The sequence below is a fragment of the Schistocerca americana genome, chromosome 2 (assembly GCF_021461395.2).
Source record: "Schistocerca americana isolate TAMUIC-IGC-003095 chromosome 2, iqSchAmer2.1, whole genome shotgun sequence".
Classification (NCBI taxonomy): domain Eukaryota; kingdom Metazoa; phylum Arthropoda; class Insecta; order Orthoptera; family Acrididae; genus Schistocerca; species Schistocerca americana.
Genome location: NC_060120.1, coordinates 206,043,094 through 206,187,272, shown reverse-complemented (window position 1 = coordinate 206,187,272; position 144,179 = coordinate 206,043,094). Strand labels below are relative to the sequence as shown.

Sequence of the window (144,179 nt, the reverse complement as noted above, 5' to 3'; positions counted from 1 at the left end):
CGGCCTTGTTAAAACGCACGGCAACAGGGTTAAAGGAATATAAGCGTTGTAACTTGCGTTGTGAAATTTGTTTACAATGAAATCAAGCCAGATTATCGTTTAAAACAAGTAAAAATATGTGTACTGAGCTTTCACAGCTGATACGCACAGACGTTTGGGCCCATGGAAAAAGGAATCTATCAGATCACTTGTTGTTTCCTTACCTTGATTGGTAACTTTTCGAGATATACCCACGTTTATTTCCCTGGAACCAAGGACAAAGTGAGCGAGATATTTGCCACTTTCGCGTCATGGCTGAAAGAAGGAGTGGTAAGAATATAAAAGTTATCAGGTAAGAAAATAGTACCGAATGCGTCAATTAACAGTTTAGACAACGACTGAGTGAACTTGGAATCAGAAATCAAACTGCAGCTTGCTTTAGTTCTGACCATAACGCAGTAGCAAAACAGGCTAACAGAAAAATTCTATAAAAACAAGGAGCATGTTTAAAGGATCCAGAATTACTCATATGTTATTGGGCAGATGCAGAATCAAGTGCAGAGTATCTGAATTGTAAATCGCCTACTAAAGATTTACCAAACACGACCACATAAGAAATTTGGACTGGAAAGAAGCCACATCTAGACCATCTAAGAATATTTAAATGTAAATGTAAATGGTACAAGTTCCCAAACCACTTAGAAGAAAATGGGGCTCTAAATCTGAAAATCATATTTATTGGAAATTGAGAAGATTTCCAAGGTTACTAAATCGTAAAGCCTGAATCAAAAACGGGACTAACTAGCAGAGAGGTAATATTTTTATAATTGGTGAGAATGAAACGTATAGTGAAAAAGTATGTGCACATATTAATCTGAATAAGATGTCCAAGAGCGTTCAAAAGCACCAGAATATTTTGGATTTAAAATACATGAAAGAGCAGTTTATTGGAGGAAAGCTGCAGAAAAGGAATTAGAGTTTTTTTCTACTCCGGCCGGCGTGGCCGAGCGGATCCAGGCGCGTCAGTCTAGAACAGCGCGACCACTACGGTGGCAGGTTCGAATCCTTCCTCGGGCATGGATGTGTGTGATGCCCTTAGGTTAGTTAGGTTTAAGTTGTTCTAAGTTCTAGGGGACTGATGACCTCAGATGTTAAGTCCTATAGTGCTCAGAGCCATTTGAACCATTTTCTTTTTCTACGAATGATACTTACGAGTGCACCACAAGGAAAGAAACCATACGAGTGAGATGGGGATTGTACACTCCGTAATTAAGGAGCACGTGATCCGATTGCGTAACGGCGATGAAACAATGGACGCGTGAACAGACAAAACCGATAACCGTCTTCCCACCCACTGTGCGCCGTGTACTTTGTGGTCGCGACGTAACGATACGCGTGGTGCTGTATAAAAGATCCAGATCGCGCTGTGGGGAACTCAGTTTAAGCTCGACACTTTGGTCCACAGCTCGACGCTTTCGTTTGCGGCAAACAGAATTATACACATGGATACACGTCTATATTGGTCCGTTGCTCAGCACACAATGGTCTCCACTTTGTCTTGTGCGAGCCCCTGCACTTCGCACCATTCCCAAAATTTGCCCAAATGGTAAATCTGCGGGTGTGGTGTCGGCGGCCACCGCTAGTTTGGGCCGGCACTAGCTACAGCTCGCGCATTTCTCGGCACGGCTGCCACAAAGCTGTTAGTAGAAAACGAAGGTAGAATGTGAAAAAGCAATTCCCTTATTTGCAGGCAGTCGCCATTCTTTTATAATCAGCTCAAATTCCACGCCAAATAGTGCCTTCACTACTAATATTGTGAACAAAATTTGATAAGAGCCTAGAATTAAACGTTGGATTGTAGTTAAAAGAAAATTTTTATATTTAAAAGGTACCGTTGTTTACCAATTAAATAATTGTTAGACAGTGAACTAGAACCTGGAAAGTTATATTGATGCGGACTGGGGAAAAGAACTGCGTAACAGACATTCTATTACAGGCAGCTGTTTCAAGTTGTTGGGGGGATTAGTATCTTGGTCTTGCAAGAAATAACCAACAGTGCTTTTGATTACTGTTGAGGCTGACTATATGGCATTGTCTTTCACCATACCGGAAGTGTTATGATTAAGAGCTCTAATAGGTGAAACTGAGCCACATACGATTATTGAGTCTACCAAAGTGTTTTCCGACAACAAGGGAACTGTCAAGCTGGCTCAGAACCAAATAACAAGTGTACGTTTCAAGCACATTGATATTGGGTACCATTTTACTAGGTATCGCCTAAAACAGAAGGATTCGGCTATAAACTGTTTGTGTACGGAGGAAGCAGGTCTGATTTATTGACCAAGGCTCTCAGTAAAGACAAATTTCAGGTATTTGAAAAAGTGTATGGTTTAACAACATAGAGTACAATGCGTAGTGCTCCAAAACGATGTAGTGTTCATGATTATTGTGACCACATAAAAGATTTGTTCAACAGGAAGTGTTGAATGTTCGTGCTCGAAATATGTGCTATGTGTGTCAGCATTGAGTTGACATGTATAGACCTCCTGGCCCAATGTATGTAGTCTTGGTATATACGCTAGATGTTATGTGTTCCATTCTTGTTGTAGTATGTCTTTGTAAATAACGGGGAATACATCAAATATAATAAATAATATGTTCCTAAATAGCGTTTCTCCATCAATATTATTTTACTGTGTAAATGTGTAATGCAACAATTAAGTACTTTGTGAGACTGGAAACCACTAAATATTCGTAATAATAAATGTCCGTTCCTCTATTTCGAACCCATTTCCATTTCACAACACATCAAAATGCACAAAATAAACACAGTAGCAGACTGCTCTGACAGGCATTCAATATTAGCCAGCGCCATTACCATGAGACATTTTACTTAGAATCTTATTTCAGTACATCCGTCAGTATGCCGTATAATATATTACACAACTTTCAATCTTACCTACAGACAGCCAATACCATTGGGCAATATGAAATATTGAGTCATTCTCTGACATTTAGTTCCTACAAGTATACCGTGAAAATGTTGTTGAATAATATGTATGCGTGCACCCAGAAATGTACTCATTTACGTGAAATACACTAATATGCACAACCCTTAAATTTAACATAATGTTGTAAATTAACTAACCTCAAACACATGTACACCAGCTGTCAGATTTGAATATAGCGAGGGCTACAGTTCTCGACCGGTCAGAACAAAGCACACTTATAATAGGTGTGTCAGCACACAGTGTAATGGATTTGTAAATATCTTCATTTCATAAAGTTATTTATGTATTACTTCAGGAACATGACGCTATACAACTTGGTTAATCCACTGAATGAATGAGAGCAAGTAGGGCTATTAATTTACTAAATAGTAAAAAAATTATAGGATGCGGAATGGAGCGAACAGTACATTTATGTGTTCGTACCGTTCCAATGACAACATTGTCTTAAAAATTAGATGAAATCAGTCCTGATCGCGTTTTCAGATTTTTCATTTTTTAGCAACAGGTTTCGGCTCGTTCTTCGAACCATATTTAGGTTCTTTCTGCCGTTATGGCTGCTGGTAACCGCAGACGGAGCATTTTATACCGATCGCTATGCTCCATCTACAAAATGCTTTCTAAAATTTTGAAAACATTGTCGTAGATTGACCAAATATTATGACTGGAGCAAATTTTGTTTTAACGGGAAACCTGATTGACAAAATATCATGACCGGAGCAAAATCTGTTTTAAAGAGAAACCAGATACCGTACTATATTGAAACTTCCTGGCAGTTTAAAACTGTGAGCCGGACCGAGACTCGAACTCGGGACCTTTGCCTTTGGAAGGTAGGAGGAGAGGTACTGGCAGAAGTAAAGGTGTGAAGACGGGGCGTGAGTCGTGTTTGGGTAGCTCATTGGTAGAGCACTTGCCCGCGAAAGGCAAAGGTCCCGAGTTCGAGTCTTGGTCCGGCACACAGTTTTTATGTGCCAGGAAGTTTCATATCAGGGCACACTCCGCTGCAGAGTGAAAATCTCATTCTGGAAACATCCCCCAGGCTGTGGCTAAGCCATGTCTCCGCTATATCCTTTCTTTCAGGAGTGTTAGTTCTGCAGGGTTCGCAGGAGACCTTCTGTAAAGTTTGGAAGGTGGGAGGCGAGGTACTGGCAGAAGTAAAGCTGTGAGGAGGGGTCGTGAGTCGTGCTTGGGTACCTCGGTTGGTAGAGCACTTGCCCGCGAAAGGCAAAAGTCCCGAGTTCGAGTCTCGGTCCGCTACACAGTTTTAATCTGCCAGGAAGTTTCATATCAGCGCATACACCGCTGCAGAGTGAAAATCTCATACCGTACTACATTATTTATCCACCTAAGAGCCATATTAACGTAGCAGCCTTTTTCAAAAATTCTCGCTGTGACTGCAGCTCACACGGCTGCAGTGTTCCAAGATAGTATGACGAGTCTGGTATTGGACGATAATATGCTGAAAATATTTCTAGGTCCGTTATACATCTGAGGTAGAGACAGGACTCCGATACTGGCGCAGCTGTCGGCGTGAGCTTGATGTCGTGGAATTGCAGGTCCAGAGTGTGCATAATTTGATACATGCGAATATATGTTCGTATATTGTTCTGCTCAGTGGAACTTGCGATACAATTTCAATTCAGTGATTTATACGACACAGTTTTAGATTTACTCACATAAAAGTTCAGCCTTCGAAACACTCAAACGATGTACCATGCACACACATTGTTCCACCAGTGACCTACCGATTTGTGCCAAAAAACTGTCTCAGTTTATTCAAGAATAAAAGTGCAACACACAGTTCACATAATATTACTCGCTCTCTTTCGGCAGTTCCCATGAATACGCGCACGTATTAATTTAAATGATTTATCCATGACTTAACGCATGAAAACCAACGCACCAGCCATGCCACAGGTCTGCAGTCCGCGTCCTCATGTTACTCACGGTCCTACAACTCGATTGTTCCGTCTCTACAGAGTGATTTTTTTTCACCATCTACTGAGAGTACACTGAAAAAATGTCTAATGAAATACGTCCGAAAGTGCATGGTTTCCACGCTAGAGATCATTTATTCAAACATACTTTGACACAGAGACTGCGGTCTAATACGCGCTGCAATACCATGCAGCCACACTTACAGTATGCATGGTTTTCTTCTAGAGGGTGGTACAGTTCCTCAGATGTCATGCCCTAGAGCCCTCTCCTGCCATAGTAATTGGTAACGTTGTATACGATTCACTTCTCTATGTGATTCATGTTGAAGTGGGTGTGATACAGTGTTGTACACAATGGTTCCGACATAGTGTGCACTTGCGGAAAGGCAAATGGCAAAGGGTGGGGGGGGGGGGGGGGGAGCAGCAAGATTGTATCAGGAGAGCTGTCCTAACCGACAGTAGCCACAGCATTCAATATTTGCAACAGTGTATCGCCATTTGTCTGAGACAGTGTTGTCTCAGGAAACAGGAAACCATGAAGAACGTACCCGAAGTGTTCGAACACCAGACTTGGAAGAAAATATGATTAACACATCAGGAAGGCGACCGCTGTGTCAGTACCATTCGGTTTGCCCGCCAGTTAGGGGTAAGCCAGACGACCGTGAGGAACTTTCTCTATATCAGTTGTTACTACCCTCATCACTTCAGACGTGCGCAGGGCGTTCTAGAGACAGACTTTCCACATCTGGAGCAGTTTCGTCACTGGTTTCTTCACCAGGCAACCACGATTCTGGGATTTGTGTCGTCTGTCCTATTCACAGCTGAGACCACCTTTACGAGAATTGGTATGTTCAACTTTCTTATCACTGATCTGTGCTATAATATGCAGAACCCCCATGGTATGGTGACAGCGAATTATCAGCATCAGAGCAGCCGGAATGTGTGGGCCGGGATAATTGGCGATCGTCTGTTGACACCAGTCTTCCTTCAGCGTCGCCTAACGGGCCGGAACTATCGGCGTTTCTTGCGGGTGACTTTGCCTCCCTTACTGGAAGAAGTGCCATTGATGATTCGAAGGGTTACGTGGCGGCTACATGATGGTTCTCCAGCCTACTGGACGCATCCTAATCGTGTCTTGCCAGGTCGGTGAACCGGACGAGGGTGTCCAGTTGCATGGCCTCACGTTCACCGGATCTCAACCGGTGTGGTTTCTGGTTATTGGGCCATCTCAAAAGTATCCTGTACACAGAATCATTCCAGATATGCAGACAAGGAAGGAGGATATTCATGCTGCCTTTGACACTGTTCGGATGCAGCCTGGCCCACGTGAACGTGTGAGACAGAGCATGCTACAGCGCGTACATACATGCCTTGAGGCACTCGAAAATCATTTTTAAGACATACTGTAGCTATGGCTGCATGGTGCAGCGTGCATTAGACCGCAGTCTGTATAACAGTGTGTGATCGAATACCCGGAAATCATGAATTTCCGGACATAAGTTCATTAGATCTTTCCTGTTCCGTATCTTCTCATCGATCAATCCATAGACTTTGTACATGAGGGAAAAAAATCACCCTGTGTTGTCGAAAACAGGCACTTTTATAGCATGGATATAAACAGAAACAATGAAAAATTAATGTTCAGGTAGAACTACTATCTGAACGTCTTGATGTTTACTACTAAACACAATGAATAAAACAAAACAATAAAGGGAAAATTAATTATGTAGGCTCCCTAGAGCTATACCTTCAATTTTTTTAAAAATTGTTTTGTTTTTCTACTAAGATGACATGTCTGACACAGTCTGTAAATGCTCTATGGATGAATGAACAACTGATAAACAGTGCCTCGTTAGATAAAGTCTGAAGCATTGAACATCCTTCTTTCGCGAACTTTATCTTGATAAAATGGTGCTTTCGATATCTTAAACTAATATTCAAATATAATATTTGTATGCTTTGTGATTTTTCATCGTAATCTAATATTTGCCTTTTTATTTTTTTAGATTTTCTGAAGTCAGTATGTCCATTCCTGGACCGAGTTCCGGAAAACCAGAAGGATAATTTCTTAGATGATTGGCTACAGCGTATGGAGAAAATGAATGGATTATCAAAGGACGTTGGAAGCAGTGAAGAGCCGAAATACTACACCCACTTTAACATGATGGTGGCTATGGCCAGAAAACTGTAATTGGGAGTTTTGCACCACCGCTTGAACAATAAACAATATTTAATAACGGAAATGACAAACAACACAGAGCACAAACAGAATTCCCCGGCTAGTCTGTTGTTAACAGAGAATTAAACTGTAGACATTTATATGTAATTATCTTCCGGTAAACTATCTGTTTGGATAAGCCTCTCAGGTGTAAATGGCACTATGAGAGTATCCTGATCTATACAGTTTTGACGATACTCCTGCCAAAGATATTCCAACTGTGCTAGTGTTCCGTTTTTAATTACCAGGATGTCAACATGACGCTCCTTTGCTCCCTTAATTCGTTGGCTTCTCTCTCACTTTAACATCAGGGGCATAAATGATTCGTTTCGCACCTCTGTCGAAATGAAGAACTACTAAAGGTTTGCTGCTTTAGTATAAACACCAACAGAAGTGTAAGCAGGAAGCTTACCAATCGAACGGAGTGAAGTAACCGAACAGAGAGACTACTAAAGGTATGCACCTTTAGTCGTTCTTCATGTCGACAACGGTGGCGAAAGGAAATATATTGTTAAGAAGAGTTGTAATTTATACCTTCAATGGTATTCACTTAGAGATGCAGCTCAGATTATTACGAAAGGAGTTACTATTGCATAATTTATTCTCATGGCAAATTTTGTGAACCCTGCAATACCAACAATGCCACAAGCAGAAAGTTTACCCCGCAAATAGTGTGAACTAATAGGGCGTGCTGAAAAGTAATGTCTCCGATTTCCATGTGAATACTCTTACAACTTTTTAAATAATCCATCCTCATGAAGATAATGCATCTTCATTGTTCATGCCTAGGCACCCTGGCGAAGAACACATTTCTTCCAGCGAGGGACATGTTTGTTAATATAGTCACTGCAGAATGTTTGACAAATTTGACGGAGCCACGCCCTCACCTCTGGTGGCACCGCTTCAACCCTATCAAATTGAAGTTCTCAAAGCTGTTCTTTAAGGTTTTGAAACAGCTGAAAATTAGATGGAGTCAAGTCGACATTGTATTGAGGATGGTCGATGACGGTGAACCAAAGACGTCGGATTGTAGCAGATGTCGCAGCGCTCGTGTGTGGTCTGGCATTATCGTGCTGAAGGACAGGGTGATCAATATGCGGACAAACTCTTGGAATTCGCGCTTTCAGGTTTCTGAGTATCTCGCAGTACACTGACACTGTTACGATACACATCGCCATGCTGCATACTATAGTTTGGAGCCCTCTAGCGGCAGAGGGTTGGAACTTACGTCAGCGATGCGGAAAAGTCTACCGGCTAATATCAGTGCCATGTAACAGCCGATATTGAAAACAAAATAAAAAAAAATTCGGAGGCATTACTTTTCAACGCGCCCTCGTAATCGGACAGTGTGGTATTTGAAGTTAAGGGCCGATCAGAAAAGCAATCTTCAGCGAAGCTCTTTGTTGCCCAATATTTGATATCTATGCATATCTAAATGTTTTCAGAGTAGGCAGTAGTGGTATGAATTAATTTAGGTTTGTGAAGAAAGTGCCTCTAGAAAACTTAAAGTGTTTACATTTCTGAGCAGAATAAGCTGGAGAAGTGTCACAAAGGAAAATGACGTGAAACCTGTGCATTTCATCATCATCATCAGTTATCTGCTATATTAGCAGGTCCTTTGCCTCTCCATTTTCTGCGATCCATTGCTTCCTTCTTAAGGCTGCTGTATGTTGTACCGCCCATCATGTCATCCAGTATCTGGAATCTCTTCCTTCCTCGCTTCCCTTTCCCTTCTACATAACCTTCTAAAACTGTTTTTATCAGTCCGTCATTCTTTCTTAATATATAACCAATCCGATTTCTTTTTCTTCTCTTTATTACATCTAGTAACTGTCTTTTCTCTCCCACTCTTCTCAGTACCTCTTCATTTTTTACTCTGTCCGTCCAACTTATTCTTTCCATCTTCCGCCATGTCCAGATCTCAAAAGCCTCCAGCCTTTCTCTGTCTCTTTTCCTCATAGTCCATGTTTCAGCGCCATATAGAAGAACACTCCATACAAGACATTTTATGAGTCTCTTTCTGAGTTCTCTGTCCAGACCGCTGCAGAAGATTCTCCTTTCCTTATAAAACGCCTCTTTTGCCATTGCTATCCTTGTTTTAATTTCTGCGGTGCACTTCCAGTCGGTGTCCATCCTGCTTCCAAGTTACTTAAACTTTTGCACCTGTTCTAGTGTCTCTCCATTCAGCACAATTTTTATTTCCTTATTTCCTCCTATTGCCAATACCTTTGTTTTATTTGCGTTAATTTTCATTCCATATTTTTTCCGTTAGTTGCAATGGTGTCCACCAAATCCTGTAATTCTTTTTCCCCTGTGGCTAGAAGGACCACGTCATCAGCAAATCTCAAGCACCCTACTCTTCTGCCTCCAATTTCTACTCCTTTGTCATCTAATGAGCATTGGTCAATCATATTTTCCAAGTACAGGTTGAAAAGAGTAGGTGATAAACAGCATCCTTGTCTTGCTACTTTCCCTAGTCTGATCCAGTTTGTACTTTCTCCTCTCACTTTAACTGAAACTTTTTGATTAAGGTATAATGAGTTTATAAGTCTTCTGGTTTTCCAGTCCACTCTCTTTTCCCTCATAATAGTCACCAGCTTGTCCCAAACCACATTGTCAAACGCCTTTTCTAAATCGATGAAGCACATACATAGGTCTCTTCCAGTTTCAATAAACCTTTCTCCCAAGATTCGTAGGAGCCCTATTCCATCTCTGGTGCCCGTATTCCGTCTAAAGCCAAACTGCTCCTCGCCGAGATTCTCCTCTATTACTTTTTCAAGTCTTTTATTAATTATTCTTAACATCACTTTGGCTGCACGTGAAATGAGGCTGATTGTCCTCTACTCGCTGCATTTCTTGGTTCCTTGTATTTTCGGTAATGGAATCATTACTGTTGTCAAAAAGTCCTCAGGCCATTCACCACTGTCATATATTTTATTACATAACCTCAATTTTTCTCTTATCCCATTGTGGTTCAAGCATTTTAGTATTTCTCCCGGTATTGTATCTGTACCTACTGCTTTGCCATTTTTCATTGCAGCAATGGCAGACTTTACTTCTTCCATTATGATGGTCGGTCCTTTCTCTTCATCACTTACACTGTTGTGTGATTCAAGTTCCAGAGTTTCTGGTTTGCTATTTGTGTCATATAGCTCTTTTATATATTCTTCCCATCTCTGGATGACATCGTCACGATCTTTGTACACTACCTCCTCGTCTTTACTCAAAATTTCCATAGTAGCACTTCCTGCACTGTTTTGTTCCCATGTCATAGTCTTTACTCTGTTGTATAGTAAGTCGTATCTTACCTTCCTGTCCAGTTCTTCAATTTCATCACATTCCTCTTTTAGCCATTTTTTCCAAGCCTGCTCTGTTTATCTTCGCAGTTCGTTATTTAACCTTCGGTATATCTTTCTTGCATCTTCAGTGTTCTTGTTTTTCAATTTTCTTCTCTCCTCCATCTTGGAAATCATTTATTGTGTGACCCATGGTTTTTCTGACCTTTTCCCTTTTACATATCCTATATTTTTCTGTCCTGCTTTAATGATTCCTTCTTTCAGCATATTCCAGTACTCGTTGGCAATATCAGGTGCTTCTTTGTCTCGTGATGTGTTTAGAAAGTCCCGAGACAGCATTTCTGTAATTTGTTCTTTGTTGAACCTTATCTTCTCTAGATCCCACTTCTTCACCATTGTCGCGTTTTGCAGTTTTTTCATTCTTATTTCTATTTCTGCCATACGTAAGTTGTGGTCACTATTAATATCTGCACCTGGTAATGTGTGCACCTTCTTGTTTCCATTCCTGTATCTTTCTTCTACCAGTATAAAATCGACTTGGTTTCTGTATTCATCCCCTGGTGATTTCCAAGTGTAGAGCCTCCTCTTATGGTTCTTGAACCATGTGCTTGCCGCTATCAGCTGCCTTTCCCTGCAGAAGTCAATTAACCATTCACCTCTGTCATTTCTCTTTCCAAGACCATGACTGCCTGCTATGTTTCACTCTTTCCCTTCTCCCACAATGGCGTTCCAGTCTCCCATTACTATTTTGCAGCATTTTTTATTTTCGTCCATTATTCTCTCTATTACATTGTACGTTTCCTCTACAATTGGGTCATCATGTTCTGAAGTTGGCATATACACCTGGACAATTAGTAAATCTTTTTGTGCTCCTTTCAGCCTTACACCAATAACCCGGTCATTTGCATAGTCTACATATTCCACACATTTAGCCAATTCCTTTGTCATAATCATTCCTACTCCATTAATTCCTTTTACTTCTCCTCCTCAGTAGTAGAATACATATTCATCTGACTGCAACTCTCCATGTCCATTCCATTGACATTCCAGGTACCAATTCTCGTTTTGACTTTTTGTCTCCTTTCAAGTTGTCCCCCAAGGAGATCTCCGAATGGGGGACTATTTTACCTCCGGACACTGATTTAACATGAGAGGAAGCCCTTATTTGTGCACAAAATGGAGACTGCATTATGCAGGGAAGATAATCTGCGGTGGTATTCCGTTGCCTGCCGCAGTTCTGGAGGCGGCCCCTAACATGGGATACAGACGCCTTTTGCAGCCGCCTGCTCCTGGTCAGACGCTGCATGAGAAGTATAGGTTGGAAAATGAAAGACCCCTAGCCCTCGAAACCTAATAGCGTCAGGGTCGGAAAAGAACGAGAGCTGGCCGAGGGTGGCCAGATAGGATAGATAAAAGTGAGGAGCCTGGCATAAGTAAGTGGAAACAATGCCAGGACTCAGCTCGGGGCCCCGTGGTCGCCAGCCACGTATCACTAGGTGTGACTCTCTGTGCATTTACATTATCGCAAATAATATAAGGTACGAGGGTGAAAGAAATACTTTACTGAAACTTACTGGCAGATTAGATATGTGTGCCAGACCGAGAATCGAACTTGGCGCCTTTGCCTTTCGCGGGCAAGTGCTCTACCAACTGGGCCACCCAAGCACGACTGACGACCCGTCCTCACAGCTTCAGTTCTGCCAGTACCTCGTATCTTACCTTCCATACTTCACAGAAGCTCTTCTGTGAACCTTTCAGAACTAGCACTCCCGGTGGTGGTGGTGGTTAGTGTTTAACGTCCCGTCGACAACGAGGTCATTAGAGACAGAGCGCAAGCTCGGGTTAGGGAAGGATTGGGAAGGAAATCGGCCGTGCCCTTTCAAAGGAACCATCCCGGCATTTGTCTGAAACGATTTAGGGAAATCGCGGAAAATCCAAATCAGGATGGCTGGAGACGGGATTGAACCGTCGGCCTCCCGAATGCGAGTCCAGTGTGCTAACCACTGCGCCACCTCGCTCGTTAGCACTCCTGGAAGAAAGGATACTGCGGAGACATGTCTTAGCAACAGCCTAGGGAATGTTTCCAGAATGATATTTTAAATCTGCAGAAACAAGTTTTTATAAAATGTATTAATGTGTTTAAATGACCTTTATCAAACCCCGAATGTCTTCCTGAACGTGGAGAGTCACTACATCTACATCTACATCTACAAGAATATTCTGCAAATCACATTTAAGTGTCTGGCAGAGGGTTCATCGAACCACTGTCACAATTCTCTATTATTCCTATCTCGTACAGCGCGTGGCAAGAACGAACATCTATATCTTTCCATACGAGTTCTGATTTTCCTTATTTTATCATGGTGTTCGTTTCTCCCTATCTAGGTCGGCGTCAACAAAATATTTTCGCTTTCAGAAAAGAAAGTTGGTGACTGGAATTTCGTGAGAAGATTGCTATGCGACGAAGACCCCTTTGTTTTAATGATGTCCATCCTAAATCCTGTATCATTTCAGTGACGTTCTCTCCCCTATTTCGCGTTAGTACAAAAAATGCTGCTCTTCTTTGAACTTTTTTATGTACTCCGTCAGTCCTATCTGGTAAGGATCCCACACCTCACAGCAGTAGTCTAAAAGAGGATGGACAAGCGTAGTGTAGGCACATCTGTTACATTTTCTTAAGTGTCCTGCCAATAAAACGCAGTCTTTGGTTAGCCTTCCCCAGAACGTTTTCTATGTGTTCTTTCCAATTTAAGTTGTTTGTAATTGTAATTCCTAGGAACTTAGTTGAAGTTAGTGCCTTTAGATTTGACTGATTTATCGTGTGACCGAAGTTTAACGAATTCCTTTTAGCACTCATCTGCATGACCTCACACTTTTCGTTATTTAGGGTGAACTGTCAATTTATGCACCATTCAGATATCTTTTCTAAATCGTTTTGCAATTTGTTTTGACCCTCTGATGACTTTGCTAGTCGATAAACGACAGCGTCATCTGCAGTGTTCATTTAAGATATCTGCCACCGATTTTGTATCGCGTAGCCGTGGTTTTCCTCTTTGGTCGCTTTTCGGCTATTTAAGCACACCACACAGTGGGGATAGGGGTCATCTCCTCCAGTTGGCTGATGACACCACCTTCCTAGCCCTTTATCCTAACCTTCAACGGTCCCAACGTACCCTCCAAATTAACCAATTCACTGCTTGGTGCAACCAGTGGTTCCTCCGTATCAACCCCTCCAAGACACAGGCAATCATCATAGGTCGAACCACCCGCCATTTCCATCTCCATGATCTCTACCTCACAATTTATGGCCATCCTATCCACCTCACTCCTACCCTCAAATACCTTGGCCTCACCCTCGACCGCCACCTCACCTGGACTCCCCATCTCCTTACCATCCAACACAAAGCTCGCAACAGACTCCGCCTCCTGAAACTGCTGTCCGGCTGGCCATGGGGTCTGCATCCTTCCACCATCCTTCACACGTACAAATCCTTGATCCACCCCATCCTCTGTTTCGCCAGCGTGGCTCGGATTTCCGCCCCTCCCAGGTTCTATAAATCCTTCCTAATCCTCGAACATCGTGCGCTCCACCTTGCCTTCTGCATCGGCGTTCCGTCCCCCATGCACATCCTCTACGACCTCATCCCCTTCCCTCACATTCTCCTTTTCCTTGAACACATCTGCACACTATATATTGTCAACCACATTGATCCCCCTCACCCCCTCATGTCTCCCTTCCGCTCAAACCCTAGCCTGTTGCTGTGACTTTACCGCTGTGTCCCACCCTAGGTCCATCACCACACCCTCTGCCTCCTTTCCCAACACAACTTCAACCATCTACACCTCCCGGATTATGAGCTTCGCCCTGACATGTACCCTTCCTACCAACTCTAACCCCATCTTCCTTCTGCCTCCTCCTCAGGGCTTCCTCTTCTCCCCCTCGCTTCTCATGTCTTTCCCCTCCTACTCCCCCTCCATCTCTTGTACTCCCCTTCAGTGTCTCTGCACTCCCTCCTGCCTTGTCTTCCCTCTTCATCTCCTGCCCCACCAGTTTCCTGCCTCTTGGTGTAGCCGCTGACACCCCTACTCTTTTCATCCTGCCGCCTCCCCTGCTGCCCGTTGCTCTCCCCTCCTTTTCCATCCTCTCTGGCCTCTCCCTCGGCAGATCCCACCTGTCAGTTTTATTCTTTATCGTATGTGCTCCAAGTGGGTTTAAAGTGTGTTGTTCCGGAATGCTTTTAACACTGTGGCTGACATTTAACCTGTGCATTAGCCTTCAGTGTCTTCTTAGTGTTTTGAGAATTGCCAACTGTGTTTTTTAACTTTATGTCGATTTTTATAATTGTCTCTCCATGAACGTCTCCATGTCAGAGTATTTTTACCTCCATTATCTCCCCTTACTCTGTCTTACGTCTCCCTATTTTATCGAATTTTATGTAACATTTTATTCTCGTATTATTGTCATGTCACTCGGCTGAAAAGCGTCGGATTGTGCCGCTGACAGCCATCCCCTGCCCATATGGTGCAGGGGAATGAAATCACAATAAAGAAAAAAAATGGGGAGAGGGCTGGTTTTGGTCGGTTGGTTGGCGCTCCAGTGTGCAGTCTGGTTGTCGACGGTCGCTCTTCGCGCGTTCTCTGCCTGTTTCTGTCACGTGGGCAGTGGCGCTGCGGACAGAGACTTGCGTGCGGTTGGTGTGTGTGTATTGCGTCTTGTGAGAGGGCGATGTTCTCGTCTGTGCTGCTAAACGATGTGAACATGTGAAAGTGCCTTTCATATACATCAGCCTGCAACCAGATACGCTAAAGAATCAAACGGTGGGATTTATTCAGGTTCTTAGAGTTCTGCTGTATACATGTTTATTGAGTTTCGTGCTGTTTGCAGTTAAGGGATCTTACGAATATAGTGTTTGGACTCCCATGTAGTCTGTTTCGTATTGACCACTGGTGCACAACGTATTGAACAGTGGTTACCTGTCTGAATGAGGTTTGCCTGTTTTGGTTTTATGTTGGTGTTTCCGTGGTATAATAAGCGGTGCGCGTCGTCTGTTGTAGCTGATCGTTTAACTGGGGGACGACGCCTTGACGGCGGCCAGTTTGAACTGTAACCGATAGCGCGGTCGCCTTGTTTGGCAGTAGACACCAGTTGTTCGCTGAATCTAAGTTGAGTATTTCATTATTTGTTCCTGGTGACGCCGAGGCGTCCGTCTTTCCTTCTTCACTGTTACTTTCAGCTTTCATTCAGGCTCGATCTGAGTTGTAGTTTTCGCAAACCCCAGATATGGTACTACTTGTCACTGAAATCTTGTAATATCTGAAAGATGCCTTTCATTCTACTGTGTTTTTAATATCTTACTGCTGTTATATCTTAGAAAGGTGTCTTGCTTCTGTGGGAGTGTTTGTCAGTAAACCATTTATTGTTTGTATAGTTCTTAAGATTTATCTAAAGAGGGTTCTGAAATTATTTGCTTGGGATGGGCTTTGATGCCCATAGACATTTTGTCTGTTTAGTAATGTTTCAATTTCTAGGGTAATTATGTATATTATTCTGGGGTAACAGCAGTCTGCTGTTGCCATGCAATTGTTAAATAAAATATGTTGGAAATTATAAGCCAGCCTGTGTGTTTCATTGATAATTAATGCCTTGTCTTTGTTGGGTTGAAGTATCCTTGAGCGTGTGTCCCACGTCACAATGACACTGATGGTAGAATCAAAACTTTAAGATGGCGTTGGTGGAAAACTAAAAATTAGAATATGCGAAACTAACCCAGTTGTGCTATTGGGCAATTAAAAACAATTAAATTAGAAAAATTAAAAAATCCAAAAACGTTGGAAGTACACCAGTTATACCTTGCAAGACTGCTGACTCTACAGTCCAGGACGACGCTATGTTCAAAAGTATCTGAACGATTTGGATTTTGTGCCGCATTTAAAGGCACTCGATTATACAACCCAATATAATTTTTGATTCTGTGAAATTTTGACTGTTCTTGGAGAACTTTTTCGTACTCATTTCGGATGTGTTATTAATTTTTTTTTTTTGTATCGTGTATAGCTTTTTCACAAGCGAAGTAAACTCATTTTTCATTTAGATTTATGTTTGACCAGGAGAAATTTTGTTGCAAGTAAGGAAAATTGTATCTTAATAACATGGAGTAGCTGGCTACACTTGTGACAACCATCTGACTGTTAGGGGGAAGCATTAATTGATTGTGGAGATGTTACAGTGTCGTGAGACTACATTTGTATTGTTAGATGCACTTTTCCAGTTTCTTAGAAATGAGTTTCAACAAGTGTTTGAATAACACAAGTGTATTCTATTATGTTTGTGTTAACTATGTAATTGGTAAGAAAAGACTGGTCATTAATAGTTTTGTGAAAAATGTCTGCTAAGCAAACTTTTTTCGTATAAGGCTTGGCAATCAAGACAAAAGCTGAGCACAACACAAGTTACGCAGTACATATGTTTAGGGACTGAGATCGTGGAATAATGTGAAGAGGAAATTGTTGCTTTTTGCAATTCGCATAGTGCAGAGGGAGCTGCAAAAACATATATATCGTTGTTGTTGTTGTTGGACACAAAAAGAAAGAAGGATATAAAATATCCTAATATTTCTTCGCCCTTACGACCAGTTATGCATTGTGAATCTCTCCCTATTCCAAACCCACATACGGTTCTTAAGAATTTGCGAGAGGAGAGCAGCCCCAAAAATGAATGCGATGATGGTGATGATTACAAGCTAGAAAAAGATTATGTACCACAATTATTTAGTTAAAATGATCTAAGTGATTTAACTCGTGACTTGACTCTGACAAGAGATCCTGCCAAACTGTACGGGCTTAGACTGGAAGCCAAACACCTATTACCTGGAGAATCATTCTCTTTGTACGGGAACAGAGAAACAGAATAAGTAAAATTATTTATAAAAGAACATATGGCTGTTTGTTGTGACACTGAACGTTTATGATCCAAATCAGTGGAGGTTATTTATATTCTTGTCAAAACATAGCTGAAAGATGTACTTCTACGTAATGGAAATCTGTTTGGCTCAATACCAGTTGCACACTCAATGCACCTCAAGGAGATGTACTGTGCTGTATGCGGCACTATTGCCTAGGTTTGCATTAGCAGCCCCAGGCCATTGGTTGGCTATACTGCCTAGTAGTTTGTGCTCTTCCCTCTCTGTTGGCAGAAGTGGTTATTGGCAGTAGTCAAGACACAGACGAGATCAGTGAGTTGGTCGTTGGTCGGATCAGTAAGAAAGGCAGTCGCTTGTTCGCTCAAGAGGAGCTTTTCCACCAACTCTCAATGTGGATTGTAATGTGAGTTCTGGGAATCGAGCAGCCTGAATTTAACGGCAGTGATTATAGCGCGTTTACTCAAGTTCGCAGTACGGAAGGAATCCATGTATGCTTCTGTTTGAAACAGGTACTTTGTCTTGGAGTGGCCATATCGCCGGATTGTGCACCGATAGAGTTTGAAAGTTGGACGTACATATCTTCGTTTGGGAAGTTGGCTGTTGATTCTGCTGCTGCGTGCATGCAGCAACTCTGAGTCTGAGGTATTATTATTGCGAGTGGTAGCGAGCGAACAGTTAGCTGTTGGTAGCAGTGGGTCGCGGCCTGGCCTGGGGAGAAGCCACGTGTCAGGAGAGGTTGCAGCCCCCTTGACCGTGATGGTGGCGCCGGACGAGAGCTCTGTATTAATCGAAGATTTTCGGTAATTTGCCTTTTGGCCGCTCCTTGTTGTTGCTTGCTTGTCCACTGCATGGATGTTGTCATATTTGTGTGCGCATACATTGAATGTAATATTCGTATCTTCGTTGTGACCAGATACGTCATGAAAGAAATTGTGGAATAATTAAAGTTTTTGGTAGTAAAACTGTTAAAGGAAAAGAAGGTTTGAGTAAAGTATGCAGGATGTGAATCGTCAGTTTTCGGAATATAGCGAACTAAAAGTTTTTATTGATTCTTTTAATTTTTTACACCGCTTAACGCTTGTGACTAAACCACATCTGTACATTTAATTTCTATAAAAAAAAAGGGGAGTGGTTGCATCATTAGTGGTGACCATGAGTTGCACTCTGCATGGATCGCAGTATTTCTTTTGAATTATTTTAGCATGTTGCTGGATGCAGAATATTCAAGCAGTTGCAGCGGAAAGACGAGGTACGTTGTCTGTTGCGTGCAGGACCATAACAATATAACTGAATATTTTAAAAATTGCGGTCACATACAAAAGACTTAATTTTTCCTGGTGTAGCGCTAGCATCATCGGTCCCGAGTTCGAAAACTGCCACAGCTTAAATTTTGATTGATAATGACCGTTGACAGCTGAAGATTTCAGGCATAGGAAGTCACCCTCATTCTTCAAGCAGCAATTTTGAAACGTCCCCTTGGAAAAATTATAAATGACTGTGCTTAAACTGACACACAATATTTTTAGCGCAACGCAATCTGACTTTCAATAATCCCTACAAAAGAATGGCCCTGACTAACATTAACCTATACCTTTCACAAATCACTTACCTCACAAAAATCTTCGTTACTCGAACTACTGCAATACAGCGAGCACCACTACTGCCAGCTAAATAAAAGATTCAAACTACTGAAGGCACTAACTACTGATAGGCATAGTTAGCAAATGAAAGATTTTGATAGAGAACAAACAATGTATTTACTTTAATAGTGTTCAAAAGTCATAATATATATAGCAGTTCATGACATCCAGTCTTACAAATGTACTGTCTCTGATGGACACACGTCCAGATCATCCGCTCTCAAGACTCCGCCATTTCTCTCCCCACATCCATCACTGCTGGTGGCTCACCTCCAACTGCACAACGCTACGTGCTGTTAACAGCCAACTGCTCAACGCTACAATGGCGAGTATTACAACAATGCCAAGCAGCCACAGACTGTACAAAGCACAGCCAGTGATTTTCATACAGACCGCTATATGGCGGCGGCGTTATCAATACAAAAACCTAAACAGCCTACTTACATAGCCCCCATGCTCCCCACAAAAAATTTTACAAATTGCTTTGGGCAGTGGCCAATAATGATTTGATAAAAAGTTTCATAATACAATAACACTTATTGATACAATGTTGGTCAAAAGCTAAAATTTTCTCACAGTCCATGAAGACAGTCCTAATCATTCATCACAGTAAAATTGCAGGGTTTTTTTTTTCTCAAAATCTGAGCAGTAAAAGAGAATGCACACGGAAGTAGTGGATTTCCACGCAGTCTTGAAGTAGTGTTGTCCTTCCAACAGAAAGACAGTGCTGACTCTTGACATGTAGACAGGTAATGGGCCACAACAGAGCAAACCCACAGCAGAGTCAGTCGAAGTTTTGAAGAATATTGGTAGGTAGGTCATCACAGAGCAGACCCACTGTAGTCGTGGTAGATATTATGTTATTGGTGGGCCACCAGAGGTGCAGACCCACTGCAGTCCTTGTAGAAATAATGGTACTGGTTAGTCATCAAAGGTGAAGACCCACTGTAGTCCTTGTAGAAATAATGGTATTGGTGGGTCATCAAAGATGCAGACCCACTGTAGTCCTTGTAGAGATTGCCAGCAGCCATCTGTTGTGACTGTGCGGGTGCACAATCACCATTGAAGAGAATTGCGGATAATATAGCAAGTCCATAACCACCACTTGTGCACTCACAAAGTTTTTGGAATTGTCCTTAGAACCAATTATGCTGTTATCCAGTCCTTTGCTGAATTATTAACACCTGTGCAAACACTAACACTCCCTACTTCTCACATATTGTCCATATACTATGACCAACAGAAACGTGTGCAGTGAAACGTAACTTACAAGTTACTTAATTTGATGAACTGGTGTCAATTACAATTTTATAACATAAGAATACAATAACAAAGGTACAAAATACATCATTAAAGAACATAAAAAAATAGATATTATTTGTAGTAACACAGGCTTTACAAAAGAATAGAAATAAACATATACATCAGTGTTACAGGAATTATGACATAAGTAAATATATAAAATAATGAGAATAGTTTTCGAAACATTAATTTCGCACATGGGCATTGAAACAAAACAGAATTAATAATGTCTAAACATCTTTACGAAGTAAATAACGTATTATTAATGCAAATTATATTTGAGGATAACAGTATTCCTCATCATAGTGGATGTAGCTTAGTACTAGAAAAATTCTACAACATAAATGTTATTAGCTAAACACATAAAGACAGGAAAAACACAAATACACAAGGGTACACAAACACATAGGGGATAACACAATGGAAACACAGGGTTCGTTTTCAGTGTAACATTTGGAACTGCAGTATTTTGCAAACAAAACCTTTTTTGTTCTTGGAGATCTCCCTTCGTTCATCATTATTCCCAAAAAGTCCCATCTATACCTCCTTTCTGCATTCTAACCATATTTCTTTCAAAATAATTATTGCTCATTGTACAATACTCATTTTGACCTAAATCTTTTTCATATAACTTCTCTATACATTCTTTCCCTATTCTCCATAGTTAGGTTCTTATATAGTCTACCCCCTCTTAAGCTAACTTAAATCTACTGAGCTCATATATATATACTAGGGACGAGGCAATGCAGCAGCACAAAACAATTAACACAAACAGCAATGACAAAAAAACGCAAATTGGCAAAGCTAGCAGCAGTAAATCTAAATTTGTAGAGCAAATGCAACATTATCACTAATAGGAGCCAATGTGCAGCAAAAAGAAAAATAATTTAGTAGTAAAACTGGCTTCACAGAGTAATACAAAGTGAAATTTAGTAGCACTATGCCTGGCAAGCAGCAGCAGCAAATACAATAACTTATACCTAAACATGACAAAGCTCAAGCAGAAAAAATAATACAATAAAGACAACAATGCAGGTAAGGGAAATGTCTGTTCACATCTTAATATCTGTGTCATTAAAGTGGTGCACCACAAGAAGTTATTCTACCAAAAAAATTACCAAGTAGTAGAAAAGAAAATTCTGTATGCAATTCCTGTAAAGGGAAATGTCTTTTTGTGTTCCTTTGTTTTTTTGAAGTAGATCATAAAGTTATTATTTACTGGATCTGTAGGCATAAAATATTTATATTAGTACATCTATAAAATTTTATGTTAACCAATGCTGCAGTGGAGCTAGATACTAGATATTAAACAAAATGAGCAATCTCTCAACTACAAAGACAATAGATATAAAATGTTTCTCATCATTTCATTAGGCATTTTAGTAAATATCATAAATTACTAGCTCCACAGTGTAATCATATGTTATCAAGTTTGAGTGTGTCATATTTGCAATGCTTTCTACAAAGAGGTGTCAACAGCAAGGATAATGGCCTCCTTTATTCTCCACCTGTGCCTCTGAAAGGCACACACTAATGGCTTTTTTCCAGGCGGCTGTCGGGCAGCTGGGTGCCCACGATGCATTACGTGAAGGTAGTCACTTAACTTTCTTACCGAAATATTTACGACACCAGTTTGCACTACAGTGACAGTCTCATATAAAATTTCACAGGTCGAGAATTTGCATTACAAATTTGAAGAAACAAAATCCTTTAAATATAATAGTGTCCAAAAAATTTTCGTCGGCATTGTGATACATTCACGCATTTACACACATTTAACAACTCTTTAAAGTACGATTCTTGGTTTCCATCATCCTTTTTCACAAGTTGGAGTCCCTAACCACTACTCCTTATTCCTTACCTTATTACACATATACATATTCATCAACACGTCTTCAATATTTCATCATAATAAATACATAGCATAATCAGATTCCTCATATAGCATCATCTCATTGATTATAAACATACCTCAACAGCATAATACACATCCTCGTCGTAGTAATAACATCATAACAGGTCAATCACATCTCAAAATCGTCGTAGCTTTCTGAATATTTTAAAACCTAAAAAAAATTCTCTGCTCATTTCAAAAGTGTCATCTACCTCAAACATACTTTAAAAATCATGATCCCATACCAAATACGACTTTCTCATAGTATCACAATGGTTCCAAAATAATATGAACAGTTCACAAATTACAGACAAATACAATTTCATAAGTGTGAAGTTATCCAACGGTGTAATTACGTAAACATCTGTCACTGATGTAACAAAATAAATGTTTGCCTCTCTCAGTTAAATAATCAGATAGCTGTGTAATTCCGTGTTAGAGAAACATGGTACCGATGTGTAAAGTTGTATAAGCAAATACCATATTATCTAGGGCTCCTTATGCTTGCCAAACACATGATACACAAAATAAGCGTGTACCCCCCGACAATTAATGTAATTATAGCCTCAGGTGTTACAGATTACAGAAATGGAATGAAATGTATCACGTAACACTTTCTTTGTAATTCAAAAATCTTTAAAAATAAATGTTTTAAGTACAAAATTAATCACTCAGATGCGTGTCCTATAGCGCTAAATTGTGCATCTTGTTGTAACATAATCTCTGTCATTACTAAAGGGTAAAAAATGTGTCAAGTGTCGTAATTATCGTCGTCCGTAAGCAAAGTTCTGTGGAAGTCGATGTACTTACCTCGTAATAAACAAAAGCGAAATGCTATGCGTATAGATATCGTAGTTATTACGTACAGTACCGTGATCAAGAAAGTACTACACTGTAACGTATTGTTGTGCTACAAAGAAGGCTGTCTTATTGTAGCTATACCACAAAGTTACTATTAAAACATGTTTTGCTTCCCAGAAGAATTCAGAAAAACTGTGCAGATATAAAGCAGATACAGCACAAAAGGAACAATATAAATTGTGTCACACATTAGTAGCGTCGTCATATAATTGCGTAGCTGTCAAAGAAACCAAATGCTAAGCCATCGTTAATCCCACAGAAAGTACTTCAAATAAAGAATGTCTTTTCAAGTAAACCAAAATGTTGAATGAAAATCTCATTAGCAGTGCCGGTATATGTTCTAAGTATGTGAGCCTTATAGTCGTTACGTGATCGTGCAACTTACAAGCAAGAATGCACAATTAACAACACTGTGTCGTCTGTTCACTATAACAATGCATTCGTAATTTCTGTTCAAATGAGTTCTCTTGGTTCTTGACTTGATATTTAAATTCTAACATTGCAGATTATCTTTCAATAAACGGTTTTACATGTGAAATGTAGTGTAAACCTTAACTCTTCCTTGTACACAGAGTTTCAACTTCAACGCAATTATCATGTGGTATACGTCGGATTCTGTAAGGTCCATTGTAAACTAGAAAGAATTTGTGACTCAAGTGTTTCTTCTTATGTGACAATGAATGACCTTTAATGAGAACTTTCTGACGAATATACTGTTTATTTGCATTTGCTTTACCGTGTAGTTTTCTCCTTTTGTCTGCAGCAGAATTTATATTTTTAATAGCCAAATCAATTATGTCTCTGTGTCGAAGTTTACGTGTATTCGTAAAAGGTACAAGCTCTCTGATTCTGTTCCGTGGTTCTTTATTCTTCAGTACAAGAATAGGTGGTAAAGCAGTGGAGTCATGAGGCATTTCATTCAGCACGTTTTGGAATAAGTGTAAATATCTGTCCCAATGCTGATGCTTTCTGTGACAATAAAGTCTGCAAAGCTTATTGATTTCTTTTATAATCCGTTCAGATGGGTTACAATGTGGTGAGTACAATGAAATAAAAACATGTTTGATTTTATGTTTCCGAAGCATGCGTGACCAAACAGCAGATCTGAATTGTGGTCCGTTATCTGAAATGTCTTTACTAACGTGTCCAACTTCACGTAAGAAAATTTTAACAAAGGCATTGGATACAGACTGTCCAGTGGCTTTATGTAACGGAGTGAAATAAACAAATTTTGAAGTAAGTTCAACAGCGACTAAAAAGTTCGAAAATCCATTCGATGTTCTGACAAGGGGTCCCAAGAGATCAACAGCAGCAAATTCTTTTAATTTAGATCGAATGATACGAAACAACGGAGCACGATGTGAGATAGTAGATGGTTTCGCCTTTTGACAAAGTTTACAAATAGACAAGACTCTTTGAATTCTCTTTTCCATATTGTTAAAATAACAAGTCGTCCGAAGAATATAATAACATTTTCGTGGACCAAAATGAATGTACCAAATGAGATTATTAACAAAATCGTCTGGAATGCAAAGCACTCATAGCTTGTCATCAACAGTGCAGCGTCTGAAGAGTATGTTGTTTCTAACCAGATAACAATGCCGAATCTGAGTGTGTGGCTTTTCATGCCATTTACTTTTGATGTCTTTCCAAATTGAATGTTTATCTTGTTCATGAGCAATGTCCCTTACCGATGTGGTAATGAAGTTTTCAAAGGCAACTTTCTGAATGTAAAGAATACTGAAATTTTTCTCGAGGTTGCCTTTTGTGTTACTTTTCTCAAGCCCAGCCGGTGCGCATGACAGTGCGTTCGCAACAATGTTCTCCTTGTCGGGAATGTAGACTATTGTGAAGAGGAATTCTTGCAGAAACAATGCCCAACGTTTTAACCTGTCATGATTTAATTTTGAAGACATAAGAAATTGTAATGCACGATGATCACTGTTTACTTTTACGTGCTTACCAGAAAGAAAGAAACGGAATTTGTTAAATTCCCAAACGATAGCTAATGCTTCTAATTCAGTAACGAAATAATTTTTTTCGGATTTTGTTAGAACTCGGCTAGTAAAAGCAATGGTTTTCTGAACAATAGTGTCATTTCCTTGGCTTCTTGAAATAAATGGGCAGCAAGACGGACTTAAGAAGAATCCGTGCTAAGGCAGAAATCTTGTGAGAGATCTGGATGAGCTAGTACTGGCGCGTTAGGTAACGATTCTTTCAAAGAATTGACTTCCAACTGTGCTTGTTCGTCCCAGTTCCAAATAGTATTTTTTCCAGAGAGAGAACAAAGTTTTGGTGTCACTAGAATTTGCATATTCAGAAAACGACGGAAAAAATTTACGAGACCTAGAAAACTTTGATTGCTTCTAAATTTTCAGGATCCGGCTGACTGTCTTCAGAAGAAATAATATGTCCCAAAAACCTCACCTTTGACCTACCGAATTCAGACATTTCCAAGTTAACTGTAATTCCAGATTCTGCAAAAATACGTATCAAACTGTTGAGGATGCGATTATGTTGTTCCCACGAGGCTTCTGCTATTAGAATATCATCCACATATAAGGTGACGTGACGTTTTAAGAACTCAGGTAATACGGAATTTAGCCCGCGAATGAACGCTGCCGAAGAAATGTTCAAACCAAAAGGAAGCTTCCCAAATTGATAACAAACGCCGAAACAAAGGAAAGCTGTGTATTTTCTACATTCTGGATGAAGTTCGATCTCATAAAAGCTGGATCTCAGATCAATAGAAGACAACAATTTTACATCATTAAAATTTTGAAGAAGTTCTTCCATCGTTTGCGGCCTGTCTGTTTCAGGAATGGTGATAGTGTTGTTTGTCTCGAATCTAAGGCAAGACTGATCGACCCATTTTTCTTCTCAACAACATGTAATGGATTGTTGTATGAGCTTACTGCAGGCACAATAATGCCCTCGTCAAGCATAGATTGTATTTCTGTTCTAACACGGTCCCTATAATGTGCCGGAATTACGTATGGTCTAACACAAAATTTAGTATGCTCTCGAACACGAAAGTGGTATTGAAATCCCTTGATTGTTCCTGTTTTGTGAGTAAAAACTGTGGAATGTGCTTGTAAAATCTCAAAAAGGTCCTGCCTGTCAATGTCATTACAGTTCTCAATTGTTTGAATTTTATTCTGAATTAACTCATCAGTGTCAAATACGCCGTCGATATCATCCTTGTCAGTACTTGCAGAGTGATTGTTAGTGTCAAGTTTCGTCGAAAACTCCGAACTGTTGTCTAACAGAAGGTAAAGCCGATTAATTTTTTCATCATTGTTTGAGAGCCAATCTTCAAATTTCAAAGCTATTGACTTACCTTCTTTCTCTAAACTTATTTCAGCATTGTGAAAGTTTAAGATAGCTTTGTATTCATTCGAAAAGTCTACTCCCAATATAATTTCCGTCGGCAATAATGGAACAATAAGAAAGTTCATAGAGAAGCTGTGACTGACAAAAGAATTCTAAGTTGGTTTGTTGGCGTACATCTACACTTTTTCCAAAAATTGCACCTTGTAATTTAATCTTACGTAAAGGAAGTGTGGGTCAATCGTTCGATTTGTTGCATTTGCTAAAAGCTGTTTCATTACTTACTGAAATGGGACTGCCAGAGTCAAGTACTGCCGTAAATTTTACGTCATTTACTGTAATGTGAATTACAGGATATGCAATGTTGTTATGTTTTACGTAGTGTTCCTGTAGTAAGATGTCCCTAATGTCTTCCATTTTTACCTAATTACTAGCCACGGCAGCTACGTCGTCAGCTTCATAAGTACGTTTTGTGGCTGCCAGCGGTGTAAGTCATTGCCTATTGTCTCTTTGTTGGCGCGCGTCGTTATTGGGATTTGGAGATCTAACTTTTACCAATTCACCTTGTCGAGAGGGCTCTGCTCTGTTTGAATCCCGCCAGTTCTGATGGAATTCAGGTCTGTCGTTTTGTCGGTAGTTTACAAAGTTTCTTGTTTGTCAGTCATGTGGTGGAGAATTCCTCCCGGAATCATAACTGCGTGGTGGACCGTTGCGTCTGAAGTTATTCTGTCTCCCTTGATAATAATTATTTTGGTTCCCATATTGTCTGTTTCTCTGATTGTCTCTGTGATAGTCATTACTGCGGAGAGGTGAGCTTTCCCTGTAATTATTACTACTCTGCCAACGGTTGTCATATGGGTGGTGTCTGTTTTGGTCACGATTTACGTTTTAAGAATAGCCTTGTCGTGTCGAGTTATTATTTCTGTCGTCGCGGAATTGTTACGGATGTGACCTATAATTGTAGTGTTCCTGTTTTCACGTCCCGCGATTGTCAGTGTCAATTTCCAATTCATGTAAGAGTCCCTGAAAAACTTCAATGTCGTCTTTGCAACGTCCTGCCAAAATAATTTGTCGTAAATGTTCAGGCAATTTGATTAAGCAAATGCGGATGAGTTCTGAGGGGCTGTAAGGGTTTGACAGGTACTGATTCTTGTGCAACATGTCTTCAAAATATTTCACAAGACTGGAAAATTCAGATTGTTCGAAATGTTTCATCATTATGATGCTGTGTTTTACTCGGTCTTGTGTAGCTTGAGACCAATATGCTGAGAGGAAGGCATGATAAAATTCTCTATCACTGTGACAAACGTGAATGACCGATTCTTTCAGCTGGTTCATTCTCTAAGTAGCCACACATAAATTCTAATCTGTGCTTGAATGTCGTTGCCAGAATTATTAAATGTTTTGAATTTATGTGTAGTAATAAACAGCTTATAGTCAAAATCATCGTGTCGGCGAGTCTCATATCGGTCATTGTTACGTCGTGTCGGCGGTTCCATCTCAAAATTCGGTGCACCTTGCCAATTTCTTTCATAATTTCCGAAATGCCCTGTGTTATTATTTTGCGGCTTTTCCGTATTTCTAAGTCACTCTTCCCATGTTGCCGCGAGAGTGTCCTCTGAAATATGTAATTTTTGTATTACTTGTGCCAACTGATCTTACACTTCTCGGACTTCTCTTTTGTGTTGCGTATTAATTTGATTCTGAGTTTGCAAGGCCTCATGATTTTCATGAACAATAGTTTGCAGTTCTTTTATGGCTGCTTCATGATTCTGTAATGTATTTTCATGCCTCGAAAAAATAGGTTGGAAATGCTTCACGCGTTTGTTCAAGCGTGGTGTGAAGATTTTGTTCCATTGCGTCTAACTGTTGAAGATTTTGTCCCATTTGTTTCTGATTTTGTTCAAGTGTTGTGTCTAACTTTTGTAGCCTTTGTCCCATTTGTTGCATTAACTGTAATAACAATGCACTGGTGTCTGAAACATGTTCCTCAGTGCTATTCGGCAGTGCATTTGAACCGGCAATATTCGCATTTTGAAAAGCAGAAAATGTGTCTTGACTTATTTGAGAAAACAGTGAGGACGCAAAACCTGAATCTACAGTATTTGCAAGATTTTGTCCTGTCATTTCGGATTCCTGAGGCGAGCTGTTGCCTACCGATCGATCGATAATGCTTCCCTGTTCACTTTTTGTTTCACTGTCTACGCCATTATTTGCCGCCCGCTCCATTTCCCTATGCACAATTACCAAATTACTACTTTGAATGTCTGTTAATTCATTACACGGCGGTGCCGATAAGCTACGCTCGTCGTCACTATTATTTTTCAGTTTACTTTGTAGCCTAGTGTTACGTTTTTCACACGCCATAATTATCACGTATTTCACACGATAACACAGAAAAGCACAATTTGAAGAGCAAAATAAGGAAACACATTAACATAGCACTGAAAATAATATCTAGTTAATCGCAAGCGCAGCTTAGAAATACTTGGTGCAAATCTACATGCATGCCACAACTGTTTTACTGTACAACAATGAAAAACTACAACTATAAAGGAAATTCTCTCTATAATTACGCAATAGCTACACCAATTACACAAACTACAAGAAAAAATCAGAAGATTCCAGTGAGGTATCCTCGGCTAAGGGTCGACATATGAAACGTCCCCTTGGAAAAATTATAAATGACTGTACTTAAACTGACACACAATATTTTTAGCGCAACGCAATCTGACTTTCAATAATCCCTACAAAAGAATTGCCATGACTAACAATAACCTATACCTTTCACAAATCACTTACCTCACAAAAATCTTCGTTACTCGAACTACTGCAATACAGCGAGCGCCACTACTGCCAGCTAAATAAAAGATTCAAACTACTGAAGGCACTAACTACTGATAGGCATAGTTAGCTAACGAAAGATTTTGATAGAGAACAAACAATTTATTTACCGTAATAGTGTTCAAAAGTCATAATATATATAGCAGTTCATGACATCCAGTCTTACAAATGTGTCTAATGTGTCTAATGGACACACGTCCAGATCATCCGCTCTCAAAACTCCGCCATTTCTCTCCCCACATCCATCACTGCTGGCGGCTCACCTCCAACTGCACAACGCTACGCGCTGTTAACAGCCAACTGCCCAACGCTGCAATGGCGAGTATTACAACAATGCCAACCAGCCACAGACTGCACACAGCACAGCCAGTGATTTTCATACAGAGCGCTACGTGGCGGCGGCGTTACCAGTATAAGAACCTAAACAGCCTACTTACAATTTCAAAGAAGACAAAGGAACGGACAGAGATTCATGGCACTCTCTTGTCCTTGGGATGGGAAACTGCACCTAAGGGCGGAAGTATCAGCAATGATCAACGGCATGAGAATACAGAAGGCAATGGAAACAATGCGTTAAAGTCACATAACGTGTATCCACAGGACATCTGACCTGTAATTGAAAAGGTGTCATGATGATCTCGCTATTGGCAAAATATTCCGGAATAGTCTCGATTCCGGAATAGTCTCGTATCTCTAGGAGCGGACTGCCAAAGAGGACGCGACAACGAGAAAAAGATTGAATAATCAACGAAAGGATAACGTTCACGAGTTGGGGCGTGGAAAGTCCAAAGGTTGAATGTGGAAGGGAAGCTAGAACATCTGAAAAGGGAAATGTAAATGCTCAATCTAGATATAGTAGGGGTCAGTAAAGAGAAGTGGAAAGAAGACAAGAATTTCTGGTCAGATGAGCGTAGGGTAACATAAACAGCAGCAGAAAATGGTATAACGAGAGTAGGATTCGTTCTGCTTAGCAAGGTAGGGAAGAGAGTGTGTTACTGTGAACATTTCAGTGATAGGTTTGTCATCATCACAATCGACGGCAAACCAACACCGATATTCAGGTATACATGCCGATGTCGCAGACTGAAGACTAAGAGACAGAAAAAGTATATGACGATATTGAACGGGTAATACAATTCCTAAAAGGAAATGGAAATCTAATAGCCATTGGGGAGCGGAATGCAGCTGTAGGGGAAGGAGTAGGAGAAAAGGTTGCAGGAGAATATGGGCTTAGGACAAGAAAAGAGAGAGGAGAAAGACTAATTTAGTTTTGTCACAAATTTCTGCTAGTAATAGCGAATACTCTGTACAAGAATCACAAGAGTAGGAGGTATACTTGGAAAAGGCTGGGTGATATGGGGAGGTTTCAGTTAGATTACTTCATAGTGAGACAGAGATTCCGAAATCAGATACTGGATTGTAAGACGTAACCAGGAGCAGATATAGACTCAGATCACAATATAGCGGTGATGGAATACATATATATGCCTTCATAATGTTCCAAATATGAGTTGTAAACACACAACATGCCCACACCACCAGAGGCATTGGTGGAACGAACTTCCACATGGAGGTGAAAATTTGCTATCTTGAAAACACGATCTTTGACCAAACTAAAAGTACTCATCAAATGCCTAATGATATCTAGTACATAACACACACACAGGTTGCTTATTACAGTACGATCTTTGGACCAAAATAAAATTAATTATCAAAATACGTAATATTTCGAGTACAAAATACACATAGCATTCCCACCTAGCCTGATTGTTCTGTAACGTTAGAAAAATAGACATGGCGCACTCATAGCACTATTAATTTAGCCTACAGGTTAAGTGACACTTGTCGATGAGCTTAGTTCGATCTTGGTACCAAACTTCAATAATACCAAAACAGTGTGTATTATTTATCTAAATACATAAAAGTTTGTTCTATACACGACAAAACACTTACAGTTGTTACTACTGATTTAACTTATAGCTTAAAGTGCACCTGTCGACAAAGATAAGTTTGACCTTTGTACAAAAGTAATCAATGTTATGAAACTTCCTGGCAGATTAAAACTGTGTGCCCGACCGAGACTCGAACTCGGGACCTTTGCCTTTCGCGGGCAAGTGCTCTACCATCTGAGCTACCGAAGCACGACTCACGCCCGGTACTCACAGCTTTACTTCTGCCAGTATCTCGTCTCCTACCTTCCAAACTTTACAGAAGCTCTTCTGCGAAACTTGCAGAACTAGCACCCCTGAAAGAAAGGATATAGCGGAGACATGGCTTAGCCACAGCCTGGGGGATGTTTCCAGAATGAGATTTTCACTCTGCAGCGGAGTGTGCGCTGATATGAAACTTCCTGGCAGATTAAAACTGTGTGCCCGACCGAGACTCGAACTCGGGACCTTTGCCTTTCGCGGGCAAGTGCTCTACCATCTGAGCTACCGAAGCACGACTCACGCCCGGTACTCACAGCTTTACTTCTGCCAGTATCTCGTCTCCTACCTTCCAAACTTTACAGAAGCTCTTCTGCGAAACTTGCAGAACTAGCACTCCTGAAAGAAAGGATATAGCGGAGACATGGCTTAGCCACAGCCTGGGGGATGTTTCCAGAATGAGATTTTCACTCTCCAGCGGAGTGTGCGCTGATATGAAACTTCCTGGCAGATTAAAACTGTGTGCCCGACCGAGACTCGAACTCGGGACCTTTGCCTTTCGCGGGCAAGTGCTCTACCATCTGAGCTACCGAAGCACGGCTCACGCCCGGTACTCACAGCTTTACTTCTGCCAGTATCTCGTCTCCTACCTTCCAAACTTTACAGAAGCTCTTCTGCGAAACTTGCAGAACTAGCACTCCTGAAAGAAAGGATATAGCGGAGACATGGCTTAGCCACAGCCTGGGGGATGTTTCCAGAAAGAGATTTTCACTCTCCAGCGGAGTGTGCGCTGATATGAAACTTCCTGGCAGATTAAAACTGTGTGCCCGACCGAGACTCGAACTCGGGACCTTTGCCTTTCGCGGGCAAGTGCTCTACCATCTGAGCTACCGAAGCACGGCTCACGCCCGGTACTCACAGCTTTACTTCTGCCAGTATCTCGTCTCCTACCTTCCAAACTTTACAGAAGCTCTTCTGCGAAACTTGCAGAACTAGCACCCCTGAAAGAAAGGATATAGCGGAGACATGGCTTAGCCACAGCCTGCGGGATGTTTCGAGAATGAGATTTTCACTCTGCAGCGGAGTGTGCGCTGATATGAAACTTCCTGGCAGATTAAAACTGTGTGCCCGACCGAGACTCGAACTCGGGACCTTTGCCTTTCGCGGGCAAGTGCTCTACCATCTGAGCTACCGAAGCACGACTCACGCCCGGTACTCACAGCTTTACTTCTGCCAGTATCTCGTCTCCTACCTTCCAAACTTTACAGAAGCTCTTCTGCGAAACTTGCAGAACTAGCACTCCTGAAAGAAAGGATATAGCGGAGACATGGCTTAGCCACAGCCTGGGGGATGTTTCCAGAATGAGATTTTCACTCTGCAGCGGAGTGTGCGCTGATATGAAACTTCCTGGCAGATTAAAACTGTGTGCCCGACCGAGACTCGAACTCGGGACCTTTGCCTTTCGCGGGCAAGTGCTCTTCCATCTGAGCTACCGAAGCACGACTCACGCCCGGTACTCACAGCTTTACCTCTGCCAGTATCTCGTCTCCTACCTTCCAAACTTTACAGAAGCTCTTCTGCGAAACTTGCAGAACTAGCACTCCTGAAAGAAAGGATATAGCGGAGACATGGCTTAGCCACAGCCTGGGGGATGTTTCCAGAATGAGATTTTCACTCTGCAGCGGAGTGTGCGCTGATATGAAACTTCCTGGCAGATTAAAACAGTGTGCCCGCCCGAGACTCGAACTCGGGACCTTTGCCTTTCGTGGGCAAGTGCTCTACCATCTGAGCCACCGAAGCACGACTCACACCCGGTACTCACAGCTTTACTTCTGCCAGTATCTCGTCTCCTACCTTCCAAACTTTACAGAAGCTCTTCTGCGAAACTTGCAGAACTAGCACTCCTGAAAGAAAGGATATAGCGGAGACATGGCTTAGCCACAGCCTGGGGGATGTTTCCAGGATGAAATTTTCACTCTGCAGCGGAGTGTGCGCTGATATGAAACTTCCTGGCAGATTAAAACTGTGTGCCCGCCCGAGACTCGAACTCGGGACCTTTGCCTTTCGTGGGCAAGTGCTCTACCATCTGAGCCACCGAAGCACGACTCACGCCCGGTACTCACAGCTTTACTTCTGCCAGTATCTCGTCTCCTACCTTCCAAACTTTACAGAAGCTCTTCTGCGAAACTTGCAAAACTAGCACTCCTGAAAGAAAGGATATAGCGGAGACATGGCTTAGCCACAGCCTGGGGGATGTTTCCAGAATGAAATTTTCACTCTGCAGCGGAGTGTGCGCTGATATGAAACTTCCTGGCAGATTAAAACTGTGTGCCCGACCGAGACTCGAATTCGGGACCTTTGCCTTTCGCGGGCGAAAACTCTACCATCTGAGCTACCGAAGCACGACTCACGCCCGGAACTCACAGCTTTACTTCTGCCAGTATCTCGTCTCCTACCTTCCAAACTTTACAGAAGCTCTTCTGCGAAACTTGCAGAACTAGCACTCCTGAAAGAAAGGATATAGCGGAGACATGGCTCAGCCACAGCCTGGGGGATGTTTCCAGAATGAGATTTTCACTCTGCAGCGGAGTGTGCGTTGATATGAAACTTCCTGGCAGATTAAAACTGTGTGCCCGACCGAGACTCGGACTCGGGACCTTTGCCTTACGCGGGCAAGTGCTCTACCATCTGAGCTACCGAAGCACGACTCACGCCCGGTACTCACAGCTTTACTTCTGCCAGTATCTCGTCTCCTACCTTCCAAACTTTACAGAAGCTCTTCTGCGAAACTTGCAGAACTAGCACTCCTGAAAGAAAGGATATAGCGGAGACATGGCTTAGCCACAGCCTGGGGTATGTTTCCAGAATGAGATTTTCACTCTGCAGCGGAGTGTGCGCTGATATGAAACTTCCTGGCAGATTAAAACTGTGTGCCCGACCGAGACTCGAACTCGGGACCTTTGCCTTTCACGGGCAAGTGCTCTTCCATCTGAGCTACCGAAGCACGACTCACGCCCGGTACTCACAGCTTTACTTCTGCCAGTATCTCGTCTCCTACCTTCCAAACTTTACAGAAGCTCTTCTGCGAAACTTGCAGAACTAGCACTCCTGAAAGAAAGGATATAGCGGAGACATGGCTTAGCCACAGCCTGGGGGATGTTTCCAGAATGAGATTTTCACTCTGCAGCGGAGTGTGCGCTGATATGAAACTTCCTGGCAGATTAAAACTGTGTGCCCGACCGAGACTCGAACTCGGGACCTTTGCCTTTCGCGGGCAAGTGCTCTTCCATCTGAGCTACCGAAGCACGACTCACGCCCGGTACTCACAGCTTTACTTCTGCCAGTATCTCGTCTCCTACCTTCCAAACTTTACAGAAGCTCTTCTGCGAAACTTGCAGAACTAGCACTCCTGAAAGAAAGGATATAGCGGAGACATGGCTTAGCCACAGCCTGGGGGATGTTTCCAGAATGAGATTTTCACTCTGCAGCGGAGTGTGCGCTGATATGAAACTTCCTGGCAGATTAAAACTGTGTGCCCGCCCGAGACTCGAACTCGGGACCTTTGCCTTTCGTGGGCAAGTGCTCTACCATCTGAGCCACCGAAGCACGACTCACGCCCGGTACTCACAGCTTTACTTCTGCCAGTATCTCGTCTCCTACCTTCCAAACTTTACAGAAGCTCTTCTGCGAAATTTGCAGAACTAGCACTCCTGAAAGAAAGGATATAGCGGAGACATGGCTTAGCCACAGCCTGGGGGATGTTTCCAGAATGAGATTTTCACTCTGTAGCGGAGTGTGCGCTGATATGAAACTTCCTGGCAGATTAAAACTGTGTGCCCGACCGAGACTCGAACTCGTGACCTTTGCCTTTCGCGGGCAAATGCTCTACCATCTGAGCTACCGAAGCACACAGTTTTAATCTGCCAGGAAGTTTCATATCAGCGCACACTCCACTGCAGAGTGAAAATCTCATTCTGGAAACATCCCCCAGGCTGTGGCTAAGCCATGTCTCCGCTATATCCTTTCTTTCAGGAGTGCTAGTTCTGCAAGTTTCGCAGAAGAGCTTCTGTAAAGTTTGGAAGGTGGGAGACGAGATACTGGCAGAAGTAAAGCTGTGAGTACCGGGCGTGAGTCGTGCTTCGGTAGCTCAGATGGTAGAGCACTTGCCCGCGAAAGGCAAAGGTCCCGAGTTCGAGTCTCCGTCAGGCACACAGTTTTAATCTGCCAGGAAGTTTCATATCAGCGCACACTCCGCTGCAGAGTGAAAATCTCATTCTGGAAACATCCCCCAGGCTGTGGCTAAGCCATGTCTCCGCTATATCCTTTCTTTCAGGAGCGCTAGTTCTGCAAGTTTCGCAGAAGAGCTTCTGTAAAGTTTGGAAGGTAGGAGACGAGATACTGGCAGAAGTAAAGCTGTGAGTACCGGGCGTGAGTCGTGCTTCGGTAGCTCAGATGGTAGAGCACTTGCCCGCGAAAGGCAAAGGTCCCGAGTTCGAGTCTCGGTCGGGCACACAGTTTTAATCTGCCAGGAAGTTTCATATCAGCGCACACTCCGCTGCAGAGTGAAAATCTCATTCTGGAAACATCCCCCAGGCTGTGGCTAAGCCATGTCTCCGCTATATCCTTTCTTTCAGGAGTGCTAGTTCTACAAGTTTCGCGGAAGAGCTTCTGTAAAGTTTGGAAGGTAGGAGACGAGATACTGGCAGAAGTAAAGCTGTGAGTAGCGGGCGTGAGTCGTGCTTCGGTAGCTCAGATGGTAGAGCATTTGCCCACGAAAGGCAGAAGTCCCGAGTTCGAGTCTCGGTCCGGCACACAGTTTTAATCTGCCAGGAAGTTTCATATCAGCGCACACTCCGCTGCAGAGTGAAAATCTCATTCTGGAAACATCCCCCAGGCTGTGGCTAAGCCATGTCTCCGCTATATCCTTTCTTTCAGGAGTGCTAGTTCTGCAAGTTTCGCAGAAGAGCTTCTGTAAAGTTTGGAAGGTAGGAGACGAGATACTGGCAGAAGTAAAGCTGTGAGTACCGGGCGTGAGTCGTGCTTCGGTAGCTCAGATGGTAGAGCACTTGCCCGCGAAAGGCAAAGGTCCCGAGTTCGAGTCTCGGTCGGGCACACAGTTTTAATCTGCCAGGAAGTTTCATATCAGCGCACACTCCGCTGCAGAGTGAAAATCTCATTCTGGAAACATCCCCCAGGCTGTGGCTAAGCCATGTCTCCGCTATATCCTTTCTTTCAGGAGTGCTAGTTCTGCAAGTTTCGCAGAAGAGCTTCTGTAAAGTTTGGAAGGTAGGAGACGAGATACTGGCAGAAGTAAAGCTGTGAGTACCGGGCGTGAGCCGTGCTTCGGTACCTCAGATGGTAGAGCACTTGCCCGCGAAAGGCAAAGGTCCCGAGTTCGAGTCTCGGGCGGGCACACAGTTTTAATCTGCCAGGAAGTTTCATATCAGCGCACACTCCGCTGCAGAGTGAAAATCTCATTCTGGAAACATCCCCCAGGCTGTGGCTAAGCCATGTCTCCGCTATATCCTTTCTTTTAGCAGTGCTAGTTCTGCAAGTTTCGCAGAAGAGCTTCTGTAAAGTTTGGAAGGTGGGAGACGAGATACTGGCAGAAGTAAAGCTGTGAGTACCGGGCGTGAGTCGTGCTTCGGTAGCTCAGATGGTAGAGCACTTGCCCGCGAAAGGCAAAGGTCCCGAGTTCGCGTCTCGGTCGGGCACACAGTTTTAATCTGCCAGGAAGTTTCATATCAGCGCACACTCCGCTGCAGAGTGAAAATCTCATTCTGGAAACATCCCGCAGGCTGTGGCTAAGCCATGTCTCCGCTATATCCTTTCTTTCAGGAGTGCTAGTTCTGTAAGTTTCGCAGAAGAGCTTCTGTAAAGTTAGGAATGTAGGAGACGAGATACTGGCAGAAGTAAAGCTGTGAGTACCGGGCGTGAGTCGTGCTTCGGTAGCTCAGATGGTAGAGCACTTGCCCGCGAAAGGCAAAGGTCCCGAGTTCGAGTCTCGGTCGGGCACACAGTTTTAATCTGCCAGGAAGTTTCATATCAGCGCACACTCCGCTGCAGACTGAAAATCTCATTCTGGAAACATCCCCCAGGCTGTGGCTAAGCCATGTCTCCGCTATATCCTTTCTTTTAGCAGTGCTAGTTCTGCAAGTTTCGCAGAAGAGCTTCTGTAAAGTTTGGAAGGTAGGAGACGAGATTCTGGCAGAAGTAAAGCTGTGAGTACCGGGCGTGAGTCGTGCTTCGGTAGCTCAGATGGTAGAGCACTTGCCCGCGAAAGGCAAAGGTCCCGAGTTCGAGTCTCGGGCGGGTACACAGTTTTAATCTGCCAGGAAGTTTCATATCAGCGCACACTCCGCTGCAGAGTGAAAATCTCATTCTGGAAACATCCCCCAGGCTGTGGCTAAGCCATGTCTCCGCTATATCCTTTCTTTCAGGAGTGCTAGTTCTGCAAGTTTCGCAGAAGAGCTTCTGTAAAGTTTGGAAGGTAGGAGACGAGATACTGGCAGAAGTAAAGCTGTGAGTACCGGCCGTGAGTCGTGCTTCGGTAGCTCAGATGGTAGAGCACTTGCCCGCGAAAGGCAAAGGTCCCGAGTTCGAGTCTCGGTCGGGCACACAGTTTTAATCTGCCAGGAAGTTTCATATCAGCGCACACTCCGCTGCAGAGTGAAAATCTCATTCTGGAAACATCCCCCAGGCTGTGGCTAAGCCATGTCTCCGCTATATCCTTTCTTTCAGGAGTGCTAGTTCTGTAATTTTCGCAGAAGAGCTTCTGTAAAGTTTGGAAGGTAGGAGACGAGATACTGGCAGAAGTAAAGCTGTGAGTACCGGGCGTGAGTCGTGCTTCGGTAGCAATGATGGTAGAGCACGTGCCCGCGAAAGGCAAAGGTCCCGAGTTCGAGTCTCGGTCGGGCACACAGTTTTAATCTGCCAGGAAGTTTCATATCAGCGCACACTCCGCTGCAGAGTGAAAATCTCATTCTGGAAACATCCCCCAGGCTGTGGCTAAGCCATGTCTCCGCTATATCCTTTCTTTCAGGAGTGCTAGTTCTGCAAGTTTCGCAGAAGAGCTTCTGTAAAGTTTGGAAGGTAGGAGACGAGATACTGGCAGAAGTAAAGCTGTGAGTAGCGGGCGTGAGTCGTGCTTCGGTAGCTCAGATGGTAGAGCACTTGCCCGCGAAAGGCAAAGGTCCCGAGTTCGAGTCTCGGTCGGGCACACAGTTTTAATCTGCCAGGAAGTTTCATATCAGCGCACACTCCGCTGCAGAGTGAAAATCTCATTCTGGAAACATCCCCCAGGCTGTGGCTAAGCCATGTCTCCGCTATATCCTTTCTTTCAGGAGTGCTAGTTCTGCAAGTTTCGCAGAAGAGCTTCTGTAAAGTTTGGAAGGTAGGAGACGAGATACTGGCAGAAGTAAAGCTGTGAGTACCGGGCGTGAGCCGTGCTTCGGTAGCTCAGATGGTAGAGCACTTGCCCGCGAAAGGCAAAGGTCCCGAGTTCGAGTCTCGGTCGGGCACACAGTTTTAATCTGCCAGGAAGTTTCATATCAGCGCACACTCCGCTGCAGAGTGAAAATCTCATTCTGGAAACATCCCCCAGGCTGTGGCTAAGCCATGTCTCCGCTATATCCTTTCTTTTAGGAGTGCTAGTTCTGCAAGTTTCGCAGAAGAGCTTCTGTAAAGTTTGGAAGGTGGGAGACGAGATACTGGCAGAAGTAAAGCTGTGAGTACCGGGCGTGAGTCGTGCTTCGGTAGCTCAGATGGTAGAGCACTTGCCCGCGAAAGGCAAAGGTCCCGAGTTCGAGTCTCGGTCGGGCACACAGTTTTAATCTGCCAGGAAGTTTCATATCAGCGCACACTCCGCTGCAGAGTGAAAATCTCATTCTGGAAACATCCCCCAGGCTGTGGCTAAGCCATGTCTCCGCTATATCCTTTCTTTCAGGAGTGCTAGTTCTGCAAGTTTCGCAGAAGAGCTTCTGTAAAGTTTGGAAGGTAGGAGACGAGATACGGGCAGAAGTACAGCTGTGAGTACCGGGCGTGAGTCGTGCTTCGGTAGCTCAGATGGTAGAGCACTTGCCCGCGAAAGGCAAAGGTCCCGAGTTCGAGTCTCGGGCGGGTACACAGTTTTAATCTGCCAGGAAGTTTCATATCAGCGCACACTCCGCTGCAGAGTGAAAATCTCATTCTGGAAACATCCCCCAGGCTGTGGCTAAGCCATGTCTCCGCTATATCCTTTCTTTCAGGAGTGCTAGTTCTGCAAGTTTCGCAGAAGAGCTTCTGTAAAGTTTGGAAGGTAGGAGACGAGATACTGGCAGAAGTAAAGCTGTGAGTACCGGGCGTGAGTCGTGCTTCGGTAGCTCAGATGGTAGAGCACTTGCCCGCGAAAGGCAAAGGTCCCGAGTTCGAGTCTCGGTCGGGCACACAGTTTTAATCTGCCAGGAAGTTTCATATCAGCGCACACTCCGCTGCAGAGTGAAAATCTCATTCTGGAAACATCCCCCAGGCTGTGGCTAAGCCATGTCTCCGCTATATCCTTTCTTTCAGGAGTGCTAGTTCTGCAAGTTTCGCAGAAGAGCTTCTGTAAAGTTTGGAAGGTAGGAGACGAGATACTGGCAGAAGTAAAGCTGTGAGTACCGGGCGTGAGTCGTGCTTCGGTAGCTCAGATGGTAGAGCACTTGCCCGCGAAAGGCAAAGGTCCCGAGTTCGAGGCTCGGGCGGGCACACAGTTTTAATCTGCCAGGAAGTTTCATGTCAGCGCACACTCCGCTGCAGAGTGAAAATCTCATTCTGGAAACATCCCCCAGGCTGTGGCTAAGCCATGTCTCCGCTATATCCTTTCTTTCAGGAGTGCTAGTTCTGCAAGTTTCGCAGAAGAGCTTCTGTAAAGTTTGGAAGGTAGGAGACGAGATACTGGCAGAAGTAAAGCTGTGAGTACCGGGCGTGAGTCGTGCTTCGGTAGCTCAGATGGTAGAGCACTTGCCCGCGAAAGGCAAAGGTCCCGAGTTCGAGTCTCGGTCGGGCACACAGTTTTAATCTGCCAGGAGGTTTCATATCAGCGCACACTCCGCTGCAGAGTGAAAATCTCATTCTGGAAACATCCCCCAGGCTGTGGCTAAGCCATGTCTCCGCTATATCCTTTCTTTCAGGAGTGCTAGTACTGCAAGTTTCGCAGAAGAGCTTCTGTAAAGTTTGGAAGGTAGGAGACGAGATACTGGCAGAAGTAAAGCTGTGAGTACCGGGCGTGAGTCGTGCTTCGGTAGCTCAGATGGTAGAGCACTTGCCCGCGAAAGGCAAAGGTCCCGAGTTCGAGTCTCGGTCGGGCACACAGTTTTAATTTGCCAGGAAGTTTCATATCAGCGCACACTCCGCTGCAGAGTGAAAATCTCATTCTGGAAACATCCCCCAGGCTGTGGCTAAGCCATGTCTCCGCTATATCCTTTCTTTCAGGAGTGCTAGTTCTGCAAGTTTCGCAGAAGAGCTTCTGTAAAGTTTGGAAGGTAGGAGACGAGATACTGGCAGAAGTAAAGCTGTGAGTACCGGGCGTGAGTCGTGCTTCGGTAGCTCAGATGGTAGAGCACTTGCCCGCGAAAGGCAAAGGTCCCGAGTTCGAGTCTCGGTCGGGCACACAGTTTTAATCTGCCAGGAAGTTTCATATCAGCGCACACTCCGCTGCAGAGTGAAAATCTCATTCTGGAAACATCCCCTAGGCTGTGGCTAAGCCATGTCTCCGCTATATCCTTTCTTTTAGGAGTGCTAGTTCTGCAAGTTTCGCAGAAGAGCTTCTGTAAAGTTTGGAAGGTGGGAGACGAGATACTGGCAGAAGTAAAGCTGTGAGTACCGGGCGTGAGTCGTGCTTCGGTAGCTCAGATGGTAGAGCACTTGCCCGCGAAAGGCAAAGGTCCCGAGTTCGCGTCTCGGTCGGGCACACAGTTTTAATCTGCCAGGAAGTTTCATATCAGCGCACACTCCGCTGCAGAGTGAAAATCTCATTCTGGAAACATCCCGCAGGCTGTGGCTAAGCCATGTCTCCGCTATATCCTTTCTTTCAGGAGTGCTAGTTCTGTAAGTTTCGCAGAAGAGCTTCTGTAAAGTTAGGAATGTAGGAGACGAGATACTGGCAGAAGTAAAGCTGTGAGTACCGGGCGTGAGTCGTGCTTCGGTAGCTCAGATGGTAGAGCACTTGCCCGCGAAAGGCAAAGGTCCCGAGTTCGAGTCTCGGTCGGGCACACAGTTTTAATCTGCCAGGAAGTTTCATATCAGCGCACACTCCGCTGCAGACTGAAAATCTCATTCTGGAAACATCCCCCAGGCTGTGGCTAAGCCATGTCTCCGCTATATCCTTTCTTTTAGCAGTGCTAGTTCTGCAAGTTTCGCAGAAGAGCTTCTGTAAAGTTTGGAAGGTAGGAGACGAGATTCTGGCAGAAGTAAAGCTGTGAGTACCGGGCGTGAGTCGTGCTTCGGTAGCTCAGATGGTAGAGCACTTGCCCGCGAAAGGCAAAGGTCCCGAGTTCGAGTCTCGGGCGGGTACACAGTTTTAATCTGCCAGGAAGTTTCATATCAGCGCACACTCCGCTGCAGAGTGAAAATCTCATTCTGGAAACATCCCCCAGGCTGTGGCTAAGCCATGTCTCCGCTATATCCTTTCTTTCAGGAGTGCTAGTTCTGCAAGTTTCGCAGAAGAGCTTCTGTAAAGTTTGGAAGGTAGGAGACGAGATACTGGCAGAAGTAAAGCTGTGAGTACCGGCCGTGAGTCGTGCTTCGGTAGCTCAGATGGTAGAGCACTTGCCCGCGAAAGGCAAAGGTCCCGAGTTCGAGTCTCGGTCGGGCACACAGTTTTAATCTGCCAGGAAGTTTCATATCAGCGCACACTCCGCTGCAGAGTGAAAATCTCATTCTGGAAACATCCCCCAGGCTGTGGCTAAGCCATGTCTCCGCTATATCCTTTCTTTCAGGAGTGCTAGTTCTGTAATTTTCGCAGAAGAGCTTCTGTAAAGTTTGGAAGGTAGGAGACGAGATACTGGCAGAAGTAAAGCTGTGAGTACCGGGCGTGAGTCGTGCTTCGGTAGCAATGATGGTAGAGCACGTGCCCGCGAAAGGCAAAGGTCCCGAGTTCGAGTCTCGGTCGGGCACACAGTTTTAATCTGCCAGGAAGTTTCATATCAGCGCACACTCCGCTGCAGAGTGAAAATCTCATTCTGGAAACATCCCCCAGGCTGTGGCTAAGCCATGTCTCCGCTATATCCTTTCTTTCAGGAGTGCTAGTTCTGCAAGTTTCGCAGAAGAGCTTCTGTAAAGTTTGGAAGGTAGGAGACGAGATACTGGCAGAAGTAAAGCTGTGAGTAGCGGGCGTGAGTCGTGCTTCGGTAGCTCAGATGGTAGAGCACTTGCCCGCGAAAGGCAAAGGTCCCGAGTTCGAGTCTCGGTCGGGCACACAGTTTTAATCTGCCAGGAAGTTTCATATCAGCGCACACTCCGCTGCAGAGTGAAAATCTCATTCTGGAAACATCCCCCAGGCTGTGGCTAAGCCATGTCTCCGCTATATCCTTTCTTTCAGGAGTGCTAGTTCTGCAAGTTTCGCAGAAGAGCTTCTGTAAAGTTTGGAAGGTAGGAGACGAGATACTGGCAGAAGTAAAGCTGTGAGTACCGGGCGTGAGCCGTGCTTCGGTAGCTCAGATGGTAGAGCACTTGCCCGCGAAAGGCAAAGGTCCCGAGTTCGAGTCTCGGTCGGGCACACAGTTTTAATCTGCCAGGAAGTTTCATATCAGCGCACACTCCGCTGCAGAGTGAAAATCTCATTCTGGAAACATCCCCCAGGCTGTGGCTAAGCCATGTCTCCGCTATATCCTTTCTTTTAGGAGTGCTAGTTCTGCAAGTTTCGCAGAAGAGCTTCTGTAAAGTTTGGAAGGTGGGAGACGAGATACTGGCAGAAGTAAAGCTGTGAGTACCGGGCGTGAGTCGTGCTTCGGTAGCTCAGATGGTAGAGCACTTGCCCGCGAAAGGCAAAGGTCCCGAGTTCGAGTCTCGGTCGGGCACACAGTTTTAATCTGCCAGGAAGTTTCATATCAGCGCACACTCCGCTGCAGAGTGAAAATCTCATTCTGGAAACATCCCCCAGGCTGTGGCTAAGCCATGTCTCCGCTATATCCTTTCTTTCAGGAGTGCTAGTTCTGCAAGTTTCGCAGAAGAGCTTCTGTAAAGTTTGGAAGGTAGGAGACGAGATACGGGCAGAAGTACAGCTGTGAGTACCGGGCGTGAGTCGTGCTTCGGTAGCTCAGATGGTAGAGCACTTGCCCGCGAAAGGCAAAGGTCCCGAGTTCGAGTCTCGGGCGGGTACACAGTTTTAATCTGCCAGGAAGTTTCATATCAGCGCACACTCCGCTGCAGAGTGAAAATCTCATTCTGGAAACATCCCCCAGGCTGTGGCTAAGCCATGTCTCCGCTATATCCTTTCTTTCAGGAGTGCTAGTTCTGCAAGTTTCGCAGAAGAGCTTCTGTAAAGTTTGGAAGGTAGGAGACGAGATACTGGCAGAAGTAAAGCTGTGAGTACCGGGCGTGAGTCGTGCTTCGGTAGCTCAGATGGTAGAGCACTTGCCCGCGAAAGGCAAAGGTCCCGAGTTCGAGTCTCGGTCGGGCACACAGTTTTAATCTGCCAGGAAGTTTCATATCAGCGCACACTCCGCTGCAGAGTGAAAATCTCATTCTGGAAACATCCCCCAGGCTGTGGCTAAGCCATGTCTCCGCTATATCCTTTCTTTCAGGAGTGCTAGTACTGCAAGTTTCGCAGAAGAGCTTCTGTAAAGTTTGGAAGGTAGGAGACGAGATACTGGCAGAAGTAAAGCTGTGAGTACCGGCCGTGAGTCGTGCTTCGGTAGCTCAGATGGTAGAGCACTTGCCCGCGAAAGGCAAAGGTCCCGAGTTCGAGTCTCGGTCGGGCACACAGTTTTAATTTGCCAGGAAGTTTCATATCAGCGCACACTCCGCTGCAGAGTGAAAATCTCATTCTGGAAACATCCCCCAGGCTGTGGCTAAGCCATGTCTCCGCTATATCCTTTCTTTCAGGAGTGCTAGTTCTGCAAGTTTCGCAGAAGAGCTTCTGTAAAGTTTGGAAGGTAGGAGACGAGATACTGGCAGAAGTAAAGCTGTGAGTACCGGGCGTGAGTCGTGCTTCGGTAGCTCAGATGGTAGAGCACTTGCCCGCGAAAGGCAAAGGTCCCGAGTTCGAGTCTCGGTCGGGCACACAGTTTTAATCTGCCAGGAAGTTTCATATCAGCGCACACTCCGCTGCAGAGTGAAAATCTCATTCTGGAAACATCCCCCAGGCTGTGGCTAAGCCATGTCTCCGCTATATCCTTTCTTTCAGGAGTGCTAGTTCTGCAAGTTTCGCAGAAGAGCTTCTGTAAAGTTTGGAAGGTAGGAGACGAGATACTGGCAGAAGTAAAGCTGTGAGTACCGGGCGTGAGTCGTGCTTCGGTAGCTCAGATGGTAGAGCACTTGCCCGCGAAAGGCAAAGGTCCCGAGTTCGAGTCTCGGTCGGGCACACAGTTTTAATCTGCCAGGAAGTTTCATATCAGCGCACACTCCGCTGCAGAGTGAAAATCTCATTCTGGAAACATCCCCCAGGCTGTGGCTAAGCCATGTCTCCGCTATATCCTTTCTTTCAGGAGTGCTAGTTCTGTAATTTTCGCAGAAGAGCTTCTGTAAAGTTTGGAAGGTAGGAGACGAGATACTGGCAGAAGTAAAGCTGTGAGTACCGGGCGTGAGTCGTGCTTCGGTAGCAATGATGGTAGAGCACGTGCCCGCGAAAGGCAAAGGTCCCGAGTTCGAGTCTCGGTCGGGCACACAGTTTTAATCTGCCAGGAAGTTTCATATCAGCGCACACTCCGCTGCAGAGTGAAAATCTCATTCTGGAAACATCCCCCAGGCTGTGGCTAAGCCATGTCTCCGCTATATCCTTTCTTTCAGGAGTGCTAGTTCTGCAAGTTTCGCAGAAGAGCTTCTGTAAAGTTTGGAAGGTAGGAGACGAGATACTGGCAGAAGTAAAGCTGTGAGTACCGGGCGTGAGTCGTGCTTCGGTAGCTCAGATGGTAGAGCACTTGCCCGCGAAAGGCAAAGGTCCCGAGTTCGAGTCTCGGTCGGGCACACTGTTTTAATCTGCCAGGAAGTTTCATATCAGCGCACACTCCGCTGCAGAGTGAAAATCTCATTCTGGAAACATCCCCCAGGCTGTGGCTAAGCCATGTCTCCGCTATATCCTTTCTTTCAGGAGTACTAGATCTGGAAGTTTCGCAGAAGAGCTTCTGTAAAGTTTGGAAGGTAGGAGACGAGATACTGGCAGAAGTAAAGCTGTGAGTACCGGGCGTGAGTCGTGCTTCGGTAGCTCAGATGGTATAGCACTTGCCCGCGAATGGCAAAGGTCCCGAGTTCGAGTCTCGGTCGGGCACACAGTTTTAATCTGCCAGGAAGTTTCATATCAGCGCACACTCCGCTGGAGCGTGAAAATCTCATTCTGTAAACAATGTTAGTTCAAGTATAAACTGCCTGTATTATTTTGTCAAACACATATCTTAGTTCGATTAAAATCGAAAAGTTACTCAAAGATATAGTGATTGCAATGCATAATCATCAACTTTATCTTGCAGTACAAAACATTTGTCATCTTCTGCTGTTAATGCTAACATACGTTATCATACAGTGGAGACTACAAGGCGCTTCAGTGAAACAATGGAACGAACCAGAGTGATCTGACAATGGTAAGCCACATTTTCATATAGTTATCTAGACCTCGTCATTTTTTAGTCTTACCAACAGATTGTAGTGAGTTTTGCCTACATTATGGTTGTCATTACATTGTCAGTCCCCTGATATGTGGCTCTGCTGTTAAGTCACTTTTTATAACAATATTTATTACCTTTAACATCCTGAGTGTCAGGTGATAACAATAATTATTAACACGTACCTCTTTCTTTTTTCTTCCCTGTGCAATGATGAGCCTGTTGACTACATCTACATCTACATTTATACTCCGCAAGCCACCCAACGGTGTGTGGCGGAGGGCACTTTACGTGCTACTGTCATTACCTCCCTTTCCTGTTCCAGTCGCGTATGGTTCGCGGGAAAAACGACTGTCTGAAAGCCTCCGTGCGCGCTCTAATCTCTCTAATTTTACATTCGTGATCTCCTCGGGAGGTATAAGTAGGGGGAAGCAATATATTCGATACCTCATCCAGAAACGCACCCTCTCGAAACCTGACGAGCAAGCTACACCGTGATGCAGAGCGCCTCTCTTGCAGAGTCTGCCACTTGAGTATATTAAACATCTCCGTAACGCTATCACGGTTACCAAATAACCTTGTGACGAAACGCGCCGCTCTTCTTTGGATCTTCTCTATCTCCTCCGTCAACCCGATCTGGTACGGATCCCACACTGATGAGCAATACTCAAGTATAGGTCGAACGAGTGTTTTGTAAGCCACCTCCTTTGTTGATGGACTACATTTTCTAAGTACTCTCGCAATGAATCTCAACCTGGTACCCGCCTTACCAACAATTAATTTTATATGATCATTCCACTTCAAATCGTTCCGCATGCATACTCCCAGATATTTTACAGAAGTAACTGCTACCACTGTTTGTTCCGCTATCATATAATCATACAATAAAGGATCCTTCTTTCTATGTATTCGCAATACATTACATTTGTCTATGTTAAGGGACAGTTGCCACTCCCTGCACCAAGTGCCTATCCGATGCTGATCTTCCTGCATTACGCTACAATTTTCTAATGCTGCAACTTCTCTGTATTCTACAGCATCATCCGCGAAAAGCCGCATGGAAATTTCCGACACTATCTACTAGGTCATTTATATATATTGTGAAAAGCAATGGTCCCATAACACTCCCCTGTGGCACGCCAGAGGTTACTTTAACGTCTGTAGACGTCTCTCCATTGATAACAACATGCTGTGTTCTGTTTGCTAAAAACTCTTCAATCCAGCCACACAGCTGATCTGATATTCCGTAGGCTCTTACTTTGTTTATCAGGCGACAGTTCGGAACTGTATCGAACGCCTTCCGGAAGTCAAGAAAAATAGCATCTACCTGGGAGCCTGTATCTAATATTTTCTGGATCTCATGAACAAATAAAGCGAGTTGGGTCTCATACGATCGCTGTTTCCGGAATCCATGTTGATTCCTACATAGTAGATTCTGGGTTTCCAAAAACGACATGATACTCGAGCAAAAAACATGTTCTAAAATTCTACAACAGATCGACGTCAGAGATATAGGTCTATAGTTTTGCGCATCTGCTCGACGACCCTTCTTGAAGACTGGGACTACCTGTGCTCTTTTCCAATCATTTGGAACCCTCCGTTCCTCTAGAGACTTGCGGTACACGGCTGTTAGAAGGGGGGCAAGTCCTTTCGCGTACTCTGTGTAGAACCGAATTGGTATCCCGTCAGGTCCAGTGGACATTCCTCTGTTGAGTGATTCCAGTTGCTTTTCTATTCCTTGGACACTTATTTCGATGTCAGCCATTTTTTCTTTAGTTCGAGGATTTAGAGAAGGAACTGCAGTGCGGTCTTCCTCTGTGAAGCAGCTTTGGAAAAAGGTGTTTAGTATTTCAGCTTTACGCGTGTCATCCTCTGTTTCAATGCCATCATCATCCTGGAGTGTCTGGATATGCTGTTTCGAGCCACTTACTGATTTAACGTAAGACCAGACCTTCCTAGGATTTTCTGTCAAATCGGTACATAGAATTTTACTTTCGAATTCACTGAACGCTTCACGCATAGCCCTCCTTACGCTAACTTTGACATCGTTTAGCTTCTGTTTGTCTGAGAGGTTTTGGCTGCGTTTAAACTTGGAGTGTAGCTCTCTTTGCTTTCGCAAAGGTTTCCTAACTTTGTTGCTGTATCACGGTGAGTTCTTCCCGTCCCTCACAGTTTTACTCGGCACGTACCTGTCTAAAACGCATTTTACGATTGCCTTGAACTTTTTCCATAAACACTCAACACTGTCAGTGTCGGAACAGAAATTTTCGTTTTGATCTGTTAGGTAGTCTGAAATCTGCCTTCTATTACTCTTGCTAAACAGATAAACCTTCCTCCCTTTTTTTATATTCCTATTAACTTCCATATTCAGGGATGCTGCAACGGCCTTATGATCACTGATTCCCTGTTCTGCACATACAGAGTCGAAAAGTTCGGGTCTGTTTGTTATCAGTAGGTCCAAGATGTTATCTCCACGAGTCGGTTCTCTGTTTAATTGCTCGAGGTAATTTTCGGATAGTGCACTCAGTATAATGTCACTCGATGCTCTGTCCCTACCACCCGTCCTAAACATCTGAGTGTCCCAGTCTATATCTGGTAAATTGAAATCTCCACCTAAGACTATAACATGCTGAGAAAATTTATGTGAAATGTATTCCAAATTTTCTCTCAGTTGCTCTGCCACTAATGCTGCTGAGTCGGGAGGTCGGTAAAAGGAGCCAATTATTAACCTAGCTCGGTTGTTGAGTGTAACCTCCACCCATCATAATTCACAGGAACTTATAACACTACTGTCTGCTACTGCTATACCATAACCTTAAAACTGGAACAGGTTGTGAAATAAAACTATTTTGTTAAAGCAATTATGGTATATAGCAACAGAGCAGTGTTACCCTCTGAGAGGAATTTTGTTATGTTGACCGTGTTGTACCTAACGGAGGTGGCTTATCGGAAATGAAAGTCAGAATTACGTAAATGTTTGAACAGTAACAAACAAAATTTTGCCTATCTGCACTGTTTAACTGATAATGGAAAACGGTCGCCAGCCTAATTAGGCAAGAGAAAGATTCACGCTCTCGTTTAAGAAAGTAGGTATGCGTAACTTTAACGGACAAACACATCCTAGACTTGGCCACACGCGAGTGCAATGAACTCTGACACCTGCATATGTTAACGTTAAGGTTGGAACAAACAGCTAGAGCAGCACAAACTATTTGTAAAATTATAATAGATGACGAAACATAGTATTACTGTCAGGGCTTGTTCAAACTGAATGGTCTTTATAACATTACTATTAACATTCACTGCGGAATCATTAAGTGGATATAGGTTAAGTCTCTCTCAGTTAAATACTTTACTATTTAAAATGAAAGTTAATATGTTAACGTTAAGGTTGGAACAAACAGCTAGAGCAGCACAAACTATTTGTAAAATTATAATAGATGACGAAACATAGTATTACTGTCAGGGCTTGTTCAAACTGAATGATCTTTGTAACATTACTATTAACATTCACTGCAGTATCATTAAGTGGATATAGGTTAACTCTCTCTCAGTTAAATACTTTACTATTTAAAATGAAAGTTAATTGGAATCCACTGAAAGGTTGCTTCTCACTATCATTTGAATAAAGAAATTATGGTTTTTATAATCAGTGGTCTTCCCATTACTTGTTACCCAGCATTAATACAATAGACAAACTGTGGATCCTGTTATATTATTAATATGCACTTCCTATACACAAGAGCGACATACACTTAACAAACATGAGTATATAAAGTTTCAAAACTGCAGTTTTCCGCTTTTACTACAGTGAAACACAATGTTGGCAAAATTGCAAGAAACTAACTCACCTTTTAGAATTTACTACTGACAGCAATGTGATCATTTACTAAGCAAAACTTTATAAGCCTCAGTCTTGAGAAATTTTAATTTGTAGTTGGCAACAACACATTAATAAGCAATTTTACTTGGAAAATTATTTTCAGCAAGCCACTTTAACTTTAACTCACTCTCTTGCCACGTTAACTTTAACTTTCTCTTTACTGTGTTCAAGAGGAACCAATTAGCAAAACACTGGGATGTAATGTACTTTCAGTAAGGACACTCGGAAATCACTTTAGTTCAAACGGAGAGGAACCTGAGAGGTGTTATGATAAGGAGGAAAATCAAGGTAGGTACATAAATTCAGATATAAATTACTTTATATTTGAGCACACTAACACATCCATTAAGCTGATCCTTCACTGTACATCATTATAGTATTACGTTACAGTGATTGCGCAGCGTGGTGGCAACTGCATGTTGATAGGTGGATTCGCAGACAGAATTGCTGGACTCTCTCATTTCTTGGTGGCGACGACAGATACAAATTCCAGAATAGTTCCAGCTATTTATCCATCCATCCGAGGCATTGGAAAGCGGCAGGAAAAGCCTCTCTCGGATCCAGCACGATATGCAACATTTACTTGACAGTGCACAGTTTTGTAGCTCATCCCCGACTCGTTGCTCGTCCCCGACTGGTAGCTCGTCCCCGACTGACTATCAGTTCCACCTTTCCTACCTAGGCCAACCACAATTTTCGCGCGCTACACAGTTCCGTTCCCGAGGGGAACCGCAACAACTTTTACATACAGAATAACTAAGAATCCTAAGTGAGGATCAGCAGTTTACATAACAGCAACCAAATACATTAAATAAAACAGAAAATTTGCACATATTGACATTTCTACCAAAAATTATTCACACAAAATTACAATCATGCACAATACGTTTTTTTCCCTCCAAATGGGACAAAGCATTTAAACGACAGATCAAATCATGACATCAAAGTTTTAACAAAGGAAAGAGTATACAATTTTGTGTCATCTATTCAATCAAACACATTTACAGAAGCACAGCAATGTAACATTAAATGAAACAAAAGCAAAATAAATCAGTACAGCATTAGAGCTATGGTGTTACAAACTATCCACTTCTACTTCACTACAGGATAAACTACTACTAACAGCGACGAACACTCCACCACCGGTTGCATGCAATCTATCATTTCTAAACACAGTCTGTACCTTTGTAAAAGTTTCGGCAGAATTTATCTCTGGCTTCGCTGCTTTCTATCAGCGCTTGAAGTTGTGGTACTTTACCAACGCAGCTTCGACAGTTGACAATTACAATACCGATTGCTGCTTGGTCCCCGCATGTCCGGACTTTGCCCCGCACTCGTTGAGGCTGTTGCCCTTTCTGTACTTGCCCAAGGCCATCTAACCTAAAAAAACCGCCCAACCCACGGCACTCAACCCCTGCTACCCGTGTAGCCGCTTGTTGCGTGTAGTCACTAGACAGTATCATCATCAGTTCAAGAGCTGCCAATATATGGGTCTGGCATCACCATGAAAAGAATATCTTACATCACAGAATAATTTTGTTAATTGGAATATAAATGTGTTTTGCATTGAAATCAATATACAGTGAAGGCTGTAGTTACCATAATCATTGTAATTATGTGGGTTCCGTCGTGTTAATCAATTACTGGTCTTCTTCCGCTAAATATTTTGTCTTGAGACTGATGGATATTGCCATTTTTCAGAATTTGTTGCAAAGAGGTAATCTGCATTAGACATCCATCAAGATTTTATGATTGATTACTTAAAGTACCAACCAATTAATTATTTATGTTAGGAATTTGTTTAGGAAGGGAACTGTTTTAGGCGTTCTGTGCGATGCCTAGTATTTTTACATAACTGGAAATGCGGTATATGATACCTAACTTTTGCATCAATAAGAAAAGGATACACAAGCATAGGGTTCTTTCTCGTCTGAAATAGATAAACAAGTTTTAACGGTATTTAATTTATTCTGAGTGAAAATAATTCAGAAATTAGTTGTATTTATTACTTTTATTATCACACGGCCTGTTTCAGGCTCTTATAAGCACATTTTCAGGTGTCGTAACTTAGTGGTGTGTCCCCCGAGCGCTGTGGCGAACGTGTACCACCACGGCGCTCGAGGATCACAGCAACCAGTTACGCCACCTGAAGAAGATGGGCCTACAAGAGCCTGAAACCGGTCGTGTGATAATAAAAGAACTTTACAACTGTAGCGGGATTTTCAAGCTCTGGCATAACACTCAGTTGGGAATATTCCTCCAACAGAATTGTTTATAATTATTTCCTTGTAATGGATATGGAGCCTCGGAATTGCTTTTGCATCAGATGCAAGTAAAAGATCGTATGATCACTAACCATGACCAAATTACCAGAGGAATATTTCATACTAGTGTAACATGTCGTCTAGAGCTCTGCTGGCATACGAAGTGTTCATTCACTAACATGATTTGCAGTCTGCGTAGTAACAATCGAACTACGACGTATGTCCATATGAAGTTTTTGGTTTCAAATGAGAATTCCTATTCCTCCTAGGACACCCCGTACTAGGTTGTGAATAAGGTGCTAGAATTCCTATTCCGTAATTTAAGACAAAGGTGTTCAAAATCGCTAAAGGTTTTTCGTTTATGCGGCACAAATACACAGTTTCGTCAATAGCTTGGAAAATAAAGGAAATAACTGAACAAGGTTATCAGGAGAACATTTCCTTTCTAAAATCATAAAAAACTTCAGGTTTGTGGCTTTTGTATTTTGGTGGAACTCAACATTACAAAACTACTACATTTCTTAGTACCCCATTATGTATGTTGGCTTCAGACTTTACTTTTGTACACATTCCATTGCTTTTCGTGTATGTTAAATGGCAACCATTGTAATGATGTGATATTGCGCAATTGTTGGTCGCTAAGCATGAGCTCCATTCATACACAGGCTCCAGGAAGAGCAAAATGGTACAAATGGCTCTGAGCACTATGGGACTTAACTTCTAAGGTCATCAGTCCCCTAGAACTTAGAACTACTTAAACCTAACTAACCTAAGGACATCACACACATCCATGCCCGAGGCAGGATTCGAACCTGCGACCATAGCGGTCGCGCGGTTCCAGACTGTAGCGCCTATAACCGCTCGGCCACACCGGCCGGCCAGGAAGAGCAAATAGTATCCGAAAGACACTATACTGATGCAAATTAAAATCTGTAGCAAATCGGTAGATGATATACAGACTGAATAATATTCAGATGCTCACTTTGTATCTTCTCCTTATATTTTTGTAAACTTACAATCTCGATTGAGTGAACCCACTACTAGCTCAAAAAGATTTCTCATACTTATGGGTGATTTTTTTTTTTTAGTGCTGAACATAGCTGAAAAGTTAAATGAAGTTAATGTTAAGTCAAGGTTTGGGAACGTGACTGACGTTGTCCTCACATACTTACTTGTTATTGGTAGATGATGTGCCTACAATTAAACACACGTCAGTAGCCGTTTCTGAACTTATTTGGATGTAATTAGATGGATATGCACCTAGTGTTGCCTAAAATCAATTCAGCTACGATCCTGCATTTGTATAATTGCTAATTACAGCTGAGGTAGCTGTAGATAATAAATTTCAGATAATCAAAAATCGAAACTTTTCAATAAAAATATTTTCTTGCATTATTCATTTATAATTCATTGCGCTCCAAGTGCCAAGTATGATGGTCTCCTTAGCAGAAATTAATTGTTTCCCTAAACTGCTGAAGTCTGGCCCTTAGGCATAATCTGAATGGAATGGGGCAACCATCATGATTGCGATTTTCCCTGCAACATGCAACACAAACTTGGTTAGATGATTCGGTAGTGTCCTGGATGCATGCATTTTGGGAGGCGTGTGCAATTGGCATTACCAGCGTCCAGGAGATCGTGCATATGTGACAGAGCCCAGTTTGTGTTTCTCGAGCATGCAGGGAGCAATGAGCTATGTCCATTGAAAAAATTATCGCACTGGTACAATGAAGACCAGGAGTTTGGCAGTCTAGTCACTGTCAGTATAAAAATAGGTCGATTGTAAGTATTTAAGATTAATATTAACAGTAAGTAAATATTTTTATTGTGTCATTCTGTTTTGACAAAAGTAATTCACAAACATGTCTCACACATTTCTTGCTACTAGTGACAAACTATTATTTCGTCTACTGAGATCTCTATGTTGAACATTACGAGACTGATAGATTATCCCAACCCACAACTCACCTATTAGCTTCTACAAAAAGGAAGCAATAAGACATGCTGGCATTCCAAAAACAGAAATTTTTACTAATGGAGAAAAGTTCAAGTGAAAATGAACCAAATGAGAAATTAAAACAAGATGAGGGTCATTTGTTTTGATGAGTATTTTGTCTTCTGTGAAGAAGTTGTCTACAATACAGAAATTGTACATTCAGGAAAAAATCAGTGAGTGGTTGACTGAAGCTGCGAGTGAGAACCAGACTGGTTATTCTTCTCTTCGCAGACTATGTCAGTATCAAATAAATTATTCTTGATAATTTACACATCACTAATTACTCAAATTACCTCTGTTGTGCTTGACTTTACGCTATTAGATGTTATTGGTAATTTACATAAACGTTTTCTGGGTATGGTGCCGCGTCATAAAGTATAAAACTACTGCTGCTGTTGGAGAAAAACCATCGTTTCGGCCACGGTTGCTGCGGCCTTCTTCTGGGTCTACTGGTGCGTTCTAGCTATGCAGTGTCTCTTATATTGTATTGTTACTGTTCAATGGGCATGCCATTACGTCATAATTTTAAAAATATAGTTCGTTACGTTGGTCACTTAAGGAAGAAGGAGAGGAAATTTTATTTTAATAGGTTATTGCGGTGGAGGGAGAGCGTAACCTCTTTTGTGTATTGGCTCTTGTGTTATGTACCATGATTGGTGGTCACCGTCCAATGAGATTGGCTGCTGTTTACCAAATGCTGGAAGTCGGTCGCGCGGCGGTAGTTGCTCGCCGGTAATGCTCATGCCTCGTGTTGACAGTGCGGTCTGTTGGGCTCCGATTGCTGGCAGCCAAGATGTGGCAAGCCTGAGTCCATCCTCTCTATTCATGTTCTTAGGGTTTTATGTATTTCGATGGCCTATTTGATTTTGCGTTTCGTCATAACCAGCTGCTTGAGCGAAGATTGTGTGTTGGCCAATCAGCCGGTTGTGACGAAACGCAAAATCAGAGAGGCCATAGAAATGGTTCAAATGGCTCTGAGCACTATGGAACTTAACATCTATGATCATTAGTCCCCTAGAACTTAGAACTACTTAAACCTAACTAACCTAAGGACATCACGCAACACCCAGTCATCACGAGGCAGGGAAGCCACAGAAATACTTAAACACGCAACACAAAAAGTTTCCTTTCCTTCTGCCTTAAGTGACCTATGAAACGAACTATCTTTTTAAAATCATGACGTAATGGCATGCGCAGTGAACAGTAACAACAAAATATAGGGACACTGCATAGCTAGGACGCATCTGTAGACCCAGAAGATGGCCGCTGCAACCGTGGCCAAAACGTTGGTTTTTCTCCAGCGGCAGTAGTTTTATACATTATGACGCGGTGCCACACCCACAAAACTCTTATGTCGACTGATTCTGGCCGCGGAAGCCTACGGAATTATATTATAAGCAATTGTTTAAACTATTTTCGTTAAAAATAAAGTTGTGAAAAACCAACAAAAATTGTTGATTTCAGATCTACTTATCTCAAGGTAACTATAAGCTTTTCCTCTGGCTATGTAGTTGAATGGAAATTTGTGCAGGGTACTCCCAAATGAGCATCGAGCTTTTTCTAAAGATAATCAAACGTAGGCACAGACTTTCCCATGTATTCGTGGAATTTATTGGGAACTGATTGTAAACTCACGTACAATGTATTAAACTCTCCAGACAATTCTCCACCATACGGGTGGTGCAGTGTGCAACAGCTCCTTATAAATAGGCCAACCACCGCCTGCAGGGGGAGAACAGATCGGTAGTTGTCTGGGGCACTACCTCTGTGTCGCTCGGGGTCAAGGGTTGTACTTGTATTATTTGGAATAGGCAGTATTTAGAAAGATTCTCGAGACATAGCCGCAGTAGGACTTGTATTTGAAGGGCTTATTGCAATAGTGGTACAAGTCCATTTTTGTTAAAGTATATATACTTGAATATTTCTGGTATCTCAACTCAGATTTTTCAGCGCTCATTTAACTTTAGGACTCTGTATCTCAGAATGAACAAAAATGGACTTGTACCACTATTGAAATAAACCCTTCATTTGAAGACAAGAGCAGTACAGTCTAATATGACCACTTCTGCATTCTTGTAAATAGTAACTTGTAAATAGGGGATGTGCCAGGGGATACTTCCAGGGAATGTATTCCTTCCTACCAATATTTGATTTACATCCCGTTCCCGACCGAATCCTACCGAGTTCCGTGCTCTGCACCACGCAACACCCTGCATAGGGAGTTAAAAAGGAATGGGCTAAAATGCTCTCGCAGATCCTCATGAGCCACAAATTCATGTAGTCAGTCCTGAGCACCTCTTGAGATCGATGGACAGCGGTTTACACTGACTAGGAGCAATGAGTCACGCTATGTCCTGTGGCAGTCGGATGGAAAGGTTTGGGTTCGGAAACGCCTAGAGAAAATTGCCTGCCATCATGTGTAGTGCGAATATTTAAATTTGGAGGAAGTATTGTGATCGCATGGGGATGTTTCTCGTGGTTAGGGAGTGTTCCGCTAATTGCACTTAAGTCAATGGTAAATGCGGAAAATTATGAACGAATTTTACAGCTCGTTTGACAGCACTACGTGTTCGATCAGCGGGACAATGCAACCAGTAATAAAGTAGCATCTATCATGCAGTGGTCTGTGGACAGTAACATTCCTGACAATTGCCTGGTCTCCCGTGGGTCCTGACCTGAGCACAATGGAACGTCTTTGGGTTGAGTTTGTACATCGGCTTCGTCCCACACGCCAGCCTCTAATTACCTTCTTCAGTTTCCCGATCTTGAGGAACAATTGACTCTCATTTCTCGCTAGACATCAAGACACCTCAGTGAAAATGTCTCCAGTACAGTTCAAGCCGTCATAAGGGCGTTCAATGGATACAGCTCATATCAGTGTCCACTAACAACTGTCTGGATACGTTTGATCAGACTGTGCAAAGGTATATAATTTGGAGTGCAACGACTAGTCATTACGGAAAGTACAGCTCGCGGCTATATGACACCGACCAGAGGCTGCAGTGGAACACTACTACTTGGGGACATTTAACTGTTTATGGATAACACGAACACACAAACATGACAAACACTGGTGAATCCCTGCAGCACATCAAAATTAAATGGCACCGCCAGGTGTAAACTAGTCGACCAAGAGGCAACGCAGGGAAGCGGAACTGCACACTAAAAGCAGATAAACCCAACCACAGCTCTTATACCGTAATCGATTTACGACCAATCGACCACTTAAATGACACTCTTGGCCTGTCACAGACGCTGCAGCTGGCCCAGGATACCTCGCAGGTGCCCAGTCCCAGCGGTACCCCTTCTCGAAAACTCTTTATGTCGACCTAAGCTATGACAACAGTACCGGGCATTGCACGATACCCAAAACTAACAACCACCCTATCTTCGCAAGCTCTGTCACTGACAGCAAGCAATTCGCTACTGCTCTTACTACCCTTCCAAACAATCGCAGAAGTATTTTGCCCTTGGCGCTTTCCTTGACACATTTTCACCTCTGCCCTTGAAACCGCTGCCCTTCGCTCGCTTTTCGTCCACTATCTATCTCCTTGATGCGACCGTATTAGTGGGTAATCTTGCCCAGATATACGGATAACATCACAAGTCCACATTCCATGAAGTCCTCGTGTAGTAATTAACAAATATGGGGGTGACAGTAGTTTTTATGAGATGGTCACCACGTCATTGTGGGCGTGGACGGGCTCTACCCTTTACGTGATCAAAAAAAAAAAAAATGCAGTGGAACTTTCAGAGTTTGGGACCACGAACTTGGCAGGATCCATGTCGGTTCGCGTGTCACTCAGCAGCACATTCCCGGCTGACACACTGTTTTACATGTGTGTGCTCTCAGCGCTTGTAAATTTTTCAGTGACCTAGTTCAGTCTCCGATAATATTTAACGAGTTTTACTTTCCTCCCTCCGGTTATGAGAACTTGCGCTGTTATTCAATAGTAATTGCTGGTTAGAATCTTGCAGCTTTTCATGAGTCGCACCACTCGGGAAATGGATTTATTAGTGGTTTAACGAACAGACAGCACTTTTTATTGTCGTGAATGAACGACACTCGAAAGATGCGATTAATTTGAAATTTAACTTTGATTGATTATGAGCTTTATCACCCCTAATGTGACAGTGATGAGTACATTGTATAGGGACTCTCGAGTCCGTCTACGGACTTTAACTGTTATGAAACACCCAGGGTGCTGAGCTGACAGTTTGGACTCACTACATGTGCCAGTAGCATGCTGTAGCGTATGGACATTTAAATGAAAAAATTAAAAAAGAGTTCAATAGTGTAAGCGTAGGCTGCTGCAGCCGCTGTCACTCTCAATAAAATTCTTTAGCGCTGTCGACAGCACTATCAATACATAAAACTGTCCGACGTTTCAGTCACTACTGCAAAAGATCTTCCTCGGGACTTTGTATTAAGCTAGACTGTTGAATGTGAGAGACTTTAGATCTTATATAGCAGCGGAGGAAGCTGTTTTACGTAATTTGATGGGGCGCTTGACGGTAGAAGGGGTGTTAGGCGTTCGTTATTGGTGGGTCGTTGTCATTGGTGGGTAGAGACGTGTCTCACTGGTGTTTAGATCACTTCTTGCCATTGGTGGAAGCAAACGAATCAGAAACGGACGGTAGTTGTGACGTAGCACTGCGTACTCGTTATCAGGTGTGGGCAGCGGCGTGCCCGCGCTCAGTGTGTGTACGACCACCGCGGTGCCCCGCTCGCACGTGTAAGTCGCTTTGCGCGCTGTCCGCTATCTAATGTCTCTCTCTCATTAGGCAGTGTAGCCCAGCACAAAGCTCTGAGGAAGGCCGTCTACAATACTGGCCGAAACATCGGTCTCTTTATGTATTAACAATGCGGCCAACAACCCCAGTACAGTTTGTTTGACAAAGTTCAATAGTATTAACAGAAATGGATTCGTCTTGGATACATAGATTTGTAGTCGCTTGCATTTCTGTCACCAGCCTAATGATATAGCGTTCTCTTACAGCTATTGTACTGCGTCATAACTCCCCAAGTTGCGATAAAACACCTTCCGTTAGGTTTCGTGCTTTTATGTAGCGTTTAATCTTCATATTTGCTTGTCTGGTATCCTTCACCATCGATTAGAAGCTCGTGTGAGCGCCACATGAAAAAAAGTGAGAGGCAGAGGTTAATTTTCTTCTGGTGGACGCAATGCTAACGTGCCATCGTGTTTCTGTAACAAATTTGCCAAAGTAAATGGTGGGTCTCAGTACACGTTGGCGTGAACTGCGCTGTTCATTTAACCCGTCGAGTTATTTTAAATTTCCGTTGAGGAAACAACCAAAAGATATCTTCCGACAGTCACAAGGAACGACCACAAATGATACTAGTCTACGTAGGAGCAACTTACATGCCACTTAGAACTGACACTTACGGATGCAGGTTCTCTCCCCCCCCCGCCCCCTCCCCCCATCATCGCCACCAGATAACGAATGGCCAGACACTTGGTGACATTTAGACTAGAACCCTCGAAGGGACGTTAACTACATTTCTATGAAACCTGACACGATCAATGTTTCTGGAGTACTTTATCTTGATTTTTAATATAAAATTTGTCTTGGATCGCACATTCATAAAAAGATGCTCTGTCTCGATTGCTAACTCATGACTTTCATATTTAAAATAGACAGAAAAAATATTGTTCGCAAATACTTCTACGTACTTACAATATTTACCCTATAAAAAGAAAAGAAAATGAATGAGCATAGCATCAGAGTTTCGTTACACTGAGTAACTCGTCAGATGTAATACAAACATGTACAGTGTCATAAAAATTACTGTGCGGTCTATGATGCTACTATTTAACATAGAGACAAATGCACATCTGCTAGAGAGCACAACGGCGTGCACGGTAGCATGATTAAAGTTATCGTATAAAAAATCATACAAAAACACAGGAAAAAACTGCTGGAAGTTAAATTATGTGCATTTAAGGATTACATCTTAACATGATTTTCTATGGTATCCGCATTTTGTAACCAGTTGGAAACATACCACGCCATTAGTTTAACTGTTTTTGAACGCTAAAACCGGCTTCATCCACCAGGGACGTTTTGCAAATCATTGTGAACCCAGCGCCGTTGAGATACACAGAAAAAAGGAAACAGCAACTCGTATTCTAATCTGTATGCTATTAGTAACCAACTTGTCACGAAACATGTAAACGTACTCGTACGGTACACTGTGGTGTATATTATAATTTTCAGGCTGTTCTAACCGTGCATCACAAAAGACAAAATCGGTTCACAATACCTAGTTATACTGATCACATTACGGGGCTGGAGATGTACAGAAGTCTTATTTTACGAAAAGCTCGTGTTATTTGATGTTATTAATATATACAAAGTGTCCATCAAACGGTTCTAGTAAGAAATTGAGGAATGAAATAGAAGGAGTGGGTCACCAATATATCCCTTAGGATCTTCTTAAACTGAACTTTACTACTAGCTAAAGTCGTTATGACTGCTGGAAATATATTGTTAATGTGTGCTTCTGAATAATGGACACCTTTCTGGACAGGAGTAGGTGACCTTAAACTTTTGTAAAGATACTTAAAAATTGTTCCCATGGAGCGAACTGTTGGTTTGAAAAATGAGGTATATTATTTACGATAAATTTCATTAATGCGTAAATAACTGGGAAGCCATAGTCAGTTTATTTCGGCCTTGGTTTAAAGACCTCTTCCATAAACTGACTAGTATTTCGTCTCTAATGACAAAGGGTTAACGTCCACCTTCCCATTAAACTGTATCCGATGTGGAGGGGGATTTCTCTAAAAACTTTTTTCTTCCAGGCATCAGCATCTTGTTCCTGGCTGTGAGGGGGATAGACTTGTAACCAGCTTGGAAGAACAAGAAGTGTACATTAGCATGGATAAACCGGAATTGTACAACCTCGGGTGTGCTACCATCACGCTGCTGTCCGCCAAACTGGTTGACGAGCTGTGGCCGGTCCTCACGTGGCCGAGGCAGCCGCTGCCGGTGCTGGACATTGGCTGCGGGCCCGGTGACGTCGCCAGGAAGGTGGGTTCTTCACTATCAGTCACGTTACTACTCCATCAGAGCAATCGACGACTAAGCAACTCTCTTTTGTAAAGTATCGTCGCTCCTGGATACCTAGGACCACCGAGAAAAGGAGGTATACAGAGTGTTCATTTTCATAGAAGACACTGAAGTATCTCGAAACTACACTTCGGACCAAAAAACAGTTCAAATTCCAATTTGCTTGTCTCGGAGGGGGACATTTCGTAACTTTTAATTGGAACCCTATTCGCAACGTTGTAATCCTCGAACAGGGGAGTACTTGACGCGCCACTGTGGCCATGGCTCGCGACGAACTCTACTCTCCTTTTCCATTTCGAGTAAGTGTTCAAACGTAGTATCGCCAACTTCAATACACTTAGTGAGCCACTTTCCAAATGAACGTACACAGGACAGAAGCATAGATGCGGCAATAGCAGCATCGCCGTTTCCGATGCTGTCGCCCATATCTTCACGGCCTGTTGGCACTTGCTGCTGCACTTCATCTTTCACATATCCCCAAAGGAAGAAATCCAGTGACATCAAATCCGGCGACCTAGCAGAATAATTAACAGGGCCACTTCTCCCGATCAACCTACGAGTGTATAAACGGTTTAATAGCTCTGGTACTTCAATTGCGTAATGCAATGTGCAACCGTCATGCTAAAGCCACATTCGTTGTCGAACGTCAGGGGCAATATCTTACAGTTGTACCGGTAGTTCCCGTTTGTGCCCCTTCTACGTGCCGTCGATAAGATACAGACTAATGAGTTTGTTTCTTATGATGCCACAACATATGCAAACCGGCCAAGGACACTGATGGGCAACTTGCTGCAACCAGTGGGGATTGTCTTCACTCCAGTAATGCATATTATCCCGGTTAACGCAACCATAGTTTGTGATTGTAAACTCACGGGAAAATTGTTCCTCGGCAAATAACGTAGAGGTCGATTGCATTTGTTGACGTGTCCATTTACAAACTGAAACGTCCCCTTTGAACAATTGTACAAGACTGTCCTTAAACTGACACACAATATTTTTAGCGCAACGCAATCTGACTTTCAAAAAATCCCTACAAAAGAATGGCCCTGACTAACATTAACCTATACCTTTTACAAATCACTTACCTCATAAAAATCTTCATTACTCAAGCTACAGCAATACAGCGAGCGCCACTACTGCCAGCTAAATAAAAGATTCAAACTACCGAAGGCACTAACTACTGATATGCATAGTTAGCAAATGAAAGATTTAGATAGAGAACAAACAATGTATTTACCTTGCTAGTGTTCAAAGGTCATAATATATACAGCAGTTCATGACAACCAGTGTTACAAATTTCAGAATTCCGCCATCTCTCTCCCCACATCCACCACTGCTGGCGGCTCACCTCCAACTGCGCAACGCTACGCGCGGCTAACAGCCAACTGAGCGTGCCCAACACTACAATGGCAGACAACAATGCAAACTAGACACAGACTGCACACAGCAATTTTCATACAGAGCGCTACGTAACGTTGCCAATAAGACAACATAAACAGCCTACTTACAAAGTCCCTATGCTCCCCACAAAAAATTTTACAAATTGTTTTGGGCAGTGGCCAATAATGATTTGATGAAATTTTTCATAATTACAATAACAAAGGTATCAAATGCACACACTTATTGATACAATGTTGGTCAAAGGCTAAAATTTTCTCACAGTGCATAAAGACAGTCCTGATGTTCATCACAGTAAAATTTCAGTGTTTTTCTCAAAGTCTCAGCAGTAAAAGAGAATGCACACGGAAGTAGTGGATTTCCATGCTGTCTTGGAGATGTAGCGTTGTCCTTCCAACGGAAAGACAGTGCTGACTCTTGACATGCAGACAGGTAATGGGCCACAACAGAGCAAACCCACCGCAGAGTCAGTCGAAATTTTGAAGAATATTGGTAGGTAGGTCATCACAGAGTAGACCCACTGTAGTCCTGGTAGAGATTACGGTATTGGTGGGCCACCAGAGGTGCAGACCCACTGCAGTCCTTGTAGAAACAGTGGTATTGGTTTGCCATCAAAGATGCAGACCCACTGCAGTCCTTGTAGAAATAATGGTATTGGTGGGTGATCAAAGGTGCAGACCCACTGCAGTCCTTGTAGAAATTGGTGTTGGTGAGTCATCAAAGGTGTAGACCCACTGTAGTCCTTGTAGAGACGGCCAGCAACCATCTGTTGGGACTGTGCAGGTGTACAATCACCATCGAAGAGTCTTAAGGACAATATAGCAAATCCATAAACCACCACTTGTGCACTCACAAAAATTTTTTTTGAAATGTCTTTAGAACCAGCGATGCTGTTATCCAGTCCCTTGCTGAATTATTAACACACGTGCAAATACTAACAGTCCCTACTTCTCACATATTGTCCATATACTATGACCAACAGAAACGTGTGCAGTGAAATGTAACTTACAAGTTAATAATATGATGAACTGGTGACAATTACAATTGTATAACATGAGAATACAATTACAAAGATACAGAAAACACCATTAAAAACATAATAATACAGATAACATTTGTAGTAATACAGGCTTTACAAAAGAATAGAAATAAACATGCACATCAGTGTTACAAGAATTATGACATAAGTACATACATAAAATAATGAAAATAGTTTTTGTAACATTAATTTCACACATGAGCATTAAAACAAATCAGAATAAATAATGTCTAAACATCTTTACAAAGTAAATAACATATTATCAGGAAAATTCTACAATGTAACTCTCATCAGATAAACACATAAAGACAGGAAGAACACAAATACCCAAGGGTACTCAAACACATAGCAGAATAACACAGGAGGAAAGGACAGGGTTTGTTTTCAGTGTAACATTTGGTACTGCAGTCCAACCCAAAACATTTGTTTCCACCAAAAAAATCCTATCCAAGCAAGCTTTCTGTATTCTGTTCACATTCTCTTTCTAAAATAGTTTTTCTCCACTGTACACTACTTTTTTGGCCAAACCATTTTCTTATAGCTTCTCAATGCATTTCTTCCAATCAATCACAGCTAGTTTCTTATATAGTCTACCCCCTCTTAAGCTAACTTAAATCTACTGAGCTCAGATGCTAAACTAAGGGACGAGGCAATGCAGCAGCACAAAACAATTAACACAAACAGCAATGATCAAAAATGCAAATGGCAAAGCAAGCAGCATAAATTAGCAAAGCAAATGAAATATTACAACTAATATAAGGCAATGCGCAGCAAACAAGAAAAATAAATCAGTAGTAAAACTGGCTTAACAGAGTAATACAAAGTGAAATTCAGTAACACTATGCCTGGCAAGCAGCAGCAGCAAATGCTATAACTTATACCTAAACATGACAAAGCTCAAGCAGAAAAAATAGTACACTAAAGACAATAACGCAGATAAGGGAAATGTCTGTTCACATCTTAATATCTATGACATTAAAGTGGTGCACCACAAAAACTAATTCTACAAAATAAATTACCAAGTTCTTGAAAATAAAATTATGTATGCAGTTCCTGTGAAGGTAAATGTCTTTTTGTGCTCCTTCATTTTTTCGAAAGAAATTATTATTTACTCGATCTGTAGACAGAAAATATTTATATTAGTACATCTATAAAATTTTGTTTTAACCAATTCTGCAGTGCAGCTAGAAACTAGATATTAAACAAAATGGGTGAAGCAAGGCGTGAAACGTCATTCACTAGCCATATGGCATTTCATAATGCAGTAAACAATCTTTCAACTAGCAAGACAATAGACATAAAATGTTTCTCATCATTTCATTTCAGTAAATATCATAAATGAAGTGTAATCATGTTTTCAAGTTTGAGCGTCTCGTATTTACGATGCTTTCTACAAAGGAATGTCAATAGCAAGGATAATGGCCTCCCTTTTTTTTTTCTCCACCTGAGCCTCTGAAACGCTCACACTAATGGCTTTTTTTTCCAGGCGTCTGTCGCGCAGCTGGGTGCTTACAGAGACCTACCTTTCTTCCCGAAATATTTACGACAGCAGTTTCCACTACAGTGACAGTCTCATATAAAAATATTTCACAGGGCAAGAATTTGCGTTACAAATCTGTAGAAACAAAATCCTATTGATATAACAGTGACCAAAAAATTTTCGTCAGCATTGTAATACATTCACGCATTTACATGCATTTCATCACTCTTAAAGTACGATTCTTGGTTTCCAACAACCTTTTTCACAAACCAGAATCCCTAACCACTACTCATTATTCCTTACCTTATTCGTCGACACTTCTTCAATATTTCATCATAACAGATACGTAGCATAATCAAGTAACTCATATAGCATCAGCTTACTGATCACAAACATACCGCAACAGCATAATACACATAGTCATCGTAATAATAACATCATAACACCTCAGTCAACTCTCAAAATCGTCGTAGCTTCCTCCAATAATGTCAAAACCTAAAAAAAATTCTCTGCTCATTTCAAAAGTTTCATCTACCTCAAACGTACTTTAAAAATCATGATCCCATACCAAATACCTCATTCAAAGCTCTCATAGTATCACAATGGTTCTGAAAAATATGAACAGTTCACAAAGTACAGACAAACTACTATTTCATAAGTGTGAAGTTACCCAACTGTGTAATTGCGTAAACATGTGTCACTGATGTAGTAAAAAAAAATGTTTATCTCTCAGTTAAATGATCAGATAGCTATGTAATTTGTGTGTTAGAAAAATATGGTACCGATGTGTAAAGTTGTATAAGCAAATACCATATTAGCTAGGGCTCCTTGTGCTTGCCAAACACATGGTACACAAAGTAAGCGTGTACCCCCCTGAGGATTAATGTAATTATACCCTCAGGCGTTACAGATTACAGCAATGGAATGAAATGTATCACGGAAAACCTTTGTATCATTGTACTTCAAATATCTTTAAAAAATAAATGTTTTAAGTACAAAATTAATCACTCAAATTCGTGTACTGTAGCGCTAAACTGTGCGTCTTGTTGTAAGATAATCTCTGTGGAAGTGTCGTAGTTATCGTCCTCCGAAAGCTAAGTTCTGCAGAAGTCAATGTACTTACCTCATGATACACAAAAGTGAAATGCTTTGCGTATAGATATCTTAGTTATTACGCTTATTGCTGTGATGAAGAAAGTACTGTGCTGTAACGTTTTGTTGTCCTACGGAAAAGGCTGTCTCCTTGTAGCCATACCACAAAAGTTACCACTACAACATGTTTTACTTTACAGAAGAATTCAGAAAAACTGTGCAGATATAAAACTGATACACCGCAAAAGCATTATTGTAAATTGTCACTCATTACTAGCGTCGTGATAAAATCGTGTAGCTGTCACATAAATTAACCACTGTGTCATCTGGTATTTCACAGAAAGTACTTTAAATCCAGAATGTATTTTCAGGTAAACCAAAATGTTGCATTAAAATCTCATTAGCAGTACTGGTAAATGTTCTATGTATGTGAGCCTTATAGTCGTTACGTAATTGTGCAACTAACGAGCAAGAATATACACACACAATAACACTGTGTCATCTGTTCACTATAACAATGCACTCGTAACTACTGTCTAAATATGTATCCTAGGTTCTAGATTGGATAGTTAACTTCAAACACTGTCGCATGTTAACAGTTTCAAAGTCTAACAAAGCATACTAGTAATGTAAAGTGAAAAATTTTATTGCAAAGACTAAGTTAGAAAGCAGATTATCTCTCAATAAGCGGTTTTAGATGTGAAATGTGGTGCAATCTTTTACTCTTCATAGTACTCAGAGTTTCAACTTGAACGCAATTATCATGCGGTATACGTCGGTAAAGAATACTGGAATTTTTCTCAAGGTTAGCGTCTATGTTATTTTTCTCTGGGCCAGCCGGCGCACGCGGCTGCCTACGGTGCGAGTCATTGTCTGTCTCTTTGTTGGCGCGCGTCGTTATTGGGATTAGGAGACCTAACTTCTACAAATTCACCTTGACGAGAGGGCCCTGCCCTGTTCAAATCCCGCCAGTTCTGATGCAATTCAGGTCTATCGTTACGAATATATCGTCTGTCGTCATGTCGGTAGATTCCGTAGTTTCTTCCTTGTCCGTCACGTGGTGGAGAATTTCTCCCTGAATCGTAACTGTGCGCCGAACTGTTGCGTCTGAAGTTATTCTGCCTCCCTTGATAATAATTGTTTTGGTTCCCATATTGTCTGTTTCCATGGTTATCTCTATCATATTCATTACTGCGGAAATGCGATCTTTCTCTGTAACTATTATTAATCTGCCAGTGGTTGTCATATGGGTGGTGTCTGTTCTGGTCACGATTTGCGTTGTAAGAATAGACTTGTCGTGTCCAGTTTCTGTCGTCACGGAATTGTGACGGATGTGACCTGTAGTGATTGTTTTCCTGTTTTCGCATCCCGCGACTGTCTGTGTCAATTTCTAATTCTTGTAAGAGTCCCTGAAAAGCTTCAATGTCGTCTTTGCAACGTCCTGCCAAAATAATATTTCTTAAATGTTCAGGAAATTTCATTAAGCAAATGCGGATGAGTTCTGAAGGGCTGTATGGGTTTGACAGGTACCGATTCTTGTGCAACATGTCTTCAAAATATTTCACAAGACTGGAAAATTCAGATTGTTCGAAATGTTTCATCATTATGATGCTACATTTTACTCGGTCTTGTGTGGCTTGAGACCAATATGCTGAGAGGAAGGCATGATAAAAATCTCCTTCACTGTGACAATCGTGGATGACTGATCGCATTCTTACAGCTGGTTCATTCTCCAAGTTGTTGTTGTTGTTGTGGTCTTCAGTCCTGAGACTGGTTTGATGCAGCTCTCCATGCTACCCTATCCTGTTCAAGCTTCTTCATCTCCCAGTACCTACTGCAACCTACATCCTTCTGAATCTGCTTAGTGTATTCATCTCTTGGTCTCCCTCTACGATTTTTACCCTCCACGCTGCCCTCCAATACTAAATTGGTGATCCCTTGATGCCTCAGAACATGTCCTACCAACCGATCCCTTCTTCTGGTCAAGTTGTGCCACAAACTTCTCTTCTCCCCAATCCTATTCGATACTTCCTCATTAGTTATGTGATCTACCCATCTGATCTTCAGCATTCTTCTGTAGCACCATATTTCGAAAGCTTCTATTCTCTTCTTGTTCAAACTATTTATCGTTCATGTTTCACTTCCATACAAGGCTACACTCCATACAAATACTTTCAGAAATGACTTCCAGACACTTAAATCTATACTCGATGTTAACAAATTTCTCTTCTTCAGAAACGCTTTCCTTGACATTGCCAGTCTACGTTTTACGAGTATATCCTCTGTACTTCGACCATCATCAGTTATTTTGCTCCCCAAATAGCAAAACTCCATTCTCCAAGTAGCCACACATAAATTCTAACCTGTGCTCCAATGACCAGTTGGGAGGAAAACAATGAGAGAATTGATGGAGCCACGCTTGTGGATGAATGTCGTTGCCAGAATTCTTAAATGTTTTGAATTTACGTGTAGTAATGAACAGCTTATAGTCAAAATCATCGTGTCGGCGAGTAGCATATCGGTCACTGTTACGTCGTGTCGGCGGTTCCATCTCAAAATTCGGTGCACCTTGCCAATTTCTTTCATAATTTCCGAAGTGTCCTGTGTTATTATTTTGTGGGTGTTCCGTATTTCTAAGTCCCTCTTCCTGTGTTGGAGCGCGAGTGTCCTCTGAAATATGAAATTTTTGTATTACTTGTGCCAACTGATCTTGTACTTCCCGGATTTCTCTTTTGTATTGCGTATTAATTTGATTCTGATTTTGTTTGAATTTCTTAATTTGTTCATATTCTTCTGTGTCAGTGATGGCTACAGGTCTTGTGTCATTCACATCATCTTCTACCTTTGCAGATAAGATAGTGAACTGATCCGAAAGTTCGGCTACTTTATACGATAGTGTACTTATTTCCTCAGTGTGTTTTTCTGAACCAAGTTTCAGAGTATCTACTGTGTCCTTTAGGTTTTCCTGAGTTTTTGCAAGTTGCGTAACCGAATCGGTAGATGCAACTGAGTCAAATTTAGCTTGCATGGGTGTCGTGATTTTCATGAACAGTGGTTTGCAGTTCTTTTATGGCTGCTTCGTGATTCTGTAATGCATTTTCATGCCGCGAAAAAATAGGTTGAAAATGCTCACAAATTTGTGTTTTTACGTCATTACAGACTTTTTGACATTTCGATTCAATGTTATGTAACTCAGTAGTTAAATCCTCACGTGTTTGTTCAAGAGTTTGTTCCAATGAGTCTAACTTTTGACGCTGTTGCTGTGTTTGTCTCTGATTTAGTTCCATTGTGTCTAACTTTTGAAGCTTTTGCTGTGTTTGTCCCATTTGTTGCATTAATTGTAATAACAATGCATTGGTGTGTGAAACATGTTCCTCAGTGATTTTCGGCAGTGAATTTGCACCGGCAACATTCACATTTTGACAAGCAGAAAATGTGTCTTGACTTATTTGAGAAAATGGTGAGGACCCAAAACCTGAATCTATAGTATTTGCAAGATTGTGTCCTGTCATTTCGGATTCCTGAGGCAAGCTGTGGCCGACCGATCGATCGATAATGCTTCCCTGTTCACTAATTGTTTCACTGTCCACACCATTGTTTGCAGCCCACTCCATTTCCCTATGCACAGTTACCAAATTACTACTTTGAATGCCTGTTAATTCATTACACAGTGGTGCTGGTAAATTACGCTCGTCGTCACTATTATTTCTCAGATTACTTTGGAGCCTAGTGTTAAGTTTTTCACACGCCATTATTGTCACAATATTTCACACGATTACACAGAAAAGCACAATTTGAAGAGCAAAAATAAGGGAACACATTAACATACCACTGAAAATAACATGGAGTTAATTGCAAGCACAGCTGCGAAATACTTGGTGCAAATCTACATGCATGCCACAACTGTTTTACTGTACAACAATGAAAGACTGCAACTACAAAGGAGATTCTCTCTACAATTACGCGCTAGCAATAAACAATAGCTACACTAATTACACAAACTACAAGAAAAAAATCAGAAGATTCCAGTGAGGTATCCTCGGCTAAGGGTCGACATATGAAACGTCCCCTTTGAACAATTGTACAAGACTGTCCTTAAACTGACATACAATATTTTTAGCGCAACGCAATCTGACTTTAAAAAAATCCCTACAAAAGAATGGCCCTGACTAACCTTAACCTATACCTTTCACAAATCACTTACCTCACAAAAATCTTCGTTACTCAAGCTACAGCAATACAGCGAGCGCCACTACTGCCAGCTAAATAAAAGATTCAGACTACCGAAGGCACTAACTACTGATATGCATAGTTTGCAAATGAAAGATTTAGATAGAGAACAAACAATGTATTTACCTTACTAGTGTTCAAAGGTCATAATATATACAGCAGTTCATGACAAACAATGTATTTACCTTACTAGTGTTCAAAGGTCATAATACATACAGCAGTTCATGACAAGCAGTGTTACAAATTTCAGAACTCCGCCATCTCTCTCCCCACATCCACCACTGCTGGCGGCTCACCTCCAACTGCGCAACGCTACGCGCTGTTAACAGCCAACTGCCGCTCCCCAACACTACAATGGCAGACAATAATGCAAACTAGCCACAGACTGCACACAGCAATTTTCATACAGAGCGCTACGTAGCGTTGCCAATAAGACAACATAAACAGCCTACTTACAAAACCACTACCAGGTTATGGAAATCGGCGCTATGCAATTCTTGATGCAACTACTTGTGGTGTGGATAATCCCTATGACAATGCAATATTGTACAATACTACCTACGAACATATTCGAATCGCGGTGTAATTGCTTATCCGTGGGCTGTGGTGCACTGCCACTGTTACAGCTACTTCACTATCTTCTTCTTCAACAACAATTTGATATGCCAGACTACCAGTAAATGGTAGCTTTAATGCGTCGCTGCACATATTGAGTAAATGAGATAATGTCACTGTCCATCCCACTCACAGGGAACTCATCACCAGTAGCAACAAGGGCTTTACATTTATCACACCCTTTCATGAATTTTAATAAAGAAAGCTATACATAACATCCTATGTACGACAATAGATTTGAGACATGCTGTGGGATTTCTATGCTACTTGCATATTCCTTCTTCATCTCCAGATTTACACAACAGGTGCACCAAATTTCAGGCACCTGTAATAATTAACAAGAAAAGGATAGTTGCTACTCACCATATAGCGGAGATGGTGAGTCGCCGACAGTCACAACAAAAAGATTATCAGAAAGTGAGCTTTTTTGCTACCAAGGCCTTCGTCTAAAATAGGCAACGTATACACACACACACACACACACACACACACACACACACACACACACACACACACGCACACACTCGCAATCGCAACTCACACATACATGATCATAATCTCCGACTATTTTCGATGAAGGCCCTGTTGGCCGAAAGCTCATTTTCTGACAGTATTTTTGTTGTGCCTATCTTCGACTCGGTACCTCCGTAATATAGCGAGTATCAACTATCTTTTTCGTAGTACTGTTACTTTCTGTCTTGAATTTTCCATTGCGTAATAAGTAACAGATCGATATATCCTTTTCGAAAGCAAGAAAAAACATGGTGCTCACGATTAAACAGGGATTATTTATGCAAGATGTCACAAAATTATCCCATAATTTGAGAGGCGATGCCAACGGCCTTGCCGCAGTGGTAACACCGGTTTCGTCAGATCACCAAAGTCGGGCTGTGCTAGCACTTGGATGAGTGACGATCCGGTCTGCCGAGCGCTGTTGGCAAGCGGGGTGCAATCAGCCCTTGTGAGGCTAAGTGAGGAGCTACTTGATTGAGGAGTAGCGGCGCCGGTCTCGTAAACCGACTTACGGCCGGGAGAGCGGTGTGCTGACCACGTGCCCTTCTATATCCACATTCAGTGACGCCTGTGGGCGGACGATGACACGGTGGCCAGTCGGTACCGTTGGGTCTTTCAGGGCCTGTTCGGACGGAGTTTTTATTTTTGAGAGGCGATGGTGTGGTCCAAACCAAGACAAAAATATCCAGTAAACATGGCTTCTAAAACGTATATATTAAGAGCTGTGACCATTTGTTCAGTATTAGAAATTTGTTTCACACGAGCATATATGAACAAATGCTCATAGCACTTAAGGTATACATTTTATAGCCCATGTATACTGGAGTTTTTTTTCTTGGTTTAGTCCATATTGCCACCTTTCAATATACGGTATGATTTTTTTAACTTCCAGTATAACGAAACATTGGCCTTTGCGTTTAGGTCTCACGCTGTGAGGGTTCGATACAATCTTAATTACGTTCATCTGTACCGGATACCGAGAATATCGACAACGTTTGCCTGTTATCAACATTGATACTGGCAAAATATTGGTCTCAGGAATTGCAAGGCTTTCGAGAATGTTTTAATTTCAAGTTTGAAGTCGGATATCAAATGACAAAAAGATATTTTTTTTTAGTGATACAATTACAAATTTACTTAAACTGTGCAATTTTGCTTCTTGCCTAAATTCATGATTCTAGGTGAACTGGAAGTAACTATAGTTTTGATGAGTGAGCTTGCAAATGTCAAAATGTGTCATAAATGGCTGTACCTTGTGATTTCACTGTCTTGGAGGCTTCACTTTTTTACTCCGTCAAGGGACCGTAGATCTTACCATGTGACATAAATTTTCACAGTAAGGCAGACATACAGACAGAAAAGTAATCCAATAGAGGTTCGATTTTTACCGGCTGAAGTAAGGAACCCTAAAAAGAAACTAATTGTACGTACATTGTGTTTTCACCAGTTTATGAGCAGTGTTCTGACACAAAGAGACACCAATCTGGAAACGAATCCAGCTCCAATAAATCCCAAACGCAGCCGATATTTCTCACATAAGAGTTCAACGCTCACCGAAGGCGTGGACCCGACAAGCACACCCTGTGTACATAAGCCGGCCACCGATGCAGTTTCCAAGATACCGGCAGGTTTTCAAATAGACTTCGGTTGATGACTCGCCACCTGAACTATCTGTCAGTTGTCGCAGGGTTGACAGAAACAGTCTGAAAAGCTTGTAGGGGGGTTGCAGGGTAGGCTGTACTGAGAAATTACTGTTGAGAACAAAATTCATACGTTGCGGCAAGTCCGATTTAATTAGCAATTCAAGCATTTGTACGGGCAAAAGTGCGGCAATGCACAGACATCTGTTAGTCCGTGAGTTATCACTTCTTCAAATGCTTATTACCAGTTACAATGTGCCTTTTCCGGAAGTTATAAGTTTAAGATAGGTGAGGAGAAGCTACGTTTGTGCTGGTGGTGGTGGTGGTTAGTGTTTAACGTCCCGTCGACAACGAGGTCACTAGAGACGGAGTGCAAGTTCGGGTTAGGGAAGGATTGGGAAGGAAATCGGCCGTGCCCTTTCAAAGGAACCATCCCGACATTTGCCTGAAACGATTTAGGGAAATCACGGAAAACCTAAATCGGGATGGCTGGAGACGGGATTGAACCGTCGTGCTCCCGAATGCGAGTCCAGTGTGCTAACCACTGCGCCACCTCGCTCGGTTTACGTTTGTGCTGTCTGAGGAAACGAGCGAAGAACACATTTGGCAACAGCTTCTCCGGTACCCTGCTTGAATTCACGCGTTCAACGACTTGTTTAGCTAACTTCAACAAAAACAGAATCGGGAACGATTTATAATCAGTTGCCAGTGCAACCTACCCTGCAACACCCTTGCAAGCTTTTCAGACCGTTCCCGACCGCCCTATACAACTCTCAGGCTTTAGCTGGCCCGGTGAGCTATGTTCCGCGGACAACGCGGCGACCAACCCCCATGTACCAGGCCACGACACACGGACTGGACGCTCTGTAATCTGCACCGTGCTCAACATTCGACAACTGTGGCCTCTTTCATCACCCTCCTCTTTTCTCAATATTCGACATGTCTGGAAATTGCACAGCACGGTTGTATCAATGATCTGCAATACCTGTGGATCGCTTTGCCTCTTCAAAGAAACGGAAGCACTGATTAACTTTATATGCTGTATAGCTTAGAAGAGCAAATCAGAAAGTATATTTCTGCACTGGCAGGTTTTAGCCCCGCGGCTGCCACCAGGTACGAAGCTGGTGGCCTGCGACATCAGCACAAAGATGCTGGAGTTCTGCAGGCAGCACAACGCGCTGCCAGGCACCATCACGTACGAGCAGCTGGACGTGGTTGAGCCCGACCTGGAGAACTCCGCCGTGTGGCAGTACGCGCCCTTCGGCAAGGTGTTCTGTTTGCTGCTGCTGCATTGGGTACCCGACAACAGGTGTGTGCTCATTTTGTCGCCTGACCAACTACTGTGCAACAACTGGCCTGTCTTAATTCTCCGATTGTAGTTCAAGAGGGGTTAAACTTGAACACTCCAATTATTGCTATTGTGGTACTTCCAAGAGTAAGAAATGCCGTAACAATCAGTCATACAATTTCTCCAATAACATTTTTAGTTTATCGATATTTATATCTTATGTTACTGATAAAACTAGATTATGTAAGGCTTGTTGCCAGACTGGCAGAAGAATGTATCAGCCGCCCTTTGTGGCCGAGCGGTTCTAGGCGCTTCAGTCTGGAACCGCGCTGCTGCTACGGTCGCAGGTTCGAATCCTGCCTCGGGCATGGATGTGTGTGATGTCCTTAGGTTAGTTAGGTTTAAGTAGTTCTAAGTTCTAGGGGACTGATGACCTCAGATGTTAAGTCCCATAGTGCTGTCTTTCTCGTGGGCCTCATATGGACAGTGTGACATCATGTACTCATGACTAGGAGCGCTGGGTCTATCTATACACACGAGAATAATACAGAATTTTATTACGTTCTTAAACGAAATCATACAAACAATCAAAATTCGCCAGAATGATGTGGTGCTTTAATTCCAATTGGTTATTCAACGTGAATTGAGCGTTTTCGTTTTTATAGCTAAAAATTTCTACTCTCTAACATATTCAAAATGTGGCTTTTTGCTTTCTTATGGAATATTTTTAAATTTTCTGAAGGGCTTGTGATGCTGTGTCACTCTTCGCTAAGTGCGCTGTTAATTTAGCTCGTGGGTTATTTAAGATAAGGTGTTCCTGAAATATTTGAAATGACCTACCGGTTTGTCCTATATATTTCTTACGGCAATCACTGCATGTAAAACAGTATCCAGCCGCTTCATTATATTTGTTCACAAGAGCTTTTTGCCTGGGTTTACTGCTTATATCCGAAAATGTAAAACACGCTGAAGTAATGTTTTACATCTCGTATGACTGCATTTTTTTCGCGTAATTCACCCAGATATGGTATTCTAAAATAAAATAGAGCGTTGCTTTGCCTTCTAGGCTGGTGTTTTGCTTTGCCCTTCACCGAGCTGCCCTAACTCACACCGGAAAGACACTGCCACCTTATACTTTCCACATAGTAACTTGCGTACTGCAGCGACGTAGTAAAAGTGACAATATTTTATTGCCAATCCAGCCCCTTTTTGAAGCCTTTTAGCGTCCGCTCACTATAAAATGTTTCCTTTTTTCTCTTTAGATGAAGACAAATTTTAAAGGATGGAGCACACCTCTGGTCTCCCGTTAGAACCGACATTTTTTTTTTATCAGGAGAGGACATGGCACATGTTCGACAAGTCAACTGGAAGAAAAATAAAAGCTGCAAAGGCGTACTGTTTACTGAATATGTTCTTTCTCGATATGCATAAAAAACCACGAAAGTTCATGATTCGCTACATGTTGTTCTGGAAGGCATCTTTGTACGAGAGACTACGGGGAGAGTAGTATAGATCTAGAAGCTGTAAAACTACTTTGGAGGAAATAAGCCCCTCTAATCTCCATGAGACATGAAAAAAAATTCTCATTCACGCTTTGAACTCAACGGAAAAAGAAGGAAAGGAAACTAGCGATTGGTACAGGGGAGAAGCTGCTGCTGGTCACAGTAAAAATAAAACGGCATATGCCGACGTTGTTATTTCTCTCACCCCCTCCCCCACCCCCCAACCCCCCACCCCCGGTCCACGGTATCGGCATTTATTCATCTATTCGAGTTGTGTGATACATACAGCAGAAGAAAAGTTGGTCGTGAAAACGTGTCCCTTCCATCGTGTCAGAATGAGAATTTCTAAGAAATCAAAATGGGATGCAGTGACGAGAAAAAATGCCGTCATTAGCGCATTAGCTGCAACATTCAACAGCAGGGTCGTTCCCTGTCCCTAAGAGTCCATTAGAAGAACTCGTCGCTGCCTTTAATACCAGGCTATGTACAACGATGTTATGTTCTTATGATAAATTTAAAAACTCTTTCATTGATCGGTTGGAGGATGAACTAGTCAAACATCTTAAATTTTTAGAAAAACTGTTCTTTGCCCCTAAAAATGTAGCTAGAAGCTGTAAAACTACTTTGGAGGAAATAAACCCCTCTAATCTCCACGAGACATGAAAAAAAATTCTCATTCACGCTTTGAACTCAACGGAAAAAGAAGGAAAGGAAACTAGCGATTGGTACAGGGGAGAAGCTGCTGCTGGTCACAGTAAAAATAAAACGGCACAGGAGCAAAAAAGTTGAAGTCAGTAATTTTTTATGGGATTAATGAAATGCCATTCTGAATTTTCAGCAAGGTGTGTGCAGTCTGATAGCTTTCAAATAGCACAAGATATCAACAGAGAACAAGGAATGATTAGACTGAAGACCTATAACGACACTGAAGTTACCGTCACATTTAATTTCATTTTTGTGCTCACATTTACAATGTTTTTGTTCTCATAATGTGTTCGGTGCAGGGAACAGCAAGTTGAAGCTCATTAATTTAACCACTTTTGCATAACTTACTTAATGGAATTAAAAACATCTTATTTTTTGGGTTTTCAGTATTGTTATTGTATATTTTCACCACAAAATAGTTTTGTTGTAATTCGTTCATACGATTCTTAGAAAAATTCAACAAGTCTTGCGTATTTTCCACTGGGGCAAAGCCCCCTAATTAATTAATATTTTCACAGGCGTGCTGTCCAGAACATTCACAAGCTGTTGGTTTCTGGCGGAGAGGCTGTCTTCAGCGTAATGGCTAACATGACTCATTACACAGCGTTTGAAGAAATGGCGAAAGACTCGCGTTGGGCCCAGTACATGCAGGTAAAACTTAGGTCTAGTTGACGTCCTGCTAAATCTCAGAAATACTTGGCAAATGATGATTAATAATACTAAAAATGCCCTACCTCAGGAGTAGTCAACTTGTTTTGCTACGGTAAAATTTCTAACTTCTGAGCGCTGATGGGCCTAGTAAGTCACTGTTCGGCAGATACGAGGGCGTGCTAAAAAGTAATTCCTCCGAATTTTTAATTCTGTTCTCTATACAGTTCGAGGCATTATAGATCTTGCACATTACTCGGTCGATATGGTTTCGAGCTGTTGCGTGTAAAAGAGAGGTGTCTAACGTTAACTAAGTAGGTGCCTAACAAACGAAATGCTGTAATCGAGTTTCTAACCGCAGACAACATGCCTCTAATTGAAATCTGTAGATGAATGAAAACTGTGTACAGTGATGATTGTATCGACATCAGTAATGTGCGATGCTGGGTTGTTCGTGCTCGTAATGAAGCTGGTAAAAGTCGTCGAGGGAGACCAAGAGATGAGTACAATAAGCAGATTCAGAAGGATGTAGGTTGCAGTACTTATTTCGGGATGAAGAGATTTGCGCAGGATAGAGTAGCATGGAGAGCCGCATCAAAGCAGTCTTCGGGCTGAAGACCACAACAACAACAACCTCATTGTATGTGGCAGAGCGTCATCTCTTTCCAAAACCTAAGAAACACTTCCGAGGACTTCATTTTGATAGTGATGAATTAGTGCAATTAGAGGTAAGGTTTTAGCTCAGTCAACAAAGTCAGACATTCTACAGTGACTCTGTCAACAAACTGATCTCTCATTGGGGGCACGTGTTCGACACCAAGGTAACTTTGTTGAGCAGCAAATATGTAGACATGAAGAATAATGAAGTAGAATGTTAATAAAGTTTGGTTTACTTAAATAGCGTTACGAGATTTCAAATTAAAAAATTAGGAGCAACTATATTTCAGTACACCCCCTTAATTACGATTCTCTACTGAACTCGACCCACAAACCTGATTGGGGGGGGGGGCAGTCCCGGGAGGAATGGTCAGTATTCAGGAGTAGGAGAGGAAGAAAATGTGTCAGGTAAACATGGACTATAAAACTGGCATTTTGTGAGCTATTAGCTCTTCTTCATTTTCAATACTGTGAAACCAGTCGGACATCGACAACTCCCACGTACTCTGCCAGTTACGCAGAATCGTCATTGGAGAGTGGATCAATTTGGACCAGGGCTGGCTGGATAGTCTCATCGATGGTACACAGAGGGCGGTTTCAACTGTGCATCCGAGCAACGAAACATTCCACCATGTATTAACTTTGGCTCAGGAGTGCTGTGAAAAACCTCTTATGGGAAACAGAGGATTTTGCCGTTACACAAATGCCTGTGTTTCTGATTTGGTGCTCTAGACACATCACAAATAAAAATACACGCTTGCCTCAGAGCCAATTTTTGGTTTGTGTGCCGTGGATTTCCAAATAAAGGGGCAATGCAAAACTTCTATTGTTCAGTGGATTTTGCAGAGTAACTAAATGTAGATGTTTCGAAGTGTTTGGGTAACACTTAAGCTATTTTTTCATTGCTCTAGAGTGTGGAGAATTCAGCATACACCCTTTGTTCAGAACATCCTTTATGAACTTCGTCTTGTTCATTAACAGACCTGATTTCCATTGCTGTTTCTTACACCTGATACTATATGTAGATTTTATTTTAGTAAAAAGGGATGTTCCTGATAGCCTCATTTTCACCAAACAAGAAACAAACTGCTGAGCAGACAGCTCTCACAAGGAAGCAATTTTGGCGCTGATGTGTCAAAAAGAGCAACAACTCACGACAGACGAGACTCGCTACAGGAATAAAATGGCAGGGCGCTGCAGTAGAATCACTTGCCGCGAGTAGTCAAAGGAGGCCACAAAATCGTTCATGTAAAAGGGGCTTCCGACGTCCACTTGTGGGAAATTCCATAATAAATAGTTTTTAGGCGCATACTCTGCACCAGTATATAAGTATGACTTTTACAGGAAGACAATTATTGAACTATTTGAATACAACGTAAATTTCTTACAAACTACGGCGTGTACACAATTTATTCAACATCGTCTCCACGGATATTCAGATTTAGATTATGACATGTTCGATATATCTGCCACATTGACGATGATGAGAGACAGACGAAGAGCAAAATTCTGCATGATCCACTGAAGTGGTGGAACGTCGATGCTGTCCATGACTTCCTAAATGGCTGTTTTCAGCCCCACAAGAAGGAGTCGCATACGTTCAGACCCGGAGAATATGGCGGCCAGTCGAGGCCCATGCCAGTGGCCTCTGGGTACTCCAGAGCCAGAATGTGTGCCCCAAAGTGCTCCTCCAGGACATCAAACACTCTCCTGCTTCGATAGGGCCGAGCTCATTTTTCCATGACCACACCTTGCCGAAATCTGGGATGGGGATGAAATCATCTTCCAAAACCCTCACGTATCGTTCGTTAGTCTACGCGCTATAAAGGAACATCGCACTGATTGTTCCGTGACTGCACATTGCACACCACGCAGTCTCCCGTTGAGGGGGAAGAGACATATCGACTGTGAAATGCGGATTCTCAGTCCCGAAATGCGCCAATTTTGCTTATTGCCGAACCCATCCAAGTGAAGTTGGGCCTCGTCACTGAACAAAACAACAATGGGCATACTAATTCCCATTGTGCCACACGGCCAACAGTACTGTTTGAATGTCCTAACGCAATCCGTTCAGAAGTTATGACGATTTTATTTCATATATTTCAGTAATTGCCACCCTGTATATCCTTAAGGCCAGATAAGTTCTAACACAGAGGAAGATGCACGCTTTTGCGCTGATTCATTCTAGTTGTTACAATAAAGTGTTCCTCACTCGGGATGTTTCCACAATATCACAAGTAAACATAATTAAACTTTATTTATTTGAATAGGTAAACCTCGAACAGAAACAGTTACTGTTTCTGATAGAGTACAACAGAAGAAAACAAACATTCTCCAGAAATTCTTCTTAGTTCTGTGTAGGAAAGTTTCGTCACAAACAACTGTTCTTCAAAGAAGCCAGAATAGATTCTTGAGAGTTTAGATTACGTTCTCGTGAACAACGAAAAGTCTGTCTTCAAAACAAAATACGTATGCAAAGTTGTATCTCACGCGCAGTGCTACTAGTCCACGGCGCGGAACACAGAGTCTCGGAGTGCAGGTCGCGGGCGTCGTCCCATCTGAGGCTGTATCCAAGCAGTGGTGGTACTTCAGTCGCTGGCTGGCAAAGACGGAATTGTCTCTAGTCGGATCCGTGCTGGGAGAAAACTCGCGCGGCGGAAGGTTATAATTTTTCTACTCGCTAGCGAAGCTGCAGCGGATGCAACAAGGGGTGCATGTCTGGAGTGATTCCTGTTCTGCGCCCTCTAGCTGCTTACCGGGAGACCCTCTGTTGGTTGAGTAAGATACCGCGGGAACCAGCATGACCGCAGGTGTTGGACTGACGATAACCCGCTGAACAGAGATACGTTGCGGGTTGGCGGCGTCGCAGGCGAAGCCGAGATAGACACCAGTTTACAAGAAAGTTCACCCATAAATGATAACAAATATAACTAGAGTGACTGCACAGCATCACTAAATTATTGAAACTGCCTAAAATTACTACTAGGAAACAAAGAGTCGTATCATTCCAATGGCAAATTACGTCCTTTTCTGCTAGCACAGACTTCTTGTATTTAATACATCTGATTCCTTGAGTGTTTCGTTAAAAAGCTTTCCAAGATTTATGCGTTACCATTTTCTTCGCCTCAACGAACCTCTGTTAATTTTATTTGCTACTGATACAATTATAATGAAATAGTCAGCGTTTCGAGCACTTTAAGGGGATATATTATGCTTCTCTGACCTTTTATGGTGCAGCAACACAAACACAAAAGTAAATCGTTTCGAATACAAGCAACTCATGTAATCAGGTGACCAGTACATGGACGCACCAGCCACGCGTAAGTCTGACATTTCCGCGTCTTTACCCATACCTGTCCATCGCGAGGTGAGTCTTCTCTGCAGTGACAGCTTTAAGCGACTGTGCCACGCCCCCTCTACTACCAAGGGCGCCATGTTCGTTTCAGTCAGACGTTGCCGACTCATCGCTACTCGGGACAGCTTTTCGTGTGGCAGAGAACCCCTAATGTGTGCTACAACACTACCTATCCTTTGTCATGCTTTGTGCAGTTTCTTGCAAAGTATGTGTGTATATGTCATGTAATCTGACAATTTCGCTTATTATCGAAAATACTATCACTTAGGATATAATGTGATATTTGACATGACATCAGAATTCAAATGGCGATCCAAGATAGTGGGCCTGGGAATGCGAACACACTTCCTAGGTCACTTTTCTTAACTTGAAAGTGGCGGGAAGTGAAAAAAATCATTCCTTGCAAATGAGAAAAGTAAAAATAATTTAAATGTACGCAACGAGGGTACAGAGATTGAAATAAATATTGTCCGCAGCTCGTGGTTGTGCGGTAGCCTTCTCGCTTCCCGCGCCCCGGTTCCCGGGTTCGATTCCCAGTGGGGTCAGGGATTTTCTAGGCCTCGTGATCACTGGGTGTTGTGTGATGTCCTTACGTTAGTTAGGTTTAAGTAGATCTAAGTTCTTGGGGACTGATGACCATAAATGTTAAGTCCCATAGTGCTCAGAGCCATTTGAACCATTTTGAAATAAATATTGATGACTTCATCCAAACTACGCATAATTTTTGGTAAACTTACGAAGTGTTATAGCTAATCCAAATGAATCAGAGTCGTGTTATCCAACGTATGATTGAAAATCCAATAATAATGTGACAAAACTTTTTCATTTTGTGACTGTAAAAGAAAGAAATAACATTTTATCTAGAATCGCACATTCTTTGATATTTACTATTAAAAACAGTCTTGATCACGATTTATTTATCAAGGTTACCGATTTCGACCACTACTGTGGTCATCTTCAGACTTACAGGTTGTATACAAAGCTTTAATTAGAGGGCTACATACATTAAAGCTATAAAAAGATGAATTACCATTGAGTAGGAACCTCTTTCCGTTGGAGAATCAATACCGGAGAAACCAGTGCACGTCTTACTATACATAATGGAGGCTCCACCTACTTCAGACTGCATGATTTCATTACTATCCAATGAGTTATAAGTCGAATTACAATTTAAAATTTCTTAGTTAAAAGAACGTTGTCAAGAATTAAAAATAAATGCACACTAAACTTAGCTTATTAAACAGCTATTGTCAATTAAGAGGCGATAAAAATTTTTAGCGATGTAGGAAAAATGAACTTCGGTTTGGCTGTACATGGGTTGCCCTCTCAAGGCCTGTTTGTGAACCATTTGGAACCACTGGTTGCCATGGTGAGGTCGATTGTCGAACTTTTGTGAAGTTGGAGAGAAGCCTGCTGCCACATCTTTGCACTGGCGTTTGTCCTCACCATGGCAACCACTAGTTCGACAATCGACTTTACAACAACTATCAGTGGAAAGAAGCCTGCTGCCTCATCTTTGCAACGGCGTCCAACTTCACCATGGCAACCACTGGTACCAAATGGTTCATTAACAGGCCTTGAGAGGGCAACCCATGTACTGCCAAACCGAAGTTCGTTTTTCCTACATAGTTAAATATTTTTAACGCTTCGTAATTGACAATAGCTGTTTAATAAGCTAAGTATAGTGTGTATTTATTTTTAATTCTTGACAATGTTCTTTTAAGTAAGAAATTTTAAATTGTAATTCGACTTATAACTCATTGGTTAGTAATGACATCATGCAGTCTGAAGCGGGTGGAGCCTCCATTATATACAGTGAGATGTGCACTGGTTTCTCTGGATACGGATCCTGTACACCTCCCAAAATCATGATCCTACTCACCCGTTTTTCTCCCTCATCCTCTCCCACCCCCGCCTGCTGCTGCGCCTGTATTCCCATGTCCCACCCGGTCTCGATCTCTCCACCCTCCTTACCCTCTCCCAAGGTGGCTTCCGCCAGATTCCCTTCCTTGATGATGTCCTCCTCCCCTCCATCTACCCCTCCTATCAACTTTGATCCTCCCCTCCCACTTCCTGTGTCTTTTCCTTTGGGCACCCATCCTCCCTTCTCTCTCCTTTTCCCCCCATCCGCGCTTCCTCCACCCCTCTTCCCCTGGGCTTCCCCTCCCCCTTCCTCCCTTCGTCCCTCCCCCCTCTCTCTCCCCTGCCTGTGGCATCTCTGCTCTCCCTTCTCCCTCTCCCACTCCCCATTCTCCTCTCTTGGCTGGTCCCCGGACTCGTACACGCTCAGTGGTCATTTGCGCGCCGGAGATCATCGCCATCAGTGTCTCGTGTGTGTGCCTTCGTTTGTGTTTAGTGTTCTTTCGCCGTCACGCCACCATCTGTGCCGTCGCAGTCGCCCGTGTATTGTACGCCGTGTCAACGAGTTTTAGTGTTTTTTCTCGTACAGCGTGAACTGCTTCGTGTTTATTGTTTTTCGTGTCTAGAGTTTTTGCCTGCCATTTTTATTGTATTATCTGTACCACCTTTTATGTCATATTTCTTGTACCACTCGCGGCTGAAGAGCAGCGTAATATGCTGCTGACAGCCCACCTTTCTATAAGGTGATTAAAATAACATTAAAGAAGAAAAACTGGTTTCTCCAGTATTGATTCTCCAACAGAAGGAGGTTCCTACTCAATGGTAATTCACCTTTTTATAGTTTTATAACTTTATGTGTCTTCTTTAATGTATGTAGACCTCTAATTAAAGCTTTGTATACAACCTGTCGGTCTGAAGACGACCACAGTAGTGGTCGAAACCGGTCACCTTGATAAATAAATCGTGACCAAGACTGTTTTTACTAGTAAATATTTGTAAGACATTGATCACTGCCTTTCCCACAATGTATTCAAAAGTAGCACATTCTTTGATTTCTTCAACAGCTTTGTTGTATTTGACTTCATCTGTTACTGATAAAATAAGCTTAGAATTACATATTCTAGATCACAGAAAAATAAACAGTAAGAAAAATAAAGTACCTTATCTATTATCAATTCTTGGTGGATTTTTTGAACGTTATAAAGAAATTACGTGCGATAACGCAATTTTTACTAGGTCTTCTAGTTCTGGAGAGGCAATTCTTAGATGGCCTGATTATAATGTTGCTGGAATGAAATTATAGATAGACTTCCTAGGAAAAGTTGTAATAGAATTGATGGAAATTCGTGTACTAACTATTAAATATGAACCAACTTACGAGTTAGAACAACGAGAAAATATTCTGAAAAAATCGAAAGTTAAGATATCTTTTTATGAAGTACATCTGTAGAAGTAGCAGGATTGAGTAGTAAGAAAAATTTCAAACTACATGTCACATAACTCTGCAGAATTTGATATGCCATATTTCGAATTTATTACATTTCAGACAAATCGTAAAAATAATCAGTTACTTCACTCTTCGTTATTCGACCACATTAAATGGAACAAATGAAATTTTCCCACAGGAAATCTGGAATATTAACCCACCAAATAATATTCTCAAAGCATACAATCCATTTCTCAATTTTAAATGAGTTACACTACTCATATCAGATGCTGACATAATTCCATGTAATTTCATAACGAACTATCCTATCTATGTGATTAACGTGACATGTAGAAATAATATTGTAAGTTCACAGGAAAGGACTAGGAATCTTTGTGTGGAACTTTTAATGAACAAATTCCTTCAGATATTTCAACGTATGTAGGAATGTATAGTAAGAAAAATGTAACTTACAATGCTTGGCACAGAATATTTACTGAACGTTTTTAACGATATAAATGAATAAAAAATCAGAAATAGTTAAAGAAACTTTAACATCATGTTTTCATTTCATTTTAAAATATTTTCAGGAAGATAAAGAAAACAAAACTGAAAAATTTAGATGTTAATTAGAAAATGATTACTCGTTGTATTTGTTGTGTATAGCTCATTTTATGTAGATTATATTAGCATTTTGAATTTTCAAAATCAATTAAGATTTGCGTGAGATCGATGCTAAGCGCTGGCTGCAGGACAAGGACAAGTCTGATTCAGCAGAACTAGGAGTTTGCAACTCGTATTTTATCCGGTGGCAGGTGGCCTCTAGATAAAGATAATACTGACCTAGAGCAACAATTTCCGTCAGTGAAAGAAAGGTTGCGCACTGAGTGAACTTACGTAAACATTCTTTTGCTCTATTTGTAGTATGACTTACGTGAAACATTCTCTCGCGCCAATCTAAGGCAGTTCAAAACTTCTTTCAGAGATGGCGCTGATGGACGATCCATTGAAAATAATAGCGGTACATGTTTTACTTTAAACATAAATTAATTGTTTTTAAAGTTGTCTTCAGTATTCATACTATCATTTACATGTTATTCACATTTCTTCACTTTAAATAAAACATGAAAATGTGAAGAAAATAACTTATTTACATCCAAAATGAACTGATGGAGTAGTGCTTGTAGAATGTACTTTGTCACTCGAATACCTAATATATATAACAATTTTAGAGGATATTTACTGTGTGAAAGCTCTGAACCAAGTATGAAGACTGAAGTATTTTGACCATTATCTCATGAAATCATCAAAGCGTCAGTGGTTAGAGAAGAACTAGCTATTTGACAAAACTTTTCTATTCTCGCTTCTGTACGATCTATCACCATGTAAAGGGCAAGTTTAAGACCCATCCTAAAGGGCGGGTGGTGTGTTTCATCCCGAAATAATGGAGCCCTCTTTTATCTCAGAAGCAAGATGCACTGACGTACGGGAGGTCAGAGCCCGGAAGCTCTGTTTATAGGACTAGCACAGTGGAAGGTGTTCGCTAGCGAACGTTTTGCACTTTTTAGGAATGAAGTTAATTTTGTCCTATTAAATTTCATAATCTTTAAATGGACAATATCAAACAGCTAAAGCAGTGTGGTGACTGTCTAGAAAAAAGAATATTAATGAATTTCATAAAGATAAGTAACGAAAAGATGGATTTGTAAAGAAAGTGTATCGAGACATCAGAAAATTAAAGTTACATGTGAATGTGGTAGAACTGTTGGTAAAAGAAGAACACTCAAAAATCAAGTACAATCGACAGTTCATAAAAACCGTATGGCTGCTCAAGAAGAAATAATTAGGAAAATTTTGAGCAAAGAATAGATTTCTTATATTCACCATAATTCATTACGTTTTATTTTCTTACGTTTCCTTTTTATAAAGAAATATTAAATTTTATTTTCTTACATTTACGTTTTATATGAAATATTAAATTTTATTTCCTTGCATTCACCTTTTGTATGAAAAAAATAATAATTTGAAAATTGGTGAACGTGATACGAAAAAATGTTCAGATTTAATAACTTTTCTAAGTAATTTAAAAGAAATTAAGTGATTTAGACCTGAAAAGTAGTTGTTTTGTTAAGTTCTGTGTAAGTTCTAGTGAGCTAGCTCACGAGGAACAAATCAGCTAGTGAGCTAGAACTGAGATATAATCTACCAAAACGTCCTACTCTCATTGTCGATAGAAAATCTGACACCCACGCACATTGAACCACATGTGGAATATTTTTAAGCTACACTGAAGCGCCAAAGAAACTGGGAGAGGTATGAGTATTCAAATACAGAGAGATGTAAACAGGCAAAATACGGCGCAGCGGCCGGGAACGCCTACATAAGACAAAGAGTGTTTGGTGCAGTTGTTAGATCGGTTACTGCTACTACAAAGGCAGGTTACAAAGATTTAAGTGAGTTTGAATGTGGTGTTATAGTCAGCCCAGGAGCGATGGGACGCAGCATCTTCGCGGTGGCGATAAAGTGGGGATTTTCTCCTATGGCCATTTCACGTGTGTACCGCGAACATCAGGAATCCAGTAAAACAGTAAATCTCCGACATCGCCGCGGCCAGAAAAAGATCCTGCAAGAATGGGATCAATGACGACTGAAGATAATCGTTCAGCATGACAGTCTTCCAAGAAATTTCTGCAGATTTCAATGCTGGGCCATCAGCAAGTGTCAGTATACGAACCATTTAACGAAACTTCATCGATATGTGCTTTCAGAGCAGAAGGCTTTCTCGTGTACCGTTGATGACGGCACAACACAAAGCATTACGCCTTGCCTTGGCCCGAAAACACCGAAATTGTGCTCTTGATTATTGGTAACATATTGCCTGGTCGGACGAGTCTCGTTTCAAATTGTGTCAAGCGGATAGACGTGTACGGCTATGGAGACAACCTCATGAATCCATGGACCCTGTAGGTTAGCTGGGGACTGTTCAAACCCGTGGAGGCTCTGTAGTGGTGTGGGGCGTCTGCAGTTGGAATGATACGGGACCCCTGATACGTCTAGATACGACACTGGCGGGTGACACGTACATAAGCATTCTGTCTGATAACTTGCATCCATTCATGTCCATTGTGCATTCCGACGGACTTCGGCAACTCCAGCAGGGCAGTTCCACACCCCACACGTCCAGAATTGCTACAGAGTGGCTCCAGGAACACTCTTCTGAATTTAAACACTGACGCTGGCCACCAAACTCCCCAGACATGAACGTTTTGATCATAACTGAGACGCCTTGGAACGTGCTCAGAAGAGATCTCCAACCCCTCGCACTCATACGGAATTATGGACAGCCCTGCAGGAATCATGGTGTCATTTCCCTCTATTATGGGAATCGATGATGATGCTGACTAGTTGTTTCTGTTATCGACATTGATATTGGCAAGATATCGGCCACAGGGATTCCAAGACTTTCGATAATGTTTTACCTTCAAATTTGAAGTCGATAACATATGACAAAAGAAATATATTTCTTCGTGTTATATATTTAAAGATTAATAATTTCGGATTTTTGCTTTACTTCTACTGTGAAACCTTGATTCTTGCCAAATTTCTTGGTTCTAAGTCAATGGGAAGTACCCCATAGGTTTTGGTGAGTGAGGTTTCGAGTATCAAAATTTGTCATAATCGGCCATTTCTTTTGATAGTATTGACTTAGAAGATTAAATTTTTACACTGCGAAGGGGCCATAGACCTTGGATATGATACGCCAACCTCTTACAGAGAAAGTTTGTCTTAAGGGACGGACAGACAAACAGACGGATGAAAAATGACCAAAAACTATTTTTTCGTGTTATAGTTTTACAAATTAAGCATTTTCGATTTTTTTTTTTTTTGCTTTAGAATTGTACTGTGAAACCTTGTTACTAGCCAAATTTCATGATTGTAGGTCAACGGAAGTATCCTATAGGTCTTGATGAATGAATTTTGCGAATATAGAAATATGTGACATACATAGCTGTATCTTTTGACTGCATCGACTTAGAACCTTACAATTTTTACACTGCTTAGAGACCACAGCCCTCTCTGGCTGCTGAGGCAACACTGGGATCAGCTGCACATAATGGGAGACGGGACTCTGTGGTGTGAGTAATGAGAAGCCTTGGGGCGGGGGGAGGGGAAGGGGGAGGGATAGCAGTGTGGACTGGGGGACGCTAAAGTGCTACCTGTGGGAGCTTACAGGGACCATGGAGAGCGAGTAGGGCAGCTAGGTGCAGATGGAGGGTGGGGTGGGGGGTTAACGGGAAAGGAGACTAATAAAAAGTCAGTGGGTACATTGGTGAATAGAGGTCTGTGTAGTGCTGGAACAGAAACAGGCAAGGGGCTAAAGATTAGGACAAAGACTAACGACAGTTGAGGCCAGGAGGGTTACAGGAACGTAGAATATACTGCAGGGAGAGTTCCCACCTAAGCAGTTCAGAAAAGCTGTTGCTGGTGGGAAGGATCGAGGTGGTGCAGGCTGTGAAGCAACCATTGACATGAAGAAAGTTGTGCTGGCAGCATGCTTAGCAATGTGGTGTCCAGCTGTTTCTTGGCCACCGTTTGTCAGTGGCCGTTCATGCAGACAGACAGCTTGTTAGCAGTCACACACACATAAATGCAGCACAGTAATTGCAGCTTAGCTTTTGGATCACTGGTTTCACAGGTAGCCCTGCCTTTGATGGACTGGAGTAGGTGATGGTGGAAGTGTGACGCTACAACGCAGTCCTTGCTATGAATTTTTTCGCTTACTTAACACATGAAACGGTTTTTATACGATGTATTGTCTAGTGTAAATATGTATTGTAAGTACTACGTTTAAATTATGTACTATTTAACACTGGCAAGTCAGAGCATATGTAGGTAACGTTGAAGTCAGAGAGATTGTTTTGCCGTGCCGCTGGACGCGGTAGCGCGCCACCGGGCACTAGTAGCAGTGACGCCGTGCTCGGAGTAAGACGTACAGTCGAGTGCTGCTAGTCCTAGCTGTGTTACATCTAACGGCTAGTGTGTGGACCTAAGTACGACGGGAAAGTAATGGTCGGCATATCTGGAAGCATGGCAGGGCAAGTCATTACGGATTAATGGGCACAGTGCTGAAGAAACGAGGGCTTAAATGTGAAGCGCACTGTGGGCCCAAGTCGCAACAGTAAAAGCCCACTGCCACATTGTGTCGCCGCCGTGGACTTCCGTCGATCCACCGACAACGAGGGAAGTAAGACCTACGTAATTTTCGTAGGATAAAATTGTAGAAGGCTTGCCAGTGACTGCTTTTCTCTGAAGTTGAACAATTAATAACAAGTATAGTATAATCGAAGTGTTGCATTCCACCCGACAATATCACCAAGTAGGTTCCTTCCGATCCTTACTTATCTTATCGAACCGAGCGTGTCACGCCATAATCAAGAGAAAATATGTTAATTATCAAATTATTAGCATAGACGGTGAAGAGTAAATTTCAGACTATTTTGAACGATTGGTTATCATAGTTAATTGTTGCACTTAATAAGCTTATGCCAACCGTAGTAACTTAACAATAGACTGAAGTAATAAAATTGATTATTAAGATTTATTTCAATGCATATTCAGCTGAAGTGGCTGGCCGGTGTGGCCGAGCGGTTCTAGGCGTTTCAGTCTGGAACCGCGCGACCGCTACGGTCGCAGGTTCGAATCCTGCCTCGGGCATCTGTGTGTGTGATGTCCTTAGGTTAGTTAGATTTAAGTAGTTCATAAGTTCTAGGGGACTAATGACCTCAGATGTTAACTCCCATAGTGCTCAGAGCCATTTGAACCATTTTTTTCAGCGGAAGTTAGTTCAAGGATATTTCATGAAATTATAAAGCTTATTCCACCTGACAATCGCCCAATTAATGAATTATTATCATTCAAAACATAGTTAATCAATTATTGACAATATACTTCATTATCAGTAGATTAAACTGTGCAAAGTACGTAATTTTAAAAACAGAATGTCAGTCCATTATTCAAAATCTAGATAGATAATTATCTGTGTTGTCAGCATTGCACTTAGCTGACAAATTATGAACAAAATAACTATCAAAATACTTATTGAAAGTTAACCACTAATGTTTAAGTGTAGTTAGATTATTATGATATTATTTTATATGACTACTGAGCCTGACACAGCACTCACGTAAAAGTTCAGATTCCACCTGCTGCGCTACAAACAGGTAAACTTTATCTTTGACACAATTATTCGCGTACTTAACAGTACTGTTGCTCATCAGTTGAGCTGACTACCGATTTTTTAATTGCTTTTACAACTTAATCATTTCTTTTGGAAAAATTTCCACTGGCAAAATTTATTTCCAAATTATTTCCATTGTTTCCATTACTTCATTTACCGATCGTTATTCAATGAAATTACTCATTCAATAACGATCAAGTTATAACGTCTCCTTTTTCCCGCGGAATAATCATTATTTACTTCGGATTCGGATGCCCTATCCCGACACGGGTCAAAATTCATAATTCACGGTCATTGTTAACTTGTAATTTCGCAAATCCCGGGAAGTAGGGGGGTGTTATAGAGGGACGTATGGGACAGTTGTTGCATCTAGGTCTGTTACGGGGATATGTGCCATGAGGCATGGGGTTGGGAGGAGAATGTGATGTATTCTTTTCTGAAGACAAATCGTTTGCAAGCGTTGTAGTGGAGTGTCGATGTTCACGGATTTTGCCGTTCCTCTCAGGACGTGGAGAAGTTCGTTTCTCCGTACCAGCACAGTGAGGACCCAGTGAGCGACTTCCGCCAGCTGCTGCAGAGCGAGGGCTACCAGGTGCTGCGCTGCGACGTGGCGCCACAGGTGGTCTTCTTCCCGAGTGAGATGCAGCGCAGAGGTGAGCAGCTCCTTTACCTCTAGTGTCAGCCAGTGTCTCAGAAACAACGCTTTACATGTGCCTGGGTGCAGCTAACGCCAAAACCTCCAGCTGTCCGACACTCAGACCTGTACCAATCGTTGTATGTCGATAGTGTGTCAACCAAAGCTCCGATTTAGTTTGTGCTATGTGCTGTCGTCCAGTAGAACGACGTAAACGTTAATTAAAAGCAACATGAGAACTATGGAGCGCACATAAAGCATTACGATCAGTAACTATCAGGTATAGTTTCCGTGGAGAAGTTGGTAGAACGTTAGATTGTTGTACTAAGCATACTGGGTTTAAAACCCAATGACTGCAATTTTTCTTTACTATATTACGAATGAAAGTGTTATATGGAACTACGTCATGTTTATAGAACTGTGCACTTGGCAGTCTGTTTTCGCTTCTTTTCATTGAAAGCACGTGGTAAACCTACAGAGTACATTTGCAATTTCACATAATATACAACCAGAACAGAAAGGAAGAAACAGTTGCATCACATGTGCAGAAGTAATAATAATAATAATAATGGACACAATAATAAAAGTAATAGCCGTAATAATAAAGAGCGTGATCCATTCAGGAATTAAGGGTCACACTACTGGCTGCTTAAAAAGAAGCGTATGAAGAAAATTACTTTTGTTCACCAAGCACATTTGATAAAGCTTGCCGGCCAGTGTGGCCACGCGGTTCTAGGCGCTTCAGTCTGGAACCGCGCGACCGCTACGGTCGCAGGTTCGAATCCTGCCTCGGACATGGATGTGTGTGATGTCCTTAGGTTAGTTAGGTTTAAGTAGTTCTAAGTTCTAGGGGACTGATGACCTCAGATGTTAAGTCCCATAGTGCTCAGAGCCATTTGAACCACTTGATAAAGCTTACCTTTGTGCATCCACCCTGAAGATTGCCGAATGAAAGATTGTGCCTGAAACAGAACTTTGTCGAAGTTTTAAAGGCATTATCCACCGATGACGGTGAGAATTATGCAAATGTGGAGAACCAAACTGACTGTATGTGACGGGCTGCCGCTTAAGAAAATTTTTCCGTTTTTGCTGACAATCTCTTCCGAAGAATCTAGAGCACCATCAGACATTTTACGCTTCATATGCTTGTACACTCTGAAGAAATGAAGATCGGACGGTTGATAAATGAAGGTTGTGTTTGCTGGAATTACGTGAATTGCGATTTTGTTTCCTGGTAGGTTATTTTGTGTGTGCTTGTCACGAAGAACACTAATGTCTTCGTGGGGTCCATACGAAGCCACTATTAGCAGAAGTTTCTCTCATATAAATTTCACGCCTAAACACTTAAAAGGATTTTTAATCAGAGGGGTGCGAACCCGGGACCTATGGTACGACGACCTCACACTCTACCAACTAACACACCCCGAGATCTACAAAACAATCGGTCACAGATACGCTTTTCCAATGCTCCGTAGTGTTACCTTTAATTACCGTTTACGCATCTTCTACCAGATGACAGCACGTAGCTCGAACTAAATCGGTGTTTTGGTTGATGCTCTATCGACATACAATACGTGGTACCGATCTGAGTGTGTGACATCTTGGAGGTTTGAGTGAAAGCAGCAAAAGTGGGCCCAAACTGTAAATCAAATGCTTTTATAGACCCCCTGTCTCTCTAGTCGCTAATTGCTTATCTAGTGTGCATTCCTTGCTCAGTATGTGTGCAGGTTAAATATTAGAATGTTACTCCTGATGAACCCCTCGATGTGATGTTATAACTACCCGGACTCTGGTAGACTGGCCTCAGGGAATATGAAGTTACTTTCCCTCCAGCTGCTGTGGAGAAATTTTCTCTCGCAGAAAGATTGTCCTCATCTGAGGTGGAGATGAGGTGTCCTCAGGCTTCTGTGGAGAAAATTATTCTCGCATCAGTTCCGGACAATGTCTCGTCAGCCCGGCAGTGTTGTTGGTGGCCCAGTTCCGGGACGAGCTGGTTGCAGGTTTGACCCAACTTCTCGTAGAACGAGCCATAGGAGCAGATGTGCAGAGTGTTTCATAGTGTCGTTGTTGGTTGGTTTTCTTGTCGTAGGGAGAGACTCCAATTTAAATTAGATATTGAGTGCCAATTATTCTCCCTCCATTAGGGATGAACAACACAACTAACAGAGAGGAATGGTGTGTGTGTGTGTGTGTGTGGGAGGGGGGGGGGGGGAGGGCTGTACTACTTTACACTCACGTCGAACATTTCATTACATATTTATTTGAGAATACAAAAACATTCACCCGAAGACAATCTTCATTAGTAAATTTTTGCTCTGTTTAAATATCACAATGCAATCATTCAACTGGTAAACAACACTCATAGGATTTAATGTCTGCAGAATTAAAGTCTGCTGCAAGTCAAGACACAGTTATCAAAACACAAGCTCATTTAAACATTGTTGTCGGCATCGTGTTGTCGTTGTGCCTTCTCGGGGATTCTGACCTACGCGTACTGTAGCTTATAGCAGACTGACTGCCTTACCTATTTCATTTTTGGATATGCTGGTTCTTGTACTTCTCTTCGCATAGGTCATCTTGTTGCATCTCTTGCTTGTTTTTCTTGCTGTTGTTGCGTGTGGTGCTCGTAACTAATGAAGCAGAAGGTCCGACCACCTCGTAGTCGTTCGCCGGTGCACCTTGTTGCTCAGGCTACTGACGAGACAATTTTCCGAGTTACGCGCTGACGCGCAAAATTTTCTCGCAAATTGCCCGAACCGATCTCTTAGCATCGGAATTCAGGCAATCCTGTGAAGCTGTCCGTCAATATTTATTAGTTCAGACATTTAGGACAATATTCAACAATTCTGTAAAACATCTTGTTCAGTACAATTACTAAAATCTTTAAATAAATTCTTGTAGCACATCGAGTCACTCCAAAATTGTGAGACATGCTCCCACAACTCCACTATGGCCTCCAATTAAACAAATGTGAGCAAATTCTGACCGCCGTTATATATGGTGTACTGCAAAGACGCAGATTGAACCTTCAATAGCATTCAGTTCCCTTGCTCTAATGCGGTAAGTATTCCATCAGCAACAAAAGGAGGGCAGGTTAACATTTAGATGGGCACTCTGAAAACGAACATGTATTAATTCCACGGAAAGTAGGGAACTACTGCAACCTACATCCTTATGAATCTGCTTAGGGTATTCATCTCTTGGTCTCCCTATGATTTTAATCCTCCTAGGACTATTGGATGGAGGAGGTGGACAGAGAGAGGTGGAGAGGAGACAGACAGAGAATAAGGAAGATGAAAAGGACAGAGAGATGAGGAAGGCAGAGATGAATCAGTAGAGGAATGGAACAAATACATACTAAGGGATTGCTGGGTACTCATCATTTAAACATAAGTACAGTTGCTGTTATTAGTCAATTAATCGTTTGCTGACACACAAGACAACAACACTTCGTCATGCAATTACAGTGTCACAACTCTGGGTCTGTGAGGGTGGCAGTAGTCTCGAAAATAGAACAGTCGACACGAAGTGTTCGAATGGTGACAACTTCTAACGATCAGAATGTTTTTCTTTTTTAGCGGGGGGGAGGGGTGGGGGTAGGGCGGCATCCAACTCATCATGCCCTTTCTACAGCTAGTCTATTGTAGGTGTGTAACGTGTAGGTTACTGATTAATAATAATATCAGTACATAGGAGGCCCCACGTGCCACCTGTGAAGGAAACGATTCCTGGAGATTGACTATGACCGTGAATCTGTAATCAGAAAAGGTTTAAAGAAAAACTACATGAAGTAAATTAATATTGTGTAAACCCCACGAACCCGTTTTACTTCCGGAAACTTCAAAAGCATACTACCTCTATATGAGAAGTTTCCCAACCCTGTTAAAATTCTGATAATAAAATCCTTTGATATTGGAAAACAGTAAAACAATCTGAAGTTAATTTGATAAATAATGACACAATGTACTGTAGCTATCCTTACCAGTAATAGTTAAATCCAGACAAATATGCATCTAAACATGAATGAATGGAAATATTACAGTAAGATCACATACAATAACAGTTGTCAGATTCAAAGTTTCCTCTGTAACAGTTAAACCCAGATCAATATGCATCTAAACATGAATGAATGGAAATATTACATTAAGATCGCGTACTATCACAGTTGTCAGATGCAAAGTTTCTTCTAATACGCTAACTTGAACCAATGGCGAATAAGCTACATCTTTGTAATTGGTCGGTGTAAATAACTTCAATGGCTGATGCCTCAACTTACACATCTGGCCGCATTTCGCACAGTGCAGCACATAAATTCTCCTGTCTAAATTACTGTATATACACATCGAAGCACACCCTTCCAAAAGACACATACAACGTATGCAACGACTAGTACAAATACACTGAAAAGCAAAACCAAACAGATGATGGGAGTAACTGCTGTTAGTGATCGCGTCAACAATCACTGAAGGTGAACAATCTTTACAATACACTACTTTTATTTACAGACATTAGTCTGTTACAGAGCATGAAGCAATTAAATTGCTTACAATTGTGTTTCTCTAGAGGGGAATGTTTTTTGAGTCTTATCTGTTCTGGGTCGGCGTGCTGTGGCGACGGCGGTGTAAGCAGTGTGAAGTTGCTGATATGACTATTGTAAGTTCATCCAGTCATGTCCCTGGCATTAAAATATCCTCGTTCTTTTCATGCTGTTTTGGCTGGCAGTGGTAATAAGTGACGTAGCATCCATTTGCCGTAGGCTGGAACAAAGTAACTGCTGATGTAGCACCTGAAGGTCGTATTAGTTCACCTGCAACTTTCACAGGGGATAGTTTGGCACAGTCCACATCGTGTTTAAATCAACCTTCCACTTGCTATACTTTGCCAATTGCGAAGCTAGACAGTCCATCTACCGTTAATATTCATGGTTAATAATAACACTTTTCTCACGAAAACAGTCACTAATATAGCAAAACAGTTCACAGTTTCCACATTGGCAGTTAGTATTTTAGCACATGTCATATTTCGTAGTCAAGAAAATGCGAAATATTAAATTCACAATTTATGTAATGCTGCTCAATTCTAAACCGACAACTATACTGTCTCTACACGAGTGCATTGTCACTGCCACAGGCATCGTTTTGGAAAACCAACAGCGTTTGCATAATACAACGTCCGTTGAGAACATCCACCATAAAGTCTGATTTCAAACCGGTCTAACACAAGAATGTCCGGTATAGGCACACACACTTCATGTGCTACACTATATAACCAAATGAAAAATATTATACGTCATAAGAAACATATCTATGGAGTACAAGGTAGTAAAAGAAAAAAATTCTATATCGTTATTAGTCATGGCATCACACACCCCACAATGCCAGTATTGGCTCTTCTACAGAAAAGTATGACGACCACTAAATCAGAATTAGCTACCGCCCAACAATGTAAGTATTGGCTCTTAAACAGGAATGTTTGCGACCACTCATCTAGAATTAAGTAAAGGAAAAATCTTTAGGAAATGTAATTCATTCACGAAGCGAGTACCTTACAAAACACTCTTAAGGCTTACTCGTGAGTTCTGCTCATCAGTCTAAGATCCTTACCAAGTTGGGTTAACAGACGAGATAGAGCCAGTAAGGAGCAGCGCGTTAAGTAGACGCGAGAGCATTGCAGAAATGCTAAACAAACGCCAGTGGCAGACATTGCAGGAAAGCCGTTGTTCATTTATTCCATGGTGCTAAAATTCCAAAATGAAACGCATCTGCCCTTTGAATATTCCGTGGAATTTGTATTTAAGACTTCATTGTTGTTACTCTTTGAACATGGTGATGGTCTCGTTAAAATAAGTGTACCTTTCCAATTATATGGCCGTGTTTGGTTCAGTTGATAGCGCATACATGTAATATAAACCGGTCCGTTCTGGCAAAGGCCTCGCTACTCTTGTTGTTATTGTTGTGATCTTCAATCTGATGGTAGGTTTGATGAAGTTCCCCACACTACTCAATGTTGTGCAAGCCTTTTCATCTCTGCGTGATTACTACAATCTATGACCCTGCATTCTCTACTGAATACTTGGGCTCTGAAAATGTTACTCTCCCATAAGTAATTACCAGACTAACTATTCACTAATAGTGCAGGACGTCTCATATTAGCTGATCCGCTCTTTTGGCCGAGTTGCGCCATTAACTTTTTTTTTCCTCAGGTGTATTCAATACCTCTCCTTTAGTTATACCTATCAAACCTGCAGCATTGTTCTGTAGCACCACATATCAAATGCTCTTATTCTCTTGCTGCCTCTACTCTTTATCGTCTAAGTTTCATTTCCATACGGGGCTACACTCCATAAGAAGTTCTTCAGGAGGAACTTCGTGACATATAAATTTATGGTATGTTAAAAAATTTCTCCTTCTGAAAACCGCTTATCTTGCTAATGCCATTCTGCATTTTATATTGTCTCTGCTTCGGCCACCATCAGTTATTTTGCTGCCTGAGTAACAAAACTACTGATCAGTTTCTTGAGAGTCTCATTTTATAATCTGATTCTATCAACAACTTATGTCTGGCTAGGCTTATCAAGAGCAAAAGACAAAACAACTCCATTAACATCTATCTGAAGCATTGTATTCACCAAAGTATTCACATTTTCCCATTTCTCATCGAGCAAAAGTTACTCCACATCTTCAAATTCAACATGTCTACCTGTTCGTAGCTATTCTCTGTCATTTTTCCAGCATCGAAATCGGCTACTTTTGGAAGTGTCAGTCCCGTGTTGGTGGGCTCTCCACATGCACTTTATTCCGTGGATCAGCTGACTGCAGCTCTGCAGTGCTCAGACCTTAGTTCCTATCACTCCAGTGGCCATCCCTGGTATATCCCCCGCTACCTCTATTGTTAATAAAGCGTCTACCATTCCAACCGTCTCTACCTGTCCTATCAACATGATTCTCGATGCTACCACTTCCCATTACCACGTTTATTTCGTCGTCAATATATTGCTCGCGGTCGTAATTTCTAATCCCTTGTAGACTTCAATCAAGATACACAGACTGATTATTACTCCTTCCAGGAGCATTCTCATCACTATTATCATATTCCAACATCTGCAATAAACTCTGACAACCTAAGTCATCTTTTACTCAAGCAGCTAGAATAATTTGATGTAAAGGTGACAAAAGTTTCATTACACAGATACGAATCGACGTTGCAAGACTATAAGGACTGTATAAGAATTGATTTTTCAATAACATATGTTCAAATAATCAAGCAGGATTGTATAAACCACAATTGCAAAAATTTTACATCATTACAAGACCGTGTTTAAGTCAGTGTTTTGCTGCCTCAGACCAATAAGCAGGCAGGCACATAGGCCTAAACACCTCATAGGATTCACAATTTCTAGTAAATATATGTATCTGCACAGCATATTCACTTTCCAAGTAACCGTACACAAAATCAGTCTTGCGGGCAGCAGGGAGACTAGGCAGAAGTTTAAAATCAAATTGCTCCAACAAACATGAGGGTGAATGACAATTGCTGTATTCCTGACAGGTAAGGAATTACCATAAGCAAATTCAGACACACCCTCAGAAATGTCATTCTCTTGATCAAGATCTCTATGACTACTCTGGGTTCTCCAACTCCGTAATAGCACAAAGGATCTGGTTCGTCTTCATGACTTGAATCCATATAACTGTGCAGTACGTGATCACTACTGTAACAGTGACATGCACTAACTTCACTTAACCTTTCTTCAGTCATACACAATTTTGTCCTAATTCCCTTCTCCTCCTGATCATTTCCATCTTCGTTATCTTAAAACTCCACTTCTGTCTTATTTTTTTAACACTCTGAACCATAACAGTAATAACCTAATTCATGAACTTTCTTATCCATTTTAGTAATCTCTTCCTTACCCTCTGACATTTATTTGTTTGAACTAAGCCTTAACTTTTCAGAATTATCTTCTAACATCGGTTTTAATGTAGCATGACTTGAAATCTGTTCTTCAATGTGAGTAACTACTGCTTGATTTGGTTCCACTTCTGTCTTATTCTTTTAACACTCTTCCGTAAAACTTTGAAAATTATTTTGCAACTGCTTATTTGTTCATTAACATCCGCCAGAGATTAACCAATTCTGTCCAACAATGGAAAGTTTAGTCTCAACATTAGAAATTCTTACATCAAATTTTGTGTGGAAATCCCACCTCTACTGAAAGCTAAATACATTGAATTTCGTGGTAACCTCTCCATTAACAGATTCACATTTCTGTAACTGTCCCTGCACGGTAGCAACACTATTTTCTATATTCTCAGCTAAATTTCTTGCTCAGTTCTAGATTACTGGTTTTTATTTTCTTAACAAGTCCGTTGAAACGAATTCCCCTCGCCCTTTCTGTTCTCTTCGTAACGTTTCATAAAATGATGATTAATTTACGTAATACAGCGTTACATTGTTACCTTTACAGCAACTTGCCTATAAAATGTGAATTGTGTCAAGCCTAAAGCTATAGTACATAAAAAGTAGAAGCCATTACTGAGTCACACACTACACTAATGATGAAAGGGAATGATTATCAAAACGATTGTAACAGTAAACATCTATCTGCCTGAAGTAGTCTTTACTTTGTTTCAGTGATTCCAGATTATCAGTGAGTGCTGTGGAGCACCCAAACTGGAAATTCTGTTTTTTTTTACAACATCATCACTATCTAAATTAATATTTTCAAAGCACAGTATATAGTAATTAGTTACCCACAAAACAACACATGCATTGGGAAACACAACAAGTCAAGCTAAAATGCTGGGTCTCTTACTAATGAGTACTACAACATTCACATCTACATCTACAGGATTGCTCTGCAATTCACAATTACGTGCCTAGCAGAGGATTCATCGAAACACCTTGAAGCTACTTTTCTACAGTTCCACTCAAACAGCGCGCGGGAAAAACGAACACTTAATTCTTTCTGTGCGAGCTCTGATTTCTCTTATTTTATTATGGTAATCATTTCTCCCTATGTAGGTGTTCGCCAACTAAATATTTTCACACTCTGAGGAGAAATAGGAGACTGAAATTTCATGAGAAGGTCCTGCCGCAGGTAAAATTGCCTTTGTTTTAATAACTGCCAGCACAACTCGTTTATCATATCCCTGGCACTTTCCGCGTTATTTCGTGATAATACAAAACGAAGTGTCCTTCTTTGAACTTTTTAGATGTCCTTCATGAATCCTGTCTCATGCGGAATAAATCGCAAGAACATTATCTGTGAACTCATTCCAATTTAAGTTATTTGTGTTGTAATCCCTAAGTATTTAGCTGGTTTACAGCCTGTTGAACTTTGTGATTTACCTGGTTTACAGCCTGTTGAACTTTGTGATTTATCCTGGATCTAAAGTTCAGCGGGTTCTTTTTAGTGATCATATGGATGATTTAGATTCAACTGCCACTTTTTCACAATACAGATAGCTTGTCTAAATCATTCTGCAACTCGATATGATCATCTGATGACTTTATGTGACTGTAAATGACAGCATTATCTGCAAAAAATCTGAGATGGCTGCTCTGATATCTCCTAAATCGTTTATGCATATTAGGAACAACAGAGAGCCTAATACATTTCCTTGGGGTACGCCGAACGTTACTTCTGTTTTACTCGAAGACATTCCGTCAGTTATTACGAACAGTGACCTTCCCGACAAAATATTACGAATCCAGTCACACAACTGAGACCATACTCCATAGGGATGCAATTTAATTAGAGGTCACTTGTGGGGAAACGGTGTCAAAAGCCTTTTGGATATCTAAAAATATGGAATCAATTTGACGTCTCCTGTCGATAGCAGTTATTGCTTCTTGAGAATAAAGAACTAATTGTGTTTCACAAGAATGATATTCCTTAATCATTGTTGACTGTTTGTCAATAAATCGTTGTTTTCGAGGTGATTCATAATGTCCAAGCACTGTTTATGTTCCAGAATTCTTCTGCATGTTGCCTTAAGGATATTAGTCTGTAATTTAGCGGATTACTCCTACTTCCTTTGTTGGGTATTGGTATGACATGTGCAACTTTCCAGTCTTTGCGGACGGATCTTTCCACGAGAGCGCGACTGTATATGATTGTTAAGTACAGAGCCATTGTGTCAACGTATTCTGAATGGAATCTGATTGGTACACAATCTGGAGCGGAAGATTTGTCTTTCTTAAGTGTTTTAGGTGCTTCGCTAAACCGATGATATCCCCTTGTAAGTTACTCATGTTGGCAGTTGTTCTAGACTGCCATTTTGGAATATTTACGTTGTCTCCGTTGGTATGCTAGTTTCGGAAAACTTTGTTTAGTAACTCTACTTTAGTGGTACTGTCGTCAGTGACGTCAGAATTGTTATCGTACTATAAATGTATGGATTACGTGTTGCCACTGGTGTACCTCACATACGATCAGACTCTCGTTGGATTTTCTCCCAGGTTTCGAGACATAGTTTCGTTCGGGAAACTATGAAGAGCTGAAAATAGGTTAAGGAAAATGCTTGTAAAATTGAAATAACTAACAACATTCTGAAAGGTGTTTATATGAAGTGCTGCCAGATTGTACACAATAACTCAAATACTCTACACGATCCATCACTATCCTTAACATCACACGAGACCCTAAATGCTATGCAAAGCTTGTTAAGTTCTAGATGGCTCCAACCAAAAATTAAATGAGATAAATTTAATGAAATGAGATGAATTTAAAGTAACCAATGAATAGGTATGCTTTAAATTATTTGAAAATTCCTCTTCCATCAGTCTTCTACACTGAAGAGCCAATGAAACTATTACACCTGCCGAATATCGTGTAGGGACCCCGCAAGCATGCCGTAACACGACGTGGCATGGATTCGACTAATATCGGAAGTAGTGCTGGAGGGAACGGACACCACGGAATTGCCCAAGTCCGTCAAAGTGCACAATGGACACGAAAGATGCAGGTGATCAGACAGGATGCTTCTATACGTGTCACCTGTCACAGTCGTATCTGGACGTATCAGGCGTCCCATATCACTCCAACTTCACACGACCCACACCATTACAGAGCCTCCACCAGCTTGAAGAGTCCCCTGCTGACATGCAGGGTCCATGAATTCATGAGGTTGTATCCACGCCCGTACACGCACATTCGCTCGATACAATTTGAAACGAGACTCGTCTGACCAGGCAACACGTTTCCAGTCATCAACACCCCAATGTCAATGTTGATGGGACCAGGCGACGCGTAAAGCTTTGTGTTGTGCAGTCATCAAGGATACAAGAATGGGCCTTCTGCTCTGAAAGCCCATATCGATGATGTTTCGTTGAATGGTTTGCACGCTGACATTTGTTGATAGCCAAGCGTTGAAATCTGCAGCAATTTGCGAAAGGGTTGCACTTCTTTCAATCTGAACGATTCTCTTCAGTCGTTGGTCCCGTTCTTGCAGGTTTTTCTTCCGGCTGCAGAGATGTTGGGGATTTGATGTTTTACCGGATTCCTGATATTCACGGTATGCTAGTCAAATGGTCGTACGCGAAAATCCCTACTTCATCGCTACCTCGGAGATGCTGTGTCCCATCGCTCGTGCGCCTACTATAACGCGACGTTCAAACTCACTTAAATCTTGATAACGTGTCACTGTAGCATCAGCAAGCGATCTAACAACTGCGCCAGATACTTGCTGTCTTACATAGCCACTGCCGACCGCAGCGCCGTATGCTGCCTGTTTACGTTTCTCTTTATTTGAATAAGCATGCCTATACCAGTTTGTTTGGCACTTCCGTGCAGAACAACTGCGATAAAGGGTACCTGGGGGGGAGGATGCCCTCGAAATCGACACCACAGTCACTAAAAACTGAATCAACCATTTGTAGCACTGTCTATGCTATCATAGAATCAACTGCTGAAACACATCACAGAAGTTCCAGATTTGCTTCTATTTATGAGCAGACGACTTTGAAAATGGTTCAAATGGCTCTGAGCACTATGGGACTGAACGTCTGAGGTCATCAGTCCCCTAGAACATAGAACTACTTAAACCTAACTAACCTAAAAACATAACAAACATCCATGTCCGAGGCAGGATTCGAACCTGCGACCGTGGCGGTCGCGCGGTGCCAGACTGTAGCGCCTAGAGCCGCTCAGACGACTTTCCAAGTTGAACAAAATAAACAGTATATCAGCACCAATTTTCTACACAGAAAACACACTTCCAAAGAACAAGCATCCAAATCCAGAAAATCAGGTCACATGCCAAAATATACAATGATTAAGAATGAAAATTAGCAATGCAGGATCCAGTTCTTAAGACGCAGTACAACACCTCAACACAGGGTAAGAAGAAAATGTTTATCAGTTTAACACTAAAAAAAAGTTAGAAAGAAAAGTAAATTATTTCACTCTGCAACAGTCGCAAATATTCTGATGCTTAACATCTGCCAATCTTCTATCTGAAAAAAATATATCACTCCAAATTTAAACTTAAATAACAAAATGCTGATTATACTTTAAATTCGAGAAATTTTTCACCAGTTTCGACAGTCTCTTGTTTCAGTATGCAGAATAGTGCAAGAAGTAATCATTAGCAACCGCCATTCGTGTTTAGACCACAAACAGCAAAAAATTACTTTCCATATTGTCCTTACTTATGACAGTAATTATCACATAAGCATGACAAAGTCCTCTTTACTATTCTCCCTCACAGTGAGTTATGTCAAGAATTAAGTGAAGAAACTCTTTTGAGCCACACCAAGTATGCACTCATTACTGATCAATTAAGTGCTTAAAGAAGGAGAGAAGATAACGTGTATCATATGCTTTAACGCAAATTGTCCTGTGTTCTCAGCATAAGCAACGATATTCTGTAATAAAATGTATGCCAAACTGATAACTGTTTCAGAGAACAAAATTTTCAACAAATAGGTGAAAAGATTTCTGAACATTAACAAAAATACCCATTCGATAGGTAAATTTTATTCGTTAGACAACTCTGAAAACTTACGTTCTTTCATCTTGGCAGGGACGCCAATATGTACATCTGCTGTCGTGTTGTAGCTTTCAAGTGAGTCATCCTGATGAAAATTCCCCCTTTCAATGATAAATGTTCACCCAGGAAATAATATTATGACGTAACCTGAAACGAAGCGCAAGGCTGAGTGTTGGGAAGAAATGACCTGAGGTCACATGGTCAACAACGGTTGATGAAGTCAGCTGTCTCAAAACTTTGTACCCGAGAAATTATGATGTTGCCATGATGTGACGTGATGTGATGGCCAGTGTGGTTGCAATTATTTGAAGTGGAGTATTTTAACATGACATGACATGATGGGAAGTGCGACTTGACCTTAAGAGGTGCGTGAAATGCGATATTTGGAAGTTGACAAATTATAAGACAACTTTCAAACACAATGTGAATGTTCGACCTAAGTTCAAACAGTGTTAATGACTGTGGAATCAAGTGATTTCCTGATCTCGTTAAGTGGCCCCTAAACTATTAATAATATTGGGCAGTAATATTGTGCAACATATCAGCAGCTGGTTCCAGACAATGAATCGATATGGCACAATATTGGTGTCAAATCCCGGATGTGCAAACATGGCAAATTCTGATGCCAGCTCTTATATGGCTCTTGGGCTGGTTTTGCACTCATGCAAGAAAAGAGAAAGCGTAGACGAATAAAGGAGTCATATAATAAGAGAGGAGAATTGACACATATAAACGTCCTAAGTGACTTGACAATAAGCGAGCGAAATGAGTATCGGAAATCTCTGACGATGGACGCTCGCTCATTAGATAAACTGTTTCACGTGATTACATCTATAATTCAGATTATATATGGTTAGTATTTATTTATTTACATCCAGTTTTGAAAACAAGAAGTACACATAATTTTACTTAAATTGCGTTAAAAAATTTCTTGCCCTTGCATAAAGCTCAAGCCACCAACGCACCAAAGTAGTGGTTCCAGAGGCTCGGCACCACTAGCCTCGCTTTTCGATGCACTTGTTAATCTTTTCAGCTCTTTCTTATAATTTTTCCACAATGAATTTAAGTTCTTTACTAAATGAAGCTTATGTGCTCCCAGGTACGTTTCCCTATATTTCGACAACAACTGATAGAATTGCTCCATTTTCTCATGGTGTCTGTTACATTCGATCCATTTATGTTGAGATTTGGTGAACAAAAGATTTGTTATGTGTATTGGCAATGAGTTAATCTGTATGGACCTTTTCACCTATTATATGTATGATTAGATATCTATGCTAGATTTTGCGTTGTATGCTTTTGTGTGTTTGCCTTTGCAAACTGCCAGGAGCACATTAAATATAATAAATAAAATCTATTTTCGTGAACAGTATTTCTCCACCTATATTATTTTACTGTACAGATATAAAATTCAATTGGTTATGGTCCTAGGAAGACCGAATTGAATAACATTGACCAGTAAATTGTGGTATACTTTATATTACATGTGAGTAGTCCATAACTTACAGTACTTGTATTGGAACTGCGCAAAGAACGTCTGCCCAAATGAGGCAGATAGAGAAGTTCATTGGTCGAGATAATTATGCAGCTTCGAAGTCTGTAGTATAAGCTTATCTGCACTTGGACAATCTTTGGGATGTCATTGATGGAACCTTGAATTTCACAGATTTAGATTTCCAGAACAAAGATCGTAAGGCAAAATCCAAATTAATTCTTCTAGTCGGATCATGTTAATTACCTTCACACAGAAAAGGCCAGTACGGCGAAGGAAGTATGGGACAATCTAAGAAGAGCGTTTGAAGAAGGAAGTTTGATTAGGAAAATGAATTTCCAAAGAGAGCTTATCACCACACGCCTAGACGAATGTAAAAATGTTGATGAATATGTGAACAAAATCTTCTTCCACTTTGAACCGTTTAAGAAATAATGGATTCGACATCGCTAATAAATGGATTGGTACCTTGTTACTAGCGGAACTACCTCTAAGTTCTCCCACATAATAATGGGCCTAGAGAATTCAGGTAAACCAATTACAGGCGACAGCGTAAAAGTCAAGCTATTAAGAGTATATAAAAATATTCTATCCAGAACATAGGAATGGCTTCGTATCGAAAATACAAAAAGACGAAACCTGTTCGATGTTATAAATGCCAAGGAAAAAGAAGTACACAAGAAAAAGTCTTGTTTCAAAGGGAACACAAAGGAAAGCAAACAGTAAAGGTAAGGCACTGAATATTATTCTTGGCAAAATTTGGAGTAAGAGTACAGGTTAGTTCCTTGATTGTGCAGTGTCTTTGAATATAACCAAAGGCCAATGAGTTTTATACGATGTTTCACCTAGAACGTACATTGTTCGCCTAACAGTGGATGGTTCTTCATTACAATGTGAATGAGAAAGAAAGATAAACTTTAATTTGAATGCTAATGCAGAATCACAGGGCATTACAGCTCATAATGTACATTATATTAAGAATGCTGCTAAATATTTTTCCTTCAGTTAGTGAAATAGTGAATAAGGGCTACAAGATAATTATTCTATTTAAATGGTGGAGAAATAATTGATCAGAAGGGCCAGTGTGAGACCCACAGATACTAAAGAAAAAGTTATTTATGAATTAGATGTTCCTGAAGTTTGAAATAGTTATCCTCTACATTCCGCAAAAGGTTTTTTATGTCATAAAGGACTGGACATCATAGTAGGAGAAGTACGGCCTTGTTAAAACACACGGCAACAGGGTTGAAGGAAAATAAGCGTTGTAACTTGCGTTGTGAAATTTGTTTACAATGAAATCAAGCCAGATTATCGTTTAAAACAAGTAAAAATCGATGTACTGAGCTTTCACAGCTGATACGCAGAGACGTTTGGGCCCATGGAAAAGGAATCTATCAGAGCACTTGTTGTTTCCTTACCTTGATTGGTAATTTTTCGAAATAAACCCACGTTTATTTCCCTGGAACCAAGGACAAAGTGAGCGAGATATTTGCCACTTTCGCGTCATGGCTGAAAGAGGAAGTGGTAAGAATATAAAAGTTATCAGGTAAGAAAATAGTACCGAATGCGTCAATAAACACTTTAGACAACGACTGATTGAACTTGGAATCAGAAATCAAACTGCAGCTTGCTTTAGTTCTGACCATAACGCAGTAGCAAAACAGGCTAATAGAAAAATTCTATAAAAAGTAAGGAGCATGTTTAAAGGATCCAGAATTACTCATATGTTATTGGGCAGAAGCAGAAACAAGTGCAGAGTATCTGAATAGTAAATCGCCTACTAAAGATTTACCAAACACGACCACATATGAAATTTTGAGTGGAAAGAAGCCAGATCTAGACCATCTAAGAATATTTAAATGTAAGGCCATGGTACAAGTTCCAAAACTACTTAGAAGAAAATGGTGCTATAAATTTGAAAATCATATTTATTGGAAATTGTGAAGATTTCCAAGGTTACTGAATCGTAAAGCCTGAATCAAAAACGGGACTAACTAGCAGAGAGGTAATATTTTTATAATTGGTGAGAATGAAACGTACAGTGAAAAAGTATGTGCACATATTAATCTGAATAAGATGTCCAAGAGCGTTGAAAAGCACCAGAAAATTTTGGATTTAAAGCACATGAAAGAGCTGTTCAGGTAGAATCAGATATGTTGACTGAAGATGAAAAGGATAATGAGAACCAGGAATCTCCAGCAGCAATGGACGTAAATTTGCGGCGTTCATCGTGTAGAATATAATCTAAATAGTATCCAGAATATAAAATGTGTGTGGATGCTCAAATATTCAACAGTAACCTCTTACAATTGAAGAAGCCTTGGTTAGACCGAGTGCAGTTTATTGGAAGAAAGCTACAGATAAGGAATTAGAGCCTTTTTCTACTCCGGCCGGTGTGGCCGAGCGGATCTAGGCGTTTCAGTCTAGAACAGCGCGACCACTACGGTCGCAAGTTCGAATCCTGCCTCGGGCATGGATGTGTGTGATGCCCTTAAGTTAGTTAGGTTTAAGTAGTTCTAAGTTCTAGGGGACTGATGACCTCAGATGTTAAGTCCTATAGTGCTCAGAGCCATCTGAACCATTTTTTTTTTTCTACGAATGATGTTTACGAGTGCACCACAAGGAAAGAAACCATACGAGTGAGATGGGGATTGTACACTCCTTAACTATGGAGCACGTGATCCGATCGTGTAATGGCGATGAAACAATGGACGCGTGAACAGACAAAACCGATAACCGTCTTCCCACCCACTGAGCGCCGTGTATTTTGTGGTCGCGACGTAACGATACGCGTGGTACTGTCTAAAAGATCCAGATCGCGTTGTGGGGAACTCAGTTTAAGCTCGACACATTGGTCCAGAGCTCAACGCTTTGGTTTGCGGCAAACAGAATTATACACATGGATACACGTCTATATTGGTCCGTTGCTCAGCTCACACTGGTCTCCACTTTGTCTTGTGCGAGCCCGTGCACTTCGCACCATTCCCAAAATCTGCCCAAATGGTAAATCTGCGGGTGTGGTGTCGGCGGCCACCGCTAGTTTGGGCCGGCACTAGCTACAGCTCGCGCATTTCTCGGCACGGCTGCCACAAAGCTGTTAGTAGAAAACGAAGGTAGAATGTCAAAAAGCAATTCCCTTATTTGCAGCATATTGTGAACAAAATTTGCTAAGACCCTAGAATTAAACGTTGGGTTGCAGTTAAAAGAAAATTTATATATTTAAAAGGAACCGTTGATTACCAATTAAGTAATTGTTAGACAGTGAACTAGAACCTGGAAAGTTCTATTGATGCAGACTGGGGAAAAGTACTGCGTAACAGACATTCTATTACAGGCAGCTGTTTCAAGTTGATGGGAGGATTAATATCTTGGTCTTGCAAGAAATAACCAACAGTGGTTTTGATTACTGTTGAGGCTGACTATATGGCATTTTCTTTCACCATACCAGAAGTGTTATGATTAAGAGCTCTAATAGGTGAAACTGAGCCACATACGATTATTGAGTCTACCAAAATGTTTTCCGACAACAAGGGAACTGTCAAGCTAGCTCAGAAGCAAATAACAAGTGTACGATTCAAGCACATTGATATTGGGTACCATTTTACTAGGTATCGCCTAAAACAGAAGGATACGGCTATAAACTGTTTGTGTACGGAGGAAGCAGGTCTGATTTATTGACCAAGGCTCTCAGTAAAGACAAATTCCAGGTATTTGAAAAACTGTATGGTTTAACAACATAGAGTACAATGCGTAGTGCTCCGAAGCGATGTAGTGTTCATGATTATTGTGAGCACATAAAACATTTGTTCAACAGGAAGTGTTGAATGTTCGTGCTCGAAATATGTGTTATGTGTGTCAGCATTGAGTTGACATGTATAGACCTCCTGGCCCAATGTATGTAGTCTTGGTATATATGCTAGATGTTATGTGTTGCATTCTTGTTGTAGTATGTCTTTCTAAATTACGGGGAATACATCAAATATAATAAAAAATATGTTCCTAAATAGCGTTTCTCCATCAATATTATTTTACTGTGTAAATGTGCAATGCAACAATTAAGTACTTTGTGAGACTGGAAACCACTAAATATTCTCAATAATAAATGTCCGATCCTCTATTTCGAACCCACTTCCATTTCACAACACATCAAAATGCACAAAATAAACACCGTAACAGACAGCTCTGACAGGCATTCAATATTAGCCAGCGCCATTAGCATGAGACATGTTACTTAAAATCTTATTTCAGTACAGCCGTCAGTATGCCGTATAATATATTACACAACTTTCAATCTTACCTACAGACAGCCAATAACATTGGGCAATATGAAATATTGAGTCATTCTCTGACATTTAGTTCCCACAAGTATACCGTGAAAATGTTGTTGAATAATATGTATGCGTGCACCCAGAAATGTACTCATTTACGGGAAACACACTAATATGCACAACCCTTAAATTTAACATAATGTTGTAAAATAACTAACCTCAAACACATGTACGCCAGCTGTCAGATTTGAATATTGCGAGGGCTACAGTTCTCGACCGGTCAGAACAAAGCACACTTATAATAGGTGTGTCAGCACACAGTGTAATGGATTTGTAAATATCTTCATTTCATAAAGTTATTTATGTATTACTTCAGGAACATGACGCTATACAACGTGGTTAATCCACTGAATGAACGAGAGCAAGTATGGCTATTAATTTACTAAATAGTAAAAAAATTGTAGGATGCAGAATGGAGCGAACAGTACATTTATTTGTTCGTACTGTTCCAATGACAACATTGTCTTAAAAATTAAATGAAAACAGTCCTGATCGCGTTTCCAGATTGTTCATTTGTTAGCAACAGGTTTCGGCTCGTTCCTCGAACCATCTTTAGGCTCTTTCTGCCGTTATGGCTGCTGGTGACCGCAGACGGAGCGAGATCCGTGTAATTACGGTTCTTTAGCATTTTATACCGATCACTATGCTCCATCTACAAAATGCTTTCTAGAGTTTTGAAAACATTGTCGTATATTGACCAAATATTATGACTGGAGCAAATTTTGTTTTAACGGGAAACCAGATTGACAAAATATTATGACCGGAGCAAATTCTGTTTTAAAGAGAAACCAGATACCGTACTACATTGAAACTTCCTGGCAGATTAAAACTGTGAGCCGGACAGAGACTCGAACTCGGGACCTTTGCCTTTTGGAAGGTAGGAGGCGAGGTACTGGCAGAAGTAAAGGTATGAGGACGGGGCGTGAGTCGTGCTTGGGTGGCTCAGTTGGTAGAGCACTTGCCCGCGAAAGGCAAAGGTCCCGAGTTCGAGTCTCGTTCCGGCACACAGTTGTTATGTGCCAGGAAGTTTCGTATCAGCGCACACTCCGCTGCAGAGTGAAAATCTCATTCTGGAAACATCCCCCAGGCTGTGGCTAAGCCACGTAGCAGCGTTTTTCAAAAATCCTCGCTGTGACTGCAGCTCACTCGGCTGCAGTAATCCAAGATAGTATGATGAGTCTGGTATTGGACGATAATATTCTGAAAATATTTCTAGGTCCGTTATACATCTGAGGTAGAGACAGGACTCCGATACTGGCGCAGTTGTCGGCGTGATCTAGATGTCGTGGAATTGCAGTTCCAGAGTATGCATAATTTGAAACATACGAACATACACTCCTGGAAATTGAAATAAGAACACCGTGAATTCATTGTCCCAGGAAGGGGAAACTTTATTGACACATTCCTGGGGTCAGATACATCACATGATCACACTGACAGAACCACAGGCACATAGACACAGGCAACAGAGCATGCACAATGTCGGCACTAGAACAGTGTATATCCACCTTTCGCAGAAATGCAGGCTGCTATTCTCCCATGGAGACGATCGTAGAGATGCTGGATGTAGTCCTGTGGAACGGCTTGCCATGCCATTTCCACCTGGTGCCTCAGTTGGACCAGCGTTCGTGCTGGACGTGCAGACCGCGTGAGACGACGCTTCATCCAGTCCCAAACATGCTCAATGGGGGACATATCTGGAGATCTTGCTGGCCAGGGTAGTTGACTTACACCTTCTAGTGCACGTTGGGTGGCACGGGATACATGCGGACGTGCATTGTCCTGTTGGAACAGCAAGTTCCCTTGCCGGTCTAGGAATGGTAGAACTATGGGTTCGATGACGGTTTGGATGTACCGTGCACTATTCAGTGTCCCCTCGACGATCACCAGTGGTGTACGGCCAGTGTAGGAGATCGCTCCCCACACCATGATGCCGGGTGTTGGCCCTGTGTGCCTCGGTCGTATGCAGTCCTGATTGTGGCGCTCACCTGCACGGCGCCAAACACGCATACGACCATCATTGGCACCAAGGCAGAAGCGACTCTCATCGCTGAAGACGACACGACTCCATTCGTCCCTCCATTCACGCCTGTCGTGACACCACTGGAGGCGGGCTGCACGATGTTGGGGCGTGAGCGGAAGACGGCCTAACGGTGTGCGGGACCGTAGCCCAGCTTCATGGAGACGGTTGCGAATGGTCCTCGCCGATACTCCAGGAGCAACAGTGTCCCTAATTTGCTGGGAAGTGGCGGTGCGGTCCCCTACGGCACTGCGTAGGATCCTACGGTCTTGGCGTGCATCCGTGCGTCGCTGCGGTAAGGTCCCAGGTCGACGGGCACGTGCACCTTCCGCCGACCACTGGCGACAACATCGATGTACTGTGGAGACCTCACGCCCCATGTGTTGAGCAATTCGGCGGTACGTCCGCCCGGCCTCCCGCATGCCCACTATACGCCCTCGCTCAAAGTCCGTCAACTGCACATACGGTTCACGTCCACGCTGTCGCGGCATGCTACCAGTGTTAAAGATTGCGATGGAGCTCCGTATGCCACGGCAAACTGGCTGACACTGACGGCGGCGGTGCACAAATGCTGCGCAGCTAGCGCCATTCGACGGCCAACACCGCGGTTCCTGGTGTGTCCGCTGTGCCGTGCGTGTGATCATTGCTTGTACAGCCCTCTCGCAGTGTCCGGAGCAAGTATGGTGGGTCTGACACACCGGTGTCAATGTGTTCTTTTTTTCCATTTCCAGGAGTGTATATTCGTATATTGTTCTGCTCAGTGGAACTTGTGATACAATTTCAATTCAGTGACTTACACGACACAGTTTTAGATTTACTCACATAAAAGTAGTCTTCGAAACACTCAAACGAGGTACCATGCACACACATTGTTCCACCAGTGACCTACCGATTTGTGCCCAAAAACTGTCTCAGTTTATTCAAGAATAAAAGTGCAACACACAGTTCACATAATATTACTCGCTCTCTTTCGTCAGTTCCCATGAATACGCGCACGTATTAATTTAAATGATTTATCCATGACTTAACGCATGAAAACCAACGCACCAGCCATGCCACATGTCTGCAGTCCGCGTCCTCATGTTACTCACGGTCCTACAACTCGATTGTTCCGACTCTACAGAGTGATTTTTTTTCACCATGTACTGAGAGTATACTGAAGAAATGTCTAATGAAATACGTCCGAATGTGCATGGTTTCCAAGCTAGAGATCATTTATTCAATCATACTTTGATACAGAGACTGCGGTCTAATACGCGCTGCAATACCATGCAGCCACACTTACAGTATGCATGGTTTTCTCCTAGAGGGTGGTACAGTTCCTCAGATGTCATGGCCTAGAGCCCTCTCCTGCCATAGTAATTGGTAACGTTGTATCCGATTCACTTCTCTATGTCATTCATGTTGAAGTGGGTGTGACACAGTGTTGTACACAATGGTTCCGACATAGTGTTCACCTGCGGAAAGGCAAATGGCAAAGGGGTGGGCGTGGGGGGGGGGGGGGAGGAGGGAGCAGCAAGATTGTATCAGGAGAGCTATCCTCACCGACAGTAGCCACAGCATTCAATATTTGCATCAGTGTATCGCCATTTGTCTGAGTCAGTATCGTTTCAGGAAACAGGAAAGCTTGAATAACGTACCCGAGATGTTCGAACACAAGACTTGGAACAAAATATGATTAACACATCAGGAAGGCGACCGTACCATTCAGTTTGCCCGCCAGTAAGGGTAAGCCAGACGACCGTGTGGAACTTTCTGTATATCAGTTGTTACTACCCTCATCACTTCAGACGTGTGCAGGGCATTCTAGAGACAGACTTTCCACATCGGGAGCAGTTTCGTCACTGGTTTCTTCCCCAGGCAACCACGATTCTGGGATTTGTGTCGTCTGTCCTATTCACAGCTGAGACCACCTCTACGAGAAGTGGTATGTTCAAGTTTCTTATCAGGATCTGTGCTATAATATGCAGAACCCCCATGGTACTGTGACAGCGAATTATCAGCTTCAGAGCAGCCGGAATGTGTGGGCTGGGATAATTGGCGATCGTCTTTTGGCACCAGTCTTCCTTCAGCGTCGCCTAACGGGCCGGAACCATCGGCGTTTCTTGCGGGTGACTTTGCCTCCCTTACTGGAAGAAGTGCCATTGATGATTCGAAGGGTTACGTGGCGGCTACGTGATGGTTCTCCAGCCTACTGGACGCATCTTAATCGTGTCTTGCCAGGTCGGTGGACCGGACGAGGGTGTCCAGTTGCATGGCCTCACGTTCACCGGATCTCAACCGGTGTGGTTTCTGGTTATTGGGCCATCTCAAATGTATCCTGTACACAGAATCATTCCAGATATGCAGACAAGGAAGGAGGATATTCATGCCGCCCCTGACACTGTTCGGATGCAGCCTGCCCCACGTGAACGTGTGAGACAGAGCACGCTACAGCGCGTATGTACATGCCTTGAGGCACTCGGAAATCATTTTCATGAGAAACTGTAGCTATGGCTGCATGGTGCAGCGTGCATTAGACCGCAGTCTGTATAACAGTGTATGATCGAATACCCGGAAATCATGAATTTCCGGACATAAGTTCATTAGATCTTTCCTGTTCCGTATCTTCTCATCGATCAATCCATAGACTTTGTACATGAGGGAAAAAAATCACCCTGTGTTGTCGAAAACAGGCACTTTTATAGCATGCATATAAACAGAAACAATGAAAAATTAATGTTCAGGTAGAACTACTATCTGAACGTCTTGATGTTTACTACTAAACACAATGACTAAAACAAAACAATAAAGGGAAAAATTAATTATGTATGCTCCCTAGAGCTGTACCTTCAATTTTTTTAAAAATTGTTTTGTTTTTCTACTAAGATGACATGTCTGATACAGTCTGTAAATGCTCTATGGATGAATAAACAACTGATAAACAGTGCCTCGTTAGATAAAGTCTATCTTGATAAAGATAAAGTTTATCTTGATAAAATGCTGCTTTCGATATCTTAAACCATTATCCAAATATAATATTTGTATGCTTTGTGATTTTTCATCGTAATCTAACATTTGCCTTTTTATTTTTTTAGATTTTCTGAAGTCAGTATGTCCATTCCTGGACCGAGTTCCGGAAAACCAGAAGGATAATTTCTTAGATGATTGGCTACAGCGTATGGAGAAAATGAATGGATTATCAAAGGACGTTGGAAGCAGTGAAGAGCCGAAATACTACACCCACTTTAACATGATGGTGGCTATGGCCAGAAAACTGTAATTGGGAGTTTTGCACCACCGCTTGAACAATAAACAATATTTAATAACGGAAATGACAAACAACACAAAGCACAAACAGAATTCCCCGGCTAGTCTGTTGTTAACAGAGAATTAAACTATAGACATTTTATATGTAATTATCTTCCCGTAAACTATCTGTTTGAAAAAGCCTCTCAGGTGTAAATGGCACTATGAGAGTATCCTGATCTATACAGTTTTGACGATACTCCTGCCAAAGATATTCCAACTGCGCTAGTGTTCCGTTTTTAATTACCAGGATGTCAACATTACGCTCCTTTGCTCCCTTAATTCGTTGGATTCTCTCTCACTTTGACATCAGGGGCATAAATGATTCGTTTCGCACCTCTGTCGAAATTAAGAACTGCTAAAGGTTTGCTGCTTTAGTATAAACACCAACAGAAGTGTAAGCAGAAAGCTTACCAATCGAACGGAGTGAAGTAACCGAACAGAGAGACTACTAAAGGTTTGCACCTTTAGTCATTCTTCATGTCGACAAGGGTGGCGAAAGGAAATATATTGTTAAGAAGAGTTGTAATTTATACCTTCACTGGTATTCACTGAGAGATGTAGCTCAGATTATTACGAAAGGGGTTACTATTGCATAATTTATTCTCATGGCAAATTTTGTGAACCCTGCAATACCAACAATGCCACAAGCAGAAAGTTTACCCCGCAAATACTGTGAACTAATAGGGCGTGCTGAAAAGTAATGTCTCCGATTTTCTATGTGAATACTCTTACAACTTTTTAAATAATCCAACCTCATGAAGATAATGCATCTTCATTGTTCATGCCTAGGCACCCTGGCGAAGAACACATTTCTTCCAACGAGGGACATGTTTGTTAATATCGTCACTGCAGAATGTTTGACAAAGTTGACGGAGCCACGCCCTCACCTCTGGTGGCACCGCTTCAACCCTATCAAATTGAAGTCCTCAAAGCTGTTCTTTAAGGTTTTAAAACAGCTGAAAATTAGATGGAGCCAAGACGACATTGTGTCGAGGATGGTCGATGACGGTGAACCAAAGACGTCGGATTGTAGCAGATGTCGCAGCGCTCGTGTGTGGTCTGGCATTATCGTGCTGAAGGACAGGGTGTTCGATATGCGGACAAACTCTTGGAATTCGCGCTTTCAGGTTTCTGAGTATCTCGCAGTACACTGACACTGTTACGATACACATCGCCATGCTGCATACTATAGTTTGGAGCCCTCTAGCGGCAGAGGGTTGGAACTTACGTCAGCGATGCGGAAAAGTCTACCGGCTCATATCAGTGTCATGTAACAGCGGATATTGAAAAAAAAAATTAAAAAAAATTCGAAGGCATTACTTTTCAACGCGCCCTCGTAATCGGACAGTGTGGTATTTGAAGTTAAGGGCCGATCAGAAAAGCAATCTTCAGCGAAGCTCTTTGTTGACCAATATTTGATATCTATTCATATCTAAATGTTTTCAGAGTAGGCAGTAGTGGTATGAATTAATTTAGGTTTGTGAAGAAAGTGCCTCTAGAAAACTTAAAGTGTTTACATTTCTAAGCAGAATAAGCTGGAGAAGTGTCACAAAGGAAAATGATGTCAAACCTGTGCATTTCATCATCATCATCAGTTATCTGCTATATTAGCAGGTCCTTTGCCACTCCATTTTCTGCGATCCATTGTTTCCTTCTTAAGGCTGCTGTATGTTGTACCGCCCATCATGTCATCCAGTATCTGGAATCTCTTCCTTCCTCGCTTCCTTTTCCCTTCTACATAACCTTCTAAAACTGTTTTTATCAGTCCGTCATTCTTTCTTAATATATGCCCAATCCAATTTCTTTTTCTTCTCGTTATTACATCTAGTAACTGTCTTATCACTCCCACTCTTCTCAGTACCTCTTCATTTTTTACTCTGTCCATCCAACTTATTCTTTCCATCTTCCGCCATGTCCAGATCTCAAAAGCCTCCAGCCTTTCTTTGTCTCTTTTCCTCATAGTCCATGTTTCAGCGCCATATAGAAGAACACTCCATACAAGACATTTTATGAGTCTCTTTCTGAGTTCTCTGTCCAGACCGCTGCAGAAGATTCTCCTTTTCTTATTAAACGCCTCTTTTGCCATTGCTATCCTTGTTTTAATTTCTGTGGTGCAGTTCCAGTCGGTGTCCATCCTGCTTCCAAGTTACTTAAAATTTTGCACCTGTTCTAGCGTTTCTCCATTCAGCACAATTTTTATTTCCTTATTTCCTCCTATTGCCAATACCTTTGTTTTATTTGTGTTAATTTTCATTCCATATTTTTTTCCGTTAGTTACAATGGTGTCCACCAAATCCTGTAATTCTTTTTCCCCTGTGGCTAGAAGGATCATATCATCAGCAAATCTCAAGCACCCTACTCTTCTTCCTCCAATTTCTACTCCTTTGTCATCTAATGAGCATTGGTCAATCATATTTTCCAAGTACAGGTTGAAAATAGTAGGTGATAAACAGCATCCTTGTCTTCCTCCTTTCCCTGGTCTGATCCAGTTTGTACTTCCTCCTCTCACTTTAACTGAAACTTTTTGATTAAGGTATAATGAGTTTATAAGTCTTCTGGTTTTCCAGCCCACTCTGTTTTCCCTCATAATAGTCGCCAGCTTGTCCCAAACCACATTGTCAAATGCCTTTTCTAAATCGATGAAGCACATACATACATCTCTTCCTTTTTCAATAAACCTTTCTCCCAAGATTCGTAGGAGCCCTATTGCATCTCTGGTGCCCGTATTCCGTCTAAAGCCAAACTGCTCCTCGCCGAGATTCTCCTCTATTACTTTTTCAAGTCTTTTATTAATTATTCTTAACATCACTTTGGCTGCATGTGAAATGAGGCTGATTGTCCTGTGCTCGCTGCATTTCTTGGTTCCTTGTTTTTTCGGTAATGGAATCATTACTGTTGTCAAAAAGTCCTCAGACCATTCACCACTGTCATATATTTTATTACATAACCTCAATATTTCTCTTATTCCATTGTGGTTCAAGCATTTAGTATTTCTCCCGGTATTGTATCTGTACCTACTGCTTTGCCATTTTTCATTGCAGCAATGTCAGACTTTACTTCTTCCATTATGATGGTCGGTCCTTTCTCTTCATCACTTGCACTGTTGTGTGATTCAAGTTCCAGAGATTCTGGTTTGCTATTTGTGTCATATAGCTCTTTTATGTATTCTTCCCATCTCTGGAAGACATGTCACGATCTTTGTACACTACCTCCTCGTCTTTACTCAAAATTTCCATAGTAGCACTTCCTGCACTGTTTTGTTCCCATGTCATAGTCTTTACTCTGTTGTATAGTAAGTCGTATCTTCCCTTCCTGTCCAGTTCTTCAATTTCATCACATTCCTCTTTTAGCCATTTTTTCCTAGCCTGCTCTGTTTCTCTTAGCAGTTCGTTATTTAACCTTCGGTATATCTTTCTTGCATCTTCAGTGTTCTTGTTTTTCAATTTTCTTCTCTCCTCCATCTTGGAAATCATTTCTTGCGTGACCCATGGTTTTTTTGACCTTTTCCCTTTTACATATCCTATATTTTGTTGTCCTGCTTTAATGATTCCTTCTTTCAGCATATTCCAGTACTCGTTGGCAATATCAGGTGCTTCTTTGTCTCGTAATGTGTTTAGAAAGTCCCGAGACAGCATTTCTGTAATTTGTTCTTTGTTGAACCTTATCTTCTCTAGATCCCACTTCTTCACCATTGTCGCCTTTTTCAGTTTTTTCATTCTTATTTCTATTTCTGCTATAAGTAATTTGTGGTCACTATTAATATCTGCACCTGGAAATGTGTGCACCTTCTTGATTCCATTCCTGTATCTTTCTTCTACCAGTATAAAATCGATTTGGTTTCTGTATTTATCCCCTGGTGATTTCCAAGTGTAGAGCCTCCTCTTATGGTTCTTGAACCATGTGTTTGCCGCTATCAGCTGCCTTTCCCTGCAGAAGTCAATTAACCATTCACCTCTGTCATTTCTCTTTCCAAGACCATGACTGCCAACTATGTTTCCCTCTTTCCCTTCTCCCACAATGGCGTTCCAGTCTCCCATTACTATTTTGCAGCATTTTTTATTTTCGTCCATTATTCTCTCTATTACATTGTACGTTTCCTCTACAATTTGGTCATCATGTTCTGAAGTTGGCATATACACCTGGACAATCAGTAAATCTTTTTGTGCTCCTTTCAGCCTTACCCCAATAACCCGGTCATTTGCATAGCCTACATATTCCACACATTTAGTCAATTCCTTTGTCATAATCATTCCTACTCCATTAATTCCTTTTACTTCTCCTCCTCAGTAGTAGAATACATATTCATCTGACTGCAACTCTCCATGTCCATTCCATCTTACCTCAGCAACTCCTACGAGGTCCATATGATGTTTTTCCATCTCTATTTTAAGGTTTTCTAGTTTTCCTGCTGGTAGCAGAGTTCTGACATTCCAGGTACCAATTCTCGTTTTGATTTTTTGCCTCCATTCAAGTTGTCACCCCCCCCCCCCCCTGGAGATCCGAATGGGGGACTATTTTACCTCTGGACACTGATTTAACATGAGAGGAAGCCATTTTTTGTGCATAAAATGGAGACTGCATTATGCAGGGAAGAAAATCTGCAGTGGTATTACGTTGACTTTCGCAGTTCCGGAGGCCGCCCCTAACATGGGATACAGACGCCTTTTGCAGCCGCCCGCTCCGGGTCAGATGCTGCATGAGAAGTATACGTTGGAAAATGAAAGACCCCTAGCCTTCGAAACCTAATAGCGTCAGGGTCGGAAAAGAACAAGAGCTGGCCGAGGGTGGCCAGATAGGAAAGATAAAAGTGAGGAGCCTGGCGTAAGTAAGTGGAAGCAATGCCAGGACTCAGCTCGGGGTCCCGTGGTCGCCAGCCACGTATCACTAGGTGTGACTCCCTGTGCATTTACATTATCGCAAATAACGTAAGGTACGAGGGCGAAAGAAATACCTTACTGTAACTTACTGGCAGATTAAATATGTGTGCCGGACCGAGAATCGAACTTGGCGCCTTTGCCTTTCGCGGGCAAGTGCTCTACCAACTGGGCCACCCAAGCACGACTGACGACCCGTCCTCACAGCTTCAGTTCTGCCAGTACCTCGTATCTTACCTTCCAAACTTCACAGAAGCTCTTCTGTGAACCTTTCAGAACTAGCACTCCCGGTGGTGGTGGTGGTTAGTGTTTAACGTCCCGTCGACAACGAGGTCATTAGAGACGGAGTGCAAGCTCGGGTTAGGGAAGGATTGGGAAGGAAATCGGCCGTGCCCTTTCAAAGGAACCATCCTGGCATTTGTCTGAAACGATTTAGGGAAATCGCGGAAAACCTAAATCAGGATGGCCAGAGACGGGATTGAACCGTTGTCCTCCCGAATGCGAGTCCAGTGTGCTAACCACTGCGCCACCTCGCTCGTTAGCACTCCTGGAAGAAAGGATACTGCGGAGACATGTCTTAGCAACAGCCTAGGGAATGTTTCCAGAATGATATTTTCAATCTGCAGAAACAAGTTTTTATAAAATGGATTAATGTATTTAAATGACCTTTATCAAACCCCGAATGTCTTCCCGAACGTGGAGAGTCACTACATCTACATCTACATCTACATGGATACTCTGCAAATCACATTTAAGTTTCTGGCAGAGGGTTCATCGAACCACCGTCACAATTCTCTATTATTCCAACCTCGTACAACGCGTGGAAAGAACGAACTTCTATATCTTTCCATACGAGTTCTGATTTCCCTTATTTTGTCATGGTGTTCGTTTCTCCCTATCTAGGTCGGCATCAACAAAATATTTTCGCTTTCGGAAGAGAAAGTTGGTGATTGGAATTTCGTGAGAAGATAGCTACGCGACGAAGACCCCTTTGTTTTAAGGATGTCAATCCTAAATCCTGTATCATTTCAATGACGTTCTCTCCCCTATTTCGCGTTAGTACAAAAAATGCTGCTCCTCTTTGAACTTTTTTATGTACTCCGTCAGTCCTATCTGGTAAGGATCCCACACCTCACAGCAGTAGTCTAAAAGAGGATGGACAAGCGTAGTGTAGGCAGATCTGTTACATTTTCTAAGTGTCCTGCCAATAAAACGCAGTCTTTGGTTAGCCTTGCCCATAACGCTTTCTATGTGTTCTTTCCAGTTTAAGTTGTTTGTAATTGTAATTCCTAGGTACTTAGTTGAATTTAGTGCCTTTAGATTTGACTGATTTATCGTGTAACCGAAGTTTAACGAATTCCTTTTAGCACTCGTCTGCATGACCTCACACTTTTCGTTATTTAGGGTGAACTGTCAATTTATGCACCATTCAGATATCTTTTCTAAATCGTTTTGCAATTTGTTTTGACCCTCTGAGGATTTTGCTACTCGATAAACGACAGCGTCATCTGCAATGTTCATTTAAAATATCTGTCACCGATTCTGTATCGCGTAGCCGTGGTTTTTCTTCTTTGGTCGCTTTTTGGCTATTTAAGCACACCACGCTGTGGGGAGAGGTGTCATCTCCTCCAGTTGGCTGATGACACTGCCTTCCTAGCCATTTATCCTAACCTTCAACGGTCCCAACGTACCCTCCAAATTGACCAATTCACTGCTTGGTGCAACCAGTGGTTCCTCCGTATCAACCCCTCCAAGACCCAGGCAATCATCATAGGTCGAACCACCCGCCATTTCCATCTCCATGATGTCTACCTCACCATTTATGGAAATCCTATCCACCTCACTCCTACCCTCAAATACCTTGGCCACACCCTCGACCGCCACCTCACCTGGACTCCCCATCTCCTTACCATCCAACACAAAGCTCGCAACAGACTCCACCTCCTGAAACTGCTGTCCGGCTGGCCATGGGGTCGGCATCCTTTCGCCATCCTTCACACCTACAAATCCTTGATCCACCCCATCCTCTGTTACGCCAGCGTGGCTCGGATTTCCGCCCCTCCCAGGTTCTATAAATCCATCCTAATCCTCGAACACCGTGCGCTCCACCTTGCCTTCTGCATCGGCCTTCCGTCCCCCATGCACATCCTCTACGACCTCATCGCCTTCCCTCACATTCTCCTTTTCCTTGAACACATCTGCACACTATATATTGTCCACCACATTGATCCCCCTCACCCCCCCCCCCCGTGCCTCCCTTCCTCTCCAACCTCAGCCCATTGCTGAGCCTTTACCGCTGTGTCCCACCCTCTGTCCATCTCCATACCCTCTGCCTCCTTTCCCAACACAACTTCAACCATCTACCCCTCCCGGATGATGAGCTTCGCCCTGACATGTACCCTTCCTACCAACTCTAACCCCATCTTCCTTCTGCCTCCTCCTCAGGGCTCCCTCTTCTCCCCCTCCCTTCTCGTGTCTTTCCCCTCCTACTCCCCCTCCCTCTCTTGTGCTCCCCTTCAGTGTCTCTGCACTCCCTCCTGCCTTGTCTTCCCTCTTCATCTCCTGCCCCACCAGTTTCCTGCCTCTTGGTGTAGCCGCTGACACCCCTACTCTTTTCATCCCGCCGCCTCCCCTGCTGCACCTTGCTCTCTCCTCCTTTTCCATCCTCTCTGGCCTCTCCCTCGGCAGGTCCCACCTGTCAGTTTTATTCTTTATCGTATGTGCTCCAAGTGGGTTTAAAGTGTGTTGTTCTGGAGTGCTTTTAACATTGTGGCTGACATTTAATCTGTGCGTTTGCCTTCAGTGTCTTCTTAGTGTTTTGAGAATTGCCAACTGTGTTTTTTAACTTTATGTCGATTTTTTTAATTGTCTCCCCATGAACGTCTCCATGTCAGAGTATTTTTACCTCCATTATCTCCCCTTACTCTGTCTTATGTCGCCCATTTTTATCGCTATTTATGTAACATTTTATTCTCGTATTATTGTCATGTCACTCGGCTGAAAAGCGCCGGATTGTGCCGCTGACAGCCCTCCCCTGCTCATATGGCGCAGGGGAATGAAATCACAATAAAGAAAAAAAATGGGGAGAGGGCTGGTTTTGGTCTGTTGGTTGGCGCTCCGGTGTGCAGTCTGGTTGTCGACGGTCGCTCTTCGCGCATTCTCTGCCTGTTTCTGTCACGTGGACAGTGGGGTTGCGGATGGAGACTTGCGTGCGGGCGGCGTGTGTGTATTGCGTCTTGTGAGAGGGCGATGTTCTCGTCTGTGCTGCTGAACGATGTGAACATGTGAAAGTGCCTTTCATATACATCAGCCTGCAACCAGATACGCTAAAGAATTAAACAGTGGGATTTATTCAGGTTTTTAGAGTTCTGCTGTATACATGTTTATTGAGTTTCGTGCTGTTTGCAGTTAAGGGATCTTACGAGTATAGTGTTTGGACTCCCTTGTAGTCTGTTTCGTATTGACCACTGGTGCACAACGTATTGAACAGTGGTTACCTGTCTGAATGAGGTTTGCCTATTTTGGTTTTATGTTGGTGTTTCCGTGGTATAATCAGCGGTGCGCGTCGTTTGTTGTAGCTGATCGTTTAACTGGGGGACGACGCCTTGACGGCGGCCAGTTTGAATTGTAACCGATAGCGCGGTCGCCGTGTTTGCCAGTAGACACCAGTTCTTCGCTGAATCTAAGTTGAGTATTTCATTATTTGTTCCTGGTGACGCCGAGGCGTCCGTCTTTCCTTCTTCACCGTTCCTTTCAGATTTCATTCAGGCTCGATCTGAGTTGTAGTTTTCGAACCCCAGATATGGTACTACTTGTCACTGAAATTTTGTAATATCTGAAAGATGCCTTTCATTCTACTGTGTTTTTAATATCTTACTGCTGTTATATCTTAGAAAGGTGTCTTGCTTCTGTGGGAGTGTTTGTCAGTAAACCATTTATTGTTTGTATAGTTCTTAAGATTTATCTAAAGAGGGTTCTGATATTATTTGTTTGGGATGGGCTTTGACGCCCGTAGACATTTTGTCTGTTTAGTAATGTTTCAATTTCTAGGGTAATTATGTATATTATTCTGGGGTAACAGCAGTCTGCTGTTGCCATGCAATTGTTAAATAAAATATGTTGGAAATTATAAGCCAGCCTGTGTGTTTCATTGATAATTAATGCCTTGTCTTTATTGGGTTGAAGTATCCTTGAGCGTGTGTCCCACGTCACAATGACACTGATGGTAGAATCAAAACTTTAAGATGGCGTTGGTCCAAAAGTAAAAATTAGAAGATGCGAAACTAACCCAGTTGTGCTATTGGGCAATTAAAAACAATTAAGTTAGAAAAATTAAAAAATCCAAAAACGTTGGAAGTACACCAGTTTTACCTTGCAAGACTGCTGACTCTACAGTCCAGGACGGCGCTATGTTCAAAAGTATCTGAACGATTTGGATTTTGTGCCGCATTTAAAGGCACTCGGTTATACAACCCAATATAATTTTTGATTCTGTGAAATTTTCACTGTCCTTGGAGAACTTTTTCGTACTCATTTCGGATCTGTTATTAATTTTTTTGTATCGTGTACAGCTTTTTCACAAGCGAAGTAAACTCATTTTTCATTTAGATTTATGTTTGACCAGGAGAAATTTTGTTGCAAGTAAGGAAAATTGTATTTTAATAACATGGAGTAGCTGGCTACACTTGTGACAACCATCTGACTGTTAGGGGGAAGCATTAATTGATTGTGGACATGCTACAGTGTCGTGAGACTACATTTGTATTGTTAGATGCACTTTTCCAGTTTCTTAGAAATGAGTTTCAACAAGTGTTTGAATAACACAAACGTATTCTAATATGTTTGTGTTAACTATGTAATTGGTAAGAAAAGACTGGTCATTAATAGTTTTGTGAAAAATGTCTGCTAAACAAACTTTTTTCGTATAAGGCTTGGCAATCAAGACAAAAGCTGAGCACAACACAAGACACGCAGTATATATGTTGAGGGACTGAGATTGTGGAATAATGTGAAGAGGAAATCAGTGCTTTTTGCAATTCGCATAGTGTAGAGGGAGTTGCAAAAAGATATATATCGTTGTTGTTGTTGTTGTTGTTGTTGTATGGTTATTGCTGGACACAAAAAGAAAGAAGGATATAAAATATTCTAATATTTCTTCGCCCTTACGACCAGTTATGCATTGTGAATCTCTCCCTATTCCAAACCCACATACGATTCTTAAGATTTTGCGAGAGGAGAGCAGCGCCAAAAATGAATGCAATGATGGTGATGATTACAAGCTAGAAAAAGATTATGTATCGTTATTATTTAGTTAAAACGATCTAAGTGATTTAACTCGTGACTTGACTCTAACAAGAGATCCTGCCAAACTGTACGGGCTTAGACTGGAAGCCAAACACCTATTACCTGGAGACTCATTCTCTGTACGGGAACAGAGAAACAGAATAAGTAAAACTATTTATAGAAGAACATATGGCTGTTTGTTGTGACACTGAACGTTTATGATCCAAATGAGTGGAGGTTATTTATATTCCTGTCAAAACATAGCTGAAGGATGTACTTTTATGTAATGGAAATTTGTTTGGCTCAATACCAGTTGCACACTCAGTGTACCATAAGGAGATGAACTGTTCCGTATGCGGCACTATTGCCTAGGTTTGCATTAGCAGCCCAAGGCCATCGGGTACCTATACTGCCTACTGTTTTTTGCTCTTTCCTCTCTGGTGGCAGAGGTGGTTATTGGCAGCAGTCAAGACACAGACGAGATCAGTCATCTGGTCCTTGGTCGGAACCACGGCAGCTATTATAGCGCGTTTACTCAAGTTCGTAGTACGGAAGGAATCTATGTATGCTTCTGTTTGAAACAGATACTTTGTCTTGGAGTGGCCATATCGCCATTTTCTAGTTACTATTTAAACGGATTGTGCACCGATGGAGTTTGAAAGTAGGACGTTCATAGCGTCTTTTGGAGAGTTCGCTATTGATTCTGCTGCTGCGTGCATACAGCAAGATATTATTATTGCGAGTGGTAGCGAGCGAACAGTTAGTTGTTGGTAGTAGTGGGACGCAGCCTGGCGTGGGGAGAAGCTGCGCGTCAGGAGAGGTTGCAGCGCGCCCTGACCGCGATGGTGGCGCCGCAGGAGAGCTCTGTATTAGTCGAGGATTTCCGGTCATTTGCAATTTGGTGCGCCTAGTTGAGCGCTGAAGGGATTTACTCAATTTTGTGTGTGCACACATTGAAAGTAGTATTCATATCTTTGTTGTCACCAGATACGTAATTATTGATGTACGAAATTGTAGAAAAATTGATGTTGTAAGTAGGCTGTTCATGTTTTCTTATTGGCAACGTTACGTAGCGGTCTGTATAAAAATCAGTGGCTGTGCTGTGTGCAGTCTGTGGCTAGTTTGCATTGTTGTCTGCCATTGTAGTGTTGGGCAGCGGCAGCTGGATGTGAACAGCGCGTAGCGTTGCGCAGTTGGAGGTGAGCCGCCAGCAGTGGTGGATGTGGGGAGAGAGATGGCGGAGTTTTGTAATTTGTCATGAACTGCTGTATATATTATGACTATTAAGGTAAATACATTGTTTGTTCTCTATTAAAATCTTTCATTTGCTAACTATGCCTATTAGTAGTTAGTGCCTTCAGTAGTTTGAATCTTTTATTTAGCTCTCAGTAGTGGCGCTCGCTTTATTGCAGTAGCTTGAGTAGCGAAGATTTTTGTGAGGTAAGTGATTCGTGAAACGTATAGGTTAATGTTAGTCAGGGCCATTCTTTTGTAGCGATTTTTTGAAAGTCAGATTGCGTTGCTCTAAAAAATATTGTGTGTCAGGTTAAGCCCTATAGTATAATTGTTCAAAGGGGACGTTTCATAATGTTTTCAAATGTTCAAGGAAAAGAAAGGTCTGATTGAGGTTTGTCAGTGTGCGAATCGTCAGTTTTCGGAATATAGCGAATTAAAAGTTTTTATTGATTCTTTTAATTTTTTCACCGCTTAAAAGGGTTGTTGGCTAAACCACTCCTTACATTTAATTTCTATGAAAAAAGGGGAGTGGTTGCATCATTAGTTGTGAACATGCGTTGCACTCTGCATGGATCGCAGTATTTCTTTTGAATTATTTTAGCATGTTGCTGGATGCAGAATATTCAAGCAGTTGCAGCGGAAAGACGAGGTAAGTTGTCTGTTGCGTGCAGGAACATTACAATATAACTGAATATTTTAAAAATTGCGGTCACATACAAAAGACTTAATTTTTCCTGGTGTAGCGGTAGCGTCATCGGTCCCGAGTTCGAAAACTGCCACAGTTTAAATATTGATTGATAATGACCGTTGACAGCTGAAGATTTCCAGCATAGGATGTCACCCTCATTCTTCCAGCAGCCATTTCAAAGAGGACGTAGGAACAGACAGAGAATCATGGCACTCTCTTGTCCTTGGGATGGGAAACTGCACCTAAAGGTGGAAGTATCAGCAATGAACAACGGCAAGAGGATACAGAAGGCAATGGAAACCATGCATTAAAGACACATAACGTGTATCCACAGGACATCTGACCTGTAATTGAAAAGGTGTCATGATGATCTCGCTATTGGTAAAAGATTCCGGAATAGTCTCGATTCTGGAATAGTCTCGTATCTCCAGGAGCGGACTGCCAAAGAGAACGCGACAATAATAAAGAGATTGAATAACCAACGAAAGGATAACGTTCATGAGTTGGGGCGTGGAAAGTCAGAAGCTTGAACGAGGTAGGCAAGCTAGAACATCTGAAAAGGGAAATGCAAAGGTGCAATCTAGATATAGTTGGGGCCAGTGAAGAGAAGTGGAAAGAAGACAAGGATTTCTGGTCAGATGAGCATACGGTAATATAAACAGCAGCAGAAAATGGTATAACGGGAGTAGGATTCGTTATGACTGTGCAAGGTAGGGCAGAGAGTGTGTGACTGTGAACAGTTCAGTGATAAGGTTGTTCTCATCACAATCGACGGCAAACCAACACCGATAACAATAGTTCAGGTATACATGCCGAGGTCACAAACTAAACACAAAGAGACAGAGAAAGTGTGTGATGATATTGAACGGGTAATACAGTAAAGGGAGATGAAAATCTAATAGTCATGGAGGAGTGAAATGCAGCTATAGGGGAAGAAGTAGAAGAAAAGGTTACAGGAGAATGTGGGCTTGGGACAAGAAAAGAGAGAGGAGAAAGACTAATTGAGTTCTGTCATAAATTTCAGTTAGTAATAGCGAATACTCTGTTCAGGAACCACAAGAGGAGGACGTATACTTGGAAAAGGCCGGGTGATACGGGAAGATTTCAGTTTCATTACATCATGGTGAGACAGAGATTCCGAAATCAGATACTGGATTGTGAGACGTACCCAGGAGCAGATATAGACTCAGATCACAATATAGCAGTGATGGAGAGTAGGCTGAAGTTTAAGACATTAGTCAGGAAGAATCAATACGCAAGGAAGTGGGATACAGAAGTACTAAGGAATGATGTGCTACGCTTGAATTTCTCTAAGGCTATAGGTACTGCCATAAGGCATAGCTCAGTAGGCAGTACTGTTGAAGAGGAGTGGACATCTCTAAAAAGGGCAATCATAGAAGTTGGAAAGATAAACATAGGTGCAAAGAGGATATCTGCGAAAAAACCATGGGTAACAGAAGAAGTACTTCAGTTGATCGATGAAAGACGGAAGTATAAAAATGTTCAGGTACATTCAGGAATACAGAAATACAATTCGCTCTATGAATGAGATACATAGGAAGCGCAGAGGAGGTAAGACGAAATGGCTGCAGGAAAAAAGTGAAGGAATCTAAAAAGAAAATAATTGACCGAAGGACTGACTCGAAATATAGCAAAGTCAAAATAACCTTCAGTGAAATTGAAAGAGGAGTCGTAACGTTAAAAGTGAAACGGAAATTCGACTGTTAAATGCAGAGGAGAGAGCGGACAGGTGGAAAGAGTACATTGAAGCCTCTATGAGGGAGAAGATTTGTCTGATGTGATAGAAGAAGAAACGGGAGTCGATTGAGAAGAGATAGCGGATCCAGTATTAGAATCAAAATTTAAAAGAGCTTTGGGGGACTTGAAATCAAATAAGGCAGAAGGGATGGATAACATTCCATCAGAATTTCTATAATCATTATGGTAAGTGGTAACAAACCGACTATTCACGTGTAGAATGTATGAGTTTGGCGACATCAACACAATTCCGAGTACTGCAAGAGCTGACAAGTGCGAGAATTATCGCACCATCAACTAAACAGTTCATACATTCCAGTAACTGAGCAGAATAATACATATAAGAATGAAAAGGAAAGTTGAGGATGTGTTAAATGACGATCAGTTGCGGTTTATGATAGAAACAGGACTAAAGAAAAATCAAGACACGTTCTTAGGATTTGTAGACCTGAAAAAAGCGTTCGTCTATGTAAAATGGTGCAAGAAATTCGAAATTCCGAGAAAAGTAGAGGTAAGCTATAGGGAAAGACTGGTAATATAAAGTATGTACAAGAGCCAAGAGGGAATACTAACAGTGGACGACCAAGAACGAAGTGCTCGGATTAAAAAGCGTGTAAGGTAAGGATGTAGTTTTACGCCCCTTCTGTTCAATCTGAACGTCGAAGAAGCAATGATGGAAATAGAAGAAAGGTTCAGCAGTGGGATTAAAATTCAAGGTGAAAGAACATAAATGATATGATTCGCTGATCACCTTGCTATCCTGATAGAAGGTAAAGAAGAGTTACATGTTCTGCTGAATGGAATGAATCATCTAATGAGAGTTTATGGTAACGATAATAAAGTTTCGCTAGATAGCCTAGAAACTTTTGGAGAAAAAGTGTAGGTAACGATAATATGGTCAGAGAGAGCTTTACACATTTTCGTGTATGTGTTGCCATAATAATAATTTTTGATGTTGAAGCTACCACTAGCCCTACAATAGTAATAATTTTTGATAATAACTTTCAAGTTATTTAAACTGTGTTAACAGATTTGGACATAAGCTAAGATGACTTAAATATGATAGGGAATGACAAAATTTGTTTGTACTCTTGAAAGAAAAAGTGTTGCGAAAAAATTGTAAATGTTAGAGAGTTTGCTTTAAAATAAACGTATGTAATTCTTTAAAGTTACAAATGCAGACTAGCAAAACTAAAAATTGTGTATCATTTTCGTGGACTGAAATTCTTGGATATGACACGACAGGTCCAAAACATAATATACATGTGATATTGTTATGTACACTGAAGACGAAAATTGAGATCTTAAAAAAGAGGTAGAGAACCCACAAAACGATACATAAATGCAAATGGGATTTTCCCATGGGGCGTATTTCTAGGAAATTTATGTCAAGAAATATATGTCAGACTGAACTACAGAAATGTCTATTTCTTTTTATTGTTTTAATATGATTACTATAACGTCAACCAGCAATGGATAGGAACTGTTTACAATTGAACTGACTATACTAACAGTAATACAAAAAATAGGAGATCCACAAAAGAGAATCAATGTTTTATATTTTTTCATGAACATCAACAGGACCGTTAAACATGAAGCAGGTCCCTCGTGTAACATATTTATGACCCTTGTAGCAATATGAGAAACGTCAGTTTCCGTATCAAATCAGTCTTACTAATAAGAGGAATTTATTTTACTTTTTGTACGGTGCAGACATATGTAGCTGTATTAATTTCTCTTTCCTCTTCGAAATTTAGCCAAGATACAACGTCCTCCAACAATATGGTCCTGATCTATGAAATATTCACGGGTTATCAGCCGAGTGGCGTCGTCTTCTAGTCGCAACGTTTCAGTGGATTGCGTGTCCATCGTCTTCAGGCCTGAAGATACGCAATCCATTGAAACGTTGCGACTAGAAGACGACGCCACTCGGCTGATAACCCGTGAAGAATTCATAGCTGAAATAGGCCGAGGAAGCCTGCAATTGCATATGGTCTTTATCTGTCATTACAATAGGATCTACTGTGGATTCTCCAAATTGGTTGACATTATCTATGCTGTCATCACTCTTGAAAAAGATGTCAGAAGCAGAATACGTCTCCTTAGTTACTTTTCTTTTTTGTGTACTTGCCATAGCTTTGGTCCAAGCATAGATTCCTGTATCTCTTGTTTTGGGCCCGCTCATTTTTTGAAACTTCCTGAGCGGCAAGAATGAGATTTTCTCTCTGCAGCGGAGTGTGCGCTGATATGAAACTTCCTGGCAGATTACAACTGTGTGCCGGACTGAGACTCTAACTGAGGACCTTTGCCTTTCTCTGGCAAGTGCTCTACCGACTGAACTACCCAAGCACCATTCGCGACCCGTCCTCACAGCTTCAATTCTGCCAGTACCTCGTCCCCTACCATCCAAGCTTCACAGAAGCTCTTCTACGAACCTTGCAGAACTGTCACTCCTAGAAGAAAGGATATTGCGGAGACATGGCTTAGCCATAGTCTGGTGGGGTCTCCAGAATGAGGTTTTCACTCTACAGAAGAGTGTGCGCTGATATGAAACTTCCTGGCGGATTTAAACTGTGTGCAGGACCGAGATTCGACCTCCTTCTTTGTTAGGAGGCATTTCTTTTTCAGCAATGAGTTTACTGCTAGAAATGTAGTCTCCCGCGGTTGTGTTGCCAGCGTACGGAAAGGCGACACCTCACGGTACACCGCTGTAAGCCTGGGTGCTGTGTATTAGATGACAGTGTATCACTTTTTGAAATGAACTGTCATACACCGAGATGACAAAAGTCACAGGATACCTCCTAATATCGAGTCGGACCTGCCGTCGCCTGGCGTAGTACAGCAACTCGACGTGGTATGGACTCAACAAGTCGTTAGAAGTACTCTACAAAAATACTGAACCGTACTGCCTCTACAGTCGCCTATAATTTCTAAAAGTTTGCCGCTGCAGAATTTTGTACACGAACTGGCCTCTTGATTATGTCCCACAATATTCGATCGGATTCATGTCGGCGATCTGGGTGGCCAAGTCATACGCTCGAACTGTTCAAAACGTTCTTAAGAACATTAGGGAGCAATGGTGGCCCCGTGATATGGCGCTTTGTTACCCATAAAAACTCCATCGCTGTTTGGAAACATGAAGTCCATGAATGGCTGCAAATGGTCTCCAAGCAGCTCATCGTAACCATGTACAATCAGTGCTTGATTCAGCTGGACAAGAGGACCCAGTCCAATCCCTGTAAACACACGCCTCACCTTTATGGAGCCACCAACAGCTTGCACTGTGCCTTATTGATGATTTGGGTCCACGGCTTCGAGGGGTCTGTATCACACTAAAACCCTACCATCAGCTCTTACCGACTGAAATCGGAACTCATCTGATCAGCCCACGGTTTTCCAGTCGTCTGGGATGCAACGATTATGGTCATGAGACCAGGAGACGCGATGTTGTGCTGCTACCAAAGAAACTGGCGCCGGTCTTCTGCTGCCAAATTTCTTCGTACTGTCATAATGGATACGTTAGTCATTCGCCCCACATTGATTGTTAGCACTGACAACTCTACACAAACGCCGCTGCTCTCGGTCGTTATGTGAAGGTTGTCGGTGACACCATTGTTCGTGGTAAGAGGTATTGACTGAAATTTAGTATTCTAGCCACACTCTTGGCACTGTGGATCACGGAATGTTGAAATCCCTAATGATTTGGAATGTCCCATAGTCTAACTCCAACTACCATTCCGTGTTCAAAGTCCGTTAATTCCCAGTGCGCGACAATAATCACGTCGGAAACCTTTTCACATGAAACAGGTGGGTACAAATGATAGCTCCGCCTACGCACTGCCCTTTTACACCTTGTGTAATTTATACTATCGTCATCTGTATACGTGAATATCGCTATCCCATGACTTTTGTCACCTCCGTGTATTTTGGAATGAAGCGTATCATATTTAAGAATTATAGTGATTGCTTAACAATTATCTGATTATAATAAATCTGTAAATAATGAATAATCCAACCTACACAGCACAATTTTCTATGTAGCACAAATTTCGTTAATTGCGTAAATGTGTCAAGTATTTTAGAACTGTGTGCATATTTATTTTCAGCATTTTAGTTCAAAAGTGATGTTTCTGTTGAAAAAGGAAATTATGATTACCTATTCCTAAATTTTGGCTGTATAACTGGCAGTAGGAATGTTTGTAGTAGGTATAGTTTTCTTATGAACAGACTCGATGTAGCAGATAGCTGGAAAGTTTTGGCTATATCATGTTTAGGGCACCTGACCCTACGTTGTGTCGTCTGGTTCTAATAGCGATAGACTTCGTGTGAGTGTGAGTTGTGGAAGGACAGTTGTATGATTACCTACAACCATGTATGAATCGCACGTATATTTTAAAGCTGTTCGGTAACTGAAACCTTGTAGGACGGCACATTGTTCATGTGCAGCCAGCTTGTGAAACTTACACAAAGTGTTGTTATACTCTCTTAACGCGGCAAGAATTCCTAGTTTAGTATTGGCACCACTCAGCTGTTTCAGGGTAGCCTTTGACATTTCCTTTTTTGTGTATTTACTAATGGACTGTGGCTACGGTACCAAGGCCTATGTAACACATTGGGCTCCTTCCAATGAGAGCTTCGTGTTTATTGTAATTATTACCTCATTCTTCTTAATTGAGTGATTATTAAGAAAATGAAATCGAGTCCAGACCATTCTGAACTTAAAGAACCTTATTGCCTCGTACGCTATGACACTAAAAAGTTTTAATTAAACGTTGTCTTAAGAGTCTTGTTATATCTTGAATTTTGGAGCAAAACTATGTATTTAACTGCTGTCCTAAGTTCGCTGGACCAACATTTTGTTTAATGCTACAATATTAAACGTGGTGCTAGAATTTAAATTAAAATTTTTTTGTAGTTATAATTTTTGGGGCTAATATTTCCATAGGTTTAATGACTGTACCTTGTTGTAAGTCCATACATATTATAAAAATGCAGTGTGTGTGTGTGTGTGTGTGTGTGTGTGTGTGTGTGTGTGTGTGTGTGTGTGTATGTATGTATGTAAGTTCCACATTTCCTTCCAAGCCACCACTAGATCAGTTACAACCCAGTCTAGTACACGTAGCCCTTACTGTCAGGCAACAATGGCTGTGGGGGGTAAGAACCAACTACCTATTGTAGTTTAGGAGATAAGTAATGACGTCTTAAAAAATGAGATGCGTGAGAAACTGCCATGTCGTATGTGACGTATTGAATTCACAATACGTTTCTTAGGCAGAATCCAAGTATGTCGCTAAATGCACTTTAAAAACTACATCATGGAACCACGTATTTTTCAGCAGACATGATGTCATAAACACTGAGATTTATGAAAAACTGCCGCATTGCGCATGAAAGCTAAATTTATTACTTCTTCTCTACTACTTCTATGCGCAACAGATTTTGTAGACAGTATCCAATATACCACTGCATGTACTTGCTAGAGTATATCATTGTAGGACATATAGATCGGGAGATATGACATCGTAAACAATGAGACGCGCAAAAACTACCGCACCGTGTTAAGACGTTTAAATTTTTTGCGGCTTTGCTACTAACTCTGCCCACAACATATTTCGCTGTCAGTATCCACATATGCCGTTGAATGTGCCTACACAAATATATTACTACACGACATATAGTTCGAGAGATATGACGTCAAAAACACTGAGATGTGTGAAAAAAACGCCACAACACGCATGAAATTTTAATACATTTATTCTTTACTGATAACAATAAGGCACTCCAACAGTCAGTCAACTTAAGGAAATCCCTGACACCTTGAAACGCCTTTGACAGCTTTCAACTATGCAGCGCGAACGGTTGTAGGCGGAAACGACGGCCGTCTATAGAGCTATGAAGAGCTGTTGCCATAGTGACGTTTACAGAACCGCTTTGTAGACATGCGAATTAGCTGAGTCGAGTGTACAGAAACTATCCGTGATCACGTTTCTTAATGTGAATACTGTACTTATACATCGGTACATCGTGCACATTTCTTTGATACGACTGTTTCATAATTTCAAAGGTGTTTTCACGAATACATGGAAATGAAATTTTTTCGATACTTCACTACAAATACAGTTCATTTTTTGTTGCCGTATCTACCAGAAAATTGGAAGAATGAATACTCGGGTAATGCCAGGTGTGTCAGCTAGTCAAATTGTAATTTTAGTGTTTTCAGTAGACGGATATTATTTTACTGGTAACTCAATCTATAGATGTCAGCCTTTTATTTGTCCTTGGGCCTACCTGCTTCCCACAATATTAAAACCTGAAAGCTGTGTTGAAGTACAGGAACTATGAGAAATATTTTGGCACGATATGTGGGGATTTGAAAGCAGTTAGCACGGTACTACGTCAACAATCCGGCTTCACAAAAATGCCTTATGTCATTTGTGAATGGGACAGCCAAGCAAAATACAGGCTTTTGGGGGCAACCAACTGAGGTAAAAGAAAAACCCTCCAATTGAATTCATAGAATGTAGTAAATGAACTAGTTGTTCAACAATCCAAGATACAATGATCTTCTTTTCATATCACGCCTGGACTAACGAAACAGTTAACTAAAGCATTTCCAAGAAATGGTGACTGCTTCATGTAACTGGTAACAAGATTTCCAAAAGTATCTTATGAGAAACATAAATAAGGGCTTCTTGTGTGGCCACAGATCAGAAATTTAATGAAAGATAATTTGTCAGAAAGTACAATGCATCCAGTGGAGAAAAGGGCTTTTATTCTTTTTGAAGAAGTAGTGACCAATTTCGGGAGCTACAACAAACATCTAAATTACAAAACCACGGTTAAAACAATGTTGCCAAATTTCATGAAATTTGGGTGTAACATGAGTGTGAAGTTTCATTTTCTACCTTGACATACTGATTTTTTGCCTGCAAACCTGGGTACTGTCACTGAAGAACAAGTAGAACGGATTCACCACGGAAGGCGAAACGTAAACATTATGCAAAACAGAGATAGCAGTTGCGAAGGCAGACAATCAATGACGAGAAGTTTTGCCCGTTGTCAGAAGGAACTTCATGCAGTGGAACTAGCGAAGCGAAATTAAATTGACACACATGTGTTGTGCTTTGTAACAATTATTAGCTGGTTCAAATGGCTCGGAGCACTATGGGACTTAACATCTGAGGTCATCAGTCCCCTAATTATTAGCATTTTAAGTTAACATATGCTGTTATCTATTCTAACGCAGTGTGTAGTAATTATACACATGATACAAAATAAGTAATTTTAATGGAATAAAAAAGCCCCTGTTAGAATAAAATGTGTTTTCATCTAAAACATTAGATGTCATATGTACAAAAAGCTGACGTGATACAGAAAAACCAAAATCAGAATGGAAAATATGTCAAATAACACCTTACAGTCACAAAACATTCCTCTAAAATTGTTAAAGGCCAGTATAATGCTATTAATTAAAAACAGATAAAAGTGTGACAATACTGGGATAACTAGGGATTAAGGATCTAACTTACACGTTGAACAACCCATGTGAACAAGCTTATTCCGAATAATACACCACACACTTAGTGCAAGATAAATTAAATTCACACACGCAAGCACAGCATTTCAGTTTTAAACATTCTTCAGGAAGTGTTACGAAGAACACACTTTTGATGTTGCTCAGTAATGCTACACCTTACAAAGCATCATTTTATGGGGGAAGAAGATTAGTTCTGCACTAGAAAAACGTGATCTAACTATACAAAACACATGTGGCTAAAATAACATCCTAAGCAGACCTAAACGAGCTTCTGCCCAAACACGAACTGACCAGGCCAATAACAGTGCAAAACACATGTTACTTACAATACAAATCTCAGCATGCAAACATGCAAAAAAATAGGCAGTCCGAATCACTGTTCTGTAACTGTCAGCAAATGGAACAGTTCAATTAATGTGCGATGCTTGAAACTTGACGGTGGACTCTCAAATTAACTTACAAATTGTTATTGCCATGCCTAATTGTCATATAACAACATATAGCACATTTTGCTAAAAATAACATGCTAAACAATTAGTTGATACTTCGTTTTTGGGTATACATGAGGCTGTGCACGAATATGGTCTTTTAAGAAAGGCTGCGACATTTACTGATTGGAACTACGGCGCAGAGCGTTTCCAAAAGCATTTCAGCGTGTATTCCCTTTTCTTTCCCTAATCAACTGCTAAATAATACCGAGATCTAATCGTAACGAGCAAAATACGGTATGTAAACACACAAAATTATCAAATAAAATGTTGGACAAGGTTCCACACAGAGGAGAAAGTCTGTTCCATGTCTAAATTTTCTGTAATATGTAGGCATACTTGGAGCTATTTTAGTTGTGGTACACAAATCCGTTGCCTTGACTTTTCAGTAGTTTTTCAGTAACGCATCACCTCACAAAGCACGATGAATAAGGTTCATGTTCTACACTAGAAAAATATAATTGGTGTTACTGACTAGCTAATATAGATTTCGTCACATTTGAACTAGAGCCTACCTGTGGTGGCATGGTCGTCCACCAACGTTACATTTTCCGACACTTTAGCAGACGGAACCATACTAAAAAATGTTGCATTTTGTTTATATAGTTAACAAAGTGTATCACTTAAACTACATATTTTCGTAGTACAGATATATGCCTTCATAATGTTCCGAATATGAGTTGTAAACACACAAAATGCCCACACCACTAAAGACATTGGTGAAACAAACTTCCACACTGAGGTGAAAGTTTGGTATCTGAAAAGACGATCTTTGCATCAAACTAAAAGTGCTCATCATATACCTAATGATTTCTAGAACATACCACACATACAGGTTGCTTGTCACAGTATGTAAGTACAATTTGAGATCTCTAATGGTGAACCAAAATACGATCTTTCGACTAAAATAAAATTATTTTTCAAAATACATAATATTTCGAGTACAAAATAGACATGGCATTCCCACCAAACCTGATTGTTCTGTTCTGTTAGAAAAATAGACGTGGCCCACTCAAAGCACTATTAATTTAACCTACAGGTTAAATGACACTTGTCGACGAACTTAGTTCGATCTTGGTACACAACTTCAATAAAGCCAAAACTGTGTGTATTATCTATCGAAATACATAAAAGTTTGTTCTATAACACGACAGAACACTTACAGGTGTTACTACTGATGTAACTTATAGCTTAAAGTGCACTTGTCGACAAGAATAGTTTGACCTTTGCACAAAAGTAAACAACATTAGTCTAAGTCTAAACTGTCTGTATTATTTTGTCAAAAATATATCTTAATTCGATTAAAATCGAAAAGTGAGCCAAAGAGTACAGTGACCGCAATGCATAATCATTAACTTTATCTTGTTGTACAAAACACATGTCATCTTCTGCTAATAATGCTAACATTCTTTATCACACAGTGGAAACTAAAAGGCGCTTAAGTGAAACAGTGTAATGAACCAGTGTGATCTCACAATGGTAAGCCATATTTTCATATAGCTAGCTAGATCTCGTCATTTTTTAGTCTTACCATCAGATTATCGTGAATTTTGCCTACGTTATGGGGGCTGTTACATTGTTTCTCCCCTGATATATGGCTCTGCTGTTAAGTCACATTTTGTATCAATATTTTATAACTTTAACAACCTGAGTATCAGGTGATAACAATAATTACTAACACGTAATACTACAGTATATTGATAAATTTCACTTATGGACCGTCTGACAGAACTGAATAAAACACAATTTTAGTGCCATACGCGTTTCGCCTTTATTTTCGGCAAGGCGTCATCAGTGGCCTGGAATATGTACATATGTTAGCTATTTTATTTACATTTTTGTCACTGTGCCTATAGGTTATAAACAGTTCTGGTGGTTGGTATTTCCTATTAAGTAGTAATGTTTTGAACTGTACTTACAGGTTGCGTAGAGAGTTTCTTACATATTACGCTCCTGTTGCATTTTTGGTGTTGTTCTTCTTCCTATGAGCGCCAATTTGCTGTTTTTCCACATTCCACAGCACTATGCACTGAACGTTTGTTTTTATGCAATGTTTGGTCTCTGTTGCCGACTGTCAAATGTTTTTGTCAAAGATCGAATATTACTGCCAAACTTATGAGTGTAACTATTGAAGAATCTGTGGTCTGTTCGTGTATGCATTTGTGTGTGCATTTGTGTGTGTGTGAGTGTTTTTTGGTGTGGTATTAATTTAATTTAATTTTATTTTATTGTATTTATTTATTTATTTTTGGGGGGGGGCAGGGTCTGTGTATGTGTGTGTGTGTGTGTGTGTGTGTGTGTGTGTGTGTGTGTCTGTCTGTCTGTATTTTGGTGTTATATATATATATATATATATATATATATATATATATATATATATATATATATATATTTATATTTATTTTTTTTAAGTTATCATTTCCTTTATTAAGTGTAGTAGTGAGCCTGTGCTGATGTGTGTTTGTTCATTTATCACATGTTTGTTTTCTGCTATGGCTTTCTGGATGTGGAAGTTTTCTTGCATTTGTATAAGATGTTTGTCATGGTTGCTTATTCTCATTATTTTCATTTCTTGTTCCATGTTTGTAGGATGATGGTTGTAGTGTTTTAAATGCTCTGCAAATGTGGAATGGTTTGTTTCATACTTCCAACATCTGATATGTTCTTTGTATCTTGTTTCAAAATTCCTGCATGTCATGCCTATGTATACTGCATCACAACTTTGACATTCAAGTTTATGTATTCCTGATTGTTGGAATTTGTCCCTCTTGGTAGCTGGCTGGCTTAGGTGTGATTGAAGGGTTTACCCAGGCTTACATGCTATTTTGAAGCCCTGTCTCTTTAGGATGTTTGCAACTCTGTGTGTTAGTTTATGTGTGTAGGTCATGGTGTACCATCTGGTTCTTTTCTGTGTGATGTTGTCATTGTGTGTGTTTGTTGAGTGTGTTTGTAAGTTTTCAGCTTGTGAGTTCTTTTGTATTGTGGAAATGTTGTGTTTGTTTTTTATTTGTGTTTTTATTTTTTGATTGAGCCTGTGTACCACATGTGTGTCATACCCATTGTTCCTAGCTATTTGTATGATCGTGTTCATTTCTTGTTCATAGTTTCTCTTGTTGAGTGGGATTCTGTTTAATCTATGTAACATGTGTCTTAGTGCTGCAAGTTTCTGGCTTTGGGGGTGGTTGGATGTGGAATGTATTATTGTGTCCGTGGCTGTTGGTTTTCTAAAGATGTTAAATGTATGTTTTCCATTTTCTTTTTTAACTGTAATGTCAAGAAAATTTATTTGATTTTCTTTTTCTTTTTCAAGTGTGAATTTTATGTTCTTATGAGCTTTGTTTAATTCTGAATGGAGTTCATCTATTTTTTCACTTGGTTCATCTACCAGACAAATAATGTCATCCACGTATCTGTACCAATATATGATTTTGAAACTTTCATTTGTGGTTATCTTATCAAATATCTGACTTTCAAGGTGACTGATGAAAATGTTTGCTAGTGTTCCTGATATTGGGGATCCCATGGGCAGTCCATCAGTTTGTAGATAATATTCTTAATCAAACTGAAAGTAGTTTTGTTCAGTTGTCAGTCTGAGCATATCTGTTATTTCTTTTATTGCGTCTGTGGTGAGGTTGCTGTGGGATGAGAGATTTTGTTCTATGATTTCTATTGTTTCTGTGATAGGGATGGAGGTATACATATTTTCTATATCGAATGAAATCAGTGATGCTGTGTGTGGTACCTGTATGTTCTGTATGTTTTCTATTAGGTTTCCTGTATTTATCACTGTTCTGTTGTTTTCTGCTTTATAGTGTTTTGTAACTAACTTTTGGAGGTGTTTGGCTATGCGGTATGTTGGGGCTTTCTTGAAGTTGATAACAGGTCTCATTGGCATTCCGTCTTTATGCACTTTTGGTTGACTGCGGAGTGTTGGTGCTTGTGGGTTTTTCTGTGTTAAGTAGTATTTCTGTTTGTCTGTGAGTGTGTGTTCAATGTTTTTCAGTGTTCGTTTCACATTTGCCTGGAATTGTGTAGTTGGATCTGACTTCAGTTTTTGTATTGCGTTGGTGTTTATGTATTCCTTGGTTTTTGTGATGTATTGTTCTTTATCCATGAGTACTGTTACATATCCCTTGTCTGCTCTTGTTATTAATATGTTGTTGTTTGTTAATTTTTGTTTCAACCTTTTCATAGTAGCTGCTTCTATTTGGTTGTTCTTATTGTGTGTCTGCAGTGTTTGTTTTATTATGCCTTTTATTTCTTTTTTTACTAGTTCTCTTGTCAGTCCTATGTTTATTTCACAATTATTTTGTTGTTCTCCACGTGGAAGGATGTGTTCGGTTCCTACTATGAGATTTTCTATGTATTGATTGTTCACTTTGCTAATGGTGCAGTGTTTCAAACCTTTTTCCAAGAGCATTTTTTTCGTTTTCGTGTAGTTCTGTCTCTGTTAGGTTAACTAAGCGTGGGTGGAATGTGTGTTGGTGTTCATGTGGTTTCACATTTAAAATGTAAATGTATTTTTGCTTCTTTTTTACTGTTAGTTTCATTATCTTGTGTTTATGTTTGTTTTGTAAATGTTTCATTGCTATGTATGTGCTGTGCTCAGTTTTTTCTACTAGTGCGATGAAAACTGCGGCGTTTCCTACGTTTTTTGGCAATTCTAGATGAGTCTCATAGAGCATCATGTTTAGGTGCTGTTTTCTCGAATAGAGCATCTTAATTTCATGTAGTAACCAATATCGTTCTGCAAATGATTTCGACTTTTCTGCCACTGTAGAACTGTTTTTAACCTTTACATTAATGTAACTTGGAATTAAATCGTTCTTTTTGCATGTTCTGTTGAATTTTATATGCTGTATCGTCTTATGGAGTCTCAGATGTATTTTCTTGAACCTGTTGTACACGTTGACAGGGAATGCTTGACATAGCTGTATTGACATCTTCAACTTTTGTGAAGTGAAAAAATAGATGAACTCCATTCAGAATTAAACAAAGCTCATAAGAACATAAAATTCACACTTGAAAAAGAAAAAGAAAATCAAATAAATTTTCTTGACATTACAATTAAAAAAGAAAATGGAAAACATACATTTAACATCTTTAGAAAACCAACAGCCACGGACACAATAATACATTCCACATCCAACCACCCCCAAAGCCAGAAACTTGCAGCACTAAGACACATGTTACATAGATTAAACAGAACCCCACTCAACAAGAGAAACTATGAACAAGAAATGAACACGATCATACAAATAGCTAGGAACAATGGGTATGACACACATGTGGTACACAGGCTCAATCAAAAAATAAAAACACAAATAAAAAACAAACACAACATTTCCACAATACAAAAGAACTCACAAGCTGAAAACTTACAAACACACTCAACAAACACACACAATGACAACATCACACAGAAAAGAACCAGATGGTACACCATGACCTACACACATAAACTAACACACAGAGTTGCAAACATCCTAAAGAGACAGGGCTTCAAAATAGCATATAAGCCTGGGCAAACCCTTCAATCACACCTAAGCCAGCCAGCTACCAAGAGGGACAAATTCCAACAATCAGGAATATATAAACTTGAATGTCAAAGTTGTGATGCAGTATACATAGGCATGACATGCAGGAATTTTGAAACAAGATACAAAGAACATATCAGATGTTGGAAGTATGAAACAAACCATTCCACATTTGCAGAGCATTTAAAACACTACAACCATCATCCTACAAACATGGAACAAGAAATGAAACTAATGAGAATAAGCAACCATGACAAACATCTTATACAAATGCAAGAAAACTTCCACATCCAGAAAGCCATAGCAGAAAACAAACATGTGATAAATGAACAAACACACATCAGCACAGGCTCACTACTACATTTAATAAAGGAAATGATAACTTAAAAATATATATATATATATATATATATATACATATAAAACACCAAAATACAGACAGACACACACACACACACACACACACACACACACACACACATACACAGACCCTGCCCCCCCCAAAAATAAATAAATAAATACAATTAAATTAAATTAAATTGAATTAATACCACACCAAAAAACACTCACACACACACAAACGCACACACAAATGCATACATGAACAGACCACAGATACTTCAATAGTTACACTCATAAGTTTGGCAGTAATAATCGATCTTTGACAAAAACATTTGACAGTCGGCAACAGAAACCAAACATTGCATAAAAACAAACGTTCAGTGCATGGTGCTGTGGAATGTGGAAAAACAGCAAATTGGCGCTCATAGGAAGAAGAACAACACCAAAAATGCAACAGGGGCGTAATATGTAAGAAACTCTCTACGCAACCTGTAAGTACAGTTCAAAACATTACTACTTAATAGGAAATACCAACCACCAGAACTGTTTATAACCTATAGGCACAGTGACAAAAATGTAAATAAAATAGCTAACATATGTAC

General features: G+C 41.5%; 1 protein-coding gene across 1 annotated transcript; it reads left to right on the top strand.

The window, feature by feature from the left end:
* The first annotated feature begins 54,380 nt into the window (after nt 1-54,380).
* On the top strand, nt 54,381-115,805 carry LOC124593883 (juvenile hormone acid O-methyltransferase-like). Its single transcript, XM_047132229.1, has 5 exons — nt 54,381-54,466; nt 61,121-61,349; nt 74,484-74,690; nt 91,580-91,727; nt 115,621-115,805. Exons 1-5 carry the CDS (start codon nt 54,381-54,383, stop codon nt 115,803-115,805), a joined length of 855 nt encoding a protein of 284 aa, XP_046988185.1.
* The last annotated feature ends 28,374 nt before the right edge of the window (nt 115,806-144,179 follow it).

Excerpts from the sequence above, each read along its gene's own strand:
- LOC124593883 (XM_047132229.1), top strand. The coding sequence starts at position 54,381 with ATGAGGGTCATTTGTTTTGATGAGTATTTTGTCTTCTGTGAAGAAGTT. Across the intron at positions 54,467-61,120 it reads GTACATTCAGGAAAAAATCA|GCATCAGCATCTTGTTCCTG; the intron begins GTGAGTGGTTGA and ends TTTTTCTTCCAG. Across the intron at positions 74,691-91,579 it reads GTTTGCTGCTGCTGCATTGG|GACGTGGAGAAGTTCGTTTC; the intron begins GTACCCGACAAC and ends CGTTCCTCTCAG.